The 138,436-nt window shown below is 56.6% G+C and overlaps 3 protein-coding genes and 1 pseudogene across 23 annotated transcripts; 2 read left to right on the forward strand and 2 right to left on the reverse strand.

The window, feature by feature from the left end:
• The window catches only part of LOC101442664 (FMR1-interacting protein NUFIP2 pseudogene), a 25,435-nt pseudogene extending 18,784 nt beyond the window's left edge, over positions 1 to 6,651 (forward strand).
• A 17,358-nt stretch (positions 6,652 to 24,009) lies between these two features.
• Positions 24,010 to 75,712, reverse strand: PLEC (plectin). Of its 18 annotated transcripts, XM_058276150.2 has the most exons (34): positions 75,652 to 75,712; positions 74,448 to 74,646; positions 47,359 to 47,420; positions 47,183 to 47,197; positions 46,986 to 47,075; positions 46,171 to 46,248; positions 46,007 to 46,099; positions 45,060 to 45,226; positions 44,379 to 44,494; positions 44,195 to 44,301; positions 43,997 to 44,116; positions 43,813 to 43,908; positions 43,590 to 43,717; positions 43,245 to 43,338; positions 42,499 to 42,653; positions 41,391 to 41,709; positions 41,237 to 41,314; positions 40,981 to 41,142; positions 40,727 to 40,831; positions 40,557 to 40,652; positions 40,164 to 40,289; positions 39,497 to 39,649; positions 39,239 to 39,393; positions 38,753 to 38,879; positions 38,464 to 38,647; positions 38,204 to 38,361; positions 37,706 to 37,884; positions 36,493 to 36,631; positions 36,023 to 36,379; positions 35,874 to 35,957; positions 35,689 to 35,793; positions 35,504 to 35,602; positions 31,305 to 34,685; positions 24,010 to 31,175 (listed from the first exon to the last, which is right to left on the reverse strand). In XM_058276150.2, exons 2-34 carry the CDS (start codon positions 74,638 to 74,640, stop codon positions 24,987 to 24,989), a joined length of 13,710 nt encoding a protein of 4,569 aa, XP_058132133.1. In that variant the 5' UTR covers positions 74,641 to 74,646; positions 75,652 to 75,712; the 3' UTR covers positions 24,010 to 24,986. The 18 variants fall into 18 exon arrangements, with proteins under 18 accessions (XP_058132133.1, XP_058132134.1, XP_058132140.1 ...); XM_058276151.2 differs by lacking the exon at positions 47,183 to 47,197; XM_058276157.1 differs by lacking the exons at positions 74,448 to 74,646; positions 75,652 to 75,712 and adding an exon at positions 73,191 to 73,331.
• A 299-nt stretch (positions 75,713 to 76,011) lies between these two features.
• PARP10 (poly(ADP-ribose) polymerase family member 10) lies at positions 76,012 to 116,681 on the reverse strand. 4 transcript variants are annotated; one of them, XM_058276166.2, is made up of 12 exons: positions 116,583 to 116,681; positions 105,454 to 105,557; positions 103,611 to 103,789; positions 103,276 to 103,530; positions 102,976 to 103,212; positions 101,955 to 102,901; positions 101,649 to 101,870; positions 101,467 to 101,560; positions 100,689 to 101,306; positions 100,487 to 100,608; positions 76,626 to 76,800; positions 76,012 to 76,558 (listed from the first exon to the last, which is right to left on the reverse strand). In XM_058276166.2, the coding sequence occupies exons 3-12, from the start codon at positions 103,780 to 103,782 to the stop codon at positions 76,242 to 76,244; spliced, it is 3,159 nt and encodes a 1,052-aa protein (XP_058132149.1). In that variant the 5' UTR covers positions 103,783 to 103,789; positions 105,454 to 105,557; positions 116,583 to 116,681; the 3' UTR covers positions 76,012 to 76,241. The 4 variants fall into 4 exon arrangements, 3 of the variants coding, with proteins under 3 accessions (XP_058132149.1, XP_058132150.1, XP_071064183.1); XM_058276167.1 differs by lacking the exons at positions 105,454 to 105,557; positions 116,583 to 116,681 and adding an exon at positions 103,949 to 104,000; XM_071208082.1 differs by lacking the exons at positions 105,454 to 105,557; positions 116,583 to 116,681 and having other exon boundaries at positions 103,611 to 103,897.
• Positions 116,682 to 117,978: 1,297 nt separating this feature from the next.
• GRINA (glutamate ionotropic receptor NMDA type subunit associated protein 1) lies at positions 117,979 to 121,057 on the forward strand. Its single transcript, XM_004482177.5, has 7 exons — positions 117,979 to 118,114; positions 119,003 to 119,372; positions 119,445 to 119,554; positions 119,630 to 119,830; positions 119,958 to 120,086; positions 120,167 to 120,310; positions 120,388 to 121,057. The coding sequence occupies exons 2-7, from the start codon at positions 119,039 to 119,041 to the stop codon at positions 120,535 to 120,537; spliced, it is 1,068 nt and encodes a 355-aa protein (XP_004482234.1). The 5' UTR covers positions 117,979 to 118,114; positions 119,003 to 119,038; the 3' UTR covers positions 120,538 to 121,057.
• The last annotated feature ends 17,379 nt before the right edge of the window (positions 121,058 to 138,436 follow it).

The following is a 138,436-nucleotide window of genomic DNA, read 5'->3' on the forward strand; positions in this document are numbered from 1 at the left end:
AAGCTGCCCTCTTCCAGGGATGCCCGTGCCGGGAGCAGCGCCGCAGAGGCCCTCGGCTCCTCGGGCAGGGCCGGTGGGGCGGTCACTGCTGTCTCGGTGAGGCCCTGGATAAGTGCTGTCGCCCGCCAGGCTGGACGTGGCCAGCTGGCCCTGGTCTGGCGCATCCCCCCGCTGGGCGGAAGCTGCCCCGCGCCACTCCGGGGACAGCAGGGGAAAAGATGCTGCTCCGTGGCTGGTCTCGTCGCTTGGGGACCGCAGGCGAGCCTGCCCTAGGGGAGCCCCCCCACCCCAGCCCGCCACCCCGCTGCGCCGGCGCCCTGCGGAGCTCGCGCCAGCTGGGGCTCGAGGGACACGGGCCCCGTGGGGCGCGCCGCTCTGCGGGGACGCGGAGGCGCAGGGCGACCCCAAGAGCTGGAGCCCGGCACGGAGAGAGGCCCCGCGAGGCCGCCGGGCCGGGGAGCCGTCAGCCCGGAGGCGCGGGGGACCTCGGCAGGGCCGGGCCGCCCGCAGCGACCGCGTCGGCGCCTCCCGTGACGCCTTGACTGGACATTTTCACAGGCCCAGAACAGAAGCTTTCACCTAATGAACTCCCATTTTCACGCCACCTCGTTTCTGGTATGTGGCGCTGGCAGCCTTTAGCAATCTGACTTCTGTGTCACTAGGGTAATGGGTTTATTTTTATTTTAAAGCCTTTTCAAAATTTTCTAATATGATAAATATTGACAGACATAATCCATCTATTCAGAGCTCTTTGGGATTCTAAGTAAACTGTAAGACTGTAAAATTGACCCGAAACCAAAGATTTGAGAAATCCTGGCTTAGACAAATCCACCTATTTGCTCATATATTCGTTTACCATTCCTTTTTGCATGTCAGATATTACTTCTAAGTGTTTTTCTTTTTTCCTAAAGTAAACCTTTAGAAGTATCTTTAGTGAGAATCTGTTGGTGTTATATCATTACAGATTCTGTCTGAAAAATGTTTTATTAACCCTACTTGTTTTTTGACCCTTGTTATCATGGAAAAATACACATAACAAAATTTACCATTTTAGCCAGTTAAAATGTACAATTCAGGTGCATTATGTACATTGACAATGTTGTGCAACTGTCACCTTATCTAGTTTCAGAACTTTTTCATCACCCTAAATGCAAACCCTGTGCAGTCTCTGAAATCTGTTTTTTTAAGTATTATAACAGCCTTGACTGAGATGTAACTTACAGGCATTTAAGTCACCTTTTAAAGAGTATGATTCAGTAGTTTTTAGTATATTCATAATATTGTGAAAGCATCACATTGATTAACCTTAGAACATTTTCATCTCCCCCTCCCCAGGCAAAACCCTGTACCCGTCGGCGGTCACACTCGGCTCCCCCAGTCCCTCCCCGCAGCCCTGGAGAGCCACTGAGCTCCCCTCTGTCCTGGCTTGACACTCTTATGAAAGGAATCAACAATGTGTGATCTTGTAAATGGCTTCTTCCATTTAGCATGATGTTTCCAAGGTTTATCCATGTTGTAGCGTGTTGGTACTCCATCTTTTTTTCTTTTCAAAGATTTATTTATTTATTTATTCTCCCCCCTTCCCCTCCTCCCACCATGCTGTTTTTGCTGTCTGTGTTGTCTTCTCTTCTTGTCTTTCTCCTCTAAGATTCACCAGGATTTGATCCTGGAGACCCCTGATGTGGAGAGAGGTTCCCTGTCAATTGTGCCTCCTCAGTTCCTGGTTTCTGCTGCACTTCACCTTGACGCCCCCTTGTCTTCTTTTCTGATGCATCATTATCCTGCTGCGTGACTCACTTGCACGGGCACTCGCTCACCAGGCAGGCACTGGCATGGGCACTGGCTCGCTGCACGGAAATGCTTTCTCTTCTTTCTAACCAGGAGGCCCCGGGGATCGAGCCCAGGTCCTCCCACATGGTAGGCGGAAGCTCTATCACTTGAGCCACATCCGCTCCCTCCAATCTTCTTTTTATGGCCAAAAATAATCCACTGTAAGGATATAGCACATTTTACTTATCCACTCATCAGTTGAGGGACATTTGTTTCCACTTTTTGGTTATTATGATTAATGCTTCTTTGAACATTTGTTCATAGAAGTTCTGTGTGGCCATATGTTCTCATTTCTCTTGGGTATATACCTAGGAATGGACTTGCTGGATTATGTGGTAACTCTATCCTTTTTAGGTACTTCAAGACTGTTTTTCAAAGCAGCTTGAGCATTTTACCTTTTCATCAGCAATGTGTAAGGGATACAATCTTTTCACATCCTTGCCAATATCTGCATTTTTTAATAGCCAAACTGGTGGGTGAGCTGTGTCAGCCAGCCGTGGTTTCCGTTCGCATCTCCCGACGGCTGACGATGTGGAGCCTTGTTTCCACGTGCTCGTGGGCCATTTGTAGGTCTTCTTTGAAGAAATGATTGAGATCCTTTGCTCATTTTAAAACCAGGATACTTGTGCTTTCAGTATTGAGCTGCAAATGTTCTTTATGAATTCTATTTTTTTTTTTAAACAACTTTAGGTAACTTTAAAAAAAAAAAGACATTTATTTATTTATTTCCCCACCCCCACCCCGGTTGTCTGTTCTCTGAGTCTATTTGCTGCATCTTCTTTGTCTGCTTCTGTTGTTGTCAGCGGCACATGAATCCGTGTTTCTTTTTGTTGCGTCAACTTGTTGTGTCAGCTCTCCATGTGTGCGGTGCCATTCCTGGGCAGGCTGCACTTTCTTTTGCGCTGGGTGGCTCTCCTTACGGGGCACGCTCTTAGTACGTGTGGCTCCCCTATGCGGGGGACACCCCTGTGTGGCAGGGCACTCCTTGCGCGCATCAGCACTGCGCGTGGGCCAGCTCCACACGGGTCAAGGAGGCCTGGGGTTTGAACCGCGGACCTCCCATGTGGTGGACGGACACCCTAACCACTGGGCCAAGTCTGCTGCCTTTATGAATTCTAGATACAAGTCCCTTATTAGAGATATGATTTGCAAATATTTTTCCCACTTCATAGATGTTCTTTTCATTTTTTAAATGGTGTCCTTCAATGCACAAAAGTTTTTAATTTCAGTGAAGTCCAGTTTATTTTTATTTTGGTTGTTTGTGCCTTTGGTGTCATGTTTAAGAGATCATGATCTAATCCAGTCATACAGATTTATATCTAGGTTTTCTTCTAAGAGCTTCATAGTTTTATCTCTTGTATGTAGGTCTTTGCATTTTGGGTTGCTTTCTGTATATTATGTGAGATAGGGTCCAACTTAATTATTTTGCTTGTGTCTCCAGTGTCCCTGCACCATTTATTGACAATTCTATTCTTTCCTTCATCAAATGGTCTTGTACCTTTGTCCAAAATCAGTTGACCAGCAAAAAACCAAACCAAACCAAAACAAAAACAAAAAAAAATTTTAGAGAAGAAAAAAAAAAACCCAAACTAAATCAATTGACCACATACATGTGGGTTTATTTCTGGATTCTCAATTCTGTCCCATTGATGTATCTGTTTATCCTTATGCCAGTGCCACATGATTTTCTTTTTATTAGAGAAGTTGTAGGTTTACAAAAAAATCCTGCATAAAATACAGAATCCCCACATGCCACCCTATTTTTTTTTTTTTAAAGATTTATTTTATCTCTCCCCTTCCCCCCCACCATTGTGTGTTCTCTGTATCCATTCGCTGTGTGTTCTTTTGCATCTGTTTGCATTATCCGGCGGCACTGGGAAACTGCATCTCTGTTTTGTTGCGTCATCTTGCTGCATCAGCTCTCTGTGTGCGTCGCCATTCCTGGGTGGGCTGAACTTTTATCACGCAGGGCAGCTCTCCTTACAGGGCGCACTCCTTGTGCATGGGGCACCGCTATGCGGGGACATCCCTTCATGGCACGGCACTCCTTGCATGTGGTAGCACTGTGTGTGGGCCAGCTTATCACATGGGTCAGGAGGTCCTGGGGATCAAACCCTGGACCTTTCATATGGTAAATGGACGCTCTATTAGTTGAGCCACGTCTGCTTTCCCCTATTTTTTTTTAAGATTTATTTATTTCTCCCCCATCCCTCCATTTTCTGTTCTCTGTGTCCATTCACTGCGTGTTCTGTTTGTGCTTGTATTCTCATTAGGTGGCTCTGGGAACCAATCCTGAGACCTTCCAGAGTGGGAGAGAGGAGATCGTTCTCTTGTGCCACCGCAACTCCCCAGTCAGCTGAATCTCTTATTGCCTCTCCTCTGTTTCTTTTTGTTGTGTCATCTTGCTGTGTCAGCTCTTCATGAGGGCCAGCACTCCTGGGCGGGCAGCACTCCACACGGGGCAGCACTCCGCATAGGCCAGCCTGCCTTCACCTGGAGGCCGTGGACATTGAACCCTGGACCTCCTACAAGGTAGACGGGCTCAGATCCTGACACAGCCGCCACCAGCCACACCATCATCCGCAGCCGCCGCAGCTGCCGCACCACCACCGTCACTATTTCTACAACCACAGCCACCGCCGCCACCAGCAGCCTCACCAATGCCTGCAGCAGGGAGCCCAGGGCAGCCCCAAGGCCAGCCAAAGCCGCTGGAACCCGAGCAGAAGCACGCCCTCCAGCAGCACCAGGAGACGCCGAAGGAGACAACAGGCTATGCTGAACTAAATGGTAATGCTGGAAAAAGAGAAATATCTTTGAAGAGCCTGGGTTCTGATGAAGCCAGCAACCCTATTTCCAGGGTCCTCAGTGGCAACCAGCAACTGGTAGACACTGATCTGAAGCAGACTGTGAAGGCCAGCACCTTTGGGAGAGGAGGAATTAAAACCAAGAATTTCATTCAGAAAAACAGTATGGACAAAAAGAATGGGAAGTCTTATGAAAAGAAATCTGGAGAGAACCAATCTGTAGACAAGACCGATGCTGTAGCAATTCCAAATGGTGTTGTGACAAATAATTCTGGCTATATCACTAATGGTTATGTGGGCAAAGGGGCAGATGATGATGGTAGTGGATCCGAGAGTGGATGTACCACTTCTAAAAAACGGAAAGCTAGGCGCAATAGCGCCCAGGGCTGTGAAAACCTTAATTTAGTGCAGGACAAAATAATGCAGCAAGGACCAGTGTCCCATCCTTAAAACAGGGACTCGAAACTTTCAAACCTGACTATAGTGAACGAAAGGGAAATCAGGCAGATGGTTCTAAGCCCATTTGGAAGTACGACACTGGGCTTGGAGGAACAAGCCGAGGAAAATGCACTGTAGGTGATGTGCTGCGGAAGAGCTCCGATGTTAAACCTGGTGCGAGCAGCTAAAAGTTTGATGCTCGGCCCAAAGGAAAGCATGCTTCAGCCGTTGCCTCCGAGGAGGACTCGTGGAGCCTACTTACACCACCCCCAGTTTTTCCAGTGGACAATAGCAGTGCTAAAACAGTTCCTAAAATAAGTTATGCAAGCAAAGTTAAGGAAAACCTCAACAAAACTGTACAGAATTCTTTTGTGTCTCCATCTTCATCTTCATGCTCTTCGTCATCTACTGGGGAAACTCAGACCCAGTCTTCAAGTCGGTTATCCCAGGTCCCTATGTCTGCGCTGAAATCTGTTACTTCTGCCGGTTTTCCTAATGGACCTGTTCTAGCGGGGCCTGATGCCAGTGGGTATTCTCCAAGGGGTCAGCCACTTCTAACTACTGCTGCTAATACTCTAACACCGATCTCTTCCGGCACTGATTCGGTTCTCCAGGACACAAGTTTAACTTCAGCAGCTGTTGAACAAATGAAGTCTAGCCTTTTTATCTACCCTTCAAATACGCAAGCTGTGCTGTTGAGCACAAAACAAGCGGACCTGCCCTCTCAGACAGATCGACAAAACTTGGGGGATATCTTCCAGAATCAGTGGGGCTTATCATTTATAAATGAGCTCAGTGCTGGCCCTGAGACTGTTACTGGGAAGTCATCAGATCATAAAGTAATGGAGGTGACATTTCAAGGGGAATATCCCGCCACTTTGGTTTCACAGGGTGCTGAAATAATCCCCTCAGGAACTGAGCATCCTGTGTTTCCCAAGGCTTATGAGCTGGAAAAACGGACTAGTCGTCAAGTTCTGGGTCACATTCTAAAACCTGGGACTGCTGGTGAGAGTGGAGCCTTATCCTTGGAACCCAGTCATATAGGTGACCTGCAAAAATCAGACACCAGTAGTCAAGGTGCTTTAGTGTTTCTCTCAAAGGACTACGAGATAGAAAATCAAAATCCTCTGGCCTCTCCTACGAACACTTTGTTAGGCTCCGCCAAAGAACAGAGATACCAGAGAGGCCTAGAAAGGAATGAGAGCTGGGGTTCTTTTGACCTGAGGTCTGCTATTGTATATCACACTAAAGAAATGGAATCTACTTGGAATTTGCAGAAGCAAGACCCCAAAAGGATAATCACTTACAATGAAGCCATGGATAGTCCAGATCAATGAAGGGTAGCAGACTGCCTATTCGTGACCTTTCTGCAGCATTAGAGCCACCGTTCATGGGGGACACAAGGCTTTTATGCTCCTAAATCTTCAACGCAGCAGAGGAACCATAAGTAGAATCACAGGATAATATATACAAATATATATATAAATATATATAGTTATTTTTAAAAAATGGCAACTGAAAGTAATTAGACTTCTTAAGGAATCAAAATTTATTTCAAGAGACTACACAAGGTTATTTAATCTCCCGTACTGAATTTTTTTTTCCCTTTTGTTAGTTTTTGTTTTAAGAGTGAATGCAAGTGATTAATGAATACAGACTTAACAAGTTGTGGTTCTTAAAAGTTCCTGCTGTCATCAACTTGGGCAACAGATGACCCACAGGGAAGGCAAATCCACTGAAAAGATCACTGTATCTTGTTCTGTGACTGAAGTGACACACTAATCACGGGGACCCCAGAACAACTCAACATTTCCCCACTCTCCCTTGATTGGTTTTACTTTGAACCCTGCGAGAATGCTGGATAAATGCCTTGAAGTTTCAGGGGTGTATTTCTTTCTTTTTTCTTTTTTTTTTTTAAGCAAATATGATTTGCATGTCTTGCCAGGAGTTAAGCAGCCTCTGTGGGGTGTTGGGGAAATACTCTTACTTTTTGTGGGGTGGGGTTGGGGGAGGGCGTTGATCTACAATTCTGGAATAGTTGGTGGTACATAGTTCATTTGGCTTCGGGTACAAGTTGGACTTTCACAACTGAAGAATCCGTGAATGTCATTTAAAGAAAAGTTGCAGAACAAGCAATTGGCTTAGGTATTTAATATGAAAAAATACTCCAGTTCCCATATTTTAATATAATTGTATAACTGGGAGCAACAATATATTCTGCTTTTCAACTGTAGGTGCTCCAGACTTGCTCTTTGTCACTAACACTAAATGTGCTGATTTCCTTGTTTTTCATCAAACATCTAAAGAGAAACTTCTGTACCTTTCTGTAAATCCGCTCCCTTTTAATTTCTCAGAAATATCTAAAAGGGGAAGGAAGAAAAGCCCATGAAAAGTAAAATTTTTCATGTTTTAGCCAAGTATGGAGGTAATAGACCCTGCTATAGAAGGTATGTTTTCATGCAAACTATACTTCTGAACTTAATAGCTTTGGATTATATCTTAATAAATATATTTTATTACTAGAAAAAAAAATGTAGATGGGAGCTCAACTGCTTGAGCCACATCCACTTCCCTGCCACCCTATTACTAACACCTTGCATTAGTTTAGTACATTTGTTACAATTCATGAAAGAACATTTTTATAATGTACTATTAACTATAGTCCATGGTTTACATTAGGGTTCACTGTATTGTACAGTCCTGTTTGTTTTTTAAATTTTTATTCTAGTAGCATATATATAACCTAAAATTTCCCCTTTTAACCACACTCAGATATGCCTTTCAGGGCTGTTAATTACATTCACCAAGTTGTGCGCCCATTGCCACCATCCGTTACCAAAACTTTTCCACCAACCCAAATAGAACTCTGTAAAATTTCAGCATTAAGTCTCCTCGCTTTGCCCTCAAACAGGCCCCTGGTAACCTGAACTGTAGTTTCTGCCTCTATGAATTTGCTTATTCTAATTTTTTAATATTAGTGAGATCATACAGTGTCTTTCATTTTGTGTCTGATTTATTTCACTCGACACAAGGCCTTCAAGGCTCATCCGTGTTGCTGCGTGTATGAGAACTTCCTTCTTTCCACTGAGAAGCATCCCATTGTGTGGATGGGCCATATTTGTTTATCCATTCACTGTTGCTGGACCTTGGGTTGCTTCCACCTTTCGGCTATTGGGATATTGCTGCTATTAACACTTGCATAAAATACCTGTCTGAGTCCCTGTTTTCAATTCTTTTGGGTATATACCTAGAAATGGATTGCTGGGCACCCGGTAATTCTGTGTTTAACCTTCTGAGGAACTGCTGGTGTGCTTTTCACCGTAGCTGCACTCCATTTTACATTCCCACTAACAGTGGACACGGGCTGCCATTTCTCCACATTGTCACCAATGTTTATTTTCCATTTTTCTGAATAGTAGCCATCCTAACTGGTGCAAAGTGGTATCTCATCAGAGTTTTGATTTTCATTTCTCTAATGACTAATGATGTTGAGCATGTTTTCATGTACTTATTAGCCATTTTTATATCTTCTTTGGAGAAATGTCTATTCAAATTCTTTGTCCATTTTTAAGTTAGATTGTTTGTCTTTTTATTGCTGAGTAGTAGCAGTTCTGTATTCTATCTAGATATTAAGCCTTTATCAGAAATATGATTTCCGAATTCTCCCATTTTGTAAGTTATCTTTTCACTTTCTTTTTTTTAAGATTTTATTTATTTATTTAATTCCCCTCCTCCCCCGATTGTCTGTTCTGTGTCTATTTGCTGCGTCTTGTTTCTTTGTCCGCTTCTGTTGTCGTCAGCGGCACGGGAAGTGTGGGCAGCGCCATTCTTAGGCAGGCTGCACTTTCTTTCACACTGGGAGGCTCTCCTTATGGGGCGCACCCCTTGCGCGTGGGGCTCCCCTACACGGGGGACACCCCTGCATGGGGTGGCACTCCTTGCGCGCATCAGCACTGCGCATGGCCAGCTCCACACGGGTCAAGGAGGCCCGGGGTTTGAACCGCGGACCTTCCATGTGGTAGACGGACGCCCTAACCACTGGGCCAAGTCCGTTTCCCATCTTTTCACTTTCTTGATAACGTTCTTTGCTGCATAAAAGTTTTAAATTTTGATGAGTCCAATTTATCTATTTCTTCTTTAGTCGATCATGGATTTTGGTGTAAAATCCAAGAATCCATTGCCTAATCCATGGTTCTGAAGATATTTCCCGATGCTTTCTTCTAAGATTCTTATAATATTGCTCTTATATTTATGTTGCAGATCCATTTTGAGTTAGTTTTTTGTATGTGGTGAAGGGTAGGGGTCCAAATTCATTCCTTCGTGTGTGGATATCTAGTTATCTGTCCCAGCACATGTGCTGAAGATAGTATAATCCCCCGTTGCATGTACTTCTCACTCTTATAAAAAAACAACTGGCCAAAGATGTGTGGGTTTATTTTTCATTTCTATTCCATTATCATATATGTCCATCCTTATGCCAGTATACAGTTTTAATTACAGCAGCTTTGTAGTAAGTTTTTTTTTTTTTTTTTAAAGATTTATTTATTTAATTCCCCCCCCCCTCCCCTGGTTGTCTGTTCTTGGTGTCTATTTGTTGCGTCTTGTTTCTTTGTCTGCTTTTGTTTCTTTGTCCGCTTCTGTTGTCGTCAGCGGCACAGGAAGTGTGGGCGGCGCCATTCCTGGGCAGACTGCTCTTTCTTTTCACGCTGGGCGGCTTTCCTCACGGGCGCACTCCTTGCGCGTGGGGCTCCCCCACGCGGGGGACACCCTTGCGTGGCACGGCACTCCTTGCGTGCGTCAGCACTGTGCATGGCCAGCTGCACACGGTCGAGGAGGCCCGGGGCTTGAACCGCGGACCTCCCATATGGTAGACGGACGCCCTAACCACTGGGCCAAAGTCCGTTTCCCTGTAGTAAGTTTTGAAATTAGGAAATTTGTTCTTTTTGAAGACTGTTTTGGCTATTCAGAGTCCTTTGCAATTCTCTGTGGATTTGAGGATTACCTTTTCCTTTTCTATGAAAAGGTTGCTGGCATTTTGATAGGGATTGCATTGACTCTGTAGATCATGTGGGGTTGTATGGTAGATTGAATTGTGGCTTAGTTTGGACATGCTCTTTTTTAAAAAATTCATTTATTTATTTGTTTATTTTAAAGAAACTTTAGATTACATAAATGTTATATAAAAAAGATTGGGGATCCCCATATGCCCCACTTCCTCCCCCTCTCACACTTTCCCACATTAACAACATCCTTTCTTAGTGTGGCACATTTGTTACAATTGATGAACACGTACTGAAGCACTGCCACTAACTGTGGATTGTAATTTACACTCTGTCCTGTGCAATTTTGTAAGTTATGACAAAATATATAATGTCTTGTATCCGTCATTGCAACATCAGGCGGGACAATTCCAATGTCCCAAAATGCCCCCATATTTACACCCATTCTTCCCTCTCCCTCCCCTCCGAAACTGCTGTGGCTACTGTCTCCTTATCAGTGATAAAAGTTCTTCCATTCCTAGAATAACAGTAAGTCTATAGTAGGTCTGCTTTAGGCCATAGTGCGTTCCACAATCCTGAGGATTTGGGGATGGTGATGCCCACTCTGCCTCTAATTGAGAGGGGGCTTGGATCCCAGGGCAGATGGATGGGACTCTCTTGCTTGCTTGCAGACTTTCTCTGTTCCTTGGGATGGTCATTGTCCATCATCATCTCCTTGTTCGTTGTCCTGGGTGAGTCCAATGGACTGGAAAGTAGGTTTTACAACTCTGCTGAGATTCAGGGCTCAACTAGGACATGGACAAACCAAAGACTTAAGTCTCTTGGACACACACCTATCAAGTATAGTACTAACTATAGGTTCACATAGAAGGGGCAGAAGAGCCATGTGTAAGGAAACTACAAACGAGTCTAACTCTGTCACACTGGGGAGTATAAATTCCAAGGTAAGGCCCACTGGCAGGGTGCCCTGAGCTGCCTGCCCTGCCTGTAGTGTCTGGATGTCTCTAGAGCCCTCCGGACATGCTCTTGGACTTGGTCTGCATTCTGGTGAGGGTGGACCCACTGCAAATAGGATCTCATGAAGATGTTACTTCAGTGAAAACATGGTCCAAGTGGCTTTAATCCAGATTAATGAAGTCCTTTATAAATAGATTGAAAATCAGACACTGAAAGAGAAAGCCATGACAAGAAGCCAGAAGTCAACAGAACCTGGAAGGGAAAGGAGAAAACATTTCCATGTGCATCGCCATGTGACGGAGAAGCCAAGGACCATGGATGCCAGCAGCCAGCCCCAGAGCACCACAATCTTTGGGAAGAAAGCATCACCTCGCTGACGCTTCGATTTTGGACTTCTCCTAGTCTCAAAACCCTGAGGCAATAAATTCCTGTTGTTTCAGTCAACTTATTGTTTTAGCAGTTGGGAAACTAATACAGTTAGTATTGGCATCTTAACAATATTAATCTTCCAATCCATGAAGATAGGATGTTTAGCCATTTATATAGCTCTCCTTTAATTTCTTTCAGCAATGTCATGTCATTTTTATTATGTGTCTCTCTAATTTCTAGATAATTTTATTCTTTTAGATGTTATTGTAAATGGATTTGTTTTCTTAAGTTGTCTTTCAGATTGCTCATTACTGATATATAGAAACATAGCTTATTTTTGTGTGTTGATCTTGCACCCTGTAATTTTGCTGAATTTATTTATTAGTTTAGTGACTTTCTTGTGGATTCCTTAGGATTTTCTAAATATAGGATCATGTCATCTTCAAAGAGAGCTAATATTACTTCTTTCTTTACATTTTAAATGGCCTTTGTTCCTTTTCTTGCCTAACTGCTCTGGCTAGAACTTTCAGTACAAGGCTGAATAATAGCGGTGATAGCAAGCTTCCTTATCTTGTTCCTGGCCTTAGGGGGAAATCTTTCAGTTTTCCACCATTGAGCATGATATTTTCTGTGGATTTTTCATAAATGGCCTTTGTCATGCTGAGAAAGTCTCCTTCTAGTCCTAGTTTTCTGAGTGTTTATTTCATGAAAGGATGTTGGAATTTGTCTAATGTTTTTTTCCTAATCGAGATGATTATGTGGGTTTTCCCTTCACTGACTAGTTTTCTTATGTTGAACCATCCTTGCATTCCTGGAATAAATCCCACTTAGTCATAGTATAAAATTCTTTTCATATACCATTGGATTTAGTTTGCCAGTATTTGTTAGGGATTTCTGCATCTATATCTTTAAAGGATATTGGTTGATAATTTTCTTTTCTCATGCTACCTTTTAAAAAAAATTATTTATTTTTATTTACCTGTGTCTCTCCCTGCCCTCATTGTTTTTGCTTGCTGTCTGCTTCTTTTTTAGGAGGCACCGGGAACCAGACCCAGGGCTTCCCAGGTGGGAGGGAGGCACCTCATCACTGAGCCACCTCCACTGTCCGTTTGTCGTGTCTCTCACTGTGTCTCCTTGCTGAATCTCTTGGTTGCATCATCTCACTGCATCATCTTGTTGTGTCAGCTCACTGTGCCAGCCTGTCACATCAGCTCACCGCGACACCCCGTCACATCAGCTCACTGTGCCAGCCTGTCGCATCAGCTCACCGCGACACCCCGTCACATCAGCTTGCTGTGCCAGCCTGTCGCATCAGCTCACCGCGACACCCCGTCACATCAGCTTGCTGTGCCAGCCGTTGCATCAGCTCGCTGTCTTTCTCCTCTTCTTTAGGAAGCCCTGGGAACAGAACCCAGTACCTCCCATGTGGTAGGCGGGAGCCCAGCTGCTTGAGCCACGTCAGTTTCCCTCATCCTGTCTTTATGTAGCTTTGGTCTCTGGTAATGCTGGCTTCATAGTATGAGTTAGGAAGTAACTCCCCCTCTTCTATTTTTTTGGAAGACTTTGACAAGGAATGGTGTTGTAGCCAAGTGTTAAGAATGAACAAATAATTATGATTACAAAATCATTATATAGATTCCTTTATATTACCAGAAGCAAAAACTAATACCTGGAATTACTGAAGCTAGCTCAAGTAGTCTCACCCCTGTTTATGGCTACTCTAGACTTAGGCTCACCCTTGCGTATGCTCACTATTATGATCGTGACTCTAGACTGCCCTTGCCCTCGTTTATAGATTAGACTCACCCTTATGTGCTTCCTGTTGTGATGACGACCGCACCACGCTCCTGTTTGATATCCATATAGAAAACCTTATGACTGACCTGACTCAGTTCAAGGACCTTGATCTCTGATAACGATTATAACTTTGTGACCCACCCTGGTTAGCTGCCTCATCCTGTTCAGCGCCTTAATGTTTATTACTGAAGGAAACTGTGACAGCTCCACTCTAATTCTTCATTAGCATCCTCCTGTTATAAAATATCAAAATTATTGCAGTTCCAGGAAGCGGTTTTGGGCTCCTTGGCTTGCAAACTAATAAACTCTCTCTTTGAAACCCAGTGTCCTTAGAAATTATAATGCGTGGGGGAGAGAGAACCCACATTTGTTCGGATTAGTGTTAATTCTTCTTAAAAATGTTTAGTAGAGTTCAGCAGTGAAGTCATCCAGTCCTGGATTTTTCTTTGTTGTGTGATTTTTATCACTGATATAATCACTCATTTTAGGCAGATAAGGTCATTTGTATGTTTCTTGGAATTTATCCATTTCATCCAGGTTGTCTAATTTGTTAACATATAGGGAAGTGGATTTGGCTCAATGGATAGAGCGTCTGCCTACCACATGGGAGGTCCAGGGTTCAAACCCAGGGCCTCCTGACCTGTGTGGTGAGCTGGCCCACACGCAGTGCTGATGCACGCAAGGAGTGCCGTGCCATGCAGGGGTGTCCCCCGTGTAGGGGAGCCCCACGTGCAAGGAGTGCACCCCGTAAGGAGGGCTGCCCAGTGCAAAAAAAGTGCAGCCTGCCCAGGAGTGACATTGCATACACAAAGAGCTGATGCAGCAAGATGATGCAACAAAAAGAGACACAGATTCCTGGTGCTACTGACAAGAATACAAGTGGACACAGAACACACAGCAAAATAGGCACAGAGAGCAGATAACTGAGGGGAGGGGGCAGGGAAGGGGAGAAAAATTTTTTTAAAAATCTGTTACCATATAATTGACTATAGTACTCTGTGGCATATATGACTTTACACTTTCTCGCCCAATCCTTCCTGCTCTTTCCCCCTCCCCAAATTGCAGCAGCATTCCTGAGTAGTTAAAAAAGGGAAGCCTCGGGAACAGGTTGTGAACTGGTGACTGACAAGTAAATCCTGTTTTTTGTTTATTTTTAGGTACCAGGGCTGAGGATCGAACCCAGGATCTCATATGTGGGAAGCCAGAGCTCAAGCACTGAGCCACATTGGCCCCCTGGAGTTTTTGTTTTGTTTATTGTACTTATTTATTTAAAATTCATTTCCTTCCCCCCCTTTGTGGCTTGCTTGCTGTCTGCTGTCTGTGTCCATTTGCTATGTGTTTTTCTGCATTTATTTGCTTGTCTCCCTTTTTTTGTTGTTGTTGCATCACCTTGCTGAGTTGGCTCTCCACGGCACTCGCGGGCTGGGCGGTGCCCTGCAGTGTGCAGCTGAGCCTGCCTTCACAAAGAGGCCTGGGGATGCAAACCCAGGGCCTCCCGTGTGGTAGACGGGAGCCCAGCTGATTGAGCCACAGCTGCTTCCCTGTTTGTTTTATTTTTAAGAGGTATCAGGAACCTAAGCCAGGACCTCCTGTGTGGGAAGCAGTTGCTCAACCACTTGAGCCACATTTGCTCCCCGATCAGTGCTTGGAGCACTGCATCCCTTAGAGGCCCTGCTGCCCTCCCCGTGCTTCCCCCCGCTCGCGACATGTACTGTAAAAGGCCCCTCTTGCTTTGCTTTTGCGGGGTGTGGACGATTGCGCTCAGAAAATGCTGTCTCTCCCCTCACCATTGAGTCTGAGGACCCCCCATCACCCCCTAAATAAATGCTCGGTGCTCTCCAAGCTGGGCTTGCCGAGTCTTCCTTTGTTGTGATGTAGCCTCTCATTTCTGCGGAAGCTGCGGCTCCGCACAGCTGCTCGCTATGCTCGGGACATACTTTCTCACCATCCTTTTTACTTCTGTGAGTGTGTTCTTGGTTTTCGTGCGGGCTTTGTTTTCAATTTTTGTCTAGTTAAATGTTTGTCAACTTTATCGATCTTTTCAAAGAACCAACTTTTGGTCATTGTTTCTACTGTGTTTCTATTCTCTGTTTCATTCATCTCTGCTCTAATCTTCACTGCTTCCTTCCTTCTGCTAATGTTGGGTTTAGTTTACTACTGTTTTTCTAGTTCTTTTAGGTGTAATGTAAGTTATTGATTTGAGATCATCTTTTAAAAGATGGTTTCCCCATCAGCACTACTTTCACTGCATCCTATAAGTTTGTATGCTTTCATTTCATTCATCTCAAGTATTTTCTGATTTCCCTTGTGATATCTTCATTGACCTATTCGTTATTTAAGGCTGTGTTAATTTCCACATATTTGTAAAATTTCCTGTTTTTCTTCTATTATCGATTTCTAGCTTCATTCATTTGTAGCCAGAGAAAATACATTGCATGGTTTCTGTCTTTTAAATTTTATCGAGGCTTGACTTGTGACCTAATCTATGGTTTACCCTGGAGAGTGACCCGTACACACTTGAGAAGAACGTGTGTTCTTTTCTTGTGGGTGGAGTGTCCCACTTATGCACAGTAGGTGTAGCTGGAGTACACCGCTGTGCAAGTTCTCTATTTCCTTACTGACCTTTGTCTAGGTGTTCTATCCATCATTGAAGTCGAGGTATTGTAGTTCCCAACCATTATTGTAGAACTATTTCTCCTGTCAATTCTGCCAAGTTATACTTTGTATTTTAGTGCTCTTTTGTTAGAAACATATATGTTTACTATTATTAAATTGAACCTTTTTTTCCCCCCAAGATCTGTCATTCTTTGTCTCTTGTAAACTTTTTTTACTTAATGCCTATTTTGTTTGGTTCACTATTTGCATGGGGTAGTTTTTTCTATCCCTGCAAACTTTCTGTGCCTTTGTATCTAATATGAGTCTCTTGGAGATAGTATAGAGATGGATCCTCTCTTTTTCATCCAATCTCCCAGTCTCTGTCTTTTAATTGTACAGTTTAATCCATCTATGTTGGAGGTAATAACCCATAAGGAAGGATTTGCTTCTGACATTTGAAATTTTTTAAAATTTATTTCCTCCACCCCCCTTGTTTGTGCTATCTGCTCTCTGTGTCCATTCACTGTGTGTTCTTCTGTGTCTGCTTGTCTTCTCTTCCTATTTTTCTCTTTAGGTGGCACGAGGAACTGATCCTGGGACCTTCCAGAGTGGGAGTAACTCAATCACTTGTGCCACCTCAGCTCCCTGGTCTGCTGCATCTCTTATTGTTTCTCCCGTGTCTCTTTTTGTTGTGTCATCTTGCTGCACTGGCTCTCCGCTCGGGCCAGCATGCTGCGTGGGCCAGCTTGCCTTCACCAGGAGGCCCTGGGAATCAAATCCTGGACTTGACATACGGTAGACGGAAGCCAAATTGCTTGAGCCACATCCACTTCCTTTCTTTGGCCATTTAGCTACTTGCTTTCTGTATGTCTTTCATGTTTTTATTCTTCGATTACTCTATTAATGACTTTTTGTGTATGTTTAGTTGATTTTTTGGTAGTGTATCATTTGATTCCCTTCTTTACTTCTTTTCCTATAGTTTTCAGTTATCTTCTTAGTGGTTACTTTTGTGATTACAATTAACATTTTAAACTGATAACAACCTAGTTTGAATACTACTTAGTTTCAATAGTATAAAATGCTCTATTCTCATACATCTCCACCTCTCCCCTTTGTAATGTTGTTAGGTTTGTAACGTAATCTTACATCTTTCTGTATCATATGCCCATTAACATAGATTTTTTTTACACTTTTTTTTTTTTTTTAACTATTTGCCTTTTAAGTCCTGTGGGGCAAGGTTGATCCAGCTATCACTGCTGAAGGTCCAGCTTTACGGTGATAAAGACCACCTGAGGCCCCTGATATAATACCTACCTCAGAGACCACCTGTGGACTCAGAGACCAACTGACAACTTCAGACCCTTCACCTTGGAAAGGGCAAGGATTCACGTAGCCTGGCGTGGGCTCGTCTTTCTAGCCACAGTGCCTCTGTGTTAGTCTGCTAGGCTGCTGAAAGCAATATACCAGTAATGGGTTGGCTCTTACAATGGGGATTAGTTTACAAACTTACAGTTCTGACGCTTAGAAAAATGTCTAAATCAAGGTAACATCTGGTGAGTCTTTCTCACCAAAGACCCGCTGCCGGTGATCCGTGGCTCCTCTGCCCCGTGGCAAGGCATATGGCAGCTGCCGCTGGTCTCCCTTCTCTTCTGGGTTTCATTGCGTTCAGCTTCTGGCTTCCTCTCTCTCTCTCTGAATTACATTCTCATATAAAGTACTCCAGTAAGAGGAGTAAGACCCACCTCTGGTCATGCCTTATCAGAAGGACTGTAATCAAAGTGTCCTTAACTGAAGCAAGCTAATCAAAAGGCCCCACCTACAATAGATTTATACTCACAGGAATAGATTAGCTTTAAGGACATGTTTTTCTGGAGTCCTTATAGCTTCAAACCATCACACTCCACCCTCTGAGCCCCAAAAAGACATGTTCTTTCCATGTGTGAAAAACACTCATTCCATCACAATATCCCGAAGTCTTAAATCATTTCAGTAACAATATTCAGTACAAAATCTCATCAAAATTGGTTATAGGTGTGGTCTTTCCTGGGACACAATTTTCCTCCAGCTGTTGACCTCTGAGACTTAGAATAAGTTATCTGCTTTCAATATATGAAGAAGGGACAGGCATAGGTACACGTTCCCATTGCCATAGGGGGAAATTAGAAGGAAAACCAGGAGTCATGGGTCCCAAACAATTCCAAAAACCTAACAGTCACCTATAGAACAATGTTCTGTCCTTTGTCTAATGGAGGGGCAGCCCCACCCTTTGCGAATGCTTGTCTGGAGACCAGGTCCTTGGGTCCACCCTCCCCCATCATCAGGGTGGTGGCCAGCCTCTCCACAGTCTCCCAAGCATGCGAGAAACATGGGGTGCCAGCACTCTTCCTGAACAGGGAGGTGAAGGCCTCTCCAAGCTCCAGGCAGGCTCCCGTTCCACATGCATGGGTGAGTCTGCTCTCTTGACCCAAGAAGATGTCTTTAATCCAGACCTCAGCTTCCAGGGCTCTGCCTTTGAAGTCATTTTTCCTTCAATCTTATCCCTTTTCTGTCCCTTTTAGCCCAGGCTGGCACTGGTTCCGTTCTCACGGATCTTGAGACTGGAGGACTGCCGACTTCCTGGACAGCTGCACTTCCGATCCTGCCTTGCACTGAAACAGCTCACATGGGGCCCTATACTCTGGTGACTCACTTTCCAGAAGCTCAGAAAGTTCCAAGCCACCAGTTTCTGGGTTCTTTGTGCCCAGGAGCTCAGTTCTCAGCCTATCCCTTCCTCTTGCATTTTACCATAAGCTGCAAGGAGAAGCCAGGCTGTACTTCCCACGTTCAGTTGGAAATCTCAGTTAAATGTCTAAGCTCATCACTTCCAAATTCCGCCTTCCATCTGACATCAGAACACAATTTTGCCAAGTTCTCTGCCACTTGATAACAAGGGTCACTTTTCTTCTAGTTTGCAAAGACACATGCATCCCTTCTGGACAGGGCCTCATCAGAAGTACCTTTAGTAGTAATTTTCCTACCAACGTTCTGCAAGGCGGTCTCGGCGTTTTCTATCAAGCACCTCACAGTTCTTTCCACCCTACTAATGACCTAATTTAAAAGCCTTTTTTTTAAGTACCACGGACTGGGAATTGAACCCAGGACTGTATGTGGGAAGGCAGTGCACAGCCACTGAGCCACATCAGCTCCCCTGAGCTGTTTTTTTCGTTTGTTCTGCTTGTTACTGGTTTTTTTAAGGAGGCACTGGGAACCAACCTGGAGCCTCCCATGTGGGAAGCAGGTGCTCAACTGCTCGAGCCACTTTCACTCCCTAAGAGCCTTTAACTTTATTTTATAATTTAGTAATTTAAAATACAATTAAATAAAAAGAAAATACAGTTTAATAAAAATACGTTTCTCAATTAAATGTATGGGATACATCTAAAATTTTTTTTTAATCATAACATATGCCACACAATATATTTGGTTCATAGTAGTGCAATCACACAGTATTCGTTCTTTAGTGTCTGGCTTGTTCACTCAACATAATGTCCTCCAGGTTCATCCGTGTTGTCACATGCTTCACGACTTCACTTCTTACAGTTGCATAATATTCCATTGTGTGACTACACCACTTTATCTCTTCTTCGGTAGATGGACGCCTGCATTGTTTCCATCTTTTGGCAGTCATGAATGATGCTGCTATGAACATCCGTGTGCAGTGTCTGTTCGTGTCACTGCTCTCAGTTCTTCTGGGTAGATACCCAGTAGTGGTATTGCAGGGTCCCATGGCAACTCTATATTCCGTTTCTTTAGGAACTGCCAAACAGTCCTCCACAGTGGCCGAACCATTCTGTATTTCCACCAACAGTGAATAAGCGTCTTGTCTCTCCACATCCTCGCCAGCACTTGTAGTTCTCTTTTTATTAGTGGCCATTCTGATAGGTGTGAAATGATATCTCATTATAGTTTTATTTTACATTTCCCTAAGTGATGCCGAGCATTATTTCACTTTTTCCTGCCATTTCTTCTTTGGACAAATGTCTATTCAAGTCTTTTGCCCACTTTGCAATTGGACCATCTTTTTATTGTTGAGTTGTAGCATCTCTTTTTATATACTGGATATTAAGCTCCTATTGGACACGTGATTTCTCCCACTGACTCAGCTGCCTTTACACCCTTTTGACAAAGTCCTGTGAGGTGCGAAAGTGTTTAATTTTTAGGAAGTCTCATTTAGCTAAATTTTTTTGGTTGAACATGCTTTGGGTATAAGGTCCAAGAAACCACCACCTACCACAAGGTCTTGAAGATGTTTCCCTACATTTTCTTCTACTAGTTTTATGGTCCCGACATTTATATTTAGGTCTTTGATCCATTTTGAGTTGATTCTTGTATAGGGAGTGTAGCAGTTTGATATTACTGATGAATTCCAAAAAGAAATATTGGATTATGTTTGTAAACTAATCTCCTCTGGGCATATTAAGTAATCAAGTAAACCTCTTTTGTCAGTAGGGCATTGAGTCCCTGCCCTTTGGTGGGTGGGGACTTGCAGATACAAGGCATGGCCAAGGACAGAGTTGGGGGTTCCTAAGGTTGGAGTTTTGATGTTGGAGTTTGATGCTGAAGCCTTGAGCTGGAGCCCTGGGGAGAGAGAGAGCTGTTTGCCTGATTGTCTATAGGTGACCTGGAGAGAGGCAAAGCCTAGAGAGCCTCATAGTCTACAGGTGACCTTGTGGAGGAAACAGAGGCGCTGAGCCCAGAGGAACCCAGGAAGCCTGAGCCCTCGCAGACATCAGCACCCATCTTGCTCCAACACGTGGAAACAGACTTTGGTGAGGGAAGTAATTTATGCTTTATGGCCTGGTGTCTGTAAGCTCCTACCCCAATAATTATTTGTTCTTTCGTGTCCAGCTTGCTTCACTTAATAAAAACCTACCAATTTCTGGTATTTTGCATCAGCACCCCTCTGGCTCACTAATACAGGGAGTGACACAGGGGTCCTCTTTCATTCTTCTGGTTATAGATAGCCAGCTGTCCCAGCACCATTTGTTGAAGAGACTGTTTTGTCCTATTAACACTGACTTGGTAGGTTTGTCAAAAACCAGTTGATTGTATAGCTGAGGGTTTATGTCTGGGTTCTCAATTCTTGTTCACTGATCAATGTGTCTATCTTTATGCCAGTACCTTGCTGTTTTGACCACTGTACCTTTGTAATATGTTTCAAGGTCAGGCAGTGAAATTCCTTCCATATCACTCCTCTTTTTTAGAATGCTTTTGGCTATTTAGGTGCCCTTTTCCTTTTTCAATAAATTTGGTAAGTGCATTTTCTAGTTCTGTAAAGTAGGCTGTTGGAATTTTGGTTGGGGAATTGCATTGAATCTATATATCAGTTTGGTTAGGAAAGCATTTTTAAATTAAATTTTTTTTGGTATTTCCAATAGCAGTACCCCACTCCTGGTACCAAAATCTGTTTAAGTCTGCTAGGCTTCTGAAAGCAATGCACCAGGAATGGGTTGCTTTTTACGATGGGGCATTATTAGTTTGCAAGCTTACAGTTCCAAGGCTGAGACAAATGTCCAAATGAAGGCATCATCAGGCAATGCTCTCTCGCTGAAGACAGGCCGCCGGCGATCCTGGACTCCGTCACATGGCAGGGCGTCTGGCGGCATCTGCTGGTCTCGCCCTTCTCTCCTGGGTTTTAGCTTCTTGTTTCTGTGGCTATCTTCCTCTTTCTCTCTGAGTTACATTCTCTTATAAAGGACTTCACTTAGAGGATTAAGACCCTCTCCTGGCCACCCCTTATTGAAGTAACATAATCAGAAAGTCCTGCTCACAAGAGGCTTATACCCACAGGAACGGATTAGCTTTAAGAACGTGGTTTCCCGGGATCCACGTTGCTTTGGACCTCCACATCCTCCAAGTGTGTCATCACCTGCACAGGTCTGTGCATTACGTTCCCGAGGACCATGGAACCCACTTTATAGAAAAGGGGGTGCAATAGTGGGAGCAGGGCCAGGAGTTCCTCCCCCACACTCTGGAAGCGGCCGGCCTGTGTTGAAACAGCCTACAGGAAGTGCAGCTGACACTGTCTTGAAGATGGCACGCGGCAGGGCCGTGGCACTGTCCTTTAGGCTGTGGTCGCTTTGCCTTAAGCCAATGGTTGTTACACGTGCTGTATCCGCAGGCATCACACCTGCCCTGGGATCCGGGGCAGGAAGCAGGGCTCACCGCCACTCCTCTTGTCCAACTTGGGGACTCTTTAGCTCCTTTTAAGTGTGAGCGTTCAGAGGTCCTGGTCCCCAGAAAGGAAACACTTCCGGCTGAGGACACAGTCTACTTAAAGCTGCGGCTGCCACCCGGTCCCTGTGGGCTCCTTGCTTTAGTAGAACAGCAAGCCAAGAGCCCGGCAGGGCTGGCTCTGATGGTCAGGAGGCAGAGCAGCTGCTGCTGAAGGGGGCAGGGACAAGCGTTGGCCCAGACAGTCCCCTGGGGCACTGCAGCCGGGGACTCGGACCCTCTGGGATAAGGATGTCACCCTCCCCCTCCTTCCTCCCCTCCCAGCAAAAAAGGAAGGAGAGAGCCAATCATGGCCTTAGGGCCAGTGGCAGCAGAGGGGGCTGCGGTTTGTCCCACCCCTCCTCTTCTTGTAAGTTTACCCAGAAATTGCAACCAATCAGACCCTGAAGAAGCTGTCAAGATGGGACAAACCGGGAAACGGACTTGGCCCAGTGGTTAGGGCGTCTGTCTACCACATGGGAGGTCCGCGGTTCAAACCCCGAGCCTCCTCGATCCATGAGGAGCTGGCCCATGCGCAGTGCTGATGCGCACAAGGCGTGCTGCGCCACACAGGGGTGTCCCCGCAAGGAGTGCACCCGTAAGGAGAGCTGCCCAGAGCGAAAGAAAAGTGCAGCCTGCCCAGGAATGGCGCCGCCCACACTTCCCGTGCCACTGACGACAACAGAAGCGGACAAAGAAACAAGACGCAGCAAAAAGACACAGAAAACAGACAACTGGGGGAGGCGGAGAATTAAATAAAAATAAAATAAATCTTTAAAAAAAAAGAAAAAAGATGGGACAAACCTAACAGGCGGCACAAGGGAATCCGACGGGGCAAGGGACGGACGCCAGGACCTGCTGCTGGTGCTCCGCCTGTCGCCTGCCCACCACGGGGTGGCTGCTGGCTCGAGCGGCTTGCCCATACTGGCAGGAGCCACCTTACCCAGGGAGGTGACACTTCTCCCTCCCTGCCACTGGGGGACACAGCCCACGTCTGGTATGGGCGACAGCCTACCTTGTCGGAAAAAGCATGAGCCCACAAAGTGCCACGCGCCCACCTGAGGGGCTGGGCCAGGTGAAGGGTCATCGCCTGGACTGACAGTGGGGAGGGTCTCATCCTCCGGCCTGGCTGCCCCCTCGCCATGACGCCCCCAGCCCGCTGGTCTCTGACACGCAGACGTCCGGCTTCCCCGTCAGCGTCGTGGCTGAGGCACTGCTCCGTCCTGGGCCGGGATGCAGCCGCCCAGCTCAAAGCCCCACGCCGAGGGCGGCAGCAGCCCCCTGCCCGCCCGAGGCAGTTTGGTATTATTGACAAATTCCAGGAAGATTTATAGAGATTCTGTTTGTAAACTGGTTTATTCCTCCAGATGCGATCCTTCCATTGTATTAGATACGCCTGAGATTCTTGGATGAAATTAACCTGAGGGCTTGGCTGTGACCACGTCCTAGAGTGTATCTGGGTTTGAGGACCCCCTTAGTGGGCTACAGAAGCAGGTACTCAGGGAGACACACAGGTAGGTAGAGGCAGAGACGCTCCGCAGACACGGCAGAGGCCGGGAGGAGCGCTGAGCCACTCCCCTGAGAGCTTACGGCTGACCTTGTGAAGGGACAGGGCCGCTGAGCCGGGAAGAAACGAGCCCCAGAGAGAGAGCTGAGCCCTGCGCCAGCCACCGCTGAGGTGGGAAGAAGTGGCCCCACGGAGCCAGAAGAGGAAGAGGAAGCTGAGCCCTCGCAGACGCCACCCGCCATCTCGCTCCAGCACGCGGCCACAGGGTTTGGTGAGCAGGGACCTCCTGTGGTGCCTGGAGCTGCGCTCTTCAGGGCCCTCTGACTGTGGCTGCCACCCCAGTAAACACCCCGATGAAAGCTGGCAGAACTCTGCACTCGGCATCAGCGCCTTTGGCTGCCTGGCACACCACCCCAGCACCCGCCTGACCCCAGGGCGAAAAACCAGAGGGACTCTCGGCAAGATTGGAATTGCTTTATTGGGGCGGGAGCCGCAGGCCCCGCCATGGTCAGGTTAGTGTTCTGCCCTCACCTACGCGACCGGCAGCTTGGCCCCTGCCCCTGCCGCCTGCCCGGGTTAGTGGAACATGCAAAGCTCAGTCAGCGGGTGGAGACAGGTGCAGGCTGGGAGGAGAGGGCAGGGCCGCGGGCTGGGGGCTGGGGGCCAGTGTCCATGGACAGCCCACCACAGCCCCCGGCCGCTCGAAGGTGCCCAGGCCCCTCTGGGGGCTGGTGCTCCCTGGAGACGGGCAAGCAGCACCTAGGGTGGGGCCCTCCAGGCTCGAGGGGCGGCCGGGCCACCGGGAACGAGCCTTTGCTGGGAAACGTGTCTCCACCCCGGGTCTGGGGTACGAAGGAAGAACACAGAAGGCACTTACTAGGGGGCCGAGACCGGAAGGCTGAAGCCAGAGGCCCGGGGTCTGGGCGCGTGGGGGGGCAATGAAGCAGAGTGGAGGACGGAGCCCAGGGCTCGGACAGCGGCTGCACAGCCGGGCTGTTCCAGGCTGGGCCGTCCTCTACCCACCAGGAAGGGGTTTCTCTGGACAGACTGGATGGACGCCTGTCTCAGGACCCCCCAGCAAGGCCCACCCGGCTGAGACACTGAGGGCCGTGCTCGGGGGGCCGGGGCCTGCACCCAGACCTGATCACCGCTCCCCGGGGACAGGAGAGGTGGGCTGGGGCCTGGCGCAGGCCCCTCCAAGGCACCTGGCTGTGAGGGGCAGGCAAGGTGTGTGGGGAGACCCGCGGGGGCGAGGCGGTCGCCAGGGAGGCCGGCGCGGGCCGAGCAGGCCGCCTGCAGAGGGGCCTGCGAGCGCTCGTCCGGGCGCTCAGGCGAACCGAGGCACTGCTTTGGAGGGAGACCCCGAACCTCAGAGGAAGACCCCGGCGCCGGGGGAGGAGCCACGCATGCAGAGCGGGGTGGGGCGCGGCCAGGGGCTCAGGCCGCCGCAGACTCGGGGCCTCCCAGGGAGGCCGGGGCCCCCGAGGCGTAGCGGCGGCCATAGCCCGAGGAGGAGTAGGACGAGGACGAGAAGGTCATGGAGAAGCCGGAGCCGGTGGCGTCAAAGCTGCCGCGCCGCGAGCCGGCCCTCGAGCCGGTGCGCGAGCCGGTGCGCGAGCCCGCGGCGGACCCCGAGCCGCTGACGCTGTAGGGGCTGTAGTAGCCCTTGCTGGACTGCGCGGCGGCCTCCAGCAGCCGCAGCCCCGTGCCCTCCTCCACCATGCTGCGGTCCAGCGCGTCCTTGTAGGAGATCTTGAGCTTGGTCTTGGGGCAGGTGAGGTACTTGGAGTAGGCGCTGACATCGCGCAGCTTCTGGGCGGTGCGGGCGTCCACGGTGCCCCTCTGTAGGGCCTCGTCGAGGGGCACGCGGCCTGGCGCGTCGGGCTCCACCAGCCCGCCTGTCAGGTACTGCACCTCCAGGAAGCGCTGGCCCGCCTCGTAGTAGAGCCAGCCCTTCTTCAGCGCCTGGGCGGCCGACATCTTGGTCTTGGTGCGCGGGTCCTCGAAGCCGCAGAAGGCCTTCTGCGCCAGGTTGATGCGGTCCACCATGATCTTGTCCACCAGGCCCCTGTCGACCGCCTCGGCCACGGGGAAGCGCTCGCCGGTGCTGGGGTCGATGATGCCCCCCGTGCAGGCCTGCGCCTCCAGCAGCCGCTGCCCCGTGATGTTGTCCACCAGGTTGCGGTGCATGGCCTCCGTGACGGACACCTTCTCCAGCGTCTCCGTGTCCAGGATGCCGGCCACCGGGCCCGTCTCCTCCGTGGGGTCGGACCAGGACGACAGCTGGGCCCGGGGGGCGGGGCTGGCGGAGTAGGAGGAGGAGGAACCCACCGACGAGGACCGGGAGCGGAAGCCGCCCGCGTTGCCCGAGAGCATGTCGGCGAACTCCGTGATGGAGAGCGTGCCGGCGCGGTACTGGTCCAGCGCTGACCGGTCGATGAGGCTCTTGGCAATGGCCTCGTCGATGTCGTACTGGCGGCCCGAGCGCCGGTCGATGATCATGGACTTGACCACGCCGTCCGAGGTGGAGGTGGTGATCTCCTCCCACTCGCACTCCTGCTCCGACAGCTCCAGGTAGGTCTGGTGGTCGATGAGGCCTTTGCGGTAGGCCTCGTACACCGACATCTCCTTGCCCGTCTCGGGGTCCACGATGACCACGCGGCGCTTGCGCACCGAGGACTTGGAGGATGTCTTGCGCTCGCGCTTCTTCTCCTTGAGCGGCAGCAGGCACAGCCCTGTCTGGGGGTCGGTGACGCAGCGCTCCATCAGCTGCAGGTAGGTGAGGTTCTCCTCCGTGTTGGGGTCGAAGAAGCCCTTGGTGTCGTCCGAGGGGTCTGAGAGGATCTCGTTCATGTCCTCGTCGAAGAGGCCGCGCTGGTAGGCCACCTCCACGGGCAGGCGGTGGCTCTCCTCGGGGTCGATGACGCCGCCCGTGGCGATCTGCGCCTCCAGCAGGCGGATGCCGTGCTCCTTCAGGATCAGACCCTTCTTCATGGCCTGGAAGAGGGAGATGAGCTTCCCCGAGTAGGGGTCCCGGTAGCCGGTGACCGCGCGCTCGGCCGCCAGCAGCTTGTCCTTGAACTCGGGGCCCACGATGCCCATCCGCACGGCCTCCTCCACCGTCAGCTTGAGCCCCTTGATGGGGTCGATGACGTAGCCGGTGGCCGCCTGCGCCTCCAGGAGCTCGAAGGCCGTGCCGGGCCGGATGATGCCGCGCTTCATCGCCTGGTACACCGAGAGCCGCTCCTTGGTGGCGTCGACGACGACGCCGGCAATGCAGCTCGTGCCCTCAAGGAACTTCTGCAGGTTCTTGGTGACCTCCTCGACGGACGCCAGGCCCTCCTGCAGCTGCAGCGCCGTGGCCTCGTCCAGCACCCGCGAGCGCACCAGCTCCTCCACGGTGATCTGCTTGCGCAGGCCACGGAAGGTCAGCCGGCGGGCGTCAGAGAGCGGCAGGAGGAAGGGACTCCGGGGGCCGTCGCGGCGGCAGCGCTTGAGCAGCTGCGCGTAGCTGAGGTGCTCGTCGGTGGAGGGGTCCACGTAGCCGCGGACCTCGCTGGGCTCCGAGAGCCGGTCGTGCGTGTCCTTGTTGAGGTGGCCGCGCTGGTAGGCGACCTCTAGCGGGAGGTGCACGCCCAGGCGTGGGTCGATGACGCCGCCCGTGGCTAGCTGGGCGTCCAGCAGCCGCAGGGCTTCCTCCGCGGGGATCAGGTCCTTCTTCATGGCCTGGAAGAGCGAGATGGTCTGCTCGGTGTAGGGGTCGCGGTAGCCGGTGACCGCGCGCTCGGCCCACAGCAGCCGGTCGTGCATCTCGGGGCCCACCAGGCCCTTGCGCACGGCCTCGTCCACCGTCAGCCGCTCGTTCTTCACGGGGTCCAGCACGAAGCCCGTGGCCGCCTGCGCCTCCAGCAGCAGGCGGGCGGCCTCGGCGCTAACCAGCCCCTTCTTGAGCGCCTGGTAGACGGTCAGGGTCTGCCGCGAGCCGGGCAGGTAGAGGCCGGCCACGCAGCCCGTGCCGTAGAGGTAGCACCAGGTGGGCTCCGCCTCCAGCGCCTCGCGCAGCGTCTGGGCGCCGGCCCGGATGAGGTTGTAGGTCTCCAGGGAGATGACGCGGGCCTCGTAGAGCTCCTCGGCCGTGAGGCGGCGGCGCACGTGGTCGTAGGAGGCCAGGTTCTGCTGGCGCACGATCTCAGTCTTCTCGATGATCTCGATGATGATGATGATCATGCGCTCCTTGGTGACGCGGCCGGCGCGGAAGTCCTCCAGCAGCCGGGCCCGCTGCTCCTCGGGGATCAGGTCTGACTGCATCACCTCCCACAGGGACATGGAGCCGCCACCGCTGCCGCCGGGGATGTCGATCTGCGTCTCCTCGAACGCCCTGCGGGTCTCCTCCTCCGTGTACACGTGCGTGGTCTCCACCACCTCGGGCTTCTCCGCCGCCTTCAGCGGCAGCAGGCGCAACCCCGTCTCAGGGTCGGTGACGCAGCGCTCCAGCAGCTGCAGGTAGGTGAGGTTCTCATGCGTGTTGGGGTCGAAGAAGCCCTTGGTGTCGTCCGAGGGGTCCGACAGGACGCGGCTCATGTCCTCGTCGAGGTAGCCGCGCTGGTAGGCCACCTCCACGGGCAGGCGGTGGCTGTGCACGGGGTCGATGACGCCGCCCGTGGCGATCTGCGCCTCCAGCAGGCGCACGCCGTGCTCCCTGAGGACCAGGCTCTTCCTCATGGCCTGGAAGAGGGAGATGGTGGAGCCCGAGTAGGGGTCCCGGTAGCCCGTCACGGCCTTCTCGGCCGCCAGCAGCTTCTCGTGCAGCTCGGGCCCCACCACGCCCGCCTTCACGGCCTCGTGGACGTAGAGGCGCTGGTTGCGCACGGGGTCCACCAGGAAGCCGGTGGCCGCCTGCGCCTCGAGCAGGAGCGTGGCTGTGCTGGGCCGGAGCAGCCCCCGCTTCATGGCCTCGTAGACGCCCACCTTCTCCCCCGAGGCCTCCAGGTAGACGCCGGCGACGCAGCCGCTGCCCTGGAGCAGCGTCCGCACGGAGCCCACCTCCGAGAGCTCCTTGACCGTCGTCTTGCCGTCCCTGAGCTGCTCGAACTGGGCCCCGCTGAGGACCCCGGCGTCCAGGAGCTCGCTGGCCGGGACCGGGGCGCGGAGGCCGCTGAAGGACAGCTGCTGCCGCCGCCGCGTCTCCACCTCCTCCACGATGGTGATGAGGATCTTGATGATCTTCTCCACGGTGACCTTGCCCGTGCGGAACTGCCGCAGCAGCTCCTGCCGCTGCTCCTCCGAGAAGTACTCGGAGCTGATGAGCTCCCACACGCTCACCGTCCTGCCCTGGAAGCTGCCGCCCGGCGCCTCGACCGTGGCCTTCTCGAAGGCCTCGCGCGCCTGCTGCGCGGAGTAGAGCTCCTCCCGCCGGGCCCGGGCGGCCTGCTCCGACAGCGGCAGCAGGCTCAGCCCTGTCAGCGGGTCGGCCCGGCAGCGCTGCTGCAGCTGGCGGTACGTGGCCGGCTCCTGCGTGCCAGGGTCGCGGTAGGTCTTGGCGTCGTCCGTGGGTGCGGACAGGGCCCTGCTGGTCTCCTCATCCAGGAAGCCGCGGGCGCAGGCCACATCCAGGGGCACGCGGTGGCTCTTGCTGGGGTCCACGACGCCGCCCGTGGAGAGCTGGGCGTCCAGCAGGCGCAGGCCCTGCTCCCGGGGAAGGAGGCCCTTCTTCAGCGCCTGGAAGAGGGAGACGCTCTGCCCCGAGTAGGGGTCCCGGTAGCCCGTCACGGCCCGCTCGGCCGACAGCAGCTTCTCGTGCAGCTCGGGCCCCACCAGGCTGGCCTTCACAGCCTCGTCCACGGTCAGCCGGGCGCTGGTGGCGGGGTCGATGACGTGCCCGGTGCCCGCCTGGGCCTCCAGCAGGGCCAGGGCCTCCTCCGGGGCCAGCAGGTCTCGCCGCAGCGCCTCGTAGACGCTGAGCTTCTGGCCCGCCTCCTCCAGCCACACGCCCGCGATGACGTCAGCCCCACGCAGGGCCCGCCGCACGGCAGCCACCTCGGCCACCTCCCGCACGGAGCGCTCGCCCCGCTGCAGCTGGCCGTAGAGCTCCTGGCCGATGACCCCGCTGTCCAGCAGCTCGGCGGCGGGCACCAGGGCGCGCAGGCCCTCGAAGCAGAGCTGGCCCTTCTGCTCGTGCTCCTCGACCACCGTGATGACGATCTTGATGATCTTCTCCACCGTGATCCGGCCTGTGCGGAACTGCCGCAGGAGGTCGCGCCGCTGCTCTGCCGAGAAGTACTCGGAGTTGATGATCTCCCAGATGGTCACCGTCTTGCCCTGGAACTTGCCGAACGGCGCGGACACAGTGGCCTTCTCGAACACGTCGCGGGCCTCCGAGTCGGTGTAGACCAGCTCGCCGCCCCGGGCGGCCTTGTCCGTGAGCGGCAGCAGGCGCAGCCCCGTCTCAGGGTCGGTGACGCAGCGCTCCAGCAGCTGCAGGTAGGTGAGGTTCTCGTGCGTGTTGGGGTCGAAGAAGCCCTTGGTGTCGTCTGAGGGGTCCGACAGGACGCGGCTCATGTCCTCGTCGAAGTAGCCACGCTGGTAGGCCACCTCCACGGGCAGGCGGTGGCTGTGCACGGGGTCGATGACGCCGCCCGTGGCGATCTGCGCCTCCAGCAGGCGCACGCCGTGCTCACGCACAATGAGGTCCTTTTTCATGGCCTGGAAGAGGGAGATCTGCTCCCCGGTGTAGGGGTCCTTGTAGCCGGTGACGGCGCGCTCAGCCGCCAGCAGCTTGTGGTGCAGCTCGGGGCCCACGACGCCCTCCTTCACGGCCTCGTTGACGGTCAGCCGCCGGTTGCGCGCGGGGTCCAGCAGGAAGCCCGAGGCCGCCTGCGCCTCGAGCAGGATAAGGGCGGTGCCGGGGCTCAGCAGCTGCCGCCGCAGGGCCTCGTAGACGCTCAGCTTCTCGTTGGATGGTTTCAGCAGCAGCCCGGCCACGCTGCCGCGGCCCTGTAGGTAGCGCCGCACGTCCTCCCGCTGCGCGAGCTCCGCCACTGTGGTGCGGCCCTGCTCCAGCCGCTGCAGCTCGTCTGCGCCCAGGATGCCCGCCTCCTGCAGCCGCTGGGCCGGCACCTTCCGCCGCAGGCCGTCGAACTCATGCTGGGGCTCCGCCTCTGCGGCCGGGCCGTCGGGCACCTCGTGGCCATTGGGCAGGGCCTTGGCGGCCTCCTCTGTGTGAGCCAGCACCGCGCGGTGCTCCTCCTCCAGCTGCTGCAGCCGCTCCCGCAGCCGCCGGTTCTCCTCGGCCAGCAGCTCCTCCTGCTGCTGCCGCTGCTGCTCCAGGCGCTGCAGCTCCTCCTGCTTGCGCTTCACGCCCTCCTCGGCCTCGCGCTGCCGCCGCCGCGCCTCCTCCATGCTGGCCACCAGCTGCTGCTTCTCCTGCTCCATCTGCCGCTGCTGCCGCTGCTTCTCCTCCTGCAGCTCCCGCGCCTTGGCCACCTCGTCCTGGAAGAGCTGCTCCAGCTTGGCCTTCTCCTGCTCGATGAAGCGCTCCCGCTCCAGCAAGCTGTCCTTCTCGGAGAGGAAGCTCTGCTGCAGCGCCTGCGTCTCCTGCAGCAGCTGCTCCTGCTGCACCGTCTGCATCTGGGAGGAGTGGAGGTGGGTGCGGGGGTGGAAGGTCAGTGGCCAGCAGGGCCCCAGGCACCCCGGCCCACCCTGGGCGCAGACCCCCCCCAGGCCCGCCCCCCGCCTGCGCGTGGAGCACGCTGGTACCTCCTGGGACTTGAGCTGCAGCAGCCTGGCCTCCTGCTTCAGCTTCTCCTTCTCACGCTCCAGCTCGGCAATGGCCTCCCGCAGGCGCCCGGCGTCCTGGTCGCTCTGCTGCCGCTGCACCTCCAGCGTCTGCACCAGCGTCACCTTCTCCTGCGTGGCCAGCTCGGTGAGGTGCAGCTTCTCGCCGATCTCCTCGGCCTGCTTCCGGAAGCGCTGGGCGTCCTCCTCGGCGCGGGCCTGGGCCCGGCTCATCTCGGCCACGCGCAGCTTGAGGCGCTCGGCCTCAGCGCTCATCTCCAGCTGCCGCTGCCGCTCCGTCTCCAGGGTCCGCTGGAAGCCCTGCGTCTCCTGCGCCAGCTGCTGCGCCATCTGCTCCTTGTCCTCCTGCAGCCGCCGGGCCTGCTCCTGCGCGAGCTCCTTCTGCTGCTGCAGCAGCTCCGCCTCCGCCTTGAGCCGCGTGGCCTCCTGCACCGCCTGCATCTTCTCCTTGAGCATCTTCTCAGCCAGGGACCTCTGCTGAGCGAGGTCCTCCTCGGCCAGCTGCCGCAGCCGCGCCGCCTCCTGAGCCGCCACGCTCAGCCGCGCCGCCTCCTCGGCCACCTGCTTCATCTTCTCGGCCTCCTCCTGCAGGAAGCGCTGCGTGTTGTCCTTGTCGCGCAGGATGAGCGCGCGGTTCTCGGCCTCGATGCGGGCCTTGAGCTTGCCCAACTCCTCCATCTGCACCCGCACGGAGAAGAGCTCCTCCTCCACCTGGCTGCGCTGGCGCGTGGCTTCCGTCACCTCCGCCTTCAGCCTCTGCAGCTCCTCATCCAGGATGCCCTTCTGGTGGTCCGTCTCCTCCAGCTGCAGCCGCAGCGTCGTCAGCTCCTGCTCCACTTGCGCCTTCTGCCGCAGCGTCTGCTCCGCAAACTTCTTGTGTTTCTCCATCTCTGCGTCGGCCGCCTGCTTCTGCCGCAGGGCCGCCTGCTCTGCCTGCGCCCGCCGCACCGCCTCCTGCTCGGCATCCTTGCGCAACTTCTCCGCGGCGGCCTGCGCCTGCCCCCGGGCCTGCGCCTGCTCCTCGGCCGCCTGCTTCAGCCGCTCGGCCTCCTCCACCTGCCGCCGGGACTGCGCTGCTTCACGCTCAGCTTGCTCCCGGGCCGCCTCGGCCTCGTCGGCCGCCCGCCGCGCTGCCTCAGCCTCGCCGCGCAGCCGGTCTAGCACACTCTGCTCTTGCTGTAGCGTCTGCTGCAGCTCCTGCTCCTTCTGCTGCACGGCGAAGGCGTGCGCCTTCTCCTCCGCCTGCAGCCGCTTCTGGGCAGCCTCCTGGGCCACCTGCAGCTGCCGCGCTGACTCCTGCTCGGCCCGCTCCCGCAGGCGCCGCGCCTCCTCCACCTTGGCCTTCAGCCGCTCCACCTCCTCCAGCGCGGCCTTGCGCTGCCGGGCCGCCTCCTCCTCGGCCGCCAGGCTCTTCTGCACGCGCTCCTCGGCCTCCCGGCGCCGCTGCTCCTCCTCGGCTGCCAGTTGCCGTTGCCGCTGCGCCTCCAGTTCCGCCTGCTCCTTGCTGCGCAGCGTGTCCTCGGCGTTGCTGCGGATGCGACCCAGCTCCAGCTCCAGCTCCGCCTTGCCCACGGTTGCCTTCTCGAAGCTGGCCTTGAGCGCGAGGATCTCCTCCTCCACCTGCCGCCGCTGCCGCAGGGTGTCCTCCACCAGCCCCTTCTGCCGATCCAGCTCGACCTCAGAGGCTTTGCGCAGCTGCGCCAGGCGCTCCTCGATGTCCGCTTTGTGCTGCGCTGCCTGCTCCTCCAGCCGCCGCCGCTGGAAGGCCTCGTCCTCTGCCAGCCGCCGGAGCCGCTCGTTCTCCGCCTCCTTCTCCTTGAGCGCGATCTCCGCCTCTGTCTTGAGGCGCGTGGCCTCGCCGATGGCGGCAAGCTTCTCGGCCAGCACCCGCTCCGCCTCTGCCCGCTGCAGCGCCGCGTCCTCCTCAGCCAGCTGCCGCTGCCGCTTGGCCTCCTCGGCCAGGGCGCGCAGCCGGGCGGCCTCCTCGGCCAGCTCGCGGAAGCGGCCGGCCTCGGCCTCCAGCCTCTGCTTGGACTTCTCGCTGGTGGAGCGGGACTCCTCCTCGGCCCGAGCCTTGCTGGCCAGCAGCACCTCCATCTCCGCCCGCACCTTGGCCAGCTCAGCCTCCAGCTCCTGGCGCTTCTGGGCGGCCGCGGCCGCTTCCCGCTGCAGCCGGGTGAGCTCCTCCTCCAGCAGCTGCCGCTGCTGTTCTCCCTGCTCCGTCTCGGCCCGCAGCCGGATGAGCTCCTGCTCGGCCACGAGGCGCTGCTGCGCGGTGCCTTCTGCCAGCTGCCGCTGCCTCTCTAGCTCCTGCTCGGCCAGCTCGCGCTGCCGCACAGCCTGCTCCTCAGCCTTGCCTCGCCGCCGCGCCTCGCGCTCTGCCGCTTCCTTCTGCTTCTCGGCCTCTGCCTGCGCCAGGCTCTTGTGCTGTGCCACCTCCTCAGCTTGCAGCCGCAGTCGCAGCGCCTCGTTGGCCTTGAGCTGCCAGCGCTCCAGCTCGCGCTCGGCCTCCTCGCGGGCGCGCTCTGCCTCCGCCTGCTGCTGCGCCCGCCGCTCTGCCTCCTCCCGCAGCTGCGTCACGGTCACGTGCTCCTCCTGCAGCGTGCGCTCTAGCTGCGCCGTCTTCTCCGCGAAGGAGGCGCGCTTGCTCTGCAGCTCCACCTCTGCGCTGCGCTGCGCCGTCTCCAAGGCTACCTGCACCTGGCGGGCACGCTCCGCCTCAGCCTGTCGCAGCCGCCGCTCCGCCTCCTCGGCCTGCAGCCGCAGCTCTTCCAGCGCCTTCAGGGCCCGCTGCTTCTCGCGGGCCGCCTCAGCCTCCGCCTGCACGCGCAGGGCCAGGTCCGCCTCGGCCTGCCGCTTGCGCTGGCTCTCGTCCTGCACCTGCCGCCGAAGCCGCTCAGCCTCCTCCTGGGCCTGTCGCTTCTGGGCCTCGGCCTCCTCCGCGCGTGCGCGCAGTGCGTGCAGCTCACCCTCAGCCCCGCTGCGCTGGCGTTCAGTTGCCTCTAGCTGCAGGCGCACCACGCGGATCTCCTCCTCAATACGCAGCCGGCTGCGCTCGGCCGCTTCCGCCTGCTGCGCCTTGGCCTGGATCTCGGCTTCTGAGCTCTGCCGCAAGTGCTGCAGCTCATCCTGGATGCTGCGCTTCTGCTGCTGCGCGTCCACCGCTGCCTCCTCCCGCCGCACCACTTCCTCCTGCATGCGCCGCTGCAGCTCCTGGGCCTCGCGCTCTGCCTGCGCCTTGGCCTGGGCGTGGGCCTCGGCCAGTTGCCGCTGCTTCTCCAGTGCGGCCTCCACCTCGGCCAGCCGCTCCCGCTCCTCTGCCCGCTGCTGCTCAGCCAGCCTCTGCGGCCGCAGGCAGAGAGAGAGAGAACCAGAAGGAGCTGTGAGCGGGCGGCGGGCACGGGCACTCGCCGGACCCAGCACCGCCGGTCTCAGAGCAGCGCCGTGCAGGGAGGGGTCGGGTACAGACAGGGCCCAGCCCAGCCGCGGGGACAGCGTGCACCCGCCAGGGCGCTCGGGCGGCGAGCGCAGCCTGGCCCCCCACCATGCTCACCAGCCTGGGGAAGGAGGCCCAGGCGTCCTCCCCTCTTCCCGCAGACGGGCGACGGAGACAGACAGACGGACAAAGAGAGAGAGAGAGAGCAAAGCAGCAGGTTTGCAGGGCCCGCGAGCCGTGTCCACGTCACGGCCCTCCCGGAGCACCGGCAGACGCTGTGAGCCTGGACCCGCCAAGGGGCCCCTGCCCCAGCCTGGGGCTCTTCCCAGCAGCCACCAGGGTGGGGCGGGAAGGGTGGGTGAGGCAGCCAGTGGGGACAGCAGCGCAGACCCGAGCCAGCCCACAAGGCCACGTGGAGCAGAGGGAGGCAGGCCGGGGAAGGGCAGCAGTGGTCCCTGCCGTACACGGTGTCCTGAGAACACCTCACACGCACCACAACCCAAGACTCCCGCTCTTCCCAGAGCAAGTTTCCAGAGGCGGGGTGTGCAGGCAGCCGGGCGGACCACCCAGTGGGGCATGCCACTGGCGGGGGAGGCGGCCAGCCAAGCGCCACCGTGGGGGGGCCCTGGGGGTCACGGGGAAGGGGCCGTGGGCCAGGCCAGGACCAGCTGCAGGAGGACGGGAGCCTCGGGGCCGCCCCATCGCTCCACGCACGCAGCCGTACCTCCTCCTCCTCCATGCGCCGCAGCGTCTCGCTGATGAACTTGATGTACTGGCTGGTGAGTGTGGTCAGCTCGCTGTAGCGCGTGCGCAGGTCCACGTACTGGGGGGTCGAGGGGGAGGGTCAGCCTGTGCGGAGCCACGTCCCCCCGGTGCCCGCCGGCCCACCTGCCTGCCCGCCGGCCTCACCTCCTGGATGACGCTCTCTGCCCCAGACTGGACTTTGGCCTTCTTGGCCGGGGAAGCCACCGGCTCGAGCTGGGCCTTGTAGGTGACCAGCTGCAGCTCGTAGTCCTGCGGGGACACGTCCGCGTTGGTCGCAGCCGCCCTCCCAGAGCCCCCGCCCGCCAGGGGCCGCCCCGCCCAGGCCTCACCTTGATGGCGTTGATGTACTGCTTGGCGAACCTCTGGCACTCCTCCACCTTCTCGCCGTGGCGCTCGATCTCCTCCAGCAGCGCCTGGGAGCGGGGGCTCGTCAGTGCCGCCCACAGGCCCGCCCCGCCCGGCCCCGCCCCAGGCCCACCTTCTCCTGTCGCAGCTGCTCCCGCACGGCCCGGCTGTCAGCCGGCGGCATGGCCTGGATCTGCTCCTGCCGCTGCCTGGCGTCCTGCAGCCAGGCGCCCAGCGGGTCTGCACTCTCGCGGTAGTAGCGCAGCTGGCGGCCCAGCTGCTCCAGCTCACGCTGCCTGGCGTCCGTCTGGGCCAGCACGGCCTGCCAGCGCTCCAGCAGCTGGCTCACGCGCTCGCGCCAGCGCTCCACCTCGATGTCGCGCTCGCCGTGCCGCTGCTGCAGCCGCTCCCCCACCTCCTGGGCCGCCCGCAGCTCGTCCTGCAGGGCGTCGAACACGGGCTGCTGCGCCTCGGCCTGGGCCCGCAGCTTCTGTGGGGGGCAGCAGAGGTCATGTCAGCCCACGAGGCCCACCCCCAGCATCCCCCCCGTCTCCCAGACACTCCAGCAGGCACGGGGCCGGTGCCCGGGAGTGGCCCAGGTACCTTCAGTGCAGCCTTGGTGGCCTCGAGCTCGGGGAGGGTAGCGGGCACGGCCTGCGCCGCCTTGAGCTGCTCCTCGTGGGCCCGGAGCACCTCCTCGGCGCCCTGCGTGCCGCGGATCACCAGGCTGATGGTCTTGAGCCTGGGGGCAGAGGGGGCTGGGGCTGGAGCCGGCCGGCGAGCAGCATGCCCAGCCCCTGCCCGTGCTGGTGGTCGGCGCCTGAGGCCCCGAGGGGTCGGGGAGGGGCCTCCTGGACTCGGGGCTCCCGGCCTGTGCCCTGAGGGAACGGCGGCTCCAGCCCGGGGGCAGGTCCGCGCAGCCCGTGGCGCCCAGGAGGCCAGCACAGCCCAGGGGTTTGGCTCTCTGCCTTCCAGTCCCAATGGTCAAGGGGTGTGGGTGCGAGTGCTGGGCAGAGCCCAGGAGGTGCGTTCAGGCCGCTGTGGCAGTACAGGAGAGCCTGGGACATCTGACATATGCTCCAAGAGCCGGCAGCAGCAAGTACCTCAGAGCGCCAGGAAACGGGGTGGGAGGGCAGCGGCCCCAGACCTCTGTACCCCGCACGCTAGCGACCCCTTCTGCGTGTCTGAATTAAACACACAGACACAGCCCTGGGGCTGTGGGTGGGTGGGGAGGTGGGCCATGGGCAGGCTGTGTGCAGGCTGTGGGTGGGCCGTGGTTGGACTCGAGCAGTGATTCTACTTCCTCAGGTGCCCGGGGCGGGGGAGGGGGGGAGACTGTGGGGACCTCAGCTCAGGGCCCTGCCCACTGCACTCCCCAAACAGCCGCTCTCACGGCTCTCCAGGGACCTCCCCGTCACCGACTCCCTCCCTCCTCTGAACCCCAGACCCTGGGCCCCTGAGCTCTGTCTGGGGGGACGCCTCTGCTCTCTGGCTGTGCTTCTTCACCTGAGACTTTAGATGGCCCTAGGACCGCAGCCCCCGCTGGCTCCTGCCTCAGGCTAGATGGCCACTCCTGGCCAGGCGTGCACCTGCCGGGCATCTCCACGGAGCCCAAGTCCCAAGCCCTCTCAAGCATGTCCAGCGCCACATGACCTTGTTGGCGCCTCCCTGAGACACACGGCCCAGCCTCTGCACGCCCGCAGCCCTGGCTCCTCCAGCCCACTCGGCGCCCGCGCCCCGCTGCACCCCGCTGCACCCCACTGCACCCCGCACTGCTCTGCCAGCGGCCAGCAGGGCGCCCGGGCCAGGCACTCACTTCTCCAGGTAGATGGCGGACAGGCTGCGGACCTGCTCCAGCTTGCCCAGCGTCAGCTCCAGCTCCGAGCGCAGGGTGGGGACGGCGGGTGAGGGCTCAGGCAGGGCGAGCACCTCCTCGGCCTCGACCGAGAGCCGGGCAACCCCCTTGCCCAGTCCTTCCACCTCAGCCTGCGCTTTCTGTGGAGAGAAAGGGGCTCACTGACCACCAGGGCCAGGCTGCGGCGCTCGGAGGCCGGGGTAGGGAGACAGGGGGACGGGAAGAGAGAAAAGGGATTGGGGGGGACAGGAGATGCCACGGGGGAAGGAGGTGTGCACGAGGGACGGGGGCACGGAATGAGAGGGATCAGAGAGAGATGACAAGGGGAAAGAGATAGAATGAAAACAAGGAACTAAGGGGAGATGGGAGAGGTGGGAGGGGTGGGGGGAGGCGGGGGGGGGGGAAGTGGGGGGAGTGGGAGGGAGCAGGGATCCGGGCTAGGGCAGGGCGGCCGCCTGCCTGCTGCTCGGCGATGCGCTGGGCGCACTCCCGCGCCGGCTCCTTGTCCAGCGGCAGCCGGAGGCGGTGCACGGTGCGCGTCTCACAAGCCTCCAGCCGCAGCCGGATGTCCTTCAGCTCCGAGATGCAGCGCTGGCAGCGGGACTCCTCCTGCTCGCCTGGGGGATGGTCCCGGTCACCAGCCGCGCCCCTGCCCACGCGCCCACACGCCTGCCCGCGCGCCCCCGTGCCCGCCCGCGCCCCGGCCTGCCGCCGCCCACCCTGCTCCAGGCTCTGCAGCAGCTGCTGGAAGTGGCGGCTGCAGGCACTGTACTCGCGCTCGGCCTGCAGCCGGTCCTCGGGCCCGAAGCCGTGGGCGTCCTGGCTGTCCCGCAGGAAGGCCTGGTAGTGCTGCTCCAGGCTGCGCAGGGCGTGGCGCTGCTCCTCGGGCTTCAGCGTGCGGAACTGGGGGCGGCGGGAGGGGGCGCTGAGGCGGGGCGGGGCTGCGGTGCACCCACCAGCCCAGGTATCCCCCGCCTCTCCGCCCACGCCACCCCGGGGCGGCCCTACCGTGACCAGGGACCAGGAGCGGATGAGCTGCACGTCGCGGCTGAGGCCTTGCCAGGCCAGGAGGCTCTTCAGGTCCACGTGCAGCTCGTGCCAGCGCGCCACCAGGGCCTGGTGCTGGGCCTCCAGCCTGCGGCCAGGGGCACGGTCAAGGGCACAACCGGGTGGGGGGAGCCGGAGGGTGCACAGTCAGGGACACAACCAGAGGGGTGGGCCGGAAGGGGCACACGGCCAAGAGGCATAGGATCAGGAAGGGGGGGGTGGGCACAGCAAGGAGGGAGCACGGCTGGGGGCACGGCTGGGGAGGCATGGCCAGGGGGCACAATTGATGCAGGGTACGGCTGGGGGCACGGCTGGGGAGGCATGGCCGGGGGGCACAGTTGATGCGGGGTACGGCTGGGGGCACGGCTGGGGAGGCATGGCCTGGGGGGCACTGTCCAGAGGCACGTGGGGGCACGCCCAGCCCCTCCCGCCGGCCCGGGCACCCACCTGGCGAGGGCCTCCTGGGCCTCCTGGTTGGGGGGGGGCACGAGGAAGCAGACGGACGGCACGGTGGCCTCGTGGCCGGCGCTACTGAGCACCTTCCAGTGAGCAGGCTGCGCAGCGCCCACCAGCTGGAGCTCGTCACCCTTGTGCACGGTGACCTGGGAAGAAACGGCTGGTGACAGCCCGCCCCCCGCCCCCCGCCCCTGCACCCGCGACTCCCCCGCCCCTGCCCGTGGCCCCTGCCCGTGGCCCCTGCCTCACCTCCATCTGCTTGTAGTCGCACACGGCCAGCAGCGGCACGGGGCCCCGCACAGGGTGGGCTGGGTTGCGCGGCTTCAGCTGCACGATGGCCTTGGCCCGCTTGGCCAGGCCCAGGAGGTGGCCCTTGTACTCGTTCAGCTGCTCCCTCTCATCCTGCGGGACAAAGGCCCTGCCAGGCGCGGCCCAGGGGCCTCGGGGGTCCCCACGCCCCTCGGGGCCCAACCCGCTCCCCAGGGCCGGGCGGCCACGCCTGCAGGTCAGTGCTGCTGCACTCAAGGTGGACAGGGATGGGGCTGGGAGGGGAGAGGCGTGGTGCAGGGCAGGGGGCGGGCAGGAGTGGGCCTGTGGGTTCTGAGAACTTGCTGGAACACCTGGCACTGGGAAGGCCTCCCATCCCCAGCGTCCAGCCCTCCAAAGGGCCCAAACCCCTTCCCAAGACCACCTTTCCGCCTCCCCTCTCCCAACCCCTCTGTCGCTGGCTCCTCCCCCATCACCTTCCGGCCCGGCTGGTCCTGGGGCTAGTCCTGGGGCCGTGTGGGCAGCGCCTGGTGCCTGCACATCCCCCTCCCCTCCTCCGCCCTGCCCCCTTGCCCTAAGCCCCGCCCCCCCAGAGGGTGGCCCCCACACACTGGAGGCCGCAGGGCCCCACCCCGCGCAGTCGGCTCACCTGGGCGTCCTGCAGCAAGTCCTCGAGGCGGGTGACAGTGGTGGAACGATCGCAGGTGTACTTCCTGCGCAACGTCTCCTGCAGCTTCTGCAGCTGCTCCTCGGCTTCCCGCACGTCTGCGAAAAACTGGGGTGGCAGGAAGGGGTCATGTGGGACTGGGGGGCCCAGAGCACCTGCCCCTGGCTGGCACCACGTGGGGTCCCTGGGGGCCAGCACTGAGGTGCGGGGCAGCTAGCACCCCTCACGAGAACCAGGGAGAATTACGGGACCAGCGCGAGCCCGTGGGGCGGACGCCAGGGACTGCCGAGCCACGTCTGTGTGGGCACCCGGCAGGCAGCCAGGGCAGCCAGAGGCTGAGGCCGCCGCACGGCAGGGAGGGCGCCTGGCTCTCACCTGGAAGTAGGCGGTGTTCTCCTTCAGGTGCGCCTCGATGCAGCAGCACAGCTGCAACATCCAGCTCCACTGGGTCTGCAGCGCCGCCTGGAAGGACTGCAGGGCGGCGGCTCGTCAGCCCTGTGCGCGCCCGCCCGGCCCCCCGCCCCACCGGGCCCCCGCGGTCCCACCTCCACCGTGGGCCGCGCAGGGTGGTCGTCCCGCAGCAGGCGGTCCCCGGTGCTCTGGATCTCCTTGATCTTCTTCTCCTTCAGCTCCAGCTCTCGCATCAAGGCCTGGCGCAGAGGCAAAGGCGCTCAGGGTGGCGTCCGGACCGCATCGGCGCCCACCCGGCTCTCGGCAAAACCGGGTGCTCCCAGTCGGCAGGGGACGGGCGCCGAGCGCGGCGGGGCGGGCCGGTCGGGGGTTCGGCAGGCCAGCTCACCGAGTAGCTCTCCTTCTTGGCGGCCATGTTGGTGTTGCGCTCGCTCCAGTCGAAGCCCACCTCCTCCTCCTCCTTCTCGTTCAGCCACATCAGCTCCTTGGTGGCAGCCGCCACGAAGCCGTGCAGGCTCTCCAGGGCCCGGAGGCGCGCCTTGGAGTTGTTCTATGGCGGGCGAGTGGGCGCGCAGGTGGGTGGGCGCGAGGGCAGGCGCAGCCCGGGGCCCCACCCGCCCTGCCGGGCCCGCCCGCCCGCTCACCAGCAGCTTGGAGTACTGCAGGTCCAGCCTTCCCAGGCAGTCGCGGTAGGCGCCCCGCGTGGCCGGCGACAGCTGGGCCTGAGGACACGGGGAGGGGTGAGGCCCTGTGCCAGCCGCGGCCCCGCCCGCCCCGCCCCGCCCGGCGCCCGCCCACCTCGTCGGAGCGCGCCCGCTCGATCTTGGCCCGGAACTCCTCGATGGACTGGTGCAGGCCACGGTGGCTGCCCAGCTGCGCCTCCACGCTGGGCTGGTCCACGCCCCACTCGGCGCCGTCCACCCGCCGCTGGTTCTCCTCCACCCAGGCCAGCAGGTCCTGCAGGTAGCGCAGGGTGGAGTCCTCGAGCTCGGGACGCCTCTGCGCGCTCTGCAGCGTCACCTGGGTCACCTGGCTCACGGGGGCGCCCACGCCCGCCTTCAGCCGGAGGTTGTACTCGGTGCGGATGGCTACCAGGCGCTCGTGCAGGCGGTACACCCTGGGGCAGGGGCAGCGGGGTTAGCAGGCGCAGCCAGAGGGGGCCGGTGGGGCAGGGGGGTCGTTAGGGGCGGGTCAGAGGGGCCAGTAGGGGGGGGCCGGCGGGGGCGAGGGGGAGCTGGCAGGGCGGGATGGGGTGGCAGGGGCAGGGGGCCGGCAGGGGAGGGCCAGTAGGGGGGGGCTGGCGGGGGCAAGGGGGAGCTGGCAGGGCGGGATGGGGTGGCAGGGGCAGGGGGCCGGCGGGGGCGAGGGGGAGCTGGCAGGGCGGGATGGGGTGGCAGGGGCAGGGGGGTCGTCGAGGGCAGGTCAGAGGGGGCCGGCAGGGGCGAGGGGGAGCTGGCGGGGCGGGATGGGGTGGCAGGGGCAGGGGGCCGGCGGGGGCGAGGGGGAGCTGGCAGGGCGGGATGGGGTGGCAGGGGCAGGGGGGTCGTCGAGGGCAGGTCAGAGGGGGCCGGCAGGGGCGAGGGGGAGCTGGCGGGGCGGGATGGGGTGGCGGGGGCAGGGGGCCGGCGGGGGGGGGCCGGCGGGGGCGAGGGGGAGCTGGCAGGGCGGGATGGGGTGGCAGGGGCAGGGGGCCGGCGGGGGGGTGCCGGCGGGGGCGAGGGGGAGCTGGCAGGGCGGGATGGGGTGGCAAGGGCAGGGGGCCGGCGGGGGTGGGCTGGCGGGGGGGGGCCGGCGGGGGCGAGGGGGAGCTGGCAGGGCGGGATGGGGTGGCAGGGGCAGGGGTCCGGCGGGGGGGGGGGGCACGACCAGCAGGGGGGCACGACGAGCAGGGGCGCGCAGCGGCCACCTGCGGTACATCTGCTCGCCCTGCGGGTGGCGCCCGTCCTTGAGGGCCTGCACGTCGTTGAACAGCACGCGGATGAGCGCGTCGGCCTTGTCCAGGTCCCGCTCCACCTCGCCAGCCCGCTGCGGCGCCTTGCCCGCCGCCAGCAGCCGGATGTCCTGTGAGGCGAGCGCGACTCAGAGCCCGGCCAGGACCCAGCGCAGCACGTGGCTGGATGGCGCCGTAGTCCGCGGACCCCCAGCACCCCCCTCATCCAGCCCACGCCTTCTGGACATGCTTCCGGCCAGATCGGCACCCAGGCCCTCGGTGGGGACCCCAAGGGACCCAGATCAGGTCCAAGAGCCTCAGAGGCTGTCCAACCTCTCGACAAGCTCCTGTCCCCACAGCCTGCCCAGGGGCCTGAGACCCCAGGCCCCCGCCCGCGCACACGGAGCCCCTCGGGGTGAGGCTGGCACTCAGCACACAGCTGGGCACCCGGCAGGCGGGCGGGGTTGGAGCACTCCACGAGGGAGGTGCCCGGGCCGGGGCCCCGCCCACCCGGAGCCAGAGCTGCCCCCCTCCAGTCCCCCCTGCTCCCCAGGCTCACAGCTGCAGGGCGGGGCAGGGCAGCTCTCTTGCAGCCTCCCTCCCTCTTCCTTCCCTCCTCTCCACCTCCCTCCCTCTCTTCTTCCCTCCCCTCCCTGGGCTCATCTCACCCGCCCTCACCCGCCCCACCGCTGCTCCCCCCTCACCACCCGCTCCCCCCTCACCGACTGCAGCAGGGCGTCGGCCTGGTTCAGCTGCTCCTCGCACAGCCCGGCCTCCATCTGCAGTTTGCTCACCACGCGCTGCAGACGCTCCAGCCTGCAGCCGAGAGCAACCAGGAGACGGCGCTGCAAGGGGGTCCAGCCAGACTCCCGGCCCACGGAGCACTGGCCCGCTCCCTGCCGCCCGCCCGCCCGCCCGCGGCCCACTGGACGGCAGCGGCTTTCCCAGCCCAGGGGGGATTTCCTCCTCCAAGGGTGACTCATGCCTGGCTGGCTCCTGGCAGCCGCAGGGCCCCTCCCGCCGCAGGGCCCCTCCCACCCAGGCAGCCCCTGCACCCGCCCGCTCACCTCTCAAACTCGCTCCGGAGCTGCTTCTCACGCTCCAGGATGCCCACGTGCAGCCGGCCCCACTCCTTCTCCACGTCCAGCGGGTGGTAGCCGGGGGGCACCTTGAGCTGGCCAGCTTGCACGGCGCCCTGTGGGCAGGCGCTGAGCTCAGCCCTGGCTCCCAGAGGCACTGCGGCAGGCCGGCCCCGCCCCAGACAGACCCAGGCCCCGGCAGCCGCCTCACCTCCAGGGACTGGTAGATGCCCTTACACCTGTTCTTGTCGGCCTCCTTGGCCGGGAGCTCCGTCTCCTTAAACTTCAAGAACTGGCACCACAGGATCTGGGGAGACGAGGTGTCAGCGGCCACACCCAGGCCCCCTGGGGTGGGCGCGGGGGGCGGGGGGGTGCTGCCGAGGGGGGCGGCCCACCTCGATCTCCTCGAAGCTGGACGGGAACTTGCGCTCCTCGAAGGCAGCCGTGTGGTGCCGGATCCACTGCAGCAGCAGCAGCAGCAGCTCGCGGTACTCCTGCCAGCGCAGCTGCAGCTCCTACGGGCAGCCGGCAGGGTCAGGGGCTGGGGTCAGGGCCCAGGGCGCCCTGCCCCCCCGCACGCCTCCCCCACGCACGTTGGCCTGCACCCCATCCTGCACATCAGGCACGCGGGGCATGGCGTCGTACAGCGACGAGACGTAGGTGATGATGGACTTCTCGTCGGGCTGGGGGACGTCCACGTCTGTGGGGGAGGGGGTTGGAGGGCGTCAGAGGGGCCCTGGGGCGCGGAGGGGGAGGGCAGGGGGCGGCGGCACACACCCTCGGGGTCCAGGAGCCGCGTCACTCCCAGGTCCCGCTCGGCCACGGAGAAGGCCTGGTCCAGGTTCTCCAGGTTGGTCTGATGATACACCTTGTTCATGTCGATGAGCGTGGGCCTGCGGACGAGGGCGCGTGAGCAGGCAGGCATGGGGCCAGGCCCGAGGCCCACCCAGCAGGCAGGCGCTCGGCCCAAGGCAGGCGCAGGCAACGCTCTCGGTGAAGCCAGGCGACGCGCGCTCCCGCCCCACGTGCGCCCGGGGACCTGCCCTGGCTCCTGCCTCAGGGCAGCCCTGGCTCCTGCACCCTTCCGTGCACACAGAGCTCCCAGCCACTACACGGCCAGAGGCCCGCCCCAGAGCCCAGGGAGCCACGTTAGGCGCAGGCAGGAGGGAGTGCCGAGAGCGCCCCCCACCCCTCGGCCGGTCAGTACAGGGCCTGGGGAGAGCTGGGGTTTCGGGGGTCCCTGGGTCGCCCCCACCGTGGCCCGGCCAACAGGCCCCTCCCTGGCCACACGGGGTTTCTGGAAGGGCCCAGGAGGCAGCTGAGGAGCAGGGGGTGGGGCGCTGGCACCATACCCCCTCCGGGACAGGCTCTGGCACCGGCTCCCGCCTCAGGAGCAGACGCCCCTCCAGCCCCAACTTGTCTGAAGTCGCCCGGCCGCCACCTCCCCGGGCCGCGTACCTGTGCCGGTGGATGATGGCGTTGAAGAGCCGGCCGTCGCGCCAGCTGGTGGTAAAGTTGTCGCAGCGCAGGCCCTGGTAGCCCTCCACCATGCGCTGGGACCAGAGCAGCAGCTTCTCCTTGGCCGTCATGTCCTCCGACTGCCCGCTCACCTGGATGTCTGAAATCTGGGCAGGGACCAGAGGCAGGGGCTCAGCTACCGCGGCCTGCCCGCATGTCCCACCCCACGCCCATGGCTGCCTGCATGAGCGCAGGGGCAGCTGCGACCATCGGGGGGCCGCTTCCCCACACCGGGTGGCTGCCGGGACCCGCCAAGGCCATCAGGGCCAGAAGCCCCGGCCACTCCAGCCAACAGCCACCAGGCACTCAGTCCCCAGCCCCGAATCGTGGGTGCCCTGGGCTTCCCCAGCTGGGAGAGGGGCTCTGGGCCCGCCTGAGGCTGGCCGGGAGCAACAGTGGGGGCAGGGGGGCCCGGGGGGCAGCTGCGAGCAGCTCGCTAGAAGCCCGGTCTAGGTGGGGAGGGGTCAGGCTTCCCTGTGCCTGCAGGCAGGGGCTGGAGCGTCTCGGGGACCGGGCACGGGGTGTGTGCTGGCAGCCCTCAGCCCACCAGCCTGCAGCCCCTGCTGCCTGTTGGTCTGTCAGCCCACCAGCCTGCAGCCCCTGCTGCCTGTTGGTCTGTCAGCCCACCAGCCTGCAGCCCCTGCTGCCTGTTGGTCTGTCAGCCCACCAGCCCACGTGACTCAGCTGCCGTGCCAGCCGGCCCTGCCTGCCCAGCTCTCAGATTTGCGGCTTCCTGTGCCGCCGGGGCAGGCCTGTGAGTCAGCCGCTTCCCCAGAACGCCCTCGGGCACGGGGCGCATTCCTGGGCGGGGAGGCTCCCCAGCCCTGCCCGCCCCGGCTGCAGGGCACAGAACGGGCAGGCCGCCGGGAGGCCAGGCCGGCGCCCACCTGGAAGTGCAGGATGATGGTCCAGATGAGGCCCAGGGTCAGCTTGGGGTTGCCGTCGGCGATGTCGTCGTTCCTGATGTTCACCAGCTTCACCTGCGAGCAAGCTGCGCTCAGTCGCGGCGGGGGCCGGGCGGGAAGGGGGCGCGGGCAGGAGGGGACCTCACCTGGCGGTGCCGGAGGTAGTCCAGGGCGATCTGGACGTTCTGCAGCTTGTGGAAGCGCATCCTGCCCTTCTCCCGGGGCTGTGGGAGGAGGCATGGCCGTCAGCGTCCGCGGGGCACAGGACGCGGCCTGGGCCCGCCCGGCACCCCGAGGCGGACGCTGGGCCAGAGGCCACCCCCAGCAGCCGTGCTGGGCCCTGCCTGCGTCGGGTCCACCCTCCCCGCTGGGAAAGGGCCCCGGCACTGGGGCAGCCTGGGGGGGGCTCGGGAAGCCCAGCGGCCAGGCCGCGGGCGGAAGGAAGGGGCTGGGAGGGGACAATAGCCAGGAAGCCGCGGGTGGAGGGCGCAGGGAGGAGGCGCGGGGCGGGAGGCACTGCTGTGGCTCCCAATGGGTCCCCCGCCAGCACAGGCAGAGCGGCCAGCGGGACCGCGGGCAGCTCAGACACACGGCCACCTGCCCGCCAGGTGCCACCAGGCCACACGGCTGTCGGCCCCAGGTGAGCCGGGGTCCAGCGGTCCAGCAGCCAGCGCGGCGCGACCACTCACCAGGCGCGAGCTCCTGATTACATCCCGCTCTCTCGGCTGCCCAGCCGGAGCAGGCAAAGGGTAAAGAGCAGAGGTCAAGGTTCAGAGTCCAAGCAGCAGAGAAACCAAAGCAGAGCAGAGCATGAGGTTACGCTTCGGGGGCCCCGCGGGGTCTGCAGGCTAGGCCTCTCGCCGCGGCCCGGGCGCGGGAGCGGGGGTGGCAGGTGGGAAAGGCCCCCACGGGCAGGGAGGCAGGGCCCAGGGGAGAGCAGAGCCCCAGGAGGGCGGCATACCAGGCTGTCCCCGGAGAGCACCTCCAGCAGGGAGATGAGGTTGTGGCCATCGCGGAGGTCTTCGTACAGGTCGCTGATGTGCCTGTGGGCCTGCGGGCACAGAGGGTCTGGGTGGCCGCACTCCCCAGAGGCCCAGCCCAGAGAGGAGCCCTGCGGGGGCAGAGCACGTGGCCCTCCCCACCCCGCGAGGCACCTACCTGTGCCCTCCAGTGCTACCAGGGCGGCCAGAGAGACGGAGAAGGAGCAGGAGGACAGAGCAGTGGAGGAGAGAGGACGGAAAACAAGAGGCTTCAGAGAGAGGAGAGGCGCGCACAGGCGCAGAGGACAGCTGGGGGCGCCGGGGGCCGCCGCCCCCTCCCCTGCCCCCGCCTACCTTGATGAGGTGCTTGTTGACCCACTTGGTGAAGGTTTTTTTCTGCACACGGTCCCGCTCATCTAGCAGAGACAAGGACAGGGTCAGCTGGAGCTGAACACCGGCCGAGCGACGTGACCCCCGGTGCCCCAGCCCCTGCACCCAGAGCCCCGGCTTGGCCAACAGTGGAGGCCCGAGTGCCCAGGCCCCAGGCAGCCCAGGCCAGGCGGGCCAATCCCCGGGGCAGCAGCCCAGCCCACAACACAAGCCCGGCCTGCCCCGCCTGCCCACCGGCCTCTGTCCCCCCGTGGCGCGGGGGTAGTGCGGTCGGCGGCCCACCTGACCGGACCCCTGCCTGACCAGGGTCCCCACCGCCACAGCCCCCGCTCAAGGCTGAGCCTCTGTGCTAGACAGCTGGCCCGGGCCCGGGCCCCGGCCCCGCCACAGCGCCCTGCCCCTGCCCCTGCCCCTGCTCCAGCCCGCCGGGGCAGCGCCCTCCGCCGCTACCTTTCTTGCCCTCAGAGGCCCTGAGCACAGCCAGGTAAAGGTTGTCCTCCGAGCTAGTCCTCTTGGGGCCTGAGCCCTCGGGCTCCGGCACGCGGAGCCTGTGCTGGGACATGGCGCGCCCCCCCTGCCGGCTCGTCCACGGCCCTCAGGTACTGCGCCGCGGTGGTCTGGGGCACTGAGGTGGCCGGAAGGCAGCTCTGGCCCAGGACGCTGCACAGGCTCAGCCGGGAGCGAGAGTCTGTGTGGCCGCTCCTCTCCTGCCGCTCCCTGCGCCCGCCCCGCCCCCGGCCCCACCCGCCCTGCCCGCCCCCAGAGGGGGAGAACCCCCAGGGTGCGCGAAGGAGGAAGGCGGCCCCTCCCCCACAGCCACGCCCCGGCGGCCCGAAACAGGAAACCCAGGAGTTTCCTTACCCACCCTGCCTCGGCGCACCAGGCACCGGATGCCAGCCCACCGCACCCACCCAGAAGCAGGCCTGGGGCCCTGGCCTCTGGCTTACCCACCCTTCCCGTCCGACTCTGGGGGGGTCTCCCTCCCACCGGCAGGCACCTGCATAGGGGCGGGGCCAAGGGCCCATCTGTTGTTGCACCCCTGAAACCACCTCCCGGCAGACCTGCACCCAGGACGCCCGCTGCACCCCTGCTCGAAGCCCTCCCAAGCCTGCCACATCCTAGACCAGTAGCCATGCCCGGAATGGACTGGCCCAGTGTGGAGACGTGAAGACCCCCATCTCCCCCAGCCAGGCCAGGCAGGGCTGTGCACAGAGGGGCAGTGCCGGGCGCATAGCTGAGGGGTGACTCATTGCTGCAGCACTGAGCCGCAGGGCCATTCCCCACATGGGGTGGGGGCACGGAGGACAGTGGGGACCACGGGGAAGCGCCCCTCAAGGCCAGTGGTGAGTCAGGGCTGGGGGGGGTGGCCTCTACCTGGTGACTCACTGGGGAGGAAGCCGCACCTGGGGCGGTGGGGCTGTTTGTGGGCAGGTGGGGCTCAGAAGTGGCCGCTGTCCAGGGTCGTAAAGGTGGAAGCCGAAGGCAAAGGGCACTGGGGCCCACGCTGGCCTGCCACCCTGCTCCTTCGGGTCAGCACAGCCGCCCATGGCCGGCATCAGGGGCTGTCCAGCCCGCCCAACCGCTGCAGGAAAGAATGCACCGCCCCAAGCCACAAGAATTTTCCAGGCCGGGCGCATCTGGCTTGATGCAATCCAGCTGTGGGCACGGCTGCACCCGCCTCTCCTGCGGCAGCTCGGGGCCTCTGTTCCGGGAAAAGCTCACCCCACCCCCATCCCGCTGGCCCCTCCGCGGCCAAAGGAGGGCACCAAAAGCCCATGGGTGGGAAGGGTCAAGCCCACGCAGCTGGCCGAAGGCTCGTGCGCCAAACTGCCTCCTTGGGCACTGGCAGCCCCCCAGGTCTGTCTCACCCCACCCCCACAGGCGCAGACACACCCCTCTGCAGAGGGGTCCTAGGGCTTGAGATCCACCCTGCCCCCCCATGACACCACCACCCACCAGGTCTTTACCATCCGAAATTCCAAATCTGATCCAAACTGGCCAGTTTTCCCAGGACAGCCCCCAGAAATTTTCTCCGGAATACCCCACACGCACCCACCTGCCCCCCAAGTGTGAAACCCAGACCCCCAATGACCCCTCTCCCCCAGCAGCTATCCTGCAAGGAGCCCGCGTTGAGCACCTGCTGTATGCCAGCTGGGGCCTGGGAGGCAGCAGTGGACAGGGGTGTGGCCCAAGTCCCAGCAAGGCCTCCCTGCAGCTATCCCCCAAGGGTGCTGGGAGACCACCTCCCCAGGGCCAGCCCTAGCACTGGTGCCGCTGACCTCTGAGCCGCCCCCCCCCCTCCCGGCCCTGCCCCCTTGCCCCTGGCTTTGGATACCCCGTCTTCAGCCCTTGGCGCCACACCCGCCCCTGCCCCAGAGCTCCGCCCCTCCCCGTCCCAGCTAGGCCACACCCCCTCCCCTACAGCTCCCGCCCGCGCTCCGCTGCACCCCAGCTGCCAGCCCGGTGTCCCCCCTGGAACAGGAGCTGCTAGTCCTCTGGGGCTATCGCTGCCCCTCTTACGGGAGAGGGGCTTAAGATCGGAGCGCCCCCAAACACAGAAGGAAAGCCCACACGAGATGGAGAGGTGCCGATCGAGCGCCTCCTCAGGAGCCCGCCCCCCACACGGCCCGACTGCCACTGCCACGGCCACGGCCACGACCACAGCCACGGCCCGCGCCCGTCGCGCCCCCCTCCTCTCGCTCCCTCTCCCTCCCCCACCGCGCGCAGCCCTCCCTAGGTGTTGCCGGCCAGGAGCGCAGAGGCGGAGCCTCGGCCGGGCAGGCCGCACCCACCTACGCAGCACAGCTGCCCGTAAAGGTAGCCCCGGCGGGCGCGCTCGCAGCCCGCGTCCAGCCAGCACGGTCGCTCCAGCACGCCCGCCCCCCACGCCGCAGCCATCCCCCCCGGAGCACTAGGAGCGGCCCGCGGTGGTGCCGCTGCTCTCGCCCACTGCGCCGCCCCGTGCGCTCCGCCTTCTCCCCCGCCCCCCGGCCAAGGCGCTGCCCAGACCGGGAGAACCTGCCCCCGGCGGGGCGGTGACCAGCGGCGCAGAGGCTCCGCCCAGGGGAGGCCCGAGGGACTCCGCGCCGCCGGGAAACTCCGAGCCCACGTCCGCTCCCAACAGGATGCCTGGGGCGGGGGGCCAGACCCCCCAGGGAAGGGAGGAAGTGGGGCGGGGGGGGGGGGGGGTGCCGAGAACAGCTAACTGGGGTCGCAGGGCGGGTGGAGGCGGGGAGCAGCCCCGGCGGTGGCCCACGTGAAGGCAGGGTCCGAAGGCCGGCGGGTGGGGGAGGGCGGGCCCGCGTGGCGGCGTGGCGGCGCCAGCCACCGGGACGTGGGGGTATCCCCCGAGTATGCATTTACAGAGCGCCCGGCGCTGAGTCACTGGCTGCTTCCCCCCCGGGGCCCCCAAGGGCGGCGCCCGGGAACCCCCCCGGCTGACTCAGGCCTGCAGTCCGGCAGCCCCGGGGCAGTGCCCCGGCGGGCACCGCCCAGCCTCCTGCCCATCGGGGCGCCCCTCTGGCCAGGACCCCCCTGCACAGACGGGCTCGGCGCACCAGGGCACGAGCCCCGCACTGCCCAGCCCCGCCCGTCCCGTGCTGGCATCGGCCGCCCCTCCCCCGGGGCGGGCACGGCTGCGCCACGGGCGGTGGCCCAGGAGCGTGGTGACTTTGAGCAGGCAGAGGGCGAGCGCTGCCTGGCTGCTCGCCCGCTCGCCCGCGGCCGCAGGCCTGGGGAACCGCGCTCCGCCGCCGGGCACGGCCCTCCCACCCCAGCCCCCACCCTGGAAGGGCGGGAACCTCTCCCCAGGGCGGCCTGCACCTGCCAGCTGCGATTCTGTGTTGACGTTCACCTGTGCGCACCCAGCTCCAGCCGGGCAGCTGGGGAGGGGCGGGGCGCTCATCCCGCATTCCACCCACCCTGCGACCCGCAGCCCTAGGGCCCCTGGCCCCCGGCACCAGCGCTGGGTGCTCTGCGTGGGCAGAAGGCAGGGTGGGCCACCGCCCGGTGGGAGGAGAGGAGCACGTGCTGCTGTTTAAGCCGGTCCAGGGCAGAAAGGGGCGGCCCCTCCGCCACCGCCCCGCCTCCAGGCAGGGGCGGCGGCGCCCGCGGCGCTTACCTTGCTCGTCCCGGGCCCGCCGGCGCCCCCTGCGCCAGTGCCACACGGCGGCCAGGGTGACCACGTGGCCCACGACCACCAGGGAGGGGAAGAGGCTGCCCGAGGGCTCCATGGCGCGCAGGCACCGCGGCGAGAGCAGGCGCGAGGCGCCAGGAACCCGCTGCGCCGAGCCGGGCAGCCGTCCCTGCCGGAGGCGGGCGAGGGGGGAGCCCCGGGGAGCAGCACTCTCGCTGGGGATGCGGCTGGGCCCGCCCTGCTCCTGCCCTCCTCCTCGCCCTCCTCCCTCCGGCCGCCGCTCTGAGCGCTGCTCCCACCCGCTCCCCACAGCGGCGCTCAGCTGTCCCTGCGCAGAGCAGAGCTCAAGGTTAGCTGCAGCCTTAACCCCTGCCTGCCCACGGCCACTCCCGCCAAGGGAGGCGCCTGCCGCGGGGGCCAGGCCGCAGTGCCCCCCAGCGCAGCCCAGGCTGGGTCCTCCTCCCAAGGAAGCTGGCCTGCCCCGACGGCCCCCCCACTGGGAGGGCGGTCCAGGCGCACCCCCCCTTGGCTCCTGGGGTGCCCTCTGGGGACAGCTGCCAGGCGCAGAGGGCGGGGCAGCAACTCGGCCAGCAGGCCAACTCCGGCCTCCACCCCTTCCCCCACCCCTCCCCACCCCACCCCCACCCCCAGGGTGGCGGTTGCCCCCACCTCCTCAGAGACAAGCACCCTCCCCACAGGCTCCCCAGGACCAGGCAGCGCCACACAGACAGGGTCGGGCCACACAGACAGGGTCGGGCCGGGGGCCGGGGGGCTGCGCAGAGGGAGCAGGCCTTGGCTGGGCAAGCCCGGGGCCTCACCCCTCCAAGCCCCAGGCCACCAGGCCCTCACGGGCATCCGACGCTGCCCCCCTACCTGGCACAATCTTCATTGGGGATGGCAACGGGCGCCCACGGGGTGGGCAGGGAGTGGGCGAGGGGCGTGGGGCGTGGGAGGGTCACAGGCCCCTCGGAGGCGGCGGGCGAGCCCAGGCGCGGCAGCCGCGGCGACAGGAGGAGGGCACGGCAGCGGCCGTCAGCAGCAGTGCCTGTGTCTGTGGGGGAGGGGGTGGGCAGGGGGCCCGGTGGGATATAAATATCCGGGCAGGGCAGGCGAGGCTGTCACTCGACCAGACTTAGAACATGACGTGGGCCGCAGGGCGCCGAGGCCGGCCTGCTCCCCAGGCCGGGTCGGCCCCTCCACTCGGCCCCTCCCCCAGGCTCCCACTGAGGGTCCTAATAAGCCACGACTGGGCTCGGCCTGGGGACAGGACGCAGGATCCGTGCGCCCAGGGAGCGCAGGCTATGCCGGGTACGGCTCCCCGCCGATAGGCCCCGTACCGCCTGCTCCACCCTGCCCACCTCACTGGGCAGCGGGCGGCCAGCGGGGGCACCCTGGAAACCCATGCCAGCCAGGGGCTGGCCGGTCCCCTTCCTCCCAGAGGGCCCCGCGCAAGTCACTCGTCGGGACACCTGGCCAGGGTGGACAGCCGCCCCAAGGTCAGGCCGCTGAGCAGAGCCCCATGCAGGCCAGACTCGGCCGAGGCCCACTCACAGGATGCGGAAGGCTGGGCCAGAGGCCGGTCGGCTGGCCCGGCACCTGGGCCCAGGGCGTGCGGGAGGGCCGTGCTCCAGGGGAGCTGCCCCCACAGGCACCGAGGCACAGGACGAGACGTGACCACTGACACCCCGTTTCGCCTCGCCTCCCGGGTGCCAAGCCCTGTTCTATTCCGATCCTAAGAGAACCCTCCAAAGTCAGCCCTATGCCATCAACTTGTACAGACGAGGAAACCGAGGCACAAGATGGGTGAGGGGCTCGTCCACAGCCCCTCGGGACCACGACCTGAACCCAGGCGTGCAGGGCTGCAACCTGCAGCGAAGCAGAGCGGCCACTCTGGGCCGCGGGTTGCAGTGCCCCATCCATGCTGGGAGACCAGGACCAAGGCGGGGAGGGCCGGGGCGGGGGGGGGGGGGTAAGGCCCCATGGGTCGGGGACACTGGCTGCCCCAAAGCAGGCCAGACCACAGAGCCAGGGGCCAAGTGCGGAGCCTTGCCCTGCCCCGCCGTACTTGGAGGGACGCTGCAGTAGCAGCCGGAGAGCCCCTGGTGGGCAGGGGGCAGCCCCCGCGCTTCCCCGCAGAGAACTGGGGCAGGTCGCACCCCCAGGTGGCCCTGAGAGCAGAGCTGCACTCACCCAGGGTCCCCGAGCCCCCACATTCGAGGACGTGGGGACTGCGGGCAGTGGGCAGCCCTGGCCTGGCCCTGGCCTTGGCTGGGCCCCTGCAGCTGGGAAGAGCTGAGCCGGCACGGGCACCCCTGTCCAGCCAGAGGCCGGGTCCCTCCACCACCCCACCCAAGCCGTACCTTGGCCCAGCTGAATCAGCTCCTCCATGCTGAACCGGTCCATGGCTCAGACACACAGGGCTGCTCCCAGGCCCCGCGAGGCAGGGACGGCAGGAAGGAGGCAGGGTGGGAGCGCGGGAGGGCGGCCTCGAGCTCCGGCCTCCCCACCCAGCCCTGGGAACGCTGGCTCCTCCTCGCAGCGGCCTGCCCAGGCGGAGCGGCCGACACCCCCAGGAAGCGGCCCCCCGGCCTCCCCTACTTCCCACCCCCGCTCCCAGTGCTCGCACAGCCTCCCCTGCGCAGGCCCTGCCACCCCACGTTCCAGGCACACACGCGCCCGGCAGCCTGGCCAAGCGGCCACGTGGATGCGGCGCCCTGCAGTCCCCTCTCCCGGCCACCTCCTCTGTCCACCACCACCCCCAGCTCAGACCCAGCCACTGCCGCCCGGCCCCCAATTTCCCTCCCTGGCCCTCCCCTCCCCAGCCACCACAGGGCTGAACACGGAGCTCGTCACGCCACAACCCTGCTGGAATCCCGCCAGGACGGTCCCACAGATGTCCCCGCAAGCCAGAGCTCGGGGGCCCACAGCTGGCTAACCGGCGGACCCACCTCCGCAGAGGACGCCACAGCTGTGCACGAGAGGAAACAAAGCGGCTCTGGCCGGCACGTCCCCAGGGCCGGCGTCCAGCAGCAACCCAAGGCGGGCAGGGGGCAGGGGGCAGGGGCAGAGGACGGGGGCATGAAGCACATGTGCGGGCGGGGCTCTCAGAAGGCCACTGCGCACGGGACTCTTCGCCGCGTGCTCCTCCGTCTGTCTTGAGTTCTGAACCTCGTGGAACGTTACGATTTAAGATGCACGGGGGCCTCCTGTGGCGAAAGCACCCAGCTTTCTACCGCGCCTGGCTCAACGCCCCAGCCCTCACCGTGACAGGCACCTCCGAGGCACTACGCTGCCCACCGGCACACCCTAGCCCCTGCCCCCCAACCCCTCTGCCGGGCCTCCGGGCAGCAGGCTGGGCCTCAGGGCCAAGTCCTCTTGGCAGAGCTGCCCCCCAGGACCGCCCCCTCCCAGGGTCTGGAAGGGACGTGGCTGAGGGCTCAAGACACCTTCACGTGGACATGCCACCCTCCATGTTCCTTCTGCAGACGCCAGGGCACGGGTGGGGGCTCACGCGGGGATGCCCAGCGGTCGGCCCACGTGTCCCTGACTCCCGCCAAGGGGTGGAAGGGATGTGCATGGGGAAGGGCAGGCCTGTCCAGCGCGGCCATTTTCAAACTGCAGAGGCGATGGTCGGCACATCCTGCGCTGCCCGGTCCCATGCACAGTGCTCACGCCCCAGCCATGGCCCAACCCTGGCCACGCCTGCCCTCGAGGCTCCAGGGCCTTCTCGGCAGGGGCTGGGGGAGTCCAAGGGCAGGGTGGTCTGCAGGCCCCGGGCCTCCCTGGGGGCTGACGGGAGGGGGCCCCCACCGCCTGACTCAGCCTGGGGCTGGAGCTCATTTCCTGTTGGAAACTCTGAGCTGCCCTCGCGGCTGAGGCTGGGAAGGGAACACTGAGTCACCGGTGGGGGCTGGGGGTGCCCTCCAGCTCTGCCCGCGGCGACCACACCCAGCCCCTCCCGGCCCACTGCCAACTGCCCGCCCAGCTGGCCCAGCCCGGCCCGGCCACGGAGCAGGAAGGAAAGAGCGAGGGGAGGGAGGGGCTTGGCGCGCCGCCCCCGGGAGCTGTGAAGGGGGAGCTGGTCTCCAGGCCGCGGTGGGCGGCAGCGCCAGGCAGGCCAAGCCAGCAGTGCGGGGAGGCCCTGGGGCCATGGCCGCGGCGCACTGGTCGAGCCGGCTGCTCCTGCTCTGCACCGGTCAAGTGCTGTCTTGTGGAGGCCCCACATGGCCTCAGAAGAGGCCACTGCCACCCGTTCCCAGAAGTGCTGGAGGCAGCGCACCTCCCCGGGCCACGGCACGGCCAGGAGGCGCTCCTCAGCCCCAGGTCATGGCCAGCTGCCTCTGGCCTGCTGGGGTCTAGAGCCCAGGCTACCGCCAGCACCCCCGTGGGGGGCTGCCCCCCAGCTGGGGCCTGCCCTGGGGGCCTCGCTCCAGACCCCTCCCCTGCCCCTCAGGGGCAGAGCCTGCCTTGGGCCCGGGGAGCCGGGCTGTCCCGAGCCGGCCACAGGGTACTCTGAGAGCGCGGGCCTCGGGCCACACAGGACGTGCCTGCCACCTGTGACCTGCATGTCCCAGCACACGTGCTTGGGGACAGAGGAATGCCACGGGAAGGGGCAGGGCCAGGGGTCTCTGGCAGTCCCTGGGAGAACAGAACTGTCCCCTCCCCTCAGACCTGGCTCCCACCATGCCAGCGCCAGCCACTCCCTGGCCACTGCCTTTCGACAGGACGCTGTCCCCCAGGCCACTGCCCCCCAGGTTTGGGCAGGCGCCCACACCAACAGCTGTGCCACGCCGGGCACGGCCACACTCGGGCAGCACTGCACTGAGCCACACGGCCTCCCCAGGGCGCAGCATTGTCCCACCATGCAGACAAGGACCAGACCCGGAAAGCTGAAGCAGTCGGCCTGGGCCACGCCACCAGAGAGACGCCACGCGGGGTCACGGCACAGCACCCGCCCCGCACACGCCCATCCCACCCGGTGCACAGGGGGCCCCGCGGCAGACAGGCCACTGGAGCAGGGGACCCGGAGCAGAGGGGCGACTGCTAACGCTGGCCCCACCCCCAGCCCTCCTGGGGACGAACCCCTGCTCCAAGGTCGGGGACCCAGAGGGGCCACGTGGGCCCCCTGGCAGGGGCGCCCACCGGCTCGGGCAGAGGGGCGCCACCTGCTGGCGAGAGCAGGCCCCACACGGGCTGTGGCGGCCTACCAGGCCGACAGCTGACCAGAGCACCCCACCCCACGCGGTGGCCGGCCCAGGAAGCAGCTGACCTGTGGCTGGGGTGGGCTCCGGGCTAGGCTGTGCCAGAGTTCCCGGAGTGGTGGCAGGCACCACGGGGGGCTCGGACACCCCCTCCTCAGGCTCCTTCCGGCGGTAGCCCCGCCGCTCCTCACGGACAGGGTCCTCGGCGGGCGGTCCCCGCTTGGGCGGGCAGCCCAGGGGGCCCTGGACGGCCTGCACGCGGGGGCTGGGGCGCGCAGGCGTCACCATGGCGACCGGGCGGCGCACGCGCTGCAGGGAGGCGGGTACGATCTCGGGCGGCAGGTGCAGGTACTGGCGCAGGTGGGCGATGCCCTCGTTGGTGAGGTACCAGTAGAAGTGGCGCCAGGCGAAGGTCTCCCGCACCAGGCCCCTCGCGCGCAGCGAGGCCATGGCCCGCATGACCTGCAGGTTGGTGACGCCGGGCACGTGGGGGTGCAGGCTGCGGGGCCGCCGGTCCTTCTTGGCCACCATCACGCCCTCACGAAAGAGCACCTCGTAGATGGCGCGCAGCTGGTCCAGCGGCATGAGCATGCCGGCCACCATGGCTGCAGGCGGGCGGGGCGGACGCCGAGACACGGACGCAGGAACGGCGGGTGTGGGCACGAGGCGCGCGCTCCGGCTCTGCCGCTCGCGGGCGCCTGGCTCCCCGCGATTCCTGCCGGCTCTGCCGCCGCCGCCCGCCCCGGCCGGCCCCCTCTGACTCAGCAGCCCGCGGCCCCTCCCACCACAGCCGGCAGCCGCGAGCGGGGGGCACCTCGCCGCCCCCGCCCCCGCTGCCACCCTCCCGGGCCCCACGGCTCCAGCGTCAGGAGTGACATCATTTCCCAAACACTTCCTCCAAGGTTCCTAGGCCTGGGAAGGGGGGCGGGCTACAGACCAAGAGCCTGAGGGAAGGGGGGGCAGGACGTGCAGAGGGGACGTGGGTCCGACTGAGGGCTGGGGTCTCCAGGGCTGGACGCGTTCACCAGAATCTGAAGGGAGGGGGCGGAGTCCCAGGCCCGGGGTGATGGGGAGGAGCTGGGGTCCCCAGGGCCTGGGCTCCTGGGGTGGGGGGGAGCAGAGGTCTGAGAGGGGGCGGCAGGGGACAGCTGCCAGGGCACGTGGGCAGGCGGGCAGCAGGCACACTGGCAGCTGTGCGCCAGGAGGGGCGAGGAAAGAGCCCCCACCGCAGATGCCAGATTTGGCAGGGCAAGCCTCCTTAACCCTCCCCATGCCAGGCCAGAGCACGGGCGGCCCAGGAGCCCGGCATCTCCCCAAGCCTCGTGGCAGGGTAAAGGGCAGGGGGCTCTGAGCAGGGGGGCACCCCCAGGCCAGCTGTCAGAGGCCAGGCAACTGCCATACGGAACCAATGGCGCCCAGACCTGGCGCCCCTGCCACCCACACAGAAGCCCCACCCGGACGGCCCGAGGGCCCGCCACGGTCAGACGGGCAGGGGCGAAGAGCGCCACCACCGGGAGAGGGGCAGGGCACCCCACGGACGGCTCCACTGGGCTAGGGAAGGAGCTGCAGCCACACAGAGGCTCCCACCGTGCATGTCCAGTGCCCCCCGTTCCCACCCCAGCTCCCCCTCCCCTGCTGTGCTGCAGCAACCCCCACCCCAGACACACCCATTCCCACCCAGCCCTGCAAGCCTGGGAGCCGCTCATAAATAGGGCGGGGTGGGGGTTCCCAGGCGGGAGGCCGGCAGCAGGCGGGCAGGCAGCCAGCTGCCGCTGAGCGGCGGGTCTAGGGCCCCGTGGCCCCACCCCAGCGGCTCCACACACAGCACGCACGCTCGGTGCAGCGGTGGAAACTGAGGCGCACCCCAGCGGAGCCGCCAGCTGCTCCCATAGCCCCCTGCCCCCAGTTCCCGGGACACCCGCCCTCCCGGTCTCTGCCCCACCCCCCAGCCACCCAGGGCTGGGCAGGGGGCCAGCGAGCCTGGGAGGGGCAGGACCCTGCCCAAGCCCTGCAGAGCTTGAGGCCTGGGGCCACCACGTGGGCCGTCCAGAAGCGATGCTGGCTGGGATCCAGGCAGGCCTTCAGGGGCACGGCGCCCACCGATCCCTGGGCTCCCCCACGCCCACCCCACGTACTCCTTACATCTTCCTACCATGCCTCCCGCGACACAGCCTCCCACATCCCCAAGCCTCCCGGTCCCACTGCCCCAAATGATCTCAAGCCCCGCTCGAAGCACCCCCAAGCACTCGGATCCAAGGCCTCTGGCTGCAAACCCCCCGGAGCCCCCGCGCACAGCCCCTTCCCCCCATGCCGCCCTGGGCAGAGGAGGGCACAGCTCGGGCACGGGACTAGGGGCGGGCCGGCGGGCCGGCGGGGAGCCCCTCCCTCCCACAGCCCGAGCGCCCGCGGCGAGGAGCTGGGCCGGGAAGTTCCCGGCTCGCCTCCAGCCTCGCTCTCCCCAGGGTCGGCGCCCCAGGTCCCACGGCTCGGAAACGCCCCCTGCCCCGCCCCCGCCCTGCGCTGCCGCAGTCCCGCTGCTGACTCAGCTCCGGAAGAGCCGGGCGCAGGGCAGCCCCTCGCCCCTCCTCCAGGTCTCCCGGGTTTCCAGGGCAACCAGTCCGGGCCCTCGGGCAGCCCCCGCCCGGACAAAGCCGCAGTGTGGACTTGCCCGGGGCCAGCCCGCGCGGCGCCTCCGCACAGGGATCCCCGAGCAGGGCAGCGGGAGCCCGCCGGGCAGAGCACGCGCCCGCCCCGCCCCGCCCCCGCCGCAGGCCCGCGCGCCGCGGGAGCCGCCCCCTGCCAGCCTCCTGCAGGGCCCCGGCCGGAGTCCCGGCGCGGGCCCAGGCCGGGTTCTCCTGCGGCTGCAGCCGCGCGCCCCCCGCGCTGCCCCCAGGGGCGGCAGACCCCTGGCCGCTGCCCCGCGGGGCGCTGCACAGCCGGAGGCCCGCAGAGCCCGTGCTCCGGCCGGCCCGCACCTTTCAGGGAGCTGATCTCGTGCTGGATGGCGCGCGAGGGGTCCATGGCTCCGCCGGGCGCTGAGGGCGCGCCGCGGCCCCACCACGCAGTGTCCGGCCCTGCACCGCACTGCCCGGCGGGCGCCGCAGCCGGGGGAGGGCCCGGGGGCGGGGCTTGCCCGCGGGGCGGGGCCTCGGCCCGGCGATGCGCAGCCACCGGCGCCCGCGCATGCCCCGGGCTGCCCTCGCCCTCCCCAGCCCCCGCCTCGGGGCGCCCAAGCCCCAGCTCCCGGGGGCCCCGGCGCAGTTTCCGTGCGCCCCCACCCCCCGACCTGCAACATCCGTGCTACGGCTCAAGATGCCCTCTACACCTGACACCCCCAAAGTTACCCCACGCGGCTTTCCAGTTGAGTGGCGCCTCTCGGCAGCCAGGGGCATCCTCTGGGGTCCCCTGTACTCCCCAGCTCTGGGGGCCCCGCCCGTGGCCAGCTGGCCCACGCGGCCTCGCCGCGGCCCCCATGCGCCCAGGCAGCCAGGGCGCGCTGGCCCACGGGCAGGGGGGACTGAAGGTCTGGGCGCCTGCTTCCTAGCCCCTCTCCACCAAGCTGCGCCCTACTCGGCCGAGTGAAGTGTACCTACTAAACCTCAAGTGGAACCGACAGGGACTTAGGCGCAGACCCAAGAACGGAGGAAAAGCTCCCCAGAGACACACGCAAGCGGGAAAGTGGACACGCAGCTCGGTTTTAAGTCATGACCTGAACTTTACAAGATGATGGAAATGGGAACACGGAAGGCAGGTCGGGGGCCACATGCGTGCACTCGTCCCGGCCTCTCAGGACCACGAGGACAGCACGCAGGCAAGGCGGGTCACCGGCCCAGGTGCGCAGAGCCTGCCCTTCGCGGAGGGGCCCCCTGTGGGCAGTCACTGCGGAGCCCAGGCCCACAGGATCCCTTCCTTGCCCGTTCAGCTGCCAGAGGGGCCGTGGCCAGCCCCTGGGGAAGGCTGAGCTGTCCCTCGAGCCGAGGCAGGAGGGAGGTGCCAGCGCCCGCCCGAGGAGGAAGCGCAGCCCTGGAGAAGGCAGGCGCTGGAGAGCGCGGCCCGGGCTAGAGCGGCAAAGGGCCTGCGTGGGGCAGCGAGGTGGAGCAGGCAACTGGAGCAGGTGCCGGGGGCCCCTCGCGCCTCAGGGAGACGTAGACCGTGGGGTGCGCAGGCGGCTGACGCGCGGTTTCCCAGCAGCGGCCCAAGCCCCCACCCCCCACCCTCAGCTCTGGCCAGCCTCACTGCCAGGTGCTCACGGCACTGGGTCCCCGGTAACTAACCCGCAGACCAGAAACGTCTTAGGAGCACGTGGGTCTGAGCGTCCACTTCATGGGGGGAGGGAATGCCCCAGGCAGAGGTGACGGGAAGGCCCCCCCTGCCAGGCCCTGCTCTGGAAGGGTGGGTGGGCCCGGCTAAGGCCATGCCACCGGGCCAGGGAAGCTTTCCGCAATGCCAGGGGGCAGCTCACACCCACGGGGCCAAGGGCCCTGGCCCAGCGCCCTCCTCACCCAGGGCCCCCTGCCCAGCTCCTCTGTGAGGCCCAAAGCAACCTCCTCGCAAACCTGAGACCCTGGCAGGCTCTGCCCTGGGCCGGGGCTACGGGCACCAGAACACAGGCACACAACCACGTACGGGTGCCCGGGCCAGGCCACCTGGAGTAGGGGCAGTGCCCGGGGGCAACGGGCACACAACCACAAATGGGTGCCCAGGCCAGGCCGCCACTGAGTAGGGGCAGTGCCCGGGGGCTACCCGCCAGACCCCCATCGCCCTCCCCCTGCAGCCCAGCACAGCAGCTCCGCTACCAGGCACAGCCTCAGTCTAACCTCAGGGGTCCCAGGACCCCCACCCACCCCACCCATTACGAAGCCCCATCATTCTGACCCCAATATCCCTCTTCTCTGGGTGTCCTCTGCAGCCCAGCACCTCTCGCCTGAGGGGCAGGGCCTGCGCTGACCCCCACCCCACAGCCTCCCTCAGGCTGGCCCCACACTGCTGTCTCCAGGGAGGAAGCGCAGCTCTGCAGCCACTGCCAACGCCCTCCCGGAGGCTCCTGGGCCAGAAGGGGTGCGGGGCCTGGCACCTCCCGCACACGCCACCTGGACGCAGCAGTCAGATGTGACGCAGCAGCCGCAACCAGCGCCACGGGGAGAAGCAGCCAGCGTTCCTTCCCCAGAGCCGGGGACAGGGGTCTGCCACCTGCTCCACACCACCCTGCCATGCGGGTCCAGCACACAACCCGGGCGCGGAGCACGTGGACAAAGGCTGCGACTGCCCCAGCACCCAAAAGGCCAACCAGCCGTCCCGAAGAACAAACGAGAGAGTGTGCTAGAGCGGCTGCGTTCAAAACACATGAAAACACAAACAAGAAGCTCCTTCCAGACCAGCGATCGCCAGTTAGGAGACAACGGAAAAACCTCTTCGTTAGCAGCACAAGCCACGAAACACGCGGGTGAAAGGACACGGGCAGCGCCGCGGGCAAGGCCCGGGTCCACCAGGCGAGAACCACCGCGGCGCGCCGGCTCCCAGGCCGCCCCTCAAGCCACGCGCCTGGTAACGCCACAGCAGCCGGGCGAGGCTCCGCAGTAACGGGCGGGCGGTGAGCTTTTAAACATTTCTAATAGGAAACGCTACCTGATTCAAAAATTTAAAGAGCATAGGAGGTAGAGTGAAGACCTCCTCCTCCCCACCCCACCACAGAGGCAGCGTGAGCACCGGGGCCGTTCCCCCAGAACTTGTGTATGGGAGACTGGCCAGACGTACGCGTTGGTCCCCCTTTCAACACGAAAGGTGACGTCTGGCATGGCCTCCCGTCCCTTGCTCTTCTGTCAACCCTTCGCCACGTCGACACGGGGGCCGAGCGGGCCGGGTGGGGACCCATCCTGAGCAGGCGCTCGGATGCACGCTGCACTTCCCTGGCCTGGTTCCCACAGCCTCGCCAACAGGATCCAGAAGCCCAGGTTTTTGGATTTCTGCCAATACAATAGATGGAAAATGGTACGTTGGTGGAGACAGAGCTTAAATTTTGCCTACTGTGGACCAGGAGAGTCTTCTGACAATCTGCCTACAAAGCTGTTCGCTACAGCGGTTTCTGATATGAGGAAACAAACACAGCTGTACCGTCCTATGAGAGAGAGCCAGTTTGAGTGCTGTGTGGTTACCACATACAGGAATGTTATACTGCAAATTAATGCCGCAGGAAGACGTCCAGCCCCTGTCGTTAACAAGTTCTGTGTGCCCAGAGCACACTGTCATACGTTATGAAATGCAGATAAGCGCAAACGCTGCGAAACATTGCACATCTTCTAAACAACAAGCACAAAACGACAACCTGGAGGCTTCGCAAGGCATCAAACAACTGCTGCAGGGCCGGGCCAGGCGTGTGGGGGGTTCAGCAGCGGCCCAGGAGCGTCCCGCCAAGGCCCGGGAGCCGGGAACGGCGCTTCGTCTGGAGTCTGAAGACACAGCGACCAGGCCCTTGAGGTGAGTGATGTAGGGACCGACGGCCGTGGGCACGATGACAGGGGTGTGAAGACGCGAGGCGGCTGTGGGAAGGCAGGACTGGGGCGAGGCAGCCGCAAGCCAGCGCTCGGGCAGAGGCTGCAGGAGGCACAGACCAATTCTCCCCTGCAGAGTGCAAGGGAGATGGGGCCCCCAGATGCCTCTGGAAGGGGGAGAACACGTTTCTGACGGAGGTGGCCACGCAGGGCTCTAAGGCAGCCTTGGTCTAGAGCGGGGACGCTGCTACGACCAAGAGCTCAGAATGTGGAGGCGGCCTGGGCACGGGCAACGGGCAGAGGCCGCAACGATGCCGAGGCACACAGTGGAAAGCTTCGGCTGGTAGAAAGAGGGGCGTTCGACATGCTGCCAGGGCCTCCGGAGGAGAACCGCGCCAGGAAACGGGAGCAGAGGCGATCCCCGTTCAAAGGGCAGCAACTCGGCTGAAGTGGGGCCACTGCCGTGTGGAGCAGAGCTCGGGGACGACAAACCTGGAAGTTAAGCTGAGAGGTCCCCAAGCACGTCTGGCAGGCACAGCCTGCATACGGGAAAACTCAAGAGCAAAGGGACGAATTGAGAAAGGAACTGTTAAGCAAAAAGGAACCAGAGCTCGGCGGTTTGCAGCCTACAGATTCCACTTGCACCGGAGACGCGTGGATTCGGCCCCGTCTGCTGGGCAACGAGATGGTGCCTGGCGGAGCCGCTGGACCAGCCCAGCAGCAGAGCAACAGAGTGGCCCTCCAGGGAGGATGCGGAGGGCCCCCGAGTGACGGCACGACATCACGGCCGAGGAGACCCCAGCGGTTCTGAGAAGTGGTATCGTCAGCGCCAGCGTGGCCCGGAGGGTCAAAGCTGTCAGGCCTCTGGGCCTGTACGGCAGGAAGCGGGCCGAGAGCGCCCAGGCTGCCAACGTGGGCTGCCCTGGAGGAGAGGACGAGCTCTCGGAGGGCAGAGCCCTGGGCCCGCAGGGCGAGGCCACGTGAGGGGGAGGCGGGCTGAGGGCACGGAGGACGGCGCCAGCTCATGGAACAGCTTCGCCCTGCCGGGGTCGGGCCTGCCTGGGCCACGGGTCCCTCAATCCCTTCCACGTCTCCCTCTCTGAACGGGCGCGCCGGCCATCCTATGCCTGTCCCACCCGGGTACTTGAGGAGTGGAAAACTCGCCTTTTAGTTGCACAGGTCCACAGACGGGACGGAGAGGAATTCTGCCGCATTTCCAGGGTGCCACCCTTTACTTGCGGGGGGACCAGGACTTCGTAAGTGGGAAGCTGGACTCCACCACGCAGCCACACAGGCTTCCCTGAGTTGGTCTGTTCGTTTGTTTGCTTGTTGTTTGTTTTTGCGTTAGGAGGCACTGGGAACCGAACAGTTAGGCAGGCACTCAATCCTTAAGCCAATCCACCCCCCAACCAATTTTTTATTTAGATGAGTTGGAAGAAGAGATTTGGTCTTTCGAGCTGATGAGATTTAGATGAGATTTTTCAGTCAGGGTTGACGCTGTAATGGTTCGGACTGTTGGGGATGCTGAGACGGGGTGACTGTATTTGACACTTGAGATGGATGTAAACTCAGGGGAGCAGAGTTCAGATGGCAGTGGGCTGAACGGTGACCTCAAGATACGTCCCCCTCCAACCCCCGAAGCTGCGGAAGTCTGCAACACGATTAAGTTAAAGACCCGGCGATGGTGTCACCCTGGGCCCCCGGGGGCCTACGGGCAAGGACAAGTGTCCTTCTAAGGGACGGGGGAGATGGCCGTGTGAAGCGAGGCCGCGGGAGCCTGGAGTGACGCAGCCACGAGCCCAGGAGCCACCAGACGCAGGACAGGCAGGGAGGCTCGGCCTCTGTCCGAGCGCTGCGCCCGCTGCTGCGGCCCCAGAGCCCAGCCTCGGGGCGTCGGCTCCTGGAAACGAGCACGCGCTCCCGAGGCGGTGGCAGAGCTCGGCGTGTCACAGAGGCCTGTCCTGTGCCTGTCGTATAAGCTTCCATGTCGGCGTTCATGACAAAAAGAAAAATAAAAAAGCGTTCTCAAAACTTCAGGACACATGCTCCTTTGCAACACAAAAAAACAGAGATCACGAACACGCTGCTGGGACGGCCCTTCCATGGCTGAAGCAGGACCCAAGCCACAGGAGAGCTGGGGGGTGGGGGCACTGGAGGGGCAGGGCGGGCCTGCGGGGTGGGACACAAGTCCGGGGCATCTCCACGGCCCAGAGAGGGCACCTTCCTGCCGCCACCTGAGAACCAGCCCTCGATGCCCCTTCCTCCCAGGCCACGGCCACCCCAGGCTGTTGCCAGCCCGGCAGGCGCCCCAGTCTCCGCGCGGGCCCACCCTGGCCCCACGCCCTGCAGGCCCCCACGGCACCAGCCTTCCAGCCTACGTCCTCCCGTCCACCACGGGGCATCTCTGGGCTTCACCCTCGGCTCCCAGTCACGGTGAGCCGGGGCACCCCACGGCCCCAGCATCACCCTCTCCAGCCTGTCCCGGCTCCTCTGCTACCAGCTCCCCGGGGCCTCACCATGGCAGCAGGCTGGGGGCATCACCTGTGCCTCCCCCTCGCCCTGGGGCCTGACGGCCCAGCAGGGGGGAAGCCCCCATGCCCTCAGAGCCACAAGCCATCAGTGGCAAGGGGCACTCACGACTCGGCCCGATGGGCACGGGAGGGCAAACGAGACGGATGTCCAGCACTTGGCCGGGGCCAGGCAATGCCCACGTCCCCAGGGGCAGTGACACCCTCCTGCACACCAAGGCCCCCCGGGGACTCCGCACCAGCAGACCGCACAGCTCCGTGTCCTCCACCCCCCATGGCCGCACACCTTCCAGGCACCCCCAGCCCCTCCAATCTGTGCCCCAGGCAGGCCTCGCCGAGAACCCCGATGTGCCTTATCACCAAGTCCCAGGGCACTCCTGGGGCCCCTTCCTGCCCTCAAGACCCCTCCCGCCACCCTCTCCTGGCCGCCTGGCAGCCGGCCCCCCGCCTCCAGGGCCTGTGCGCTGGCTCTGCCCTGCCTGGGGCTGCTCCTGGGCTTCCCGGCCCTCTCGCTGGGCTCTAAACTTGGGGGGCCAGAACTGGAGCCTCTTTACCCCATCGGCCATGCCTGACCTCGCGATGGCCCCGTGGCCGTCCCCACCTGGCCCCCCAGCTCAGCACTTCCATATGCCTGCCTGCCGCACAGGGCCCAGCTCCTCTTCTCGGTCCCCACCCCCGCACGGCCCCCCAGGGCCGCCCCGTCAATCCACCACCACCGCTGGGCTCTCAGAGCCCCCGGGAGTGCGCTCCCCAGCCGGGGTTCCTGCCCACGAGGCCCCAGCCGGGGCCCACTCATTGCTCCAGTCCACTAGCTTGTTGTTCCAGCCCTGCTGGCCCAGCGGCAGGGCCCTGGAGGGGAAGCAGGACACAGACCCTGCCCTCAGGCAGCCAGGGCTGCTGGCCGAGGCTGTCCCCCACCCCCCCACCCCCAGGCCGATCACCACCCTCAGACGCTCCACCTGGCCACACCCGCAGGCGGAACATGAAAGCATGAAACAGAAATCCACGCCCGGAGCTGGGCAAAACTCCTGGCAGGTATTTACGTGACGGCAGGCCCTTGTGAGCACAGCACAAAACCAGAGGTCATAAAAGGAGAGACTACAAGGTTTTTAGGATGATGGGGTTGACGACACCAACAGCAGAATTACAGATCCTGACTCAGGGGAAGAGGACTTGACTCAGTGTTTAGGGCGTCCGTCTACCACATGGGAGGTCTGTGGTTCAAACCCCGGGCCTCCTTGACCCGTGTGGAGCTGGCCCATGCGCAGTGCTGATGTGCACAAGGAGTGCCGTGCCATGCAGGGGTGTCCCCCACGTAAGGAAGCTCCACGTGCAAGGAGTGCGCCCCGTAAGGAGAGCCACCCAGCGTGAAAGAAAGTGCAGCCTGCCCAGGAATGGCGCCACACACACAGAGAGCTGACACAAGACGACGCAACAAAAAGAAACAGATTCACATGCTGCTGACAACAACGGAAGTGGACAAAAGAAAGAATACGCTGCAAATAGACACAGAGAACAGACAACTGGGGCGGGCGGCGGGGAGGGGATAGAAATAGATAAAATAAATAAATCTTTAAAAAAAAGAAAGAAAGAAAGAAAAAACAGACCCTGACTCAGAGGTCCGGACAGCAGCTGTCCTTGGGGCTTGAGGGAACCGCCGAGGAGGCAGGAAGGTGCTGCCTTGTGATCAGGGTGCTGGACACCCAGGCGTGGGCTCTGATGTTTAAGCTGGGTGTGCATAATCTGTGACCGTAGCTATAAGAATGTTATACTTCAATTAAAAGCTTACTTAAAAAAAGGACAGGCAACAAACTGAAAAAAAAGTCTGAAACATCTGTAACAGACAAGGAGATAAGATCCTTAACATTCAAAGAGCTCCTCCAAATAAAAAAGAAACAAAACACCTTAGAGAGAAATGAGCAATGCTTTTGAACAGGCAACTCACAGAAGAAAAAAGCAAATTGACTATAACTATATGAAATGAGACTCACTTAATAACCAAAAACACAAATGAAAACATGAGAATTTTTCCACCAATCAAGCCTGACAAGGGCACTTTGGAAATCCAATCACTTTTACTGATGTAAGTCCAGATGTCACCTACAGGGATCAGGTAAATAGTCTGTGGTACTTCCGTGTGATAGAATATTCTGTAGCCACTAAAAAGCATAAGGGGAGAAGCGGCTGTGGCTCAATCAGCTGGGCTCCCGTCTACCACATGGGAGGCCCTGGGTTCGTGTCCTGGGGCCTCCTTGTGAAGGCGGGCTCACCCACACACTGCAGAGAGCCCCCTGCCCGCAGGCTCCCTGGAGAGACGACTCAGCAAGGTGACGCAACAACAACAAAAAAAAGGGAGATAAGCAAAAATGCGGAAGAGCACACAGCAAACAGACACAGAGAGCAGAGAGCAAAACCAGCCGCAAGCGCAAGCGGGGAGGGGAATAAATAAAGAATGCACAGTGAATGGACACAGAGAGCAGACAGCACACAAAAAGCTGCAAGGGGGGATAAAAAGAAAAAAATAAAGGCATAAGGGGGCCAAGACCACTCAATGGGGGAAAACAGCCATGTTAACAAATAAATGGTACAGGGACAACTAGAGAATTACATGCAAAAGAATAAATTTGGACCCTCACATCACACCATACACACAAATGAATTCAAAAGGGATCAAAGATCTAAATGTAACAGCTAAAATCCTAAAACTCTCAAAAGAAAGCATAGACACAAATCTTTGTGACCTTGGATTACATAATGGTTGCTTAGATGTGACACCAAAACCAAAAGCACCCCCCCAAAAAAATAATATTAAAACCTTTTGTGTTTCAAAGGACACTATCAAGAAAGTGAAGACACAACTCATATAAAGGGAGAACATTTTTGTGACTTTTACCTATAATACATAAAGAATACCTACAGCTCAATAATAAAAAGACAGCCTGATCTAAAAATAGGCAAAGGAAATAGAGGTATTTCTCCAGATAAACAAATAGCCAAAAAGCACAGTGCTCAACATCATTAGACACCAGGGAAATGCAAAGCAAAATCATGAGCTACCACCTCCCACTTAGGAAGATGGCTAGAATAAAAAAGATAGTAACAAATGGTGAGGACATCGAGAAATCTGAGCCCTCATTCTCTTCTGCTGGGAATGGAAAATGGTGCAACCACTTTGGAAAACAGTCTGGCAGTTCCTCAAAAAGTTAAACATAGAGTAACCACATGATCTAGTGTGATGGTTTAGAGCCATACGTACCAACGGAAAAATGCGTTCTTAACCCTAACCCATCCCTCTGAAAGGACACTCGCTGTGAGCAGGCCCTTCTGACGAGACGGCCGCAGGTAAGCGCGGCCCACCTCACTCAGCGCGGGCCTTCATCTTATTACTGGAGTCCTTTCTAAGAGAATGAAATTCAGACAGAGAGAAAAAGCCATGGAAACAAGAACCTGAAACCAAGGACACCAGGAAGAGAAGGGACAGCCGGCAGGAGCTCCACGGGCCTGCTCACGGGGCAGCCGGCCCCCGGGAAGAAAGCATCACCGTGGAACAGACATTTTCTCGGTCTCAAACTGTAAACTAAAAAAATCCCATTGCTTAAGCCAACCCATTTCATGGTATCTGCTTCAAGCAGCCCAGGAAACAAAAACACCTAGTAATCCCACTTCTAGGTCGTTATTCAAGAGACACGAAACGTATACACGAAAACTTGTACACAAATGCTCCTAACAGCAATATTCATTAAAGCTCATAATGTGCAAACAATGCAAATACCCACCAACTGACGAACGGATAAACAAAACGCGGGACAGCTATTCAGTGCCACGTTCTTCAGCCATGCAAACAAATAAGAACTGACGCATGCTACAGTGCGGACAAACCTTGGAAAACAGTATGCTGAGTGAAATACGCAGCCACAAAGGAGCGCATCGTGTTAGCCGTTTGCGTGGAATGTCCAGAGTAGGCAAATCCTAGAGAGGACGTCTGCTAGCGGTTGCTGGGCTGGGGACCAAGAGGGCAAGGTGGCAGTGACCGCAAAAGGGTATGCAGTTTCTTTCTGGGTGGTGAAGATGACCTAAAACTGATTGTGGTTGCACAACTCTGAACACTAAAAACCCTGAACCATATGCTTTAACTAGGGGAACTGACGGCATGTGAATCTACCCAAACGACCAGTCGTTAAAGAACAGCAGCAGCAGCAGCACGAGGCCGATGGGGCCTGTGCCGGCGTGCACAGCCACGGCTCCAAGGGGCCAAGGACTCTCCCTCCCTCTCTCTCCCCTCCCCATCTCTTTTCCCCTCTCCTCTCTCCCCCTCTCTCTCATTCATACACACGGCAAGTGCCTCAAAAGCATCCAGCAGATCCGTGCCACGCCTAAGAGTGGTCACCTCAGACAGAAATACTGGGTGTGACCTCCCGGCTTTCCTCTGGGCCGTCCCCGCGATGCTGGGTTCCTCTTACAAAAAGCACGTTTTACCTTGGACCATACAGAGACCAGGGCCCTCTCCGAAGAGCACCAACACCCGCCAGCCTGCGCCCTGCTGAGCTCAGCCCCACGGCGACGCCGGGCCCTCACCCGCTCACCGGGAGGGCACCCTGCAAACCCTGGCCAGGGGCCTTGGGCGGGCGCCAGGGACGCAGATAAGGGAGCGCAGAGTCCAGGATGGGGGACAGGTGTGAGCCCCCGGCTGCACCCTGAAGGACGCCCGCTCAGCTCAGACCGACCCGTCCTCCAGCCACACCTTCACCGAGACTGGTGCCTCCTCAGGGCTCCCGACCTAGCCCCTCGCCCTGCCCAGAGGCCCGTCTGCTCCCTTTCCACAGCACGCCCCATGTCCGGCCATCACAGCAGCCTTGTCACTCACCCAGTCCCTCCCTCGGCCCCACTCTTGCTGTCCTGCTCCTGGCCCTGGCAGGACAGCCGCGGAAGCTCTACCCTGGTGGCCGGGCCCTCCTGACCGGCCCCCGCTTCCCTTCCCAGGCTCCAACGCCCGACCCCACGGGTGGGCTCCTGCTCCCTGGGGGTGCAGCTTCGGGGACTGGCCACTCCCTCTGCACCGAATGCCCTCACCCCCTTCACCTACATCCCGTCCTTGCTCCCAGGCTCTCCAGGGCCCCCCGAGCTGGCCCGTGAGCTGCCAAGGCCAGGCCCCGGGGGCCCAGAAGGCCCTGCTACAAGGCCCCAGTGCCGCAGGCCCCCAGGGAGTCTGTCCTGGATAGGAGGCAGGGAGGTCAGGGAGGGGTGAGGGGCTGCAGGCAGACGGGAAGTGGACATTCTTCTGGGAAGAGCGGGGACTTCCAGGGGACAGCTCTGGGCATGACGTGTCCAGGGAGGGGCGATGGCCTGAGATACTGGGGGGGAGGGGAAATGGCGAAGGGCTGGACTTTGGAGGGGTAGGCAAGGGAGGTGTCCGAGTGAGGGCAGGGCAAGGGTGGGGCTGGGGGCAAGTGCCAGTGTGGGGAGGAGGCTGCAGGCGCGAGGCAGAGTCCTCAGCCGGGCTGGAGGGGGACGGGCGTGCAGGGGCGGGGCCTGGTGGCAGAAGAGGCGCACAGCCAGCTAGGGCAGGCCCTCGGCCCAGGAGGGGCTCCCGCCTGCCCCCACACCCCTGCTTCCACCCTAGGTGACTCACGCAGCACCTCCCGCCCCCGCCTGCACCCAGCCGTTCTCCCTGTGCCAGGCCCCCCGCCCGAGCACACTCCAGCACCAGCTCCCGCGCGGCTCCTCCACCCCCAAGGAGAGCGTGACCAGGCCTCGGGCCTCTTGCAGGTCCAGGGGGCTCACGGAGGCCAGGCCCCGGACAGATACAGGGCACATGTGGGCATCGGGGGCTGCCGCAGACGCCCCACAGGCCCGACCCCCTGTCCTTTCCTGGGCAACCTGCCCAGCCCCTCGCCAGTCCCTCTGGCGCACCCCAGCAGCTCTCCTTCCTCCGGCCTCGCAGGGCGCCCCAGCACCTGCCATCTCGCTCAGTGACCCTCAAGCTGCCTTCAGGCCCGCTGCACCCATTGCCTGGAGTAACACCCCCAGGCAGGCACCAGGCCAAGAGGTACCCACTGCCCCCACGGCCAGGCCCAGCCAGTGGACGGGGCCAAGGTGGCCCAGGGGGGCCCAACACCAACCCCGGCCTCCGGGAACCTGCCAGACCCCTCCTGACCGTCTCCTGGATGTGCAGGAGGTAGCCCTGCCACAGAGTAGGGACACAGCGTCCAGGCCAGCGACCGGGCTAGCTCAGGCTCTGTACATGGCCCCGTGACCCGGCGGCACGGAGGATTCTGAGACACGGTGCTGGTGTGCAGGGCTGCCCAGCTTCACTGAGGGGCCGGCTCGTGAGCAGACCCGTCGTCCGGCTTGCCAGGAGGGCTGTGACTCTGAGGCCGTGCCCTGCACCTGGCCAGGCAGATGCCCTCGGGCAGCGGGCCAGCCCTCCCTGGCATGTCCACTCCCCACGGTGCGGGGTTCAGGCCTGGGAGTCCAATTCAGGGGGTTCCTCTACCAGGCGTCTGAGCCGTTAAGAGGCGGGCAGGCCACGGCCCTGGCGAGGACTTGCCAAGGCGCCCAGGAGGACACGGACCCTGCAGGGACCGAGCACAAGCCGGTGGCGGAGGGCACCCAGCAGAAAGGCACCCGGGCACCGTGACACCTGCCTGGGTGAGGTCAGTGGCGGCCAGCGGCTCCATGGGGCTCCAGGCACAGCCCCAGCGAGGCCGCTCTCCCTGAGCTGCCCTTGGGGGCAGAGCCAGCCGAGCCAGCCACAGGGAGCTGGAACCTGCTTGGGCTGGCTGTCCGCCCCCTGCCCCACCCCCAGAGGCTCGCTCCAGGTCTCCCGCCTCTGCCGGCCAGACCTGGGGGTATGGCCTCGCCTGCTCAGTGCCGGCGGCCGGAACCGGGAAGCTGGGCTGTGGGAGGCGGACGCAGGGGCCGCAATGGCTAGTGGGGGAGTGCCTTGTGTTGGGGGCTGCGCTGACTTTCCCAGGCCACGGCTGTCCCCAAGGAATCAGGAAGGGGAGCAGCAGGGGCCCTGCCAAAGACGGTGGCAGGGACAGGCAAGCAGTGGCAGCAGCCATGAGCCCCTCTGCTGGACAGCTGCCCCCACTGGGGAGGCCCCGCCAGGAGCAGAGAACAGAGCTGCCTGGACCCACGTGTCTGCCGGCACGGACACTGGACACTGCCCGGCCGCCGGGACCCCAACAGGCCAGGCCCCGGCCGCCAGCCCAGCCCACCCCAGCGCAGCCACCCGCACGGCACGATGCCCTATTAAGGGCATGGACACGGGGGCCCGGCGAGCGCACCCGCCCTCTCTGGGGCGTGGGGGTGGGGGGCGAGCAGGACGCGCACCGGGCCTGCCAGGGGTCGGGTCCCGACGGCCACCGCGGGCCCAGGGGTCAGAGGTCCGGCCGCCTGCTGGCCGAGGTGCGGGCCGGCGGGGCGGGCGGGGCTCGCGTACCTTTGTACTTCTCCCGCACCTCCTCGTAGGCCTGAATGAAGTCCTGCTCGTCGGACAGCGGGCCCGGGGGTCCGCGCGGCCCGGGGTGGGCCATGGTCGGCGTGCACGGGGCAGGCGCAGAGCGGGCGCGGGGTCTGCAGCCCGGCGGGTGCTCTGTGCCTGCGGCCGCGCGCGCCGCCTAAAAGGGCCGCCCCGGCCCCGCCCCCGCACCCAGGATGCCCCACGGGCGGGCGGGGCGACCAGCGGCCGGGCCGGGCGCTGCGGGCCGCAGCGGGCTGACCACCCGGACCCGCAAGTGAGCGGCGGGCTCCCCGCGCGTCCTGCGCGGCTCCCGAGAGTCCCGGGGGCACCTTCAGTCCCACGGCCCTGGCTGGGGTCACAGCCCCGCGGCGGCTCCACCGGGTCAAGCCGCCCCCGCCCCCCTCCCACGCCGCCTCCAGGCGCGCGCCCACTGACAGCCGTGGGTCTCCCCGCGCCGACGCTCGGGACCCCCGGCGGCAAGGCTGGGGACAGGCAGCGCTGCAATCCAGGCAGAGGTCTCAGGACACGGAAAAAGGTGACACCCGAGAACAGCAGAGGAGCCGGAACCGGCGGCTCGCAGAAGAAAGTGCAGGCGGCGGCAAGAGACACCAAACCCCTCCCCGCCGCGCCCCTGCCAGCTGCGCTCTCCGCCCTCACTGCCGCGTCCCCTGCCACCAGGAGACCCTGCCTCCAGGGCCAGCCTGAGGCTGAGTCGCGCAGGCAGGACAAACGCAGCCCACCCCCCTTACGGGCGATGTGGGAGGACGTTCAGGGTCAGCCTTCCAGGAGAAAACGACCCCCTTCCTTAAAAACCGGCGGCCCGAGGGTGTCAACAGCGGCCCCTCGGGGGCGGCAGGAGACTTGGGACCCCCTGCGCAGGGCCCCTCAGGGCCGTCTATCCTGGCCCGCATGGCCGCCCTTCCCCACCCCGCCCTCCTTGCGCCGGGGTCCTGAGCACAGGGGCACCACCTGCCCGCGGGCCCCTCCCCGCCCAGGGCCTCCTCCAGCCACCTTCCCAGGCTGGCAGCAACGGGAGGGCAAGGCCGCAGCCGCCCCGGGGCTCTCCTGGGCTCCGACCACCCCCCGAGGGCAGCCCAGACCAGGGGCGGGGCCACGGGCGCAGCCGGCGCCCAGCTCAGGCCTCGCGCGCCCGGTGGGGGGCGCAGCGCCGGGATGGAGAGGGCCGGCGAGGCCCCTGGGCACGGCGGCCGCGCGGCAAGCTGCGCTCCCGCTTACCTGCGATGCGGATGACCGCCCTTTCCGCGGGGTCCAGGACGCTCCCGTTGCCCGCGGAGCCGCCCCCGCTTCGCCGGCTCCGCTGCGTTTTCTCCAGGTTCCAGGGCAGCGTGTCCCCAGGGCTGGGGGAGCTGCTGCTTCCGTTGGAGCCATCCTCGGCCACCGCCCGCACCTCGGGGCCCTCGCCCGACATGGCCTCCTGCGGGGGGCAGAAAAGGGGGTCCCTCTGTCTGTGAGGGGAGCAGACACGCACACCGCCCCCACCCCCTCTCTCTATCACCTGGGCAGACACCCACTCCCGCCTCGCCCACGGACCCGCCTCGACCACCGACGGACCGACCGAGCGCCCTCTCCCTCCCCGCCCTAGCCTTCCCCGCCGCCCACGGGCGACACCCACACGCTGCCTGCCCTCCAGCGGGACCCCCAGCCCCCAGCCTCTCCCCAGGCACCGGGCCACCCCCTCTGGCCCTGCCCGCCCCTCCCTCTGACCACTCAGCCGCCGACGCCCCCGGCCCTCGATCGCCCCCTCACGAGGACCCTGCCTGGTGGGGGAAAGGCACCCTCCACCCGCACCCCAAGCCTGGCCCACCGCCCTCCCTGCCTGGTCCTCAGAGAAAGGACTCCAGTCCCAGCTGCTGGCGCTCCGCCTCCAGGCGGTCTCACGGCCTCCGGGACCCCCCACCGCCCTCCCCGCCCGCGAGTCCCACCTCGGGCTCCGCAGCCTATAAATAGCAGGAGCTGCAGCCGCCGCCGCAGCGGCGTGGGACGCGGGAGCCCGGCTGCGGCGCGGGGGAGCCGGGGCCGCGGCTCGCACAGCCCACCCCGCGCGGCCGCCCGAGCGCGCATGCACGCTCCCAGGGCAGGGCCCCCGTCCCGGGCGCTGGCGTGCCGAGGTGAATGGGGCTCTGTCCGGGCGGGGTGGGCTGGCGCCGGGCACAATGTGGCCTCTGTGCCCCCGTCCTCGGGCAAGGACGTCAGGGGCCTCGGACCCCGGGTGGGGCCACCCCTGCCCGCCCCTGCCGCGTCCCGCCGCGCCCCCCAGCAGCCTTCCTGCCCACGCCCCGGCCGCGCCCGGCCAGTTCCGCAGTCTCGGCCCTCGGGGTGCTGCTGCGTGCCTCGGCCGCAGCCTCGAGTTCCAGGACGCCTGGGCCGGAGGGCGCCCCTCCCCGCTGCTCCCCCCAGCCCGGGGCCCGGCCCTACGTGCCTGGGGGCTCCGCTCGGCCGCCGTTGCTGGAACGCTAGGGCCGGGGCGAGCCGCGGGGACGGCGCTGGGACGGCGCAGGCGGGGCCAGCCCAGAGCCCCGCCCCGGGCCAGGCGGGCGCCGCGCGGGCCCCGGCGACGAAGGCGGGGGCGCCGGGCGTGTGGCGGTTGGGGGGCACGCGGGGCCACGCCGCGCCGCGCACGCTGCGGGGCCGGGCAGCGCCGTGCGCACACCCACCACGGCGCGCTCAGGGCGGCCCGGAGACGTGGTCGGGTGGAGCGTGCGTGACACGGAGGCGGCGAGGGGGCGCGCGAGTGAGCGCTCGGCGCGGCCGTCCGCCCCGGAGTCCCCCAGGCCCTGCGCCAGGTTTCTCCAACACGTTTATTCAAACCAGAGCCGCTCGTGCGGGTGGGCCCCGGGCAGGGCCCCGCCCCCGCCCTCCGCAGGGGCTCTGCTGACCCCTGGTGGTCCGGCCCGGCCCGCGCCGCAGCGGGAGGCGGGAGCCGGGAGCGGGGAGCCGACAGCCAGGCCGCGTTGCGGGCGGGGAAGGCGGGGAGCGGGCGGGGCCACCGGGCCACGGAGGCGGTCTGGGTCAGGAGGCTGGGGAGGGGTCCCCGGGCATGTTCTGGCAGGTGACGAGGTGAGTGGGCAGCGCCTGGGTGTCGTGGAAGATGACGAAGATGCTGGGCTGGCGGAGGCAGTCCACGACGCTGTCGAAGCGCAGGGGGCTGCCGCCGGAGTCCCGCAGCGGGGGCGCCCGCAGCCCGCGGCAGCCCAGTCCGTAGTCGCCGGTCAGCACCCGCGCCACGAACACCGCCTTGAGGCCGCCGGCGTCGGGGGGCGAGTAGCGGTCCTGCACCGACAGGGAGGCGCGCCTGGCGAAGTACACGCCTTGCCCGTAGAGCGCGCCTGCGGGGAGCAGAGGTCAGGGTGGGCCAGGGCCCCGAGCCCCCCACCCCCCGGGGCTGGGCCTCACCATTGCGGCCGCAGTAGCTGCGGTTGAAGCCGTGCGCGCAGATGTCCGGCACGGCGGAGGCCGTGGTGCCGTGGTACAGGACCTGCTCCACGGGGCGCCGCGCGCAGCGCTGCTCCATCCGCTGGCGGTGCAGCTCGTACTGCTCCTGCAGCAGCGCGTGCGACACGCGCTCCACCTGTGGGGTGGGCTGGTCAGGCCGGCCTCCCGCACGCAGCACCGCTCTTGCCCGCGCTTGGGGTTCAGGGTCTGGGGGAGACCTAGCAGCGGTCATGAGCACCTTGATGGGGCCAGAGGTGGTGGCAGGGAGGCATACGCGACCCTCCACACACACACTTAGGGAGGGCTGAGTCTCCCACACCCCAGGGCGGCTGACCCCCCACACACATACACCTAGGGGGGCTGACCTCCCACACACCCCAGGGCGGCTGACCCCCCCACCCACACACCCAGGGGGGCCTGACCCTCCCCACACACCCCAGGGGGCCTGACCCCCCCAGCAGGGCCTGACCCCCACACACACCCAGGGGGGCTGACCCTCCCCACACACCCAGGGGGACTGACCCTCCCCATACACCCCAGGGCGGCTGACCCTCCCCACACACACCCAGGGGGACCTGACCCTCCCCATACACCCCAGGGCAGCTGACCCTCCCCACACACACCCAGGGGGGCTGACCCTCCCACACACCCCAGGGCGGCTGACCCCCCCACCCACACACCCAGGGGGGCCTGACCCTCCCCATACACCCCAGGGCGGCTGACCCTCCCCACGCACACCCCAGGGGGACCTGACCCCCCCACCCACACACCCAGGGGGGCTGACCCTCCCCACACACACCCCAGGGGGACCTGACCCCCCCACACACACACCCAGGGGGACTGACACTCGCGGCACACCAGGGGGGCTGACCCCCCCTACCCACATACCCAGGGGGGCTGACCCCCCACACACACCCAGGGGGCCTGACCCTCCCCACACACCCAGGGGGGCTGACCCTCCCCACACACCCAGGGGTCTGACCCTCCCCACACCAGGCCTGACTCCCCCCACTCCACCCTCGGCACCACGGGGGCCCAGGCGTCTGAAGCGAGACCCTGACCCAGCAGCTCCTTCCTCACACCTAGGCTGCCCAGGAAGCTTCTGGCTGGGAGGACCAAGATGGCTCCCCGCGCCGACCGAGGTGGAAAGGCCCCAGGTGACTGTGGACATGCAGCCTTCAAACACCCGAGCAGCGCTTCCAGAAACCCTCAATTAGTGTTCCCACAAAGAGGTAAGAGACAGATAACGTGGAAAGGCATCCCATGTTCAGGAGCTTGTGGAGATGGCAGTGCTACCCAGCCACGCCTCTCAACTCCCTGCTGGTGAGCTCATGCTTAGCGCCACCCCATCAAGATGACAGCGACACTGCAGGGTGTGTCCCCCACAGAAACCTTGAACAACAAGAACTGGCAGAAACATCTTTCCCAAAGCTCCAGAAAACAGTTAAAGGAATACAGTAACTGGGTGAGCACCGAATCAAGAAAGAGGCAAGTTAAGCTGGATTTCGCGGTGACCTGGCCGCATTCCCCAAGCAGATCCCCGGTCCCAGTTCCAGAAGAAACGGGGTAACTGTCCTGCACATACCGGGAACATGTGTCTGGCCCAGTCCGAGTGGGGCAGCAGAGGGACTGAACGAGGACACTGTCCCAGGTGCTCCCAGAACGGGCCGTGCGTGTAGAGGCAGCTCTGTGCTCCCCACAGTGTTGCAGAGGAGAATGTCCAGCTGCCTGGGACAGGGGACTCCAGGCTGTGGGACGTGCAGTGCAGTGCCCAGGACTGTAGGGAAATGCTGTTTCTTAGAGAGAAGGGGTCATTCGTGTCTGTGCAAATGGGAGGACTCCTGGGGCCACATGTGCGTGCCCAAAACAGGAGGTGTGTGTGGAGAAAGCCCCCTGCTTTTGCCTTGGGCTACTCTCTAAACTCATTGTATATCTAAGTTCTAAAGTAGCCCACCAGCACAGACTAATCTACAAAGGCTGGGGAAGGTTGTTCCCCCTCTTCTTTATTTTCTTGGTTAGCTTCTGGCATTCAAGAAAAGCTCTGTCATAACTAGCTGATATAAACTTAAAGAACAGGCAACTCAAGAATTTAACTTCCAGCAATAATACATTAAAATATTAAAATGTCCAGGTTTCAACAAAAGTTTACAAGACATACAAAGAAACAGGAAACCATGGCCCAGGCAAAGGAGAAAAAACTAAAGCAGTAGAAACCGTCACTGAGGAGAACCCAAACTGGGACATTCCAGGCAAGACTTGATAGAAATGGTCCTAAATATGCTTAAAGAGCAAAAGGAAAACACAAAGAACTAAAAGACATTAGAAAAATAACAGATGAACACAGAGAATATCAATAAAGAGAAATTATAGAAAGGAACCAAGCAGAGACGAAGAATACAATAACAGAAATTAAAAGTTCCCTAGAGGAGTTCAACAGCAAGTTAGGGCAGGCAGAAGGAAGCAACAGAGAACATCAGATGAGACCACTGACATCACCCAGTCTGAGGAAGAGAAGTTAGAAGGAATGAAGAAAAGTGAATGGAACCCATGGAATACTATCAAGTGTACCAGTATATGTGCTGTGGGAGTCCCTGACGGAGAATAAAGCAAGGAACAGAGGGAATAGTCAAAGAAATAATGAATGAAAACTTCACCAATTAAAAAAAAGGCATGAATATACACAACCAAGATACTGAACAAACCCCAAACAGTGTCAACCCAAACAGACCCAAACCATTACTTACTATAATCAAACTATCAAATGACAAAGATAGGAAGAGAATTCTGGAAGCCATGAGAGAGATGCAACGTTTCACACGCAAGGCAGCCCCAATAAGATTAAGTGCCAATTTCTCATCAGAAACCAAGGAGGCAAGAAGGCAGAGGATGACGTATTTAAAGGGCTGACAGCAAAACATTGCCAACCAAGAATTCTGTATCCAGCAAAAGTGTCTTTTTAAAATGAGGGAAGGATTAGGACATTCCCAGATAAACAAGAGCTGAGGGTACTCACCACCCCTAGACCAGCCCACAGAGATGCTAGGAGTTCTGCAGGTTGAAAAGAAAGGACACTGGACAATAGACCAAAACCACATGAAGAAACAAAGGTCTCCAATAACAATAATGATGTGGGTATACATAAAGACCAGTGCTACTGTATTTTTTATTTGTAATTCCACTTTTTACTTCCTACAGAATGTAAAAGGTAAATGCATAAAATGTAATGGCTTGGACTCAAAATGTATAAATATTTAATCTGTGACAAGAACTATGCAAAAGTGGGGGACAGAGCGGTACAGGAACATAGTTTGTATGTGCTGTTGAAGTAAAGTTGGTATCAAAGCAAAGAAGATGGTTATAGATTCAGGATGTTAAATTTAAGCCCCTGGCAACCACACACACAATCAGAGAACACACAAGCTCCTAAAGACAGAAAGGAGAGCACGGGCTACTGGGGTGGGGGCAGGGAGAGTGAGGAGTTAATGCAGAATGAGCGGAGGGTTTCTGTTTGGAGTAAAGGGAAAGTTCTAGTAAAGGAACGTGGTAGGGGTACTGCAGCACCTTGAATGTGATTAATCCACTCGAATGGTATGCTTGGGAGGGGGTGGGATGGGATGACTTATATATATGTTTTCATAATTTTTTTAAAAAAGCACTAAAGATGATAATTAGATGCAATACATAATACTGGACGAGATCTAAGAATGGAGGAGAAAGGACTCAAAGGACATTATTGAGATAAGAAGAAAGTGGAAAATAGAAGGCAAGCTTTATATCTACAGTAAATTTCTTCAACTTAATAACTGTACTTAAGGTGATTATATAAGTGAATTTCTTTCTTCTTAGGAAACGTACATGGAAGTACTATGTGTTCAAGGAGCACGGTGTTCAAGGAGCACGATGTGTACAACTTGCTCTCAGATATTTAGAAGATGATACACAGCCATGGCAAAGGTGGCAAAATGTTAAAATTAATGTGTCTGGGTATCTGGGGTGAGATGGTGAGCATATATTGCAGTGCTTTTTGAATGAAGTTTGTATTACTTTTGCAACTGTCCTCTTAAGTTTGAAATAATTTCAAAATAAAAGGTTAAAATTAAGAAGAAAATCAGTTATATTTCTATACACTAACAATGAACCATCTTAACAAGAAATTAAGCAAAAAATTCCATCTAAAATAGTCTAAAAAAGGAGTAAAACACTTAGGGATCAATTTAGCCAAAGAAGAGCAAGACAGGTACCCTGAAAACTGTGAAACACTCTTGAGAAAAATTAAAGACCTAAAGAAATACGGGAAATGGATGTGGCTCAAGCAGTTGGGCTCCAGTCTACCACTCAGGAGGTCCAGGGTTCGATGCCCAGGGCCTCCTGGTGAAGGCCAGCTGGCCTGTGTGTTGAGCTGGCCCACACAGAGTGCCAGCCCACGTGGGAGTGCCAACTGACATGGAGAACTGGCACAGTAAGTTGACACAACAAGAGACACAGAGGAGAAACCACAAGAAGATGTAGCAGAACAGGGAGCTGATGTGGTGCAAGAGAATGATCGCCTCTTTCCCACTCTGGAAGGTCCCAGGATCGGTTCCTGGAGCTGCCCAATGAGAATACAAGCAGACACGGAAGAACACAAAGTGAATGCACAGAGAGAGCAGACAATGGAAGAAAGGGGGAGAAAGAGGTAAATAAATAAATCTTTAAAAAAAAAAAAAAGACCCTAAAGAAATTGAAAGACATCCCATAATGATGAATCAGAAGACTTAATCTTGTTACGAGGGCAATACCCCACAAATTGATCTACAGATTGAATGCAATCCCTACCAAAATTCCAGCTTCCTTTTTTTTTTTTTTTTTGCAGAAATGGACAAACTGGTCCTAAAATTCATATGGGAATTCAAGGGATTTAGAACACTCAAAACAATCTTAAAATGGAAGAACAAATTTGGAGGACTCCCACCACCCAATTTTAAAATTTACTGTAATACTACAGTAACTAAAACATTGTCGTACTGGCATAAGGACAGACATTGCTCAGAGCAGTGGAAATTAAAGTCTATTTTTCACTTCCTATAGGATCTAAAAGGCAAATGCACAAAATGTAATAATAAATCAATAATTTTAGACTCATTATATATAAATGCACAATTAATGACAAAAATTACATGGAAGTGATGGAGGGTACAGGAACATAGTTTATATATAGCTATTGAAGGTAAACTGGTAACAAACCAAATAAGAATGTTATAGATTTAGGATGTTAAATTTAAGCCCCATGGTAATCATAAAGGAAATATCAGAGAATATGCAATTTACAGAGACAAAGTAGAGTTCAGGTTACCGGGGCAGGGGCAGGGGCAGGGGCAGTGGGATGTGAATGCTTAATGGTTAGCATTTTTGTTTGGGGCAAAGGAAAAGCTGTAGTAATGGAGGGTGGTAAGCAATTAATCCCACTGAATGGTATGCCTGGGATGGGTTGGATGGAAGGATTTGTGTTCTATATATGTTTCTACAATTAACAATTATACTAAACAACTAAGAGAGACAGTAATAACTAAATGCAGTACATGATTCTGGACAGGAACTAATAATGGAGGTAAAATGTTTAAAAGGTCATTAATGGGATAATGAAAAAGTTGGAGTACAGACTATAAGCTTTATAGCAATGTCACATCTCTTGAACTTGTAACTGCACTTAAGGGCTATTTGAGTGAATAACCTTGTCTATAGGAAATGTGCATGGAAGTATCATGCATTTTAGGAGAATGCTGTCTTCAGCCTGCTCTCAAATGTTCAGAAAATAGAGACTTAAAAACTAGATAGATGACAAGTGGATAGATGATAGATAGATAGAAAGATAGATACAGATGAATGATAGATGTAGACAGAATAATACGGCAAATGAGACAAAACGTTAAATCTCGGTATTTGGGGGCATGTTGGAGTTCTCCGTATAGGGTTTGTATTAACTTTGCAATGGTCCTTTATTTTGAAATAAAATTCTTAAGCGAAAAAAACCCCAACTGCCTTTTTTACAGAAACGGAAAAGCTGATCCTCAAATCTGCGTGGAATTTCAAGGCACCTGTAGTAGTTTTGATATTATTGATGAATTCCAAATAGAAATATTGGATTATGTTTGTAAACTGATTTTTTCCTCTGGGCATACGAGATTATATTGGATTCAGTGCCAGTAGGGTGTTGAGGCCCCGCCCCTTAGTGGGCGGGCACTCACAGATAAAAGACAGGGCAAAGGACAGCATCGGGGGTTCTTGATGTTGGAGTTTGATGCTGAAGTCTTAAGCAGGAGCCCTGGGAAGTAGGCACACAGAGGAAAGAGAAGCCAGCCCTGGGAAGAAAAGAACTTTGTACCCAGAGAAAAGCAAGACCCTGGAAGGCAAGAACCCAGGAAGCCTGAACCCTTGCAGCCCACTGGCAGCCATTTGCTCCAACACGTGAAAATAGACTTTGGTGAGGGAAGTAACTTATGCTTTATGGCCTGGTATCTGTAAGCACCTACCCTTATAAAAAACAACCAAATCAATACCCTTATAAAAAACAACCAATTTCTGGTCTTTTGCATCAGTACCCCTTTGGCTGACTAATATAGCACCTGAACAGCCAAAACAATCTTGAGAATGATGTCAATGGAGGACTCCACGCCACAGTTTCAAAACTTACCTCAAAGCTTCTGTAATTGGAACGGTGTGGTCCTGCCATGAGGATAAACGATGGAACAGAGTGGAGGGTCCAGAGGTAAACCCACACCCCATGGCCAGTGAGGACCAGGGTGCCAAGTCTACTCAGTGAGGAAAGAAGAATCCCTTCAGCAAGTGGTGCTGGAGCAACAGGACGGCCACTGGCCACGTGCAGAAGGCGGGCCCACCTCACCTCTCACCACCTACAGAATAACTCAGGATCACAGCCTAAGTAGATTGTTAGACCCATAAAACTCTTAGAAGAAAGCATAGGGGAAACCTTCAGGGTTTTTCTTAGTTGATAAGAACAACAAAAGTAGATAAAGTAGACACCATCAAACTGTAAAACTTTTGTGCAGAAAGTATGGTGTAAAGAAAGTGAAAAGGGAAACGGACTTGGCCCAGTGGTTAGGGCGTCCGTCTACCACATGGGAGGTCCCCAGTTCAAACCCCCGGCCTCCCTGACCCGTGTGGAGCTGGCCCATGCGCAGTGCTGATGCACGCAAGGAGTGCCGTGCCACACAGGGGTGTCCCCCGTGTTGGGGAGCCCCACGCGCAAGGAGTGCGCCCTGTAAGGAGAGCCGCCCAGCGCAAAAGAAAGTGCAGCCTGCCCAGGAATGGCACCACCCACACGGAGAGCTGACACAGAAAGATGATGCAACAAAAAGAGATACAGATTCCTGTGCCGCTGACAACAACAGAAGCGGACAAAGAAACAAGACGCAGCAAATAGACACAGAGAACAGACAACCGGGGTGAGGGGGAGAGGGGAGAGAAATAAATAAATAAATCTTTAAAATAATAAAAAATAAAAAAATAATAAAGTGAAAAGACAATCCACAGAATGGGAGAAAATATTTGGAAATCATGTCTGATAAGAGCTGAACATCCAGAATATATAAGGAATTCCTACAACTCAACAACAAAAAGACAGCCCAGTTTCTAGATAGGCTAAGGCCTTCCAGAACAAACACTTCTGTAAAGAAGACATACAAACGGCAACAAGCACATGAAAAGATATTCCACATCATTAGCCATTCTAGAAATGCAAATTAATACCACAACAAGATACACTTCACACCTACTGGATGGCTATTAGAAAAACAGAAAACAAGTATTGGCCAGGATTCGTAGGAGTTGGAGCCCTGGCTCACTGCTGGTGGGAAGGTGAGAAGGTGCAGCTGCTGGGTTCCTCAGCAGAAAGCTAATCACAAATGATCTGGCCCTCCTACCTCTAGATGTCTACCCAAACGAACTGAAAACGGGGACTCAGATACTTCTGCACCAGTATCCATCACAGCCCTATTCCCACCACCACAAAGGCCCATCAGAGGATGCGAGAGAATATGGTCTATGAACTTAATTACTGTCCAGCCATAAAAGAGAATGAGGTTCTGACATGTGCGACAACCTTGAGAGCATATGCTCAGTATAAGAAGTCAGGCACAAAAGGGAAAACAGCGTGTGAGCGGTCTAGAGCAGGCCAGCTCCCACAGCAGAAGGTAGAGCAGCAACCACAGGGGCTGCGGGAGGGAAAATGGGGAGGTGATTGCTTAATGGGCACAGAGCTTCTGAATGGGATGATGAAAATATTCTGGAAATACATAGTGGTGAAAGTTACACAACATTGTCAACGTATTTAATATCACGGCATTGTCCAGTTAGAAGGGTTCAAATGGTTTTATGTAAAATTTACCACAATACAAAATGTAAAAATTGGAAAAAAAAAGACTAGTTACCATGGAAAAGAAATATTCTGAAAAGAAGGAAGACTTCTTATGTTAAAAATTGGTTGCTGGGAGCAGATGTGGCTCAAGCGATTGAGCACATGCCTCCCATAGGGGAGGTCCCAGGTTCAGTTCCCAGTGCCTCCTGAAAAAACGAAAACAAACAACAAGCAAAATAAACAAACCAGTTCAGGGGAGCTGATGTGGCTCAGTGTCTGAGCGCCGGCTTCCCACATTCCCATGGGATTGAAAGGTCCCAGTTTCAATCCCAAGACTCTGATTCCTTAAAAAAAGAAAAAGGTTGCTGCATTAAATGCAGTGGGTGAGCTAGATAACCCAATGGTTAAAGCCAAAGGCCCAGCCAGTGCTGGCTGACGAAGTAAAGGAACTGTCTCAGAGTGCAGAGCCGAAGAAAATGAGGTGGGGAATATGAGAGAAAAGATGAGAGGAAAGCGGCAGATTGAGGAAGTGTGAGAGCTGCGCAACAGGTGTTGGCAGGAAGGAAGTTGGCAGCAGAGCAAAGAAGGAGGGGACTAAGCAGAGAAAGTTCCCCGAGCTGAAAGTGGCACCTCCAGATGAAAGGACCTGCAGAACGCCAAGGAGAACCAGGGCAGACGCACCCCAGCACTGCCTGCTGGGCGATCTCAAACCCTCAGAGCAAAAGAAGTCTACAAGTGGAACCACCAAGTCAATAGGTAAACAAGGGAAAAAACCCACTGGTTTCTCACCACCAATACTGGGAGATAAGAAAGCAGGAGGGAGGGAAGAGGGAGGAAGGAGTCAGAAGCCCCAGGAGTCAGGCCCTCACCCAAGCAACTGCTGTGCCGGCAGGAGCCGAGGCTAGAGGAACGCGGCGCTGCATTCAGGGAGGAAGAGGGTGTGTGCCCCCACCCTGCAGCGGCGCCCGGTACAGCCGGCTGGGGCACTGGGGAAGGTGGCTGATGGCTCATCATGCTGCTGCTCTTGACCAGCGACTTCAGACGGCTGAGGGCCAGCTCTGGGGCGGCCATTGTTCCAACCCACCTCAGACCGAAAGGGCAGAGGATTCGTAGAGATGGTGCCCTTCCTCAAAACGGGAAAACAGGTGAAAGGCTGCAGCACCCGGGCAAGTGCCGAAGCGAGAAAATGCAGCTTCAAAAGCCACAGGAGCAGCTCCTGGCACCACTGCTGGCCCCGCCCTCCCCCTCCCCAGTGTGGCCTGAGCCTGCACGCTCACCGAGGCCCAGCCTGCACGCTCACCGTGACCCAGCCTGCACGCTCACCGAGGCCCAGCCTGCACACTCACCGTGACCCAGCCTGCACACTCACCGAGGTCCAGCCTCCACGCTCACCGAGGCCCAGCCAGCACGCTCACCGAGGTCCAGCCTCCACGCTCACCGAGGCCCAGCCAGCACGCTCACCGAGGCCCAGCCTGCACGCTCACCGTGGCCCAGCCTCCACACTCACCGAGGCCCAGCCTGCACGCTCACCGTGGCCCAGCCTGCACGCTCACCGTGGCCCAGCCTGCACGCTCACCGAGGCCCCAGCCTGCACGCTCACCGAGGCCCAGCCCCCACGCTCACCGAGGCCCAGCCCCCACGCTCACCGTGGCCCAGCCCCCACGCTCACCGTGGCCCAGCCTCCACGCTCACCGAGGCCCAGCCTGCACGCTCACCATGGCCCAGCCTCCACGCTCACCGAGGCCCAGCCTCCACGCTCACCATGGCCCAGCCTGCACGCTCACCATGGCCCAGCCTCCACGCTCACCGAGGCCCAGCCTCCACGCTCACCGAGGCCCAGCCTCCACGCTCACCGAGGCCCAGCCTGCACGCTCCCCGTGGCCCAGCCTGCACGCTCACCGTGGCCCAGCCTGCACGCTCACCGAGGCCCAGCCTGCACGCTCACCATGGCCCAGCCTCCACGCTCACCGAGGCCCAGCCTCCACGCTCACCGTGGCCCAGCCTGCACGCTCACCGTGGCCCAGCCTCCACGCTCACCGAGGCCCCAGCCTGCACGCTCACCGTGGCCCAGCCTGCACGCTCACCGTGGCCCAGACTGCACGCTCACCGAGGCCCAGCCTGCACGCTCACCATGGCCCAGCCTCCACGCTCACCGAGGCCCAGCCTCCACGCTCACCGTGGCCCAGCCTGCACGCTCACCGTGGCCCAGCCTCCACGCTCACCGAGGCCCCAGCCTGCACGCTCACCGAGGCCAGCCTGCACGCTCAGGAAGGCTCCCTGGCCTTGCTCTGGCTGGGAAAGACTGACCTAGTCAACTACTCTTGGGCTTGCCCCTGCAAAAATTTGGCCTCCAGGCAAAAGCAGCTTGGGAGGACTAAAGCAGCCTAAGAAATAATTAAGTCAAACAGCCCGGGGCAAAGGCTTACCTGCTTTAGGTCCTACTATAGAGTACAGGCATACCTTGGAGACAGTGCAGGTTCAGTTCCAGACCACAGTAATAAAGAGAATATCACAATGAAGTTAGTCACAGACATTTTTTGGTTTCTCAATATATATGAGTTACGTTTACACTATACAATAGTCTATTAAATTTGCAATAGCATTATGGCTAAAAAAAACATGTTTATGCCTTTATTAAAATGCAATGCAGAGGGAAGCGGACTTGGCCTAGTGGATAGGGCGTCCGCCTACCACATGGGAGGTCCGCGGTTCAAACCACCGGCCTCCTTGACCCGTGTGGAGCTGGCCCACGTGCAGTGCTGATGCGTGCAAGGAGTGTCCTGCCACGCAGGGGTGTCCCCCCCATAGGAGAGCCCCACGCGCAAGGAGTGCGCCCCGTAAGGAGAGTTCCAGTGTGAAAGAAAGTTCAGCCTGCCCAGGAATGGTGCCGCACACACGGAGAGCTGACACAACAAGATGATGCAACAAAAAGAAACACAGATTCCCGTGCTGCTGACAACAGAAGCAGACAAAAAGAACATGCAGCAAATGAACACAGAGAACAGACCACTGGGGCGGGGGAGGGGGGAAGAGGAGAAAAATAAATAAATCTTAAAAAAAAAATGCAATGCAGAGACACAAACTGAGTGCGTGGTGTTGGAAAAAACAGCACAATAGACTTGCTCAACTCAGGGTTGCCACAAACATTCAATTTGTAAAAAACACAGAATCTGTGAAGTACAATAAAGGAAAGCACAATAAAACTAGGTTGCTTGTGCCCACGACAGTGAGAAAGTCTATTTCACAGGGAGTAGAGGAGCATTCAAATTCCTGTAAGTGGGAATTTCTAAGGCTGCTGCAAGGACAAGCCCAGGACAAGATGCACAGAAAAGACAGGGAGAATATTGCATTTTGCATTCATGTCGTGCTGACCTTCCTGATTGAAGGATAAACTCTGAAGGAGAGCACCAGCCAACACAAAGTTAATTTGCAAAGGCTGTGAAAGATGTTCTGTGGGTTTTTTGTCTGTTTATTTTTTGCATTGGTTTATTTGGTTCTCTTAGCTCCTAGCACTCCAGGGAATCTGCCATAACATGAACTGGATATAAACTCAAGAAACAGACAGCTCAGGGACTAAATCCCAGAGTTATCACTTTAATAAAATGTTCAGTGTGCAAGAGAAGATTACAAGATAAACAAAGAAACAGGAAATAGTGACCCTTACAAAGGAAGAGGATGAAAATCCAGAAAATACCAATGAAGACCAGAATGTGGACATACTGGACAAAGACTTTAAAAAATGATCCACTACATGCTTAAGGAGATGAAGGAAAATACAGAAGAACTAAAGGATATCAAGAAAATTATGAATGAATGATAAATATGAAAATCTCAAAAAAGACAGAATTTTTAAAAAGGAACCAAACAGGGAAGCAGATGTGGCTCAAGTGATTGGGCTCCTGTCTACCATATAGGAGGTCCACGGTTTGATTTCTGGAGCGTCCTGGTGAAGGCAAGCTGGCCCTGGCAGAGAGCTGGCCTGTGCAGAGTGTGGCCTGCATGGAGAGCTGATGCAGCAAGATGACGCAACAAAAGGAGACACAGACGAGAGACAATAAGAGATGCAGCAGACCAGGAAGCTGAGGAGGAGCAAGAGATTGAGCTCCTCTCTTCTACCCTGGAAGGTCCTGGGAGTGGTTCCCAGTGCCACCTAAGAGGAGAGAAGCAGACACAGAAGAAGACACAGCAAGTGGACACAGAAAGCATACAGCAAGCACAAAACAATGAGGCAGGGTTGGGGAGATAAATAAATAAATGAATCTTAAAAAACAAAAACAAACAGAAGTCCTAGAGTTGAAGACAACAATAACTGAAATGAAAAATCCCCTAGAAGATTTCAACAGCAGATTGGAACTGGCAGAAGAAAGAATTAGAGATCTTGAAGAGAAGTAAATTAGAATGAGTCAAGCTGAGGAGCAGGAAGACAAAAGAATTATAAAAAGTGAAAAGAGCCTAAGAGACTTGTGGGACACCATCAAGCATACCAATATACGCACTTTGGGAGTCCCATAAGGAGAAGAAAGAGACAAAGGAGCAGAAAGGATATTCAAAGAAATAATGGCAGAAAACTTCCCAAACTTAAACTTAGCAAAAGTTGTTAATATGCATATTCAAGAAGCCAAATGAATGCCAAACAGGATAAACTCAAGTAGAATTATACTCAGACACATAAGGTCTAACTGTTGAATGCCAAGGAGAGAATTCTGAAGGCTGCAAGAGAAAAGCAAAGTGTTATATACAAGAGTCCCAATAGGATTAAGTTCCAATTCCTCATCAAAAACCATGGAGGCAAGAAGGCAGTGGGACAAAATACTTAAAATACTGGAAGAAAACAATTTCAAGCCAAGAAGTTCGTATGCAGCAAGACTGTCTTTCAAAAATTAAGGCGTAATTAAGATATTCTCAGATAAACGAAAGCTGAGGAGTGTCGCCGCTAGACCTGCCCTACAGGCAATGCTAAGGGGGTTCTTCAGACTGAAAGGACAGGAACCAAAGTGGCGGAAAGAATAAAGAACTCTGGTAAAGTCGGCCATAGGAGTAATTATAAATGCCAGTACCGGAAGCGGACTCGGCCCAGCGGTTAGGGCGTCCGTCTACCACATGGGAGGTCCAGGTTCAAACCCCGGGCCTCCTCGACCCGTGTGCAGCTGGCCCATGCGCAGTGCTGATGCGCACAAGGAATGCCCTGCCACGCAGGGGTGTCCCCGCATAGGGGAGCCCCACGTACAAGGAGTGCACCCCATAAGGAGAGCCGCCCAGTGTGAAAGAAAGTGCAGCCTGCCCAGGAATGGCGCCGCACACACGGAGAGCTGACGCAGCAAGATGACGCAACAAAAAGAAACACAGATTCCTGTGCCACTGACAACAACAGAAGCGGACAGAGAACACACAGCAAATAGACACAGAGAACAGACAACTGGTGGGGGGACGGAGAAGGGGAGAGAAATAAAATAAATCTTAAAAAAAAAAATAAATGCCAGTACTACTGTATTTTTTGGTGTGTGACTCTACTTTTTACTTCTTACAGATTCAAAAATGCTAATGTATAAATAGTAATGATAACCTATGTTTTGGGAAATACAATGTAGTGTACAATAGAATCAACAAAACCAAGACTATTTTTGAAGTATCAATAAAATCAACAAACCTTTAGCTAGACAGACCAAAAAAAGAGACAGAATGCAAATAAGTAAAATCAGAAATGAAGGGGGGGGCATTACTACTGAACCCACAGAAATAAAAAGGATTCTAAGAGGATATAATGAATAACATGTGAACAAATTAGATAACCTAGATGAAACGGAAAAATTTCAAAACATGTAAACTGCCTACACTGACTCAAGAATAAATAAAAGATCTAAAAAGACCAAAAACAAGTAATATTGAATTGAATCAGTAATAAAAAATCTCCCAACAAAGAAAAACCAGGACCAGATGGATTTTCTGGTGAATTTTACCAAACTTTCCAAGAATTATCACCAATCCTGCTTAAACTCTTCCCAAAAACTGAAAAGAAGGGAATACTTCCCAACTCATTCATGAGGCCAGCATCACCCTAATAGTCAAGCCAGATAAATATACCACAAGAAAATAAAATTACAGAATATCCCTTATGAATAAAGATGCAAAAATCTTCATCAAAATAATAGCAAAACAAGACAACCAGCAAGATGGCAGCAGAGTAAGGAGCTCCTAGCGTCGGCTCCTGCTGCAGGGCAGCTAGCAAATAAGCAGAGCTCTCTGGAGCTGCTGAAGCACCTCTTTGGGGGCTCCAGGAGACCAGAAGAATATCCTACAATATACTTGAAGGAATGGAAGGAGGAGGCTGCCCATCTGCAGGGAAGACTCATAAGTAGAGGCTCCACACCATGGAGGCCCATGCCCATCCTCCACCAGAGGCACAAGCCGCCTTGGGAGCTGTTCCGCAGCTGGCATTGAAAGCTCCACTTCCCAAAAACGGGGGTGGAAGAGACTGTGGGGCACCAACTTCAGCTACTGATGAGTAAATTCAGTGGGCTAAAGTATAATCCTAAGAACAGCTAAAGTTTGAACCTTTCCAAGTTGGAAAGAGGCCGGTGGCTGCCATTTTGACTCCGCCCCCAGCATGAGGGAAAGTGAGGCAGACTGAAAATCATAGTGATGATAGGAACTGGTTTCTTCCGCCCAGATTGGCCTGTAGCCCTAGCCTAGGCTTCAGTCCCACCTCTTGCAGGGAGGAAGCTGGCAGGCCCTGCACCAGCCTATCCAGGTAATCTCGGGCACACTGGGCCGCACAGACAGAATAATCAGAAGTCTACTAGGGCAACTGCGGTCATCTTGGACCCACACTACATAGATTGCTGCCCACACCTGCAGCTCCATCCCTGCCCCAGGCAGGGGAGAAAGGGGCATGAAGCCTCATCAGTCTCTCTGGGCAAGTATAGTCTAGGCCTGCACGACTTGGACTGTTCCACACAGCTGTGACTCTGTCCCTACCCCTGGCAAAGGAGAAAGTTGGGAGAAGCTTCACCAGCCCCTGGGGCAATGAGGGCAGCTTGAGCCCCCACAGCTTACAGCACCAACTGCATGCTTGGCTCCTACTACACAACCAGCAAGGGAAAAAGGCAGGAAGCCCTAAACTAAAGAGAAAAACTGCACCCAGAATAAATACTCGAGTAAGCCAGATGCCAACACACCAACAAAAAATTACAATCCACACCAAGAAACAGAAAGATATGGCCCAGTTAAAGGAACAAGACATGCCTCCAGATGACATAAAGGAGCTGAGACAACTAACCATAGATGTTCTAACAAATCTCCTTAATAAATTCAATGAGATGGCTAAAGAGATTAAGGATATTAAGAAGACATTGGGGGAAGTGGATGTGGCTCAACTGATAGAGCGTCCACCTACCATATAGGAGGTCTGAGGTTGGATACCCAGGGCCTGTGTGGTAAGCTGGCCCACATGCAGTGCTGCTGCATGCAAAGGAGTGTCGTGACATGCAGGGGTATCCCTGCGTAGGGGTGCCCCACACGCAAGGAGTGCACCCCGCAAGGAAAGCCACCCTGTGCAAAAAGTGCAGCCCACTCAGGAGTGGCACCACATACACGGAGAGCTGAAAAGCAAGATGAAGCAACAAAAAGAGACACAGATTCCCAGTGCCGCCTGACATGAATGCAAGTGGACACAGAAGAACACAAAGCAAATGGACAAAGAGAACAGATAACGGGGGGGAGGGGGGGGAGAGGGGGGACAGGAGAAAGAAATAAAAAATAAATTAAAAAAAAAAAAGAATTTGAAAGCATACATAGAAAAATAGCAGATCTTATGGGAATAAAAGGCACATTAAATGAAATTAAAAATACACCATAATCATACAATAGCAGATTTGAGGAGGCAGAAGAAAGGATTGGTGAGCTTGAAGAAATGACCTTGAAAGTGAACATATAAAGAACAGATGAAGAAAAGAATGGGAAAAAATGAACAAGTTCTCAGGCAACTAAACAACAGCAAAAGATGTGCAAATGTATGTGTCATGGGTGTCTCAGAAGAAGAGAAAGGAAAAGGGGCAGAAGGAATATTTGAAGAAATAATGGTAGAAAATTTACCAACCCTATTGGAAGGACATAAATATCCATGTCCAAGAAGCACAACATACTCCCACCTGAAAAAATCCTAATAGACCAACTCTGAGACATATACTAATCACAATGTCAAATGCCAAAGACAAAGAGAGAATTCTGAGAACAGCAAGAGAAAAGCAATGCATAACATATAAGGGATATCCTAAGATTACGTGCTGATTTCTCACCAGAAACCATGGAGGCAAGAAGACAGTGGTAGGATATATTTAAGATACTATAAGAGAAAAACTTCCAGCCAAGAATCTTATATCCAGCAAGATTGTCTTTCAAAAATGAGGGCAAGTTTAGAATATTCACTGATAAATAGAAACAGAGAATTTCTAACCAAGAGACCAGATTTTCAGGAAATTCTAAAGGGTGTGCTAGAGCCTGAAAAGAAAGACAGGAGAGCGAGGGCTGGAAGAGAGTCTAGAAATGAAGATTATATCAATAAAAGTAACTAAAAATGTCAAAAGAATTATGAAAATAAAATGACAGCTAAAACTCAGATAGTCAGGAAAAAATTTAACCAACGATGCTAAGCACTTGTATTCAGAAAACTGCAACTCAATGTTAAAAGGAATCAAAAAACACCTAAATAACTGGGAGAACATTCCATGCTCATGATTTGGAAGACTAAATATCGTTAAGATGTCAATTCTACTCAAATTGATATACGGATTCAATGCAATCCCGATAAAAATTCCTCTAGCATTTTTTAAAATTTAAAACATGATTATCAAATTTATTTCGAAGGTTCAAGGACCCTGAATAGCCAGCAACATTTAAATAGGAAAAGTGAACTCTCATCTCCAGACTTTAAATCATATTACCTAGCTATCGTGGTAAAAACAGCACAGTACTGGCCTAAAGACAGACACATAGACCAAAGGGACTAAATCGATGGTTCAGAAACAGACCTTCAAGTGATTTTTGCCTAGCCTGTCAAACCCACACAGCTTGGGCAGAACAGCCCATTCAACAAATCATGCTAGAACTTGATATCCATAGCCGAAAGAAGAGGACCTCTATCTCACACCTTATCCAAAAATTAACTCAAAATGGATCAAAAACCTAAAAATAAAAGCAAGAACCATAAAGCTTCTAGAAGAAATTGTAGGAAAATATCTCCAAGCTCTGGTGGTAGGTGGTGGATTCTTAAAGGAGATAAGAGGACTGAGTGGACTATTGATGTTTAATGTATGTAGAAGTTGTAAGAAGCTTTACACTAAAAGTATGGAAATGTATAGTGGATGGTAACACATAGTAACAGCTAGTTAATAAATAGGGATGTGGCTGAAAATGGTAGTCTAGGGATGTAAATGCCAACTGACAGAATGCTAGAAAACAATTAGGAACTGGATAGCACAGTAAACCAAGAGGTGGATGAGAATTGTGGTTGATGATACAGAGGCAAGAGTGTCCTTTATGAGCTACAGCCAATTTACATCGCTACTGCAGGGTGGTGGATATGTGGAGAAGCATGGGAAAGATACAATTGGAGTGACCTATGGACTGTGGTTAGCAGTAATAACATAATATTCTTGCATCTATGCCAAAGACATACTCTGTGGATAATGGGGCAGTATGGAAAATGTATGTTAAATGTCCACTATGGACATGGTAACAATCAGATGATATTATCTTATAATCTGTAACAAATGTTTCATCACAGTGTGGTGTGTTGATAGAGGGGTGTTGTTAGGGATGTCTGTACATGTGCATGGTTGTTTTATAAGTTTACAACTTCAGTCATAAAAAATATATTTTAAAAATAATAATAGGGTAGGTTGGGGGGAAAAGTACACCAAATATAAGATAAGGACTATAATTACTAGTAAGGTTTTGACAATATTCTTTCATAATTTGTAACAAACGTCTCACTACAATGCAAGGTGTTGGTGGAAGGTTGATGTATGGGACCCCTGTATGATGTTATGCATGTTTGCTTTCTAAGTTCACAACTTTTACTATACATTTATTATTTATGTATGTTCATATATAAATGATATAAAACTAATAATAATAGTATGGGTTGGGGAAAAATACTTCGTTTAGTAGTAATAATTTGACAATGCTCTTTAATCATTAGTTAAAAATGTTTACCAATAATGCAAGGTATTGGTAGTAGGGTGAGGTACGAGAGTCCTGTATGATGTTATATATGTTTGTTTTGTAAGTTCACAACCATTACTATACACTTATTGTTTATGCATGTTTATGTATGAGTGATATACTTCAATAAATAAAAAGAACAAATACTAGCAAAACAAATTTAAAAAACACATAAAAAGAATTAAACACCATGATCAAGTGGGATTTATCCCAGGCATGCAAAAATGATTCAACAAAAGAAAATCAATTAGTATAAAACATTATATAATGTAATACACAATATTCATAAAACAAAGGAGAAAATCCAGGACCATCTCAACTGACACAGAAAAGGCATTTGACAACACCCAGCATCCTTCTTGATAAAAACCCTCATAAAACTAGGAATACAAGGGAACTTCCTCACCCAGATAAAGGACATTTATGAAATTCCCACAGCTAACATCACACTCAATGGTGAAAAACTGAAAGCTTTCCCTCTAAAACCAGGAATAGGCAAGGATGCCTGCTATAACCAGTTATTTAGCATTGTACCAGAAGTTCTAGCCAGAGAAATTAGGCAAGAAAAAGAACCTAAGGGCTTGTAAATTGGAAAGCAGACATCATGTTCATGATGTAGACATCGTGATCCTATATAGAGAAAATTCTGAAAAATCTACAACAAAGATACTTGAGCTAATAAATTCAGCAACATGGCAGGGTACAAGATCAACAATGAGCAATCTGAAGAGGAAATTTTTTTAAAATTCCATTTACAATAGCAACTAAAAGGATCAACTCTCCAGGAATAAATTTAACTGAGGATGTAAAGGTCTTATACCTGAATAACTATAAACTATTGCTAAAAGAAATCGAAGAAGACCTAAATAATTGGAAGGACATTCTGTTCTCCTGAATTGGAAGATTAAATATCGTCAAGATGTCAATTCTACCCAAAACAATTTACAGATTCAATGCAATCCCAATCAAAATTCCAACAGCCTATTTTACAGAAATGGGAAAGCAAATCATTAAGTATATTTGGAAGGGTAAGGGCTCAAGTCCATTAAAGAGGGAAAGAATAATCTCTTCAACAAATGGGAAAACTGATGTCCACATGTAAAAGAATGAAGGTAAACCCCTACCTCACACTAAAAACAAAAATCAACTTAAAATGGATCAAAGTCCTACAAATAAGAACGAGGACTATAAAACACCTAGAAGAAAATGTAGGGAAACATCTTCGGGGACCTTGTGTTAAGCAATGGTTTCTTAGACTTTGCACCAAAAGCATGAGCAGCAACAAAAAAATAGATAAATGGGACTTCATCAAAATTAAAAATTTCTGTGGGAAGCGCTGTGGCTCAATCAGTTGGGCTCCCGTCTACCATATGGAAGGCCCTGGATTCATGTCCTGGGGCCTGTTTGTGAAGGCAGGCTCGCCCACACACTGTGGAGAGCTGCCTGCCCGGGTGCTGCTGAGTGCTACCGACCCGCAAGCACCGCGGACAGCTGACTCAGCAAGGTCACGCCACAAAAAGGCAGACAGCAAACAAGCTGCAAGGAGTGGGGAGAATAAATAAAAATAAATTCAGACACAGAAGAACGTACAGCAAATGGACACAGAGAACAGACAGCACACAAAAAGCCATAGGGGTGGGGGGGGATAAAAAAAAACAAAAAACTTCTGTGTATCAAAGGACTTTATCATGAAAGTAGAATGACAACCTAAAGAATGGGAGGATAATACTTGGAAACAATATATCCGATAAGGGTTCAATAAACAGGATTGATTTAAAAATCCTACAACTCAACAACAAAAAGAAATAATCCAATTTTAAAATGGGCAAAAGAACACACTTTTTTCAAAGATATACAAATGGTCAAGAAGCATATGAAAAGATGCTCAACATTAGGGAAATGCAAATCAAAACCACAGATGAGATACCATAACGTATCCACTAGAATTAAAATAGCTACTATTTTAAAAATGAAAAATAACAAGTATTAGAGAGGATGCAGATAAACAGGAACACTCCTTCACTGCTGGTGGGAAGGTAAAATGGTGTAGCCACCATGGAAGACAGTTCAGTGGTGCCTCAGGAGCTAAATACAGACTTATCATATGACCCAGCAATCTTGCACTAGGCATTTGCCAGAAGAATTGAAAGCAGGGCGTCGAACAGGTATTTGGAAACCCATGTTTATAGCAGCACTATTCACATTTGCCAAAAAAATGGAAGCAACCCAAGTGTCAGTCAACAGATTCGTGGATAAACAAAATGTGGTATATCTACACAAAGGATTATTATTTAGCCACAAAAAAGAACAAAGTTCTGATACATGTGACAACATGGATGAACCATGAAGACAGCATGTTGAGTGAAATCAGGCAGAAACGAGAACAAATATTATATGATCTCACTGTTATGAAATAATTAGAACAAGAAAAGTTAGAGTCTGAACCTAGAACACTGGTGATCAGAGTCAGGGTCAGGGTAGGGAAGGGGGAGAGAATTCTTAATTGGCACAGCGTTTCTGTTTGGGGTGATGGAAGACTTTTGGTAATGAATAGTGGTGACGGTAACACAACAATGTAATTAACACCACTGAATTATATATTAGAGTGTGGTTAAAAGAGGAAATTTAGGTTGTATATATGTTGCTAGAACAAAAATTAAAACAAAAAAACACCCAAAAGGCAGTACAACATAGTGAACCCTAATATAAACTACAGCCTATAGGTAAAGTACAATTACAGTAATGCTCTTTCATTGGTTGTAACAAAGGTAGCACACTGATGCAAAATGTCAAAAATGGGGTGAGCATATGGGAAGTCTATTTTCTGCACGATCTTTCTGTAAATCTACAACTTCTCTAAAAATAAAAAACAAGCAAACCGAAGTGTCAGTTAAACTGCTCTGCTCAAGAAATAAATAACAAGTGATTTGGGGCAGAGTATTATTACTACTAGTATTCTGTGTTGCTTGAAGCTGAATGTATAAATGTATCACCTGTGTAAAAATTAATAAAAATTAGCTCCAACATAAAAAGAAGTAGGGAAAGGAATCCATTAAACAGAAAAGAGGTGACTTATCTTCAAAGCTGTATGATGGGTTCTGTTTCAAAATGTCCATAATAAAAAGCTTAACCATTGTTTCACTTAAAAAAGAAAAGACAGAAAGAACCCTGGGTTTTTTTTTTTAAGTAGGTAAGGAAAAAAGCGATGTCTTCCAAGTTCTGAGGGAAAAAAAGGGTTTTGAACCTGAGTACTATAACCAGCCAACTATCAGCCAGGAGTGGACAATAAGGGCATATTCAGACGTGAAAGAACGTGGGATGTTTACACCATCTCACAATTATAACTGCAAAATAGCTCTCCTTGCAAAAGGCAAAATAAGCCAAGCCCGAGATGTTTCGTTACCCTGCCGGGAGACACTCCTACCACAGAAAATGCATCCATGCCAGTGACCCGGGAGCCAAGCAGGCCCAGAAAAACTTCCGGAAAAAGTCAAAAGCACCCTCAGACCTTGGCCCCGAAAGCCCTTTCAGGCCACACGGCTTCACAGACTCGGATTCATTTTGGTGTATTTTGGTCACTGATCGTCCATCGCCCACGGCCAGAGCACGCAGGTTTCAGGTGGTACAGAACACGGAGCCTGCCGACCTTGACTGTAATGAACTTGACCTTGACTGTAATGAACTTAACAAGGCCACCAAACTGCACCCCCAGGGGGGAGAAGGGGCTTCAGCAGAGGAGGGGGGGCCGGGCAGAAGAGGGGGTGCAGGGGGCAGGCGAGCGCTACTGTTCCCACAAGAAGGCAGGAGTCAGCCTCCAAGCTGTTAAGTGGAAAAAGGGGGACGCCGGTGTACCCTGAAAGTCATGAAGGTGCTGGTTGGAAATGCCAAGTGTGTAGGGAGAGGTGTGGATGGGGTGGCCCAGGGAGCAGGAAGGAGGCTGTGGGCTCAGCATCGATGCCTCAGTGGGGGCTGCCCCGAAGAGCTCGCCCCGCAGCCACACCCCACTCTAATACTACAGCCCCCAGTGCCCCCAGATCCGCGTCAGCACCCAGACATCACGAGGCGTAAGCCCAGGCAAGGAGGCAGCCGCCCCCCGGAGCCCCCCACGGAGGGCTCCAGCGACTCCCCCAGGGAGAGAGGGGCGGTGGCCTGCCCACGTGGGGGCTCAGCCCCCACCTCCCCTCCTGGCCGGGGCGGCTGGGGAGCGGCTCTGGGGCTCTGGGCTTCGAGGGAGGGTCCTGCTGCGGCCCTGCATGGGGCAGAGGGGCGGGAACCTCCCAGCAAAGCCCCGGCAGGTTCCTTAACCTTGGCTGCCTGGCCCGCCCCTGGCAGGTGGGCCTCGCGCCCCTGCTCCGCAGGCCCCCTGCTGCCCCTGCCCAGGTCCCAACACCCTCGTGCCCTCCCACGCTGGGCTCCGCGTTTCAACAGCCCAGATCCAGCCGGTGGTCTCGGAGGCCCCCCCGCCTGCTTTTAACAGCAGCAGGCGGCCCCACCCCTCTCTCTCTGCCCAGCCCCCCCCGCCGCGCCCCTCCGCTGCCCTCCTTTAGAGCCAGCCTCGTGTCTACACTCGCAGCCCCCTGCCCTCGGCTGCACTGGCTCTGGACCCTCTCCTCACTCGCCAGCCCCACCAGCCCCTCAGCCCTTCTCCCGCAGGGGCCACTGCCGCACCCCACGTGCTCATGCTTCCCCGACCTGGTCTCCCCCTCCCTCCTCACCTGCAGAGCGGCTTCCTGAGGCCCTCTCTGGCTCCCCACAGGTTTTCCCCACTTTTTTAGAAAGCACACCATGCCCAGAGTGGCCATATTCAGCAAGTAAAAGAGGGCACCCTGCTCCATTCACGTGTCAGGCAGACGACAGAGACACCTGTGGGCAGTGCCAGGCACACAGGTGGGCACATCGCCACCCCATGTTCCAAACAGGGACACTGAGGCACGGAGAGGGTCAGCATGGCTCACTGTTACCAGCTGGGGCCCATCTGGACCCAGGGCCCCCATCCTCTGTCCCCTTCTGTTCCCACACCCAGGCTCTGTAAGTCGCCCGGGCAGGAACAAGGGTGGGCCCTGCTGCCCCCACCCGTTAGCTTCCAGCAGCCTCGCGCCGGGCAGCTCCCGGCACCGCAGAGAGGGCAGAGGCAAGCAAGGGCTGACGGGGTCCAGGCACTGGGCACGCAGGGGCCACAGCCCAGACTGCTGGGCCTGGGGGCCCCGAGAACCGAAGGCCGCGGCGCAGGTGAGGGGCACAGACTCACCTGGACGACGCGGACCCTGCCGTGGGCAGCGCCCAGGGTGTCGTGGAAAGCACGCACCACCTCCAGGAACTCGCCGGTGCCCTCGGCCAGCCGCTCCAGCCCTCCCGGCCTCCGCTGCGGGTCTGACACGTGGGGAGGGTCAGGGCCATGCCTGCAGCCGGCCTCCCATAGCCACCCCCAACCGGGCCAGGGCCGGACTCACAGGTGGGGCCCAAAGCTGCCAGGGGCCAGGCCGAGCTCTGGTCCTGGGGCTCGGTCAGCAGCGCGGCGAGGTGGCGGGCCGCGCGGGCAGGCTGGGCCCCAAAGCCTCGGAGGACAGCGCAGTCGCCATGCAGAGCCACGCTCACGCCGTGGCAGCGCTCCAGCTGGGCCTGGAGCCCGGCGGGCAGCACGCGGCCCCGGGTGCCCACCACCTCCTCCCGGAGCTGGCCCTCCAGGGCAGCCGCCAGCGCCCGGCCCAGCTCCCCCGGGTCCTGCTCGAAGGCCACGTGCACCACCAGCTGGGCCCCGCCCGGCTCCGCCTCTGCCTCCTCCGGGGGCTGCTCCAGCAGCGACAGGGCCAGGGCTCGCTGCAGCGCCGCCCCCTCCTCCTGCTCAGCTGCCCGGCCTGGCCGCTCCAGGGACCGGTGGAGGGCCAGCTGCAGCGCGGCCTCCTCCTCCAGCCGGGTGGCCCCAGGGAGGGGGACCCTGGCCTCCTCTTCCAAGCCCCCCAGGCTCGCCCCAGCATCTGGCTCCTCCTCAGGCCCCTCCTCCAACTCCACGGGTGTCAACTCCTCCCGGTCCAGGCCCTCTAGGGTGGCCAACAGCTCTCGGACCTCCTCTGGGGGAAAGAGGCCACCGAGTGGGGGGTCAGGCCCAGGCAGGGTAGGGCTGCAGGAAAGGGTAAAGATGAAAAGGGTTTTGGGGCCTGGGGTGTCGGGAAGGGTCCTGCGAGGTGTGGGTGAGGGCCAGCAGGGTGGAGGGTGCGCAGGCAGCCTTACCCAGGCTCACGGCGTCCTGGCCACTGCCAGGACTGTCTGGGGGACACGGAGCATCCTGGCCAGGCAGAGTCCAGAGGGCCTCAGTAGGGTCCACCTGTAGGGAGGGGATCTCAGGCCCCCATTTTGGGCAAGGCAGGGGAGGCACGTGGGGCAGGCGGGCAGGGGGCGGGACTCCACTGCACCTCTCTGGGCTCAGTATCCAGGGCCGCCCTGGCCAGCTGCTCTGTCCCAAAGACACACCGGAACTCGGCCTCCAGCCCCTGCAGCACACGCTGCCCTTCTGGGCCCAGGAGGAAGTGGGCACTGCCTGGGAGCGTCAGCTCCAGCACGTGGCAGCTAATGCTGCCCAGCAGGCTCCGCAGGAACTCGTCAGCAGCCTGGCACGGGCCCCGCTCTCCGCAGAGCTGCAGCCACAGGAGGCGGGTGAGGCTCCAGCACAGTTAGGGCGCAGGGAAGGCGGGGAAGCGGGGGCCTCGGGGGTCACTCACCTGAAAGCCGGTCACGTCTGTTTCTTCCAGGGGGAAGAGGTCGACATCCCCCAGGCTAGCAAGTAGGTCCTCATGATAGAGCTGCATGAAGCGCAGAGCACCTGGCTCCATGGACAGCACCAGCTCCACCGGCCCCTGCCCCGGCAACTCCACCGGTTCTGGGATCACGGGCTCCGGGATCCCGGGCCCCACCTGCGCCGTGGGCCCCACAGGCTCCGGGATCACGGGCCCCACATGCACCGTGGGCCCCACCAGCTCTGGGATCACGAGCCCCACCTGCGCCATGGGCCCCACAGGCTCCGGGATCACGGGCCCCACCTGCGCCGTGGGCCCCACAGGCTCCGGGATCACGGGCCCCACATGCACCGTGGGCCCCACCAGCTCTGGGATCACGAGCCCCACCTGCGCCATGGGCCCCACAGGCTCCGGGATCACGGGCCCCACCTGCGTCGTGGGCCCCACCAGCTCTGGGATCTTGGGCCCCACCTGCGCCGTGGGCCCCACAGGCTCCGGGACCACGGGCCCCACCTGCACTGTGGGTTCTACAGGCTCCGGGAGCATGGGCCCCACCTGCACCGTGGGCCCCACCTGCTCTGGGCACCCCACAAGCTCAGAGCTCGCCAGTCCTTCCAGCCCCAGAGACCCCCCAGGTCTCAGGCCTGCTGTCCCTTCCTGCTCCAGCAAGCTGACAGGCCCTGGCCCCAGGGTATTCCCTGACGGCCCCGGGACCACCATGGAGTCTGCGGCCCCTCTGCCCTCCTGTGCCCCCGCTGACCCCGCGGCCTCCAGGACAGCATGCTCGGTGGCTCTGGGCCACGGTTCGGCCAGGCAGCCCCCTGCGCCGGGGTCCACAGCAAGCTCCTCTGGCTCCAGGGCATCGTAGTGGGGGACAAAACGCAGCTCTAGGCCCTGCAGCTGGTGGTCGCGCTGCAGCACCCGCTCGGCCACTGGGAGGGAAAGGGTGAAGTCGTTAGGACCCGCAGGAGGGGGCTCAGGCCACCCGGTCCTCAGCCCCACTCACCCTGCCACCGCTGGAAGGAGGCGACAGTGCCCAGGTTCCCGGGCAGGCTGCACAGGCCCTCCAGGGGCCCCCCACCGCTGCGGCGCTCGTTCTCCAGGTACAGCTCCAGCAGCAGCAGGTCTGCAGGGGCGGTGCCCCCCACCACACGGACTGCACTCGCCTGGGGCACCGGGGCCAGGGTCACGGCCTTTCCCTCCAGGCCCAGGGTCGCGGCCTGCTGCTGCAGCGCACCAACGTCTGTGGACAGGCAGGGTCAGCCCAGGGACCGCTGGCCACCTCCACCCCCAGCCCGCCTCTCACCTGCCTCAGACAGGGGCTCCGACAGCTGCACGAGGGCCCGGTCGGGCCGGGGGCTGGCCAGGACCCGGCAGGGCAGCTCCGGGCATCCGGCGGCGCGCAGCAGGGTCTGCACATGCTGCTCCAGGCGTCCAGGCTCCAGGCCAAGGGGCAGTCCCTGCAGCAGCAGGCGGGATGGGGCCCAAGGAGGGGCGGGCCGCAGGCTCAACTGTGCTCGCTGCAGAACGTGTGCCCCCTGAGCCAGGACCCTCGCGGCGTCTGCGGCACGAGACGAAGGTCGGGTCAGCGCCGGGGAACCTCCGGGGCTCGCAGGCCGCCCCCTCCGCCGGCCCCCTCACCTGCGGGCTCCCGGAAGGTGAGGATGCCCCCGCGACCAAGTCTGTGCCAGCTCGACACGGGGCCACCCCCAGAGCGCCGCCGGTTCTCGAAGTAGAGCGTGAGCAGCTCGTCCGGCACGTCGGGGGGCAGCCCACGCAGCTCCAGGGCCGCGCCGGCCTCTGCCTCCGCCATGGCGGCCCTAGGCCAGGACCGGAGCGTGGGGAAGGGTCGCCCCGCCGCGTCTGCGCGCTCCCCCTCAGCCCCCAACTCCGCACTCAGACGCCCCAGTCCCGCACGTACCCGCACCCCAGTCTCGCGGTTGCCCACACCCCCAGCCCCGCACACAAGCACCACGCACCACACAGCACCAGCCGGCGCACCCGCTGGCCCCGCGCCCCGCGCCCAGGGCTCCGGCCGGGAAAACAAAAGTGAAACTGACCGGGAAGGCCCCGGGGCCGCCCGCGCCGCCCCACCTCCTCCCCGCCCCGCCCAGGGCCCGGGCAGCGCGGAGGGGCCTGGGGCCAGGCCAGCCCTGCACCGGCCTCCCTGGCCGCAGGTGCGCGGCGTCCGCGTCCCGACCCCGGCGGCAGCGGCAGCGCACGGGCTGGGCCGCGCCCCCCGCCTGCCCGCCCTGCCCCTGCGCCCCTCTCCCGCCCGCCCTGGCCTGCTGGTGCTGTGGCCTCTGGCATGGGCTCCTGGCCCCTGCCCGCCGCCAGCTGCCCGCTGCCCCTTGCTCCCAGCTTCTCAGGGAGCGCTCCCCACTGGTCTCCACTCCCACCTGGGCACCCCTCCTCCACTGAGGTGCAGCCTCCTTCCCTCAAGGGCCCCGAGAGTCCCCCCTGCAGCCCGCAGCCCGCCTTCCAGAGCCCTTGGCACCTGTGGGTCACTCGTCTCAGCCTGGGGGTCTCGGTGGCTCTGGGAGCCACCTGTCAGAGGCTGCACCTGCACCCCTCCAGCCAGGCTGTCCTGCTCTGCCCCCCCCTCACCTACCCCCACCCCCGGGGCCCCACCTGAGGTCGTCAACACAGCAGCGAGGACCCCAGCCTGGTCAGGAACGCAGGGCGGGTCCTGGCTGGCAGTGGCTTCATCTCATGGCACATGGCCAGGCAGCGAGACGTCACGGGGCAGCACGGAATGGCAAGCTGGCCCACCCCGGGGCTCGGCTCCCGCCTGCCTAGAGGCTCGGCTCCCGCCTGCCTAGAGGCTCGGCTCCCGCCTGCCTAGAGGCTCACCCGGCACCTCAGAGAGTGCCTGCAGCACCGAGCTCCAGCGCCTCCCTGAGCCTCTCCACCCACCCGGCTCCAGCTCAGGCCAGGACCCTCCCAGCCCGTCCACCCTTCCACAAGTGCTGCTGGCGCCCCTTCAGAATGCCCCTGGGCCCCGGCCTCGTCCCGCCGCCGCCGCCCCACCGGGGCTGAGCTCTGGGCACCTCCCACCTGCACCGCCACCACAGCCGCCTAAGCAGTCTCTGCTCTCCACACCCCCAGCACCCCACCCGCTGTCGATGCTCTCCACGCAGCAGGCACGCGCCCTCTGAAGTCCTACCAAGGGCGCCCGCAGCTCCCCCGTCACCGACAGTACAAGCCCAAGTCCTTCCCCTGCTTGGCCCCGGCCCTGCCCCGTACCTCCTGTCCTTCCCACTGCTCGGTGGGCTCCGGCCTCCTAGGCCTCTGCTCTTCCCCCACGCGGGAGGCAGCCCCCCTCGGCATTCAGGACTCAGCATCAGCCCTTGCCGCTGCCTGGACCACATGACCCCGAGAGGCACGTGGCCAGACCCTACCTCTGGACTCGCTCAATGTGACCTACCCCAGCCATCCTCTGAAAAAAAAAGCCCTGTTCCCTCCCCAGAGTGATCTCCCTTACCCAGCTCTTAGTGGCAGGTTTTAGCATGAGCCTCCAAATCCTTAAGGGCCTCTGGCTTCCATGGGCCCCTTCCAAGGAAATGTTTCAGATTTGATTCCAGGTCACTGCAATAAAGTGAATATCACAATAAAGTGAGCCACATGATTTATGGGTTTCCCAGTACATATACAAGTTATGGTCATACAATACTGTAGTCCATTAGGTGTGCAAGAGCATTATTCTAAAAATGTACATATCTTAATTGTGAAAGTACTTTATTGCTAAAATTGTTACCCGTCAGCTGAGCCTTCAGCAGGCCGCCATCTCTCTGCTGGTGGAGGGTCTCGCCTGATGACAAAACCTGCTGATGAGGGTGGTGGTGGCTGAAGGGTGGGGTGGCTGTGGCAATTTCTTACAATAAGACAACATGACGTTTGCCACATCTATTGACTCTTCCTTTCACGAAAGAGTTCTCTGAACCAGGCAATACCGTTCGGTAGTTTTTACTCACAGTAGAAGTTTGTTCAGAATTGGAGTCAGTCATCTCAAACCCCCTGCTGCTTTATCAAGCTGAGGTCATAGTTAAGTCCTTTGTGGTCATTGCAACAATGTCCACAGCATCTTCCCAGGAGAAGTGTCCACCTCAAGAAGCCGCTTTCCTGCTCATCCGTAAGAAGCAACCCCTCATCCGCTCAGGCTCCACTTCTGATTCTAGCTGCCTTGCTGTTTTCTCCGCATCTGCAGTTACCTCCTCCACTAGAGTCTTGAGCCCAGGAGGGGCGGGATCAGCCTCTCCCAAACTCCTGTGAACGTTGGTATCTTGACCTTCCAAGAATCGTGAATGTTCCTCATGGCGTCTGGAATGGTGAATCCTTTCCAGAAGGCTTTCCATTGACTTTGCCCAGATCCAGCAGAGGAATCACTGTCTATGGCAGCGCTAGCTTTACAAAGTGTATTTCTTAATAATAAGACTCGTAGGTCAAAATTGCTCCTTGGTCCATGGGCTGGAGAATGCATGTTGTGTTAGCAGGCATGAAAATAACATTCATCTTGTTGTCCATCTCCATCAGAACTCCTGGGTGACTGGTGCCTGGTCAATGAGCAGCAATATTTTGAAAGGAATCTTTTTTTCTGAGCAGTTCTCAACAGTGGACTTAAAATATTCCATAAACCATGTTGCAAACAGCTGTGCTGCCACCCAGGCTTTCTTGTTCTATTTATACAGCACAGGCAGAGATGTCACCTCATTCTTAAGGGCCCTGGGATTTTCTGAATGGTAAGTGAGCACTGGCTTCCCCTTAACATCTCCAGCTGCATTAGCCCCTAACAGGACAGTCAGCCTGTCCTTTGAAGCTTTGGAGCCAGGCCTTGACTTCTCTTCTCTAACTAGGAAAGTGCTACATGGAAACTTCTTCCAGTAGAAGGCTGTTTCATCTACACTAAAAATCTGCCATTCACTGCAGCCACTTTGATCAACTCTCTTAGGTAGATCTTCTGGATAACTTGCTGCAGCTTCTACATCAGCACCCGCTGCTTCACCTTATACTTTTATGCTGTGGAAACGGCTTCTTTCCTTAAACCTCATGAAATGCTAACGGGAATTCTTCATGTTGAAAGGAAAGGACAGTGGACAATTATGAAGCCACATGGAGCAATAAAGACCTCCAGTAAAGGGAATGAAAAGGTTAAATTAAAATGCCAGTACTGTTGTGTTCTGGGTTTGTAACCCCACTTTTACTAACCACAAGATCTAAAATGAAATGCATAAAAGGTAATGATAAATTAATGACTATTTACTTATAATGTACCAATACATAATTTTCAATAAGAACTACATAAGGTGGAGGGACAGAGGGATATAGGAACATAGTGTGTTTCTTGGTATCAAAGCAGATTTATATTAGGCTGGTGCAAAAGTAATCGCAGTTTTGCATTGTTGAAATTTGCTATTTGATATTGGAATACATTCTTAAGTAAATGTGGTTATGTTATACACCATTTTAATGTGCATTTCTTGCTTTATGTTTTTTTGCTAATGACTTCTTACTTGCTATTTATTTAATATTTGTTTTAGACTATGGAAATGATGTTAGACAAAAAGCAAATACAAGCGATTTTCTTATTTGAGCTCAGAATGGGTTGCAAAGCAGCAGAGACAACTTGCAACATCAACCATGCATTTGGCCCACGAACTGCTAATAAACGTACAGTGCAGTGGTGGTTCGAGAAGTTTTGCAAAAGAGATGAGAGCCTTGAAGATGAGGAGCGCAGTGGCCGGCCATCAGAAGTTGACAACGACCAGTCGAGAGCCATCACTGAAGCTGAGCCTCTTAAACTACACAAGAAGCTGCCAAAGAACTCAATGTCAACCATTCTGTGGTCATTCAGCATTTGAAGCAAATTGGAAAGATGAAAAAGCTCAATAAGTGGGTGCCTCATGAGCTGACTGAAAATCAAAAAAGTCATCATTTTGAGGTGTCATTTTCTCTTATTCTACGCAACAACAAAGTTTCTCAATTGAATTGTGACAAGCGATGAAAAGTGGATATTATATGACAACTGGTGATGACCAGCTCAGTGGTTGGATGAAGAAGCTCCAAAGCACTTCCCAAAGCCACACTTGTAAAAAAAAGAGGTCCTGGTCATTGTTTAGTGGTCTCCTGCCAATCTGATCCACTGCAGCTTTCTGCATCCCAGCTCAACAGATTGATGAGATGCACCAAAAACTGCAATGCCTGCAGCTGGCATTGGTCCATAGAAAGGGCCCGATTCTTCTCCACGACAATGCCCAACTGCACACCACACAAGCAATGCTTCAAAAGGTGAACGAGAACCTCTCTCCACATCAGAGGTCCCCCAGGATCAAATCCTGGTGAATTCTAGAAGAGAAAAAACAAGAAGAAAAGACGAAAAAAAGAAGTAGACACAGATCACACAGCGAATGGACATAGACAGCAAAAACAGCAGGGCATGGGGGGGGGAAAGGGAAAATAAAAGGTTGAACGAATTGGACTACAAAGTTTTGCCTCATCTGCCACATTCACGTGACCTCTTGCCAACCGACTACCACTTCAAACATCTCAACAACTTTTTGCAGGGAAAACACTTCCACAACCAGCAGGATGCAGAAAATGCTTTCCAAGAGTTCGTCAAATACCGAAGCATGGATTTTTATGCTACAGGAACAAAAAAACTTATTTCTCATTGGTAAAAATGTGTTGATTGTTATCTTTCCTATTTTGATTAATAAAGTTCTGTTTGAGCCAATTATAATAATTTAAAATTAATGCTCCAAAACACCAATTCATTCTGCACCAATAAATTTAGGATGGTTAATTTAAGCTCCATGGTATCCACAAAGAAAATAGTAGAAAAATAGGCACAGAAAGGAATGAGAAGGGATTCTAAAGGGTTCATTACAAAAATGGGCAAAGGACTTGAATAAACATTTCCCCAGAAGATATATAACCTGGACGACATTATGTTGAGTGAAGGAAACCAGACACAGAAGGACAAATACTGTGTGATTGTGTTACTATGAACCAAATATATTTTATAACATGTTGTATGATCTTTAAAAATTCTATGCACCCAGTACATTTAATTTAAGAAATGTCTGTTTCTGTTCAACTGTATTTTATTTTATTTTAATTATTGTTTATATTTTCAATCATTAAATATACAAAATAAAGTTTTAAAAAGGGAAAAGAACAACCAGCAAGATGGCAGAGGAGTAAGGAGCTCTTAGAGTTAGTTCCTGCTAGAGGGCAGTTAGCAAACACCCAGAGCTCTCTGGAGCTAGCTGTCTGGGGGCTTCAGGAGGCAGAAAAGCATCCTGCGACATCCTTGAAGGAATGGAAGGAGGAGACTGCCCATCTGCAGAAAAAGACTCGTAAGTAGAGTGCACCACGCCATGGAGGCCCATGCCCATCCTCCACTGGAGGCACAAGCCACCGCAGGAGCTGTTCCACGGCTGGAATTGAAAGCTCCACTTCCCAAAAATGGGGGAGGAAGAGAAAGATGGCACCAACTTCAGTTACTAATAAGTAAAGTTGGCAGGCTAAAGTATAATCCTGAGAACAGCTAAAGTTTGAGCCTGTCCAAGTCAGAAAGAGGCCAGTGGCCGCCATCTTAACTCCGCACCTGGCACGAGGGGAAGCGGGGTGGACTGAAAATCACAAAGCTGGTGGGGACTGGCTTCTTTCCATCCAGATTGGATTTCAGCTCTAGCCTAAACCCTAGCCCCACCTCTGGAGGGGAGGAAGCTGGGGGGACCTGAGCCAGCCTCTCTGGGAAATTACTGGCCAAGCCACAGAGGCCAGTGATTGTTCTACTTTGGCAGTGCAAGCTGCCCCAGGAACTATTCTGTGGCTGGAATTGGAAGCTCCATTTCCCAAAAACAGGGGAAGAGGAGACAATTGGCCACTGATTTTGGCTACTTATTAGCAGACTCGGCTAGCTAAGGTATAACCCTAGGAACAGCTGGGTGTGAATCTGTCCAGGTGGAAAGGAGGCCAGTGGCTGCCACTTTGACTCCTCCCCCAGCCTGAGGGGAAGCCAGTACCAAAAATCACAGTGACAGAAGGAAGTGGTTTCGTTCACCCACATCGACCTGCAGCCCTAGCCCAGCCTTCAGCCCCACGTCTGACAGGAAGGACACTGGCAGGCCCTGCACCAGCCTATCTAGGTAACTGGGGGTATCTTTGGCTGGCATAGACTGAATAATCGGAAGTCTACCAGGGCAACTGCAATCATCTTGGACCTGCACTGCATAGCTTGCTGCCCACACCTGGGGCTCCATCCCCACCCCAGGCAGGGGAGAAAGGAGCACGAAGCCTCATCAGTCTCTCTGGGCAACCACCACCTAGGCCTGCATGACTTGGATTATTCCACACAGCTGTGACCCTGTCCTACCCCTGTCAAAGGAGAAAGTTGGGAGAAGCTTCATTGGATCCTGGGGTAATGAGGGCAGCTTAAGCCTCCACAGCTTAGAGCACCAACTACATCCTTGGCTTCTACTGCACAACCAGCAAAGGAGAAAGGGCAGGTAGCCCTAAACTAAAGAGAAAAACTTCACCCAGAATAAATAAATAAGCCAGATGCCAAGACACTTACAAAAAATTACAATCTATACCAAGAAACAAGAAGATATGGCCCGGTTAAGGGAACAAGATATGCCTCTAGATGACATAAAGGAGTTGAGACAACTAATCATAGATGTTCAAACAAATCTCCTATATAAATTCAATGAGAAGGCTAAAGAGATAAAGGATATTAAGAAGACACTGGATGAGCACAAAGAAGAATTTGAAAGCATACATAGAAAAAGAGCAGATCTTAAGGGAATGAAAGGCACAATAAATGAAATTTTTAAAAAACATTGGAATCATATAATAGCAGATTTGAGGAGGCAGAAGGATTGGTGAGCTTGAAGAAATCGTCTCTGAACATGAACATGCAAAAGAACAGATGAAGAAAAGTGAAAAAAATTGAACATGGTCTCAGGGAAGTTGGAGACAGCAAAAGATGTGCAAACATATGTGTCATGGGTACCCCAGAAGGAGTAGAGAAGGGAAAATGGCAGAAGGAATATTTGAAGAAATAATGATAGAAAATTTCCTAACCCTATTGAAGGACATAGATATGTATGTCCAAGAAGCACAATGTACTCCCATCCAAAAATCCGAATAGACCAACTCCGACACACATACTAATCAGAATGTCAAATGCCAAATACAAAGGGAGAATTCTAAGAACAGCAAGAGAAAAGCAATGCATAACATATAAGCGGTACCCAATAAGATTAAGGACTGATTTCTCACAAGAAACCATGGAGGCAAGAAGACAGTGGTATGATATATTTAAGATGCTACAAAAGAAAAACTTCCCACCAAGAATCTTATATCCAGCAAGATTGTCTTTCAAAAATGAGGGTGAGATTAGAATATTCACAGATAAACAGAAACTGAAAATTTCTAACCAAGAGACCACATTTTCCAGAAATGCTAAAGGGTATGTTAGAGCCTGAAAAGAAGAGACAGGAGAGAAAGCCCTGGAAGAGAGTCTAGAAATGAAGATTATATCAATAAAAGTAACCAAAAGAGTGTGGAAAATAAAATATGACAGATAAAACTCAAATAGGAGTAAACTTAACCATTGATGTAAAGCACTTGTATTCAGAAAACTGCAACTCGGTGTTAAAAGAAATCAAAAAAGCCCTAAATAACTGGGAGAATATCCCATGCTCATGGATTGGAAGACTAAATATCATAAAGATGTCAATTCTACTCAAATTAATATAAAGATTCAATGCAATCCTGATAAAAATTCCACCATCATTTTTTTTTAATTGAAAACATGATTATCAAATTTATTTGAAAGGATAAGGGGTCCTGAATAGCCAGAAATATCTTTTTTTTTTTTAAGATTTTTTATTTCTTTCTCCCCTCCCCCCCCCCCCCGCCCCAAGGTTGTCCGCTCTCTGTGTCCATTTGCTGTGCACTCTTCTGTAACCGCTTCTATCCTTAGCAGCAGCAGCGGGAATCTGTGTTTCTTTTGGTTGCATCATCTTGTGTCAGCACTGCTGCACTTTCTTTCGTGCTGGGTGGCTCTCCTTACAGGGTGCACTCCTTGCACATGGGGCTCCCCTACATGGGGGACACCCCTGCGTAGCAGGGCACTCCTTGCATGCATCAGTATTGCACATGGGCCAGCTCCACATGGGTCAAGGAGGCCCGGGGTTTGAACCGTGGACCTCCCATGTGGTAGGCGGATGCCCTATCCATTGGGCCAAGTTCGCTTCCCCAGAAACATCTTAAAAAGGAAAAGTGAACCCTCATCTCCAGACTTTAAATCATATTACCTTGCTATAGTGGTAAAAACAGCATGGTACTGGCCTAAAGACAGACACATAGACCAATGGAACTAAATTTATGGTTCAGAAATAGACCCTCACAGGGGAGGGGGAGAGAGGTATAGCACGGATGGAAGCAGGGCAACTGGGGGACAATGGAAGTGCTCCACAAGATCATGCAATGATGGACATGTCAACTTAAATCTAAAGTTTATAAAAGTCTATAAACTAAAATGTAAACTCTAATATAAAACATAAGGAAACTAAAACTTTAAAATTTGTACAGTCTAAAATATAAACAATAATGTAAACCAAAATTGAACCATGTTTGATAGCTATGTTTCAAAATTTGTACATCAGCTGCAGCAAATATAACATGAACATGTAAAGAGATCATTGCTGGGGAAAGGGGAAAAGGGTTTGATGTTGGATATCTGGGAGTCCCCTATATTGTGTATGTGAATTACTGTGATCTAAAACTGTTTTGAAGACAAAATTAAAAATTAGAAAAAAAAAAAAAGAAAGGATGTAGACACTGAGGAAGAGATGAAAGTGCCTTGTCACTGTACATACAGGCAACGCAACACCTATTACAGTGATAAAAGGCAAAACGTTAGAAACAAAGCTTTATAATCTTTTTCATTTTATTAATACACCAATTTATTTTTACTTCATTTTAGTATTTCTAAATTACTATGTATTCTATTTCTAAATTTTAAACCTATCACTGTATTTCAATTTCCTATTAATTGAATTTGGCAATATATTAGGATTCATTGTTGAAGAAGTTTTGGACCACAGAGAGGTTCAACTGTGGCAGGGGAGGAACTCTGGTGTGGGTTGTTACTGATGGGGGCACATAGGCGGTGGGGAGTCCTCCAGGGCATGTATATAGGGAACATAAATATGTTAGTATATATGTGGGATATTTTCATAGTAGTTACAATTACAAACGTCAACTGAGGGAGTGCTGAGTTCCTACCCAGGGGAGCTCTGTCACACTCCCCAATGGAATAATAATAATCCCCCAAGTGCAATGGCAAAGACCAACAAGGAAGGATGGTCCAATAATAAGCCGTTGATACTGATGACTATGTTTAGGAGCCTGTGTGCCTGAAATATGAACTAGGCCTAGAGTTGCAGGGTGCCTAAGAGTTACTCCTGAGAACCTCCATTGCTCAAATGTGGCCACTCTCTAAGCCAAACTCAGTATGTAAATGCATTACCTTCCCCCCAACATGGGACATAACTCCTGGGGATGAGCCTCCCTGGTGCCAAGGGATTAATACCAATCACTAACTGGAGAAGCAACTAGAAAGAGACCTCAAATAAAAGGGTCAACTCAGACCAGCAGAATATCTCAGCCTACATGTTGGATCAAGTGTTAAAAACTGCTCTTTGACCTTGAATAAAAAGGGAAAATGGCAAAGACAAATGAGTTGATATGGCTAAGAGTCTTCCAAAAAGAGTCGGGAGGTCATCAGAGGGGTCATGCTTATGCACACCTCAGCAGGACCCCAGAAAAAGCCAAAGTAGATACAACCCTAGGTACAGGTTCTCCTGAAGGCTATGGAGATCTACAGTATATATGGTCATGGCAGATGGATTTGGAGCTCTGTGCCATGTCAGAGGGCCCTACTTTGGAGTTTGTGCTCCTGAGTGTGATGGAGCTGGACTCAGATGTGACTTTTCTACATGTGCTTCTTCTGTTACTTTTACTGAACCTGTGGTTGGCGCTAGGGATGGTCCATACTCAGGAGACTTGAATCTCTGGACTGTCCATGTGCCAACTGGGCCCTGAGCCTCAGCAGAGTGGCAACTCCTACTCTCTGGTTCGTTGGTCTTACGCAGGTCAGCTAACAGGGAGGTGAAGGTGGTCAACCAACACACCAGGGAACCAAGAGTGCCTACAACTACAAGCAGGAGAATTGCATCCACCATCCATGTGGTATCTAAGTCCCCTCTTGATCTAGAGGTGAAGAGGACATCACCATCCCAGGGTCCACAGAATGGAGGAATAAAATATGAACTAAAGTGGACTTACTGATATTCTACTATAAAACCATTGTGATGAGTAATAGAAGAAATTTTAGCATTGAGGTGTTGAAAGCAGCCACAGTAGTTGTTGAGGGCAAGGAGAGGGTAGAAAATATGTGATGTGGGGACATTTTTTGGGATTTCGAGTTGTCCTTAATGATATTGCAGGGTCAGATGCTGGACTTTATATACACTGCCATAACCCACTGAATGTCCTGGGGGAGAGTGCAAACTACAGGATAAAATATTATCTGTGTAGTGCAGCAGTGCCCCAAAATGTGTTCACCAAGTGTGATGAGTGTGATGCAATGATAAGGGAAGTTGTTGTGGGAGGAGTGGAGTGGGGTGGGTGGGGGGTATACAGGAACCTCATATTTTTTAGTGTAACATTTTTTGTGTAATAAAATATATCTTCAAAAAATACAATTTACAAAAATGATGTGGTGGGGGTGGGGAGTGGGTTATATGGGAACCGCTTATTTTTTTTTTTTATGTTTTTTAATGTAACATTCCTTGTGATCTATTAACTTTAAGTTAAAAAAAAATAGACCCTCACATGTATGCTCAAGTGATTTTTGACTAGCCTGCCAAACCCACACAGCTCGAACAGAGCTGTCCAACAAATGGTGCTGAAAGAACTGGATATCCATAGTCAAAAGAAGGAAAGAGAACCCCTATTTCTGGAACACCTTATCCAGAAATTAACTCAAAATGGATCAAAAACCTAAAAATAAAAGCAAGAACCATAAAGCTTCTAGAAGAAATTGTAGGAAAATATCTCTAAGACCTGGTGGTAGGTGGTAGATTCTTAAAGAAGATGAGGAGGACCAAGATGAACTACTGATGTTTAATGTATGTAGAGATTTTAATTAGGTTTACTGTAAAAGCATGGAAATGTAAAGAGTGGATGGTAACACATAGTAAGTAACAGCTAGTTTATAAATGGGGATGTGACTGAAAATGGTAGTCTAGGGATGTAAATGCCAACTGACAGAATGCTAGAGAATGATCTAGGAACTGAATAGCACAGTAAACCAAGAGGTGGATGAGAATTGTGGATGGTACAGATGCAAGAGTGTCATTTATGAACAAATGTACATCACTATTACAGGATGGTGGGCATGTGGAGAAGCATGGGAAAAATACAACTGGAGTGACCTATGGACTGTGGTTAGCCGTAATAATGTAATATTCTTGCATCTATGCCAAAGATGTACTCTGTGGATAATGGGACAGTATGGAAAATGTGAGCCAAATGTACACTATGGACATGGTAACAATCAGATAATATTATTTTATCCATAACAAACGTTCCACCACAGTGTGATGTGTTGCTAGAGGGGTATTGTTTGGGAATTCTGCACATGTGCATGATTGTTTCATAAGTTTACAACACCTATCATAAAAAATATATTTAAAAAGTAATAATAGGATGGGTTGGGGGGGGAATGCACCAAATGTAAGATAAGGACTATAATTAACAGTAAGATTTTAACAATATTCTTTCATAATCTGTAACAAATGCCTCACGACAATTCAATGTGTTCATGAAGGATTGAGGTATGGGACCCCTGTATAATGTTAGGCATGTTTGCTTTCTAAGTCCACAACTTTTACTATACACTTAATTGTTTATGTAAGTTCATATATAAATGACATAAAGATAATAAAAAAAATAGTGTGGATTGGGGGAAATACTTTGGTTAGTAGTAATAATTTGACAATACTCTTTAATCATTAGTTTAAAATGTTTAACAACAATGCAAGGTATTGGTGGTAGGGTGAGTTATGAGAGTCCTGTGTGATGCTATGTATGTTTTATAAGTTCACAGCTGTTACTATACACTTATCGTTTAGATATGTTTATGTGTGCGTGATATACTTCAATAAATTTTTTAAAAACAAGGGGAAAAAAGGACATACAAATGGCCAGAATGCACATGAGAAGACGCTCAACATCATTAGCCATTAGGGATGTGCAAACCGAAACCACGGTGAGATACCATCTCACATCCATAAGAATGGCAATTACCAAAAAACAAATGAACAAACAAAAAAGAGAAATTAAATTCTGGTGAGGATGCAGAGAAATGGAAACCTTAGGACATTGCTGGTGGGAATGTAAAAGGTGTAGTCACTGTGGAAGAAAGTTTGGCAGTTCCTCCGAAAGTTAAACACAGAATTATCATATGACCTGCAATCCCATATCTAGGTATATACCCCCAAAAAATTAAAAGCGGGAAGTCTTTCAGATACTTACACACCAATGTCCACAAAGGTATTATTCACCACAGCCAAAAGGTAGAAGCAACCCTAAGGTCCATCAGCAAATGAGTAGACAAACACGCTGTGGTATGTAGACACAGTGGAATATTCAGCTGTAAAAAGCAATGAAATTCTCAGTCATGCTACAACCTGGAAGAACCTTGAAGGCATCATGTTGAGTGAAAAAAGCTAGACACAAAAGGATAAATATAGTAAGAGGCCACTTAAATGAAACAGCTAGAACATGCAAATTCACAGACACAGAAAGTGCAGGTTACCAGCCTCAGGGCAGAGGGCGAAGGGGAGCTCATGCAAAAGGGGTGCAGGCCTTCTGACTGGCAGAGAAGAGAAAGTTCATGTTGTATATATGTTTCCACAATTTAAAAAGAGACCTTAAGAGACAATAATAATTAATGTCGTACATGACCCCAGATTGGATCTAACAATGAAGGGGAAAGTGCCCAAAAGGACATAACTGGGACATACGGAAAAAATGGAATATAGGTTGTAAGCCTTATATCAATGTTAAATTTCTTGAACTTGATAACCACACTTAGCGTGATAACAAGTGAATATCCTTCTCCTCAGAAATGTACATGGAAGTATTATATGTTCAAGGCATATGATGTGTGCAACCTACTTTCAAATGTTTAGAAAATAGAAAAGAGGTAGTTGGGTAGACAGGCAGAGATAGATGCTAGAGAGAAAGAAAAGGAAAGGCGGGAGAAAGGGGAAGGAAGGAAGGAAGGGAGGGAGGGAAGGAGGAGGGAGGAGGGAGGAGGGAGGGAGGGAAGGAAGGAAGGGAGGGAGGGAGGAAGGAAGGGAGGGCAAAATATTAAAAGAACTGTATCAAGTTTATATTATTTTTGCAAATGTCCTTTTTGAAATTTCAATATACAATGGGAAAGGAGGGAGGAAGGAAGGAAGGTCTACAACTCGCCTGGCACATAGTTTGGTCTTTAAGTCTGGCAGGCGGGGGCAATTAAATCACAGGCGCTCTTGATTTAGAAAAGACTTGAATGAAAAGGGAAAGTGGAATGGACAGTCCCTGGCAGTCTCAGCGAATTCCGAACAGAGGAATAATTTCCCCATCTCCAAAACAGGGAACCACATCGGCCGCGTTGGGTCTCTGCTTTCAGGGGTCTTCATCTCCCACCGCCCAATCCGGTCCTCGGCGGACAGTGGGGGCGCCGTGCTCGGGCCTGAGACCCGAACAAGAGTCTGCAGGAGCTCCTTCGCCGCGCCACTAAGGAGGAGCCACCGGGGGCGAGAACACCTCCCCGCCGAGCCCCGCCCCCGCGACCCCTCCGCGGAGCGCCAGCCCCGCCTCCCCGCGGAGCCCCGCCCCCACGACCCCTCCGCGGAGCCCCGCCCCGGCCCCGCCCCCGGCCCCGTCACAAGGCCCCGCTGCGTCTCCGGGCAGCAGGCGCCGGCCCGCGAACCGCCCGGGCGGTGGAAGCGCACTGGCCACCGACTGTCGGGCCCCAGCGGACGCCGTGCGCACCGGCCTGAGCCCCCCAGCGAGCGGTGAGCCCCAGCCCGAGCCGAGCGGCGCTTCGGAACCGCGGGAACGACCAGGCCGGCCGCCCCCGCCCGGCTCTGCGCAGTCGAGGGGTCGCCTGCGGACCGGCGGCGGGGGTCCCGCTGGGGCTCGCGGCCCGCCGGGGCCGGTGGCGGCGGGGGGGGGGGGGTGGCCGGGGAGCCGCGGCGGCCGGGAGCGGCAGCGAGGGGGCGGCGGCGGCGCGGGGAACCGCGGCCCAGCGCCCCCGGGCTGGGCCCGCCGGAGGCCCCTTTCGGGCTTGGGTGCCGGTTCCCGCGGCCCCCACCCGCCTCGCCCCCGCGCCTGCTTTGTTACCCCGCACGCGGTCTGGTCTCCTCCATCCCCCACACGCCTCCGCACCCCGCTGTTCCCGGCGTACCCCAGTGGCAGCGCCCCAGGCCTGCGCCCCAGCATGCGGGTGCGGGAGGGACGCCGGCCCGACCGGTGGGGGAGAGGTCAGGGCCGTCATTGGTCACAGATGGCCAGGGGATTTTCCAGATAGGAATAGCCGCCTCAGGCCCCTTAAAGCTGCTTAATGGGGGGATGTGAAGAGGAGGGTCCGGGCACACCCTCCCACGCCCCCTGCCGCACCCCCAGTCGGGGCCTGAGCTCTGCCTGCGGCCGCGCCTCTCACGGCTTACAACCCCCCAAGCGCCGACCCCCCTCCCCCAGCCCTCGAGCCGGCCTGGAGCGCCCCTCGGGCAGCCCCGCGGCGCCGGTGCCCGCCAGCTCCCCCTGACGTCACACCTGCCCGCAGCCCGGGGCCAAGGTCTGCAGCCCGGGGCCCAGATCTGTGCCCGGTTCCTGCTTCGGAGGGCCTGGGGCGGGCCTGGCCTTCTGGCACCTGCAGGCTGATGATGCTCTCTCTCCTCTAGGGGCGGACCACAGAAGAGACCGCAGTGCCGGGCACCATGTCCCATGAAAAGAGTTTCTTGGTGTCTGGGGACCACTACCCACCCCCCAACCCCGGATATCCTGGGGGGCCCCAGCCTCCCATGCCTCCCTACGCCCAGCCCCCCTACCCTGGGGCCCCTTACCCTCAGCCCTCCTTCCAGCCTTCTCCCTATGGGCAGCCGGGATACCCCCAAGGCCCTGTCCCCTACCCCCAGGGCCCCTACCCCCCAGGAGGCTACCCCCAGGGCCCTTACCCCCCAGGGGGCTACCCCCAGGGGCCCTATCCGCAGAGCCCCTTCCCCCCCAACCCCTATGGACAGCCGCAAGTCTTCCCAGCGCCGGAGCCTGACTGTGAGTAGTGGGCAGGGGTGCGGGGGCTGCCCGGCCGGGTGCCGGGCTGGCGCCGACCCCCTTGCTCCTCAGTGCCTCACGGGAACTACCAGGAGGAAGGGCCGCCCTCCTACTACGACAACCAGGACTTCCCGGCCACCAACTGGGACGACAAGAGCATCCGGCAGGCCTTCATCCGCAAGGTGGGCCGGCCGCCCGGGGCGGGGGCGCGGGGCGGGGGCGGGGCGCGGGCGGCTCCTGAGCTGGCGCCGTCGCAGGTGTTCCTGGTCCTGACGCTGCAGCTCTCGGTGACCTTGTCTTCGGTGGCTGTGTTCACCTTCGTTGGGGGTGTGAAGGACTTTGTCCGGGACAACGTGTGGACCTATTACTTGTCCTACGCCGTCTTCTTCATCTCCCTCATCGTCCTCAGCTGCTGCGGGGACTTTCGGAGGAAGCACCCCTGGAACCTCGTTGCACTGGTACCCCCGACGCCTGGCCCCCATCCTCGGGGCCGCCAGCCCATGCCCTGGGCCAGGCTGGGGAGGGGGCCGAGGGGGTGTGCAGGCGGGCGCCAGGGGCTCAGCAGGCTCGGCCCCCTCCCCGCAGTCCATCCTGACCGTCAGCCTGTCCTACATGGTGGGCATGATCGCCAGCTTCTACGACACGGAGGCCGTCATCATGGCGGTGGGCATCACGACCGCCGTCTGCTTCGCCGTGGTCATCTTCTCCATGCAGGTGAGCCCCGGGCAGGCCGCGGCCCCCGGCCCGAGGCCTCGCGCCTGCCCGGCACCCAGAGCCTGTCGCTGCCGCCGCAGACGCGCTACGACTTCACCTCGTGCATGGGCGTGCTGCTGGTGAGCATGGTGGTGCTCTTCATCTTCGCCATCCTCTGCATCTTCGTCCGGAGCCGCATCCTGGAGATCGTGTACGCGTCGCTGGGCGCGCTGCTCTTCACCTGCGTGAGTGCCGGCCGGGGCGGGGCGCGGGCTGGGCCGGGGCGGGCGGGCTCCCCCCACGGTGCCCACCGCCCCCGCAGTTCCTGGCAGTGGACACCCAGCTGCTGCTGGGCAACAAGCAGCTGTCGCTGAGCCCGGAGGAGTACGTGTTCGCGGCGCTGAACCTCTACACGGACATCATCAACATCTTCCTCTACATCCTCGCCATCATCGGCCGCGCCAAGGAGTAGGCTGAGCGCCGGCCGGCACGCCCGCGGCGGTGGGGTGGCCGGCTGGGGCCTGCCCCCGGCCCCGGCATGGCCCGGGGCTGAGGGACCCCTCCCCCGTGTGTACACTGCAGTCCTTCTTTCTGGACCCACTGTGGCCACAACATGGCCTCCTGTAGCCCCGCCCCCCCACGGGGGAAGGGTAGGGTGCCCGTGCCACCTGCTGCCCACTCACTGTTGCATGAGCCCTGCCTGCCAGCCGACCCCAGGCTCCGGTGGCGACACTAGGTCCCGGGGAAGAGGGACCGAGCCAAGAGACGAGGGTGCACGTCTCCCCTCCTGCCCCAGCCCCCGCCTGGCGTAGAGTATCCCCTGCCCCTCCCTGCCCCTGCCCTGGGCACTCCCTCCTCGGGGCCAGGGTGGGGCAGGGATCATCTCCCTGTGCTGAGCCCTGAGGGCAGAGGACGGGGACGTTTCTGCGGAGGCAGGCACCTTCCTCGTCCTGCTGTCCTAAAGTTCCAATAAAGGGGCCCTCTGCTCTGTGTCCCTTTGCGCTCTTCTTCCTACCAGGGCTTTCTCGCTGCCGTTTTCTCTCTGGGGTGGGGAGGGGGCTCGGGAGGGCTGGGGAGACAGGGCCAGGGGTCTGCACTTGGAGGTCCTAACTGGCTGATCCCCTTCCCCGTGCTCTTCCACCCGTCCCCATCCCTGCCGCCCACCTCAGCTCTGCACTGGCATTCCCATCGGGCGCAGTGTCATCCCGAGCTGCTCGCTCGCTCGGGGGAGAGGCGCAGGGTGGCAGGGCCCGAAAAGCCCCTCACCCATTGCTTTCCTGAGGCGAGGGGTGGCACTGGCCCTCCCAGGGCTGCCTGGCCTGTGCCTTGGGCCCAATCTGGCCCTGCAGGGCCCCCAGGAGCACACGTGGGTGCCTGGACCCTCTCCCCATGGGAACCCTGCCGTAGAGAGCTCAGCCCCAGCACCTTCCGCAGGCCCAGCCTCTCCTGAGCTTCCCGGCCCCTTCTGTGCCCTTCCCCTGAGGCTCCACTCCAGAGCCCTCGCCGCCAGACTTCAGCTCTGGGTCCCATGGAGAGGTGCCAGCAGCCATGCCTTCACCTTGCCCCCTGACAGGGCCCTCCCTCCAGGGCCCAGCTCCGCCCTGAGCCCAGCCCGGTTGGACACTCCCCACTGTGGCCGTTCTCTCCTCCCTCTGCACTCTCTGTCTCCATGCCCTGGGCCCTCCCACAAGCCCCACCAGCTGCGGGCAGGCGCTCCTCAAACGGCAGACCCCTTTGGCAGACCCCTTCAGCCGCTGCCTGCTGGAAAAGCCCACATTCCCTAGTCCAGCACGCTCTTGCCTGCCCTTCTGCTCGCCCCAGCTGGCCTCATGCTGACCCCCACCCCTCACCCCCCAGGTGCTAGCTTGACTGCCCAGCAGCCAGGCCCCTTTCTGCAGCCCTCTAGGCCCCTGCAGTGGCCCCGGGCTTGCACTGGGAACCTCAGGCACTGCTTGGTCTGTAGCCTCTCCATCAGCAGGTGCCTTCACCACCCAAAGTGCCCCTGGCACTCCCGACGTGCCAGAGAAGAAGAATGCTGAGTAGTAGCTCACACTCATAGTCTCTAAAGGGTCAACCACACCAGTTGAGGTGGGGGGAGAAGCCCGAGAAGAACTACCCCGTGAGCGTGCAGGGACAAGGTAAACCCTTGCTGACCTGGGAGGACGCTCCCTGGGGAGGGCACGGGTCCTGGATTTGTGTTTAGGAAGACAATCCAGCAGCAGACAGTGCAGAGGGTGCGGGCGGAGAGGAGGCAGCCAGGGCTCAGAGAGGAGCTGGAAGACAGCACTGTGCAGGGCACTGGGCCAGCTGGGAGGGCCAGCTCTCTGTGCCCCCAGGTAGTGGAATGGAGAGGCCAGCACCTGTGATCCCACAGGGTGGGAGTACCTAGAGAAGGCAGTCAGAGTTCATGGAGCTGACGAGCTGGCCTGGCACCCCAGGTAGGCCCCGGAGTTAGAGGCTGACCTGCACCCAAGGTAGGCCCCGGGGAGTTAGGGGCTGACCCTGCACCCCAGGTAGGCCATGGTGTCCTATTTAGAATATTGACAGTTTCACAGAACACAGGATCAGACGAGGCAACTCTGTGGCAGTGATGGATCAAGACAAAATCAAGACCGTTCAGTGACCATGACTGCAGAGAGCAGAACATGACCACTGTCCACCCCTGCTGTGACCAAACACTCCCTCTCCTGGCCAATCTGAGTGACAGCTGCTTCTTCCCAAACGACAGCTCCGGCCGCCTCTAGTCCGCCCTCCTCCCAGATTAGAGGTATTAAGAGGTCTGTAGAGCAGGCGTCCAGCGCTCAGCCGGCTCCCCTGCACCTCCCCCCAGTCACCAGACGCAAGCCCCACTCCTGTCCATGCAAGCAGTGGTGAGAACGGGAACAGCGACCGGGAAGTGGTTTGCCTGGCAGGAGGGCAGTGAGGAAGCTGCAGTGACGGTGCTGGCGAGGGTCCCCAGGTGGGATGCTGGGAGGGAGGAAGCAGGGACGGGATTCGTGTTCAGGCCCTGCCACTCAAGGGCAGCCCCTTCCTGATCGGGGTCAGACACTGCTTCCCAACAGCAAGATGGCTGGGGCTGTTTGAGATTATTTTATGAATCCCAAAAGAGAAAGCATGTTTGTAAACTAATCAAAGGGTGTGAGACCCTTTGATTGTATTAAACTCAGCTGAGGCCTTTGGTTAGATTACCTGTTAAGATGAGAGGTGTTTGATTCAACTAGACAGTAAGGTATGTCTCAGGTTGAGTCCCCGCCCACTTGCCACAGCTGATATAAACACAGACAGACACAAGAAGACACACAGGGGAGAGCTCAGTCATTTTGATCCTGCCGTGTGACAGGAGAAGGCTCAAACAGCTAAAGCCCCCGGGAGAGACGGACCATTTGCCTGACCTTACTGCTGACCTCGGGAAGGGCTGAGCCTGGTAGAGGAAGCCTGAGCGCCGTGCCCTGTGCCAGCCTGCAGCTGAGACCAGGAAGAAGTGGGGCCCACGGCCCCGTCACGGAGTGCCCCTTCTCCCCACTGGCCTTCCACCCACGGGGCCCTCTGGAAACACGTCATTACATCTGCGCCTCCGCCCTCACAGCTAGTTTCTCGAACTGCGGGGCCTTGTGCGATGCCATCCTCCTCTGAAAGCCAGCCCTCTCCTCTCACTGTTACTCTTCAGCTTCCTGGTCCCTTGTCCACATTCTGGGAGGACTCTAGCACCAGGGTGGAGTCTTCCTCTCCACCCTGACTGCCACTGTCACCCTGGGGCACCAAGGGGCTTTCCAGCTGAATGCCCCCCAAGCTTATCCCTTTCCCTTCTGGCCGTGGTCAGCTCCACAGCAGCTTCAAAACCATCCTCAGCACCGCAGACAAAGTGACTGATCAGATGATCTCACTCCCCACTTAGCCTCCTTCAGCAAACTCCCAGTCAGGATGGTAGACTGACCTGACCTGGGATCCATACTTCCACTGTTAACACAATGCTATATAACACATCTTAAAACATTTCAAGGAGGTGGACTTGGCCCAGTGGTTAGGGCTTCTGTCTATCACCTGGGAGGTCCGCGGTTCAAACCCCAGGCCTCCTTGACCCGTGTGGAGCTGGCCCATGCGCAGTGCTGATGCGCGCAAGGAGTGCCCTGCCACGCAGAGGTGTCCCCCACATAGGGGAGCCCCACGCACAAGAAGTGTGCCCCTTAAGGAGAGCCGCCCAGTGCGAAAGAAAGTGCAGCCTGCCCAGGAATGGCGCCACACACACGGAGAGCTGACACAACAAGATGACACAACCAAAAGAAACACAGATTCCCGTGCCGCTGACAACAACAGAAGCAGACAAAGAAGACGCAGCAAATAGACACAGAGAACAGACAACCGGGGTGAGGGAGGGAGAGAAATAAATAAATAAATCTTTAAAAAAATAAAAATAAAACATTTCAAAATGCAAGAAATGAACCAATGAAGAGAGAGCCCTCAGCAGTGCGGAGGAGCTGCAGCAGTGGGATTTGAGGAGGCCGTGCTCAGCAGACGAGGGTCCGCATTCAGGACCCAGCCAGGCAAGAAGCCCAGTGGAGCCTGGAGGGCTGCACTGGGAGCAGGGGAGACCCCAACGGTGCCTTACCAGAACCAGAACCCAGAACTGACCCAACTCAGTCCCTGGGGGCTGCAGGTATGATTAGCCCCAGCAGAGGACAGGGTGAACCCTTGCTGGAAAAAGAGAACATCACCCAGAGCCTCTATAATTTTTATATACAGGTGGTAGACTTGGACCAGTGGTGAGGGCGTCCGTCTACCACATGGGAGGTCCACGTTCAAACCCCAGGCCTCCTTGACCCATGTGGAGCTGGCCCATGCGCAGTGCTGATGCACACAAGGAGTGCCCTGCCACGCAGGGGTGTCCCCCGCGTAGGGGAGCCCTACGCGCAAGGAGTGTGCCCAGCAAGGAGAGCCGCCCAGCGTGAAAGAAAGTGCAGCCTGCCCAGGAATGGTGCTGCACACACGGAAAGCTGACACGGCAAGATGACACAACAAGAAGAAACACAGATTCACATGTCCGCAACAAGCGGACAAAAAAGAAGATGCAGCGAATAGACACAGAGAACAGACAACCAGGGTGGGGGGGGGGGGAGGAGGGAAGGGGAGAGAAATGAATAAAAATGAATAAATCTTTAAAAAAAAAAGAAATAATAAAAATGTCAGCAGAAATTAATGAAATAGAGAAATAGATACAGGATCCAAAAAATAAAAACTCAAATTGCCAAGATCAGGAAAGAAAAAGGGAACCATTACAGACATTTATAGACATTAAAAAGATAGTGAGGGGTGGCGGACTTGGCCCAGTGGTTAGGGCTTCTGTCTACCACATGGGAGGTCCGTGGTTCAAACCCAGGTCCTCCTTGTCCCATGTGGAGCTGGCCCATGCTCAGTGCTGATGCATGCAAGGAGTGCCCTGCCACGCAGGGGTGTCCCCGCGTAGGGGAGCCCCACGCACAAAGAGTGCGCCCCGTAAGGAGAGCCGCCCAGCGTGAAAAGAAAGAGCAGCCTGCCCAGGAATGGTGCTGCACACATGGAGAGCTGACACAACAAGATGACACAACCAAAAAGAAACACAGATTCCCATGACACTGACAACAACAGAAATAGACAAAGAAGACGCAGTAAATAGACACAGAGAACAGACAACCAGGGTGGAGGGGGAGGGAGAGAAATAAATAAATCTTGAAAAAAAAAAAAAGGGAAGTGGGTGAACTCAACCAGTTGGGCACCCACCTACCACACAGGAGGTCCCAGGTTCGGGTCCCAGTGCCTCCTAAAGAAGACAAGCAGACACCGCACCCACCGCAAGGAGCTACACGCCGCAATGCCGAAACAAGCAGATGCCACAAGCCAGCAGACGCCACAGCCTGTGGGGAGCAGATGTGCTCAGGCCACTGGCCACTCGCCTCCCATGTGGGAGGCCCTGGGTTTGGTACCCAGTGCCTCTTGGAGAAACTGAGCAAACAATAAGCAGGTAGATGATAGAACCATCTGGGGGAGAGGGGATAAATTTTAAAAAAGGAAAAAAGAATTTAAATACATCTTTAAAAAAAATAAGACAATGAGAAAAAAAAGATAATGAGGATGTTTGAGGAGTCTGGTTGACCCAGATGGTGGCATAGGATGCCCAGGGTGCTGCTCCCCTACAGAATCTTTGAACAACTAGCAAAAACTGGCAAAGCCATATTCCTTGAAAATCTGTAAAACAGGTAGAGGATGTAGTAACTGGGCAAGTGCCAAATCAATAAAACCTACCTTTGAAAGCGTTATGAGGGAGGTGGGTATAGCTCAGTGCTTGAGCACCTGCTTCCCATGTACGAGGTCCCAGGTTCAATCCACCATACCACCTAAAACAAAATAAAAAAAACGAATTTGGGAAGTGGATGTGGCTCGGGTGACTGGGCTCTCCCCAACCACATGGGAGGTCACTGGTTCAGATCCCAGTGCCTCCTAAAGAGGACAGTGAGCTGGCATGACAGGCAGGCATGACAAGCTGACATAAGAAGAGACTTGAAGAAAAAACATGAGAGACACAAAAAAAGCAGGGAGCAGAGGTTGCCGGTGACTCCTAAAGGAGAGTGAGCTGACATGACAGGCAGATGTGGTGAGCCCGATACAACAAGATGATGCAACAAGAGACATGGGAAGGAAAAACAGAACGAGAGACACAACAAAGCAGGGAACGGAGGTGGCTCAGACAATTAGGTACCTCCCTCCCACATCAGAGGTCCCAGGTTCAACTCCTGATGCCTCTTAAAGAAACAAGGAAAATGAACAGACACAGCAAGTGAAAACAACAAGGGGGTGGGAATAAATAAATAAAACAAATCTTTTTTAAAAAAGACAAAAATGCTATGAGAAGCTCATAGCAACTTGCTGGTCCCTACTCCATCCCCCGCCGAGCTGGCCTCTGCCCCACTGTGGTTCCTGGGACTATTCTAGATGGAGTAGGGTGACCCATGTGCACATACTGCAATGCTTGTATGTCGGTGCCAGTCTCTCATGATCAAGCATAACAACATAGGTTTTATGGGAGTCCCAGAAGGAGAACAAAGAGAGAAAGGGATCCAAGGAATATCCAAAGAAATAATGGCAGAAAACTTTCCAAAATCTAACAACAAACATGAATACATACATTCAAGAAGTGCAACAAACCACAAACAGGATAAACTGAAAGAGAAGCATGCTCAGACACATAATAGTCAAACTGCCAGTGACGACAACAGAAGCAGACAAAGAAGACGCAGCAAATAGACACAGAGAACAGACAACCGGTGGGGGGGGGCGGGGGAAGGGGAGAAAAATAAATAAATAAATAAATCTTAAAAAAAAAAACCCACCAAAACTATCATCATACTCAATTGTGAAAGACTTAAATCTTTCCCTCTCAGATCAGAAACAAGAGAAGGATGCTATATTCAGCAGAGTAATTGGCACACATAACTGTGGAAATGTGGAAGTTCAAATTCCATAGGGCGGGCCACAAGCTGGGAACTCCCCGAAAGTTTTGATGAATTCCCCAAGAGAAGGGCTGGCTGAAGTAGAGATGGAAATTCTACCTTCTGACTGCTGAAAACACCACTTCTCCTTTTAAGGCCTTCAACTGATTGGATGAGACTTCTGTCATTGTTGAAGGCAATCTCCTCAGTTGATTGTGGATGTAATCAGCCATAGACGCAATCAACTGACTGATTATTTAAATCCATGAAATATCCTCACACTTAAAAATCAGGACAGTGCTTGCTTGACCAAACAAATGGACACCATAACCTGGCCAGGTTGACACATGAATTTGACCATCACAGAGGTCCACTATCACCACTGTTATATTCAACATTGTACTGGAAGTTCTAGCCAGAGCAATTAGGCAAGAAAAAGAATCCAAATTAGAAAGGGAGAAGTAAAACCTTCCCTATTTGCAGATAACATGATTCTCTAAATCCACAAAAAAGCAAAAAAATCCATCAACTTGGAGTTATGCAAGATTAACATGCAAAAATCAGTAGTGTTTCTATACACTAATAACAAACAATCTGAAGAGGAAATGAAGGGGAAAATTCCATTTACAATAGCAACTAAAAGAATCAACTCTAGGAATAAATTTAACCAAGATGTAAAGGACTTATACAGAGAAAACCACGAAATATTGCTGAAAGAAATCAAAGAAGGGAAGCGGACTTAGCCCAGTAGTTAGGGCATCCGTCTACCACATGGGAGGTCTGCGGTTCAAACCCTGGGCCTCCTTGACCCGTGTGGAGCTGGCCCACATGCAGTGCTGATTCGCGCAAGGAATGCCATGCCACGCAGGGGTGTCCCCCACGTAGGGGAGCCCCACGCGCAAGGAGTGTGTCCCGTAAGGAGAGCTGCCCAGTGTGAAAGAAAGTGCAGCCTGCCTAAGAATGGCACAGCCCACACGGAGAGCTGACACAGCAAGATGACACAATGAAAAGAAACACAGATTCCCGTGCCACTGACAACAACAGAAGTGGGCAAAGAAGAAGATGCAGCAAAATAGACACAGAGAACAGACAACCGGGGTGGGGGAGGAAGGGGAGAGAAATAAATAAATAAATCTTAAAAAAAAAAAAGAAATCAAAGAAGATCTAAATAACTGGGAGGACATGCCATGCTCAAGGACTGGAAGACTAAATATTAAGATGCCAATTCTACCCAAAATGATTTATAGATTCAACACATCCTAACTGACATTTCAACAGCCTTTGTAGAAAATGGAAGTATCAATCATAAAATTTATATGGAAGGGTAAAGGGCCCTGAATAGCTAAAAACATCTTGAAAAAGAAGAATGATGCTGGAGGAATTCCGTTTCTGATTTCAAACTTATTACAAAGCTACAGGACTTAAATAGCATGGTACTAGCACAAGGACAGACATATAGAGCAACAGAACCGACTCCAGAGTTCAGAAATAAACTCTCACTCTATGGCTAATTAATGGCAAGGGTGTTGTGGCAGTCTGAGATTATTTATGAATTCCAAAGACAGATATTATGTTTATAAACTGGTCTGTTCCCCTAGGCATGATATCTTTAGACTGTATTACGTTCAGCATAGATGCCTTCAATTAAATTATGTTAAGATTAGGGCTTTGACTCAACTACATCAGTAGGGCAACTCAGTTTGAGTTCCTGCCCTCTTTGTGGGATATATCTATACGGATACTCAATCAAGGAGACACAGAGAAGTACATACACAGAAAAAGACACAGCAGAGGTGAAAAATTTAGGAGAGACGAGCCATTCGCCTGATAGTTTGAAACTGACCTTGTGAAGAGAACAGAGCAGCTGAGCCCTATGCCAGCCTACAGTTAGATCAGAAGTTGAGACCATGGAGCCTTAAGAGGAAGAAGGATGACTGAACCCTTGCACATATCACCCTCCATCTTGCTTTAACACGTGGCATCAGATCCTGGGCGAGGAAGTACCTCTTATGATACCTTGAGCTGGGGTTTTTAGGGCCTTGTAAGTGTAAGCTTCTACCCCAAATAAATACCCTTTATGAAAACCAACAGATTTCTGGTACCTTCATCAGCACCGCTTTGGCTAACTAATACAGGTGCCAAGTCAACTCAATGGGGAAAGAATAGTCTCTTCAACAAATGGTGCTGTGAAAACTGGATGTCCATATGCAAAAGAATGAAGATATACCCCATCTTACACTATATCCAAAAATTAACTCAAAATGGATCAAAGGCCTAAATATAAGAAACAAAACTATAAAACTCCTAATAGAAAACATAGGGAAACACCTTCAGGACCTTATGTAAGGCCATGGTTTCTAAGACTTTACCCCCAAAAACATGAGCAAAAAATATATAGACAATGGGACTTTGTTGAAATTAAAAATTTGGTCTTTATCATAAAAGTAAAAAACCAACCTATACAATGGGGGGAAATATTTGGAAACCACATCTCTGATAAGGGTTTAATATCCAGAATTAATAATGAAATATTACAACTCACCAACAAAAAGACAACCCAATTAAAAAACAGGCGAAGGACTTGAATGGCCATTTCTCCTAAGAAGATATGCAAATGGCCAAAAAGCATGTGAAAAGATGCTCAACATAATTAACCATAAGGAGATACAAATCCATACCAAAATGAAATACCATTTCATACCTACTAATATGGTTACTATTTTTAAAAGTTGAAAATAACAAGTTTTGGAGAGGATGTAGAGAAAACTTGTTCATTATTGATAGAAATACAAAATGTGTAACCACTGTGGAAAACAGTTTGGTAGTTCCTCAGAAAGTTAAATATAAAATACCATATGACCCAGCAAACCCACTGCTAGCTGTATACCAAGAAGAACTGAGAGTAGTGATACGAACAAACACCTGCACACCGATGTCCAGAGCAGCATTATTCACAATTGCCGAAAGATGGCAACAACTGAGGTGTCTATCAACCAATGAATGGATAAACAAACTGTGGTAGACACACAAGATGGAATATTAAGCAGCTGTAAGAAGAAATGAAGTTGTGAAGCATATGACAACATGGATAAATCTGGAGGATGTTATGTTGAGGGAAGCAAGCCAGACACAAAAGAACAAATACTGTATGATTGCACTACTATGTACTAAATATATTGTGTAATCTCATGGAGTTAATAACTTGAATGTGGGTCACCAGAAAAAAGAATTAGGTTAGAGAATGGAAAGCTGAGGATTAATATGTGCAGAACTGGTAAAAAGGATGTGTGTTAATCATTGGAAATGAATAGAAAAGGTGAAAGCACAACATAATGTTTGTAACTTGCAGTGCTGTTATATGGGTATGACAGTGGTTTAAAGGGAAAGTCTAAGGTCATATATATTACTATAAGAAAAGCAAAAAATTATTTGGAACTGTATACATAGTAAAACCTTATATGAAATTTGAATATGGGTAATATTGCATATATGCCTGTTTTTCTTTGAAACTGAACAAATGTATGTTAATGTTACAAGATGTTAATATCTGACCAAAAATCCTACATTATGCTTGTATTAGTCACCAAAGTGGTGCTGATGCAAAGTACCAGAACTCTGTTGGCTTTTATAAAGGGTATTTATTTGGGGGTAGAAGCTTACAGTCACAAGGCCCTAAAGAATCCAACTCAGGTACCATAAGAGGTACTTTTGCACCCAAAGTCATTGGCCACATGTTGAAGCAAGATGGCAGGCAATATCTATGAGGTCTCAGACTTCTTTCTCTTCCAGCTCTGTGGTCCCAGCTTCTTCCACTCTCAACTGTAGGCTGGCATAAGGCTGGTCTCTCTCCCCAGGGCTCATTTCTTTCCAGACTCAATTGCTCTGCTTTCTTCACAAGGTCAGCTGTAGAATATCAGGAACTCATCTCTCTTCCTGGGGCCTCTACTGTGTCTAATGAGCTGTCTCTATTCCTCTGTGTTCTTCTCTGTGTGTCTACTTCCATGTGAGAGTCTGTTTTATCAGCCTACCAAGGGCATGGGGACTGTATTAGTCAGCCAAAGGGGTACTGGTGCACAATACCAGAAATTGGTTGGTTTTTATAAAGGGTATTTATTTGGGATAGGAGCTTACAATTACCAGGCCATAAAGCATAAGTTACTTCCCTCACCAAAGTCTATTTTCACGTGTTGGAGCAAGAAAGCTGCCAACATCTGTGAGGGTTCAGGCTTCCTAGGTTCCTCCCTTCCAGGGTCTTGCTTCCTTCTGAGTTCAGGGTTCCTCTCTTCCTGGGGCGGGCTTCTGTTTCCTCTGTGAGCTTACTTCCTGGGCCTCCAGCTTAGGGCTTCAGCATCAAACTCCAACATCAAAACTCCAACATCAAAAACCCTCAACTAACAAAGAAACAAGACGCAGCAAATAGACACAGAGAACAGACAACCGGGGGAGAGGGGAGAATTAAACAAATAAATAAATCTTAAAAAAAAAAAAAAGTTAAATCACAGAACAATATTAAACATAATTTAAAAAAAAAAAAAACCTCAACTCTGTCTTTGCCATGCCTTTTATCTGTGAGTCCCCACCCACTTAAAGGTAGCGAGTCAATGCTCTAATGATGTGACCCAGTCAAAGTCCTAAGCATAACTTAATCACGCCCAGGTACAGACCAGATCACAAACATAATCCAATATCTATTTTTGGTATTTACAACCATATCAAACTGCTACAGGGACTCAACCCTGCATGCCCTAATGATGTGGTTGAATCAAAGCCCTAATGTCAACACAATTTAATCAAAGGCATCTCAGCTGAATCTAATACAATCAAGGGTTCCACACCCAGAGAAAAAGACCAGTTTACAAACATCATCAATATCTCCTTCTTGGAATTCATAAATATTAAACCACCACAATGCTAAATGAAAGAAACCAGATACAAAGTACTACATATTGTATAATACCACTTATATAAAATGTAAATATAGATCAATTTATAAAGATGGAATTAAATTAGTGGCTATGTAGGGCTGAGAAAGGATAGAGGGACTGAACGGTAACTGCTAAGGGGTGTGGAATTTTTATTTTTGGTGTAATGACATTATTTAAAATTTTTTTTGTTGTGATGAATGCACAACATTGTGATTATACTAAAAGCCATTGATTACACACTTTGGATAGATTGTAAGGTATGTGAATATCTCTCAATAAAACTGCTTTAAAAATTTTTTTTAAAGAAATTAGATTCTTATACATGCAACAACATGGATAAACCTTGAAGACATGTTGAGTGAAATAAGCCAGACACAAAAGGACAAATATTGTAAAGATCTCACTAACATAAAATCATTAGAATAAGCAAATTCATGGAGACAGAAACTAGAATACAAGTTCCCAGGGCCCAGGGTGGGCGGAGGGAGTGGGGAGATAATGCTCCATCGGTTCAATGTTTCCGTTAGGGGTGATGGAAAGCTTTGTTAATGGATGGTGCTGATGGCAGCACAGTGTTGTGAATGTGACCAGCTCCACTCAATTACATGTTTGAATGTGGTTAAAAGGGGAAATTTCAGGTTGTACATGTTACTAGAATACAATTTTTTAAAAATAGGACTGTGTAACCCAGTGAACCCTAAGGTAAACTACGGGCTATAGTTAATAGTACAATTACAATAGCACTGCTTCATCAATGTAACAAAGGTACCACACTAATGCAAAGTATTAACAATAGAGAAAACTTGGCGGGGGGGGGCATGATTCTTCCGCAAAACTACAACTTCTCTAATAACAATGAAAAATAAAACAGCACAGTTTTATGCATGTCCAACGGTGAGGAAATGCATTAACACTGTAATAAATATGGCATTACCTCCACCAACCTGAAGTTTGCTGGTGGAAATGGGCATCAGAAGCTTGTGGATTGTTATGAAGGGTGGAAGGGGGTTTACCTAAAATCAGAGAGGAAGGGTAGCCCAGGCGGGGGCGGGCGTGAGCTGAGGCGGCTGGTAGACATTGGAGATGTGGTCACTTCAGCTGGGTGCAGATTTTGCTTTCTGCTTTCACCTAATGTTTCTAGTTGACAAAATTGCATATAAGCAAACACAAAATTTGCTTTATGCTCATTTTTCTGCTAATATACAATGAAACAAATTCACATTTTCAAAACATTATAGCTAAACAGACGTGTACATTTTTGATTTCCTGCTTTAACCAGCTCTTTTCATAACACAACCGAGAATGCTGATGTACCAGTCAAGCACAGGCCCACGCATCTCTGTAGTAGAATTGTAGCTCAGTGTTTGTCCAGCAAAGGCCCAAGGATCTAGGCTGGTGGAGGGGATTCGGGGCCAGGAGTTACCCACCTGAGGCACCGGCAAACACTTAGGCCTCTGCTGCACGCTCTGGTGAGAGATGCTGGAATGCAAGGCTCATCCACAGGGAGCAGAGTCAAAACCTGCAGGGCCCATCTCACCACTCAGCAAACGAGCTTAGATCTGGAAAGGTCCCCGGGGTCAGAATACAGAACTCCAAGGGAAGTTGGAAGGAGACCGGTGTTTGGGAAAGTCTTCGCTTTTTATGTGTCTGAAGAAAGGAGAAGACAGCAGACACATTCCTAGGTCTGGGCAGAAAAGGTTGGTCAACCTTACAAAGGAAGAAGTGCAGTTTCTCCAGAGGAAATACTGCCCCTGGACTTTAGCTAGAAGCCAGGCAAGGGAAGGGTAGGCTGCAAATCCATTCCTCAGACCCGGGGTGGTAGGCCCAAACAGAGGGCCAGGGAGTGGGGGCTGTGAGGAACCAGGGCAGCCTCCCTGCTGGGGGGCAGCCTGAGTAACTGCAGAGGCCTGGTGGAGTCGGGGTGTGGCCCCCCGGCCTGGGCTCCCATCCTGTGCCAGTGCAGACTTCTGAGCATCAGCTTTGGGGACCGTGTCAGAATAGCCAGCCCCTAGTCCAGCAGCCCCGAGCTCGGGTGGGGCAGGAGGAGCACCGTGTCAGGGCAGGACCAGCGCCTCAGAGGTCTGTCGCTGCAGCAGAGTGCTGAGTGCTGTGGCCAGGCCCTGGACTCGGAGCCTTACCTCTGAATGTCACCCTTCCCTGAGACAAGCCCACGAGCGGGTGGTACTACTCTCTTCTACAAATGGGAAGTCAAGGCTTGGGCAACTGCACATACCCAATCTCATACAGCCAGCAGGATGCCAAGCTAGGATATCAGCTCAGTTCTCCAGATTCATCTCTAAAACCAGCCCTTCTGTCACCTGCCACTTCCCGAAGGAGCAGGGAGGCTGGCTCCATCGTTTTCCTTTCTCATGCAGATTCCTGATAATAAAACTTCCTTGGAGGTCTGTTCTGATTTGGCCCAGTGGAGGGCTGGGGAGAGGGTTGACCCCCTCAGAAACAGGCTGTGCCCGAGTGCCTGCCAGGTCTGCCGCCCTGCAGGTGCCAGGAAAGGGCCTGCCAGAGGCAGGAAGCCAGGCCCCAGTATCCCAGCTCCGGGTGAGAGCACAAACCAGCAGGGCTGGGGCAGATTCCCGTAGTGCATGGGGGTGGGCACACAGCAGATGGGGTAAGGAGGTGGGGGTGCAGGCTCAGGAGACGGGAAGCAGGCGGGGGGCCTGGGCTTTACCAGAGGCCGGAGGAAGAGTGCTGAAGCAGGCAGGGCCGGGCTGCTTCCTGCATTTGCTGCCCGCAGGTTCACTGAGAGCCTTTGGCAACGCTGCTGGTGGACTCCCCACAGCCCTGCAGCCCGGGGCTTGTTACAATCCAGGACAAGCACTTTTCCTTCCTTGAATAATAGCTCCTCCCCTACTCAAAGCCCTCCAAGTCTCCCCATCTCCAGGCCTCTCCCCAGAGCCAGCTCTCCCTGGAGCTCACTCCCGTGTCACATGGGCCCCAGGGCCTCTGGGCTGTCTGGCCCCTGTCCTGAAGGCTTTGTCCCCTAATCCACAGTTCTTGTTCCCACACTTTTTGCAGGGCCTTCCCAAGCATCTTGTCAGAGAGGTCCACCAGACCCCCTGATTTCAAACAACCCCCGCCCCACCTTGCTCTCCCTCTCAGGCTTGGTGCTTCCCCACACACTGGTCACACATGGATGTTTATCATCCATTGTCCTTGCCAGAAGTCAGCTCCATGGCTTCAGGGCCGCTGCTGTGCTGGCTGCACTGGTGAGAGAAGGTGCTGGAAGCCTACTGTAGAGCAAATAACTGAGTGAACAGTCCTCTCGGTAGCCCCAAGGGGTGTTACCGCCCCATGTTCCAAACAGGGACACTGAGGCACGGGGAGGGTCTGCATGGTCCACCGTCACCAGTCACAACCGGTGGGTGGGGCCCCGGGGTCCATCAGGCCCCAGGGCCCCCCAACCTGTATGCCTTTCTGTTTCCCCACCGAGGGTTTGTAACTTGTCTGGGCAGGAATGAGGCTGGAGGCCCCCAGTTCCCCCATCCTGCCAGCCCTGCACCAGGCAGCTGCTGGCAACGCAAGCAGTGGGCAGACCAAGTCTAGTTTGCTCCCCGCCGTGTCCAGGGCCTGCACTGGCGCCTGGCACCAGTAGGCTTACAAAATCTCTGGGTGGTGAGAAAATGTATTCAGCTCTTCCTCCGTGCCAGACATAGCCCTCATTTAAGCCACGCATGGGCTGAGGAAGGAACATCATTATCCCCACCGACAGATGAAGAAACGGAGGTGCAAATGGGGCAGGGGTCTGCCAAGAAAGCCAGGAGCTGAGCTCTCTCGCAAGCCTGTGCTTGGAACTACCCCCTGGTGCTGCTTCTGGAGGGAGGCACCTGGTGTGACAGGGACTGAGCAGCCTGGGAGGACCCTGATGGCAGCACAGAGGTGAAGAAGTAGGAAATGACTGGAGGGGGCAGCACATGCCAAGGCCCCGAGGTAGGAGGGGGCACAGCAGAGGGTCCCGGGCAGCTGAGTGCAGAGGTGGTGAGGCACAGGAGCCAGTGAAGGACTTCCACCAGGGCTCCAGAGGTAGGAAGCAGCACTATCAGAACTGTTTGAAAAGCCTCCAGTATTAGTCACCGGGGAAAGGCAAGTCAAAGCCACAGTGAGGCACCACTTCACACCCACTAGGATGGCTATTATTAAAGCACGGAAAATAACAAGTGCTGGTGAGGCTGTAGAGAATCAGAACCCCTCGTGCATTGCTGGTGGGAATGTAAAACGGTGCATCTGCTGAAGGAAATAGTTTGACTCAAAAAGTTAAATATAGAATTAGCATATGAGCCAACAATTCCACTCCTGATGTAGACCCAAAAGAACCGAAGCAGAGACTCGAACGGATCTTTGGACACCAGTGTTGATAGCAGCATTATTCACAATAGCCCAAATACAAACACCCTAAGTGCCCATCAACAGACGAACGGAAAAACAACGAAGGACTGATACTCAGCCCTAAAGAGGGATGAGGTTCTAACACAGGCTGCAAATCAGGTGAGCCTTAAAGACATTATGCTGAGTGAAAGAAGCCAGACACAAAGGACCAGCGCTGTGGGAGTCTGCTGACATGAGGTGTCTAGAACAGGCAAAGTCGCAGAGACAAAGTAGACTAGAGGTTACAGGGCCTGGAGAAGAGGGAATGGGGCGTTTTTGCTTATAGGGTACCGAGTTTCTGATTTGGATGATGGAAAAGTTTTGGAAATGGTGATCGTGGCACAACATTGTAAATGTAATTAATGCCGCTGAATTGTACACTTAAGAATGGTTAAAATGGCAACTTTTATGGTATATATACGTGACCACAAGTTTTAAAAAAACAAGCTTACTGGGGTGGAGCCAAAGCTGGAGAAAGGACGTGTGCGTGAGCAGCGAACAGAGGGCTGCTCGGGCTGGGGTGCGAGTTCTGGGGGCTGCTCTGGTGGCCTGGCTGAAGAGGCAGGACGTGGAAGGAGTGGGCCCAGCAGGCGAAGAGGGGGCCATGAAGTAGGGGGCCTGCCTGGCCAGGCCTGGAGTCTGGAGGAGGCAGTGAGAATGGGAAGGGGCTGGGCAGGAAGGAAGGGCAACTTCAGGACTCCCGGTGGGCCTTCCAGAACGCGATTAGCCCCATGCCCCTTCTGCACAACCCGAGCCTGGTGGGTGGAGCTCTGGGACCACCTTTAGCAGAAGCAGCCTCTCGACCCCAGGGGTTGGTGACCGGGGTCACACTCCCACCAGACTCTGCTTCCAGCCAAGACCTTGGCACCCTTCCTCCGAAGCCCCCTCCCCAGGTCTGTCTGGCAGGCTCACGCTCTCGCACCCCTAGGGGCCATCTGCCTTCCCCAGGCTACACAGACTTGGTGAGGGGCAACCGGCCCCCTAAGAAGGCGAGGGCCGCCTTCAGACCCCCAGAAGCCCAGGACAGGCCTTGTCAAGGCAGCACGCTGTCATCTCCAGCTACAGGGTGGGATTCACCTGGAAAAGAGGCCCGAGACGGCTGGACGGGCTCCCAGACGCTGCCGTGTGCCTGCTGTGTGCAGCGCCTGCCCACAGTCTGGGCTCTCGCCTCCCCAGGGACAACCCCTCATCTTCCGCCGGGCAGAGCCTCAAGCTGAGGGGGGTCAGAAGAACCCCACAGTGCCTGCCAGGGGAGGGAATGGCAGACGCGCTGCATGGGGCTGCTAGGAGGGTGCTTACAACAGTGCCTGGCACGCAGCAGCTCAAGAAACGTCATGTGTCTGTACAACTTTTGCAACTTTTCAGTAAGTCTAAAATTATTTCAAAATAAAAAGTTCAAAAGAATGGTTGTAGAGTAAATGAAGACAAAATGCCCTTTCCATGAACCCGAGGACCTGGACTGAGGATGGGTTGGTCTGGCAGCCACCCCACCCTCACAAACGGGGTATTTGGATGGAAGCATCGAAGGAACAACCTGCAAGAGCAATCAGGCGATATGGAAATTGTTAACTAGTAACACCCGTGTCCCACTGTTCGTAACCTTATA

The sequence above is a fragment of the Dasypus novemcinctus genome, chromosome 14 (genome assembly GCF_030445035.2).
Source record: "Dasypus novemcinctus isolate mDasNov1 chromosome 14, mDasNov1.1.hap2, whole genome shotgun sequence".
NCBI classification, from domain to species: domain Eukaryota; kingdom Metazoa; phylum Chordata; class Mammalia; order Cingulata; family Dasypodidae; genus Dasypus; species Dasypus novemcinctus.

Coding starts and splice junctions, on each gene's coding strand:
- PARP10 (XM_058276166.2), bottom strand. CDS start 103,782: ATGGCGGAGGCAGAGGCCGGCGCGGCCCTGGAGCTGCGTGGGCTGCCC. Junction 101,307..101,466: donor CCAGGACGCCGTGAGCCTGG/GTAAGGCTGCCT, acceptor TCTTTCCCCCAG/AGGAGGTCCGAGAGCTGTTG. Junction 76,559..76,625: donor CAGCTACTGCGGCCGCAATG/GTGAGGCCCAGC, acceptor TGCTCCCCGCAG/GCGCGCTCTACGGGCAAGGC.
- PLEC (XM_058276148.2), bottom strand. CDS start 57,333: ATGGTGGCCGGCATGCTCATGCCGCTGGACCAGCTGCGCGCCATCTAC. Junction 43,718..43,812: donor GCATCTACCAGTCCCTGGAG/GTGAGGCGGCTG, acceptor GCCTGCCCACAG/GGCGCCGTGCAAGCTGGCCA. Junction 38,648..38,752: donor GCTCCTGGTCCCTGGTCACG/GTAGGGCCGCCC, acceptor CGCCGCCCCCAG/TTCCGCACGCTGAAGCCCGA.
- GRINA (XM_004482177.5), top strand. CDS start 119,039: ATGTCCCATGAAAAGAGTTTCTTGGTGTCTGGGGACCACTACCCACCC. Junction 119,831..119,957: donor CCTGGAACCTCGTTGCACTG/GTACCCCCGACG, acceptor CCCTCCCCGCAG/TCCATCCTGACCGTCAGCCT. Junction 120,311..120,387: donor GCGCGCTGCTCTTCACCTGC/GTGAGTGCCGGC, acceptor CCGCCCCCGCAG/TTCCTGGCAGTGGACACCCA.